This window comes from Halichoerus grypus, chromosome X (genome assembly GCF_964656455.1).
Source record: "Halichoerus grypus chromosome X, mHalGry1.hap1.1, whole genome shotgun sequence".
In the NCBI taxonomy this organism is placed as follows: Eukaryota; Metazoa; Chordata; class Mammalia; order Carnivora; family Phocidae; genus Halichoerus; species Halichoerus grypus.
In genome coordinates this window covers 45,911,591-46,055,769 of record NC_135727.1, presented here as the reverse complement: position 1 = coordinate 46,055,769, position 144,179 = coordinate 45,911,591, and the positions used below count along the sequence as shown (strand labels likewise).

The 144,179-nt window shown below is 38.3% G+C and overlaps 3 protein-coding genes and 1 pseudogene across 17 annotated transcripts; all 4 read left to right on the top strand.

Moving 5' to 3' along the window:
- Window positions 1–8,061: 8,061 nt before the first annotated feature.
- LOC118530526 (nuclear RNA export factor 5-like) lies at window positions 8,062–9,876 on the top strand. The gene is given in 9 exon segments (XM_078064018.1): window positions 8,062–8,148; window positions 8,433–8,514; window positions 8,623–8,729; window positions 8,846–8,931; window positions 9,052–9,116; window positions 9,167–9,171; window positions 9,245–9,328; window positions 9,446–9,553; window positions 9,712–9,876. Coding segments are annotated over 9 exon segments (789 nt in total).
- A 3,585-nt stretch (window positions 9,877–13,461) lies between these two features.
- Window positions 13,462–14,725, top strand: LOC118530522 (aspartate aminotransferase, mitochondrial pseudogene; annotated as a pseudogene).
- Window positions 14,726–33,681: 18,956 nt separating this feature from the next.
- On the top strand, window positions 33,682–139,113 carry ARMCX5 (armadillo repeat containing X-linked 5). Of its 14 annotated transcripts, none has more exons than XR_013444601.1 (7): window positions 33,682–33,780; window positions 34,012–34,070; window positions 36,019–37,971; window positions 46,514–46,554; window positions 103,037–103,066; window positions 133,297–133,375; window positions 139,081–139,101. XR_013444601.1 is itself a non-coding variant. In XM_078064205.1 (6 exons), exons 3-4 carry the CDS (start codon window positions 36,514–36,516, stop codon window positions 46,550–46,552), a joined length of 1,497 nt encoding a protein of 498 aa, XP_077920331.1. In that variant the 5' UTR covers window positions 33,682–33,780; window positions 34,012–34,070; window positions 36,019–36,513; the 3' UTR covers window positions 46,553–46,554; window positions 103,037–103,066; window positions 139,081–139,113. The 14 variants fall into 14 exon arrangements, 11 of the variants coding, with proteins under 11 accessions (XP_077920331.1, XP_077920324.1, XP_077920326.1 ...); XR_013444600.1 differs by lacking the exons at window positions 133,297–133,375; window positions 139,081–139,101 and adding exons at window positions 89,418–89,713; window positions 116,428–116,481; XR_013444602.1 differs by lacking the exons at window positions 103,037–103,066; window positions 133,297–133,375; window positions 139,081–139,101 and adding an exon at window positions 60,817–61,756 and having other exon boundaries at window positions 36,019–36,234; window positions 37,915–37,971.
- On the top strand, window positions 69,153–76,510 carry GPRASP1 (G protein-coupled receptor associated sorting protein 1). Of its 2 annotated transcripts, none has more exons than XM_078064194.1 (6): window positions 69,153–69,656; window positions 70,259–70,323; window positions 70,859–70,937; window positions 71,078–71,179; window positions 71,272–71,350; window positions 71,663–76,510. In XM_078064194.1, the coding sequence occupies exon 6, from the start codon at window positions 71,986–71,988 to the stop codon at window positions 76,159–76,161; it is 4,176 nt and encodes a 1,391-aa protein (XP_077920320.1). In that variant the 5' UTR covers window positions 69,153–69,656; window positions 70,259–70,323; window positions 70,859–70,937; window positions 71,078–71,179; window positions 71,272–71,350; window positions 71,663–71,985; the 3' UTR covers window positions 76,162–76,510. The 2 variants fall into 2 exon arrangements, with proteins under 2 accessions (XP_077920320.1, XP_035939939.1); XM_036084046.2 differs by having other exon boundaries at window positions 70,234–70,323.
- Window positions 139,114–144,179: the final 5,066 nt, after the last annotated feature.

Below are 144,179 nucleotides of genomic sequence, written 5' to 3'. Positions count from 1 at the left end.
ATTAACAAGTCAGGAAACGACAGATGTTGGCGAGGATGAGGAGAAAGGGGAACCCTCCTACGCTGTTGGTAGGAATGCAAGCTGGTGCAGCCACTCTGGAAAACAGTATGGAGGTTCCTCAAAAAGTTGAAAATAGAGCTACTGTACGACCCAGCAATTGCACTACTGGGTATTTACCCCAAAGATACAAATGTAATGGTATCTGAAGGGGTACGTGCACCCCAATGTTTATAGAAACAATGTCCACAATAGCCAAACTATGGAAAGAGCCAAGATGTCCATCAACAGATGAATGGATAAAGATGTGAGATATATATATATATATATATATATATATATATATATATATATACACACACACACACACACAGAATGGAATATTATGCAGCCATCAAAAAATGAAATCTTGCCATTTGCAATGACGTGGATGGAACTAGAGGGTATTATGCTAAGCGAAATAAGTCAGTCAGAGAAAGACAAGTATCATATGATCTCACTGATATGAAGAATTTGAGAAACAAGACAGAGGAGCATAGGGGAAGGGAGGAAAAAATGAAACAAGACGAAACCAGAGAGGGAGACAAACCATAAGAGAATTAATTTCAGGAAACAAACTGAGGGTTGCTGGAGTGGTGGGGGCTGGGAGGGATGGGGTTGCTGGGTGCTGGACATTGGGGAGGGTATGTGCTATTATGAGCTCTGTGAATTGTGTAAGACTGATGAATCACAGACCCGTACCTCTGAAATAAATAATACATTATATGTTAAAAAAAAAATAAAGAAGATAGTAGGAAGGGAAAAATGAAGGGGGGGAAATAGGAGGGGGAGATGAACCATGAGATACTATGGACTCTGAGAAACAAGCTGGGGGTTTTGGGGGAGGGGGATGGGTAGCCTGGTGATAGGTATTAAGGAGGGCACGTATTGCACAGAGCACTGGGTGTTATACACAAACAATGAATCAAGGAACACTACATCAAAAACTAATGATGTAATGTATGGTGACTAACATAATAAAATAAAATTTAATAAAAAGAGTCTCCTTGTGAGGAATTCACGAAGGAACACAATGTAATGCAGCCCCCACAGAGCCTGGTTACAGCTGAGCCTCAGAGTTCTCTCCCTTTGCAGCTACAATTATCTGTTATCCAGTCCTCTTTACTTAATGCCTCTGTGGAGATCCCTAGGTTGGAAAGAGTTCCCTGAGTGTTAGGCTGGTAGCCAACTCAGGGGGGCAGTAAGAACAGGAAGTTAATCTCCTCTGGCTGCCAGGACTCTCCTATCTATGTCCTTGGGGAAGGAATTTCCTGTAAGAACTCCACCTTACTTGCATGGCCTTGATAAGGATTTAGGGTCTGCTCCTACCATCCTCAAGAGTTGTAATCAGATCTGCCACAAACTCCCAGCTCTAGACCCCACAGATTCTCTTCACAAATACCCTTTGAGGACAGTGGTGACAGGTCACTGCCTTCAGGTCACCCCATAGGTGAGTTGGTCAACATGAGGCATTGTTCTCAGATCCTCATAGAGCTGGAAGGATTCTAGCCTCCTCCCCCACCTTAAGCCACAGACACCCAGCCAAGCCCTCTTTAGATGGCCTGGCAGGGGAGTAGCAAGGGCCCAGGCTATTTTTTACTCTTTTGAAGAAATGGGCTGAAGCAAAACTCAAAAACACAATACCCGGAATTAAGAACAATAGTGCTCATCAAAATGACAGAGTTGGCTGGTGACAGATTTGCTTAGCTTTTGTTTGCATTAAAATGTCTACTTATTTAACTTCCATTTCCCAAAAGGTAAGTGTTTTATAGACACAGAATTCTAAGTATACAGTTATTTTACTTCAACACTATGAAGATAGAATTTTGCTTTCTTTAAGCTCTCATTATTTCTGATTAAACATTATATGTCAGTCTTAATTTTGCTCATTTTAAGATAATCTGTTGTTTTTCTCTGTCCTGTTTAAATATTTTCTCTCTTTATTTGGGTTTCAACAGCCTTATTGTGATGGACCTGGGTTTGGTTTTCCTCATACCCCACTATGCTTGGCATATATACTTCCTCTTACATCTGTGACTTGATGTCTTATGTTACTTTTCAAAATTTCTTGAACATTGTATCTTGAAATACTATTCTGCATTTTTCTCTTTCCTTTATAGGACTCCAATTAAGCATGTTTGATATATTTACTGCATCCCTTTTAAATTGTTCCATCTCTTTCTATATCATTCATCATTTTGTCTCTCCATACTTCATTCAGGATATTTTCTTCAGACCCTTCATTTATTTCTCTAAATCTCCCTTCAGTGTGTCTCATATGCTGCTAATACCATAATTGTTCTTAATTCCAGGTATTGTGTTTTTGAGTTCTAGAATTTTCAATCATTTTTTTTTTTTTTAAGATTTTATTTATTTATTTGACAGAGAGAGACACAGCGAGAGAGGGAACACAAGCAGGGTGAGAGGGAGAGGGAGAAGCAGGCCTTCCGCGGAGCAGGGAGCCCGATGTGGGGCTCGATCCCAGGATGCCGGGATCATGACCTGAGCCGAAGGCAGACTATTAACGACTGAGCCACCCAGGCGCCCCTCAATCATTTTTATATTTTCAAATTCTTGGCTAAAATTTTCAATTTTTAACATTTTCTTGACAATTATAAGCATGGTTATTTTATTTTTTTAATTTTATTTTATTATGTTACGTTAGTCACCATACTTCATTAGTTTTTGATGTAGTGATCCGTGATTCATTGTTTTCATATAACACCCAGTGCTCCATGCAGTATGTGCCCTCCTTAATACCCATCACCATGATTAAAGTTTATATCTAATAATGCCATTATTTGGATTTCATGTGGATTGTTTTTAATGTCTTTTTTCATTCCTCGATTTTTAATCATATTATCTTATCTCTTTTTTAAACTAGTTATTCTAATTTTTTTTCAGGGAACTATATGTAATACATTGTAGATTTATTTACTTCAGTCTTATAATGAAGTTATCTTTCTTCATGAAAAAGGTTTTTGTTTATTTGTTTGTTTTTCCTGATAAACTGCCAGACAGCAACAAACAACCCCAAATCCCTTTAATCCCACTGGTGGTTGAGATTATTAATCTGGACTTCAGTCCCTTGGGGGACTGATCTAGTTCCAGTTTGCCCTTACTTGCCTGGCATAGATCTTAGAGGTCCCTATCTAAGCCTGAGTGGTTTGCCAGGATCTTCTCCCCTTGGAAGCCCCACTTTCAACATTTATGTACTTAGCCCTATGACTCTGTAGAAAATCTGTCACAAACTTGCCAGCATTTAAGCATTTTACATGTCTCCTTAGGAATCATCAATTGCTGCTAAAAGAAAAGTAGCCCCAAACATTGGGATTGCCTTCTGGAGTTTCTTTTTCCCTCTGATCTTTGCTCTGTAACATCTTATGACATTGCTAGCTCTTTGATGCCTTCAAATATTTTATTTTAAATGATTTTTCACACTTTTCTAGTTGTTCTTAGTTGGAAGTTTGGTCCAAGTTAGCTCATCTGTCAGTACTGGAAGGAAAACTTTAAATTTATTTCTTTTTCATGCTTAGTTTGGCATAGTCCTTATTATAATTGCTATCTTCTGCACTGTGCTTTCTCTAATGTCTAGAAGATAAGGTAACAAGAACAGGAAAACACATGTAATATGCTCTTCATTAAGTTTTCCAGATGGGTGTGTCTGGCCAGCACAGAGTACCTCAGACATTTTTCTTGTTTTATTGTATTACAAGTGCACATCATCATCTTATCCTCCCATTTTTGACTATTTGCTCCTTCTTCTGAGGCCCTCAGGTCAGTTCCAGCCTTCAGACACTCTCATATTTCAACTATTCCACTGACAATAGATTCTGGATCCCCACTCCTCTATGTCTTCCTGTTTTATATGAATATATATATTTATTAGACTCAATGCTATTCCAAATATAAATTCAAAAGATAATTGTTTAATCAGCAAGTAAACACTGGTGAGTAAATAAGCTCACTCTTGATTAGCATGCAAATAGGTGTAAGTATATATATATATACACATATATATATATCACTTATAAAAATTTCTTAAAATTGAAAATATTCATGTTTTGACCAAAATAATCAACTTATGAGAATTATTACATGGAAAACTATGAAATATATAGAATGTGTGTATAATCTTTTTCATAATAGCTTATTGTAGCAAAACCTTGGATTTGTTAAAATTTGAAACTGTATTAGTAGGTTAAAGTTTGTGACAATTAAGATTCTAACTGAAATGATAATCTAATGTACAAATTATATGAAAATCAGAAATTATTTCCGCCTTTTTAAAATATAAAAAAGATATGTTTCAGATTAATCCTATTTATTTTTTCCTGAGCTTCCAGCTCAATGAAATTCAACCCTCAGTTCTTGCTCTGGTGAATAAATGACCTTAGCTTTAATTTCTACAATGTCATTAAAGAAAAAACATATTAATTTGCCAAATGATAAAAATCTATTAAATATTTCTGAACATGAAATGACATCAAAAATTTGTTAAATAAAAAGTGCAGGTTACAGATATTTTTACTGCATGATTATATTTTATATATATATATCTATATGTAAATACAGATATATATATTTGCATAAATGCATAATATATCCCATAGCATACAAATATACAGTACCAAATATATTCACATACCCTTCCCCCACATTTGTTTGTTAAAGAAACTGGTTCATTGCATTCCAATGCTGAAACAAGAAATTAAAAGACTTGATCAGATTCAGGTTTGATGCTTTTGACAAGACTTCTTTATAGACAGTGCCTATAACATAGCACATTATGTCTGATTGGTGTTGTGTGTGTGTGTGTGTGTGATATTTACCAGCCATTTATCACCATTGTATAGGTTCCTTACTTAATTATGAGTTTTAAAATGATGATGCTCAAATTCTATCATGCCTTCTTATATTAGCTAGAATACACTTATAAAGAGAAACTCCATCCTCAATAAATTTGCTATCTTTATGTACAGCTTATGTAGAAAAAAAAGAATAAATATTTGATTCTTCCTCTTTATAAATTTTCATAAAACTAAATTGATTTGCTGGGCTTCTGCAAATGTCAACAATAAGGTTTCTTTGTGTTGTTGTTGTTATCATGATGAACTCACCTTTTAACATTTTGATGGGCTTCAAATCCTTTTATAGGATTTTTATAGCAAAAGACTGGTAAGATTTGACTTATATCAAATATCACTCACTTTAAAATATCACTCTGCCTGCTGAGTTAAAAATAGATAGTGAGGGAGCCTGGGTGAAAACAGAGGGGCCAGTTGGAAGGCAATATAATACAGAAGATTGATGTTGGTAACAACCAGGTTGGTAGCAATAAAGGGGTAAGAAGTAGCTAGACTTTGGACATATTTTGAGGGCAAGCCGAGAGAATTTTTTGATAAGTTAGGTGTGGGGTATGAGAGAAAGAGAATACTTAGGCTAACTCCAAGTTTTGGACACTAAGCATATGGAATTTCTGGTTCAAATAATTTAATTTCATTTCCATGTGCCATACAAGGAAAAGATCAAAAGTTGTGAGTAGCAGGACTTTTCTGACAGCAGGTCACACAGTAGAAAGTAACCACTTCCCAAAGGAGTTAATTCAAGGCCTGTTCATAATCAGTGCATCATGGAGTGACCAGGAATGAATAGATCTTTACTTGTAAGCATGCTCTGAGACAATGTGGAGTAATTAATGTACAATGTGCAACACACAAACCTAGAAAACCTTAAATGTTAAAACCCAAAGAAAATCTGGTTTCTAACCATCTAATTGCCTTAATCCTCCCTCCCCCAAAACCACTAGTATTACTACCAACTGGTACATTGTTTCAGCTGAATATAGTAAAAATAAAATACCCTTAGTGTCCCTACCTTTGGGAGAGATAATTGAGACAATCTTACTTCTGTAGATTCCAGAAAAAACTTCCAAATCCTGCCACATGGTGAACTAGATATGTTGGTGGTGGCAAGTGTGGGGGCCAAAAAAGAAAAACTGTAGGAGTGAATGTGTGAAATATTAAAACAAACAAACAAACATGTTTATATGCATACCTGAGGCCATGATATCTGATAAAGGAGACTTTGGACCAAAGAAAATTAGAGACATAGAAGATATTACATAATGGTAGAAGGATAAATTCACCAGCAAGACATAACAATCTTTAATGTATACACATCCAAACAACTGAATCTCAAAGTACATGAAGCAAACACTGATGAGGCTGAAAGGAGAAATGACCATATCCACAATTATTGTTGGGATCTCCACACCTTGTTTTCAGGAAGTAATAGAATTACTAGAGAGAAAATCATCAAGAATATTGAAGAGCTGAATAATATAATCAATACAGTAGCAGAATCTACATGACGTATACCAGAATACTCTACCCAAACAACAGCAGAGTATACATTTTTTCAAGTTCCCATGCAACTTCATTAAGATAGACCATCTCCTGGGCCATCAAACAAACCTCAACAAATGTAAAAGAACTGAAAGTTCTTTTCAGAGTATGTTCTCTGACCATAATGGAATCAATCTATATAACAACAGAAAGTAAACAGAAAAGTATCTAAACACTTGGAAATTGTAGTTGACATCTATCATTCCAGTTCATTGTTCAGATCCTTGTTATAAAAGACCAGAGGTTAGAAATAATTGTCTCCTTAGCTGAAGGACATTTCAGGCTGAACAAAAGAAAGCTCACTCAGGATATTTCGGAATATTGTTGAGAGCAAGGCTAGAAGGAGAGGGACAGTTTAGAAGGCTGTTACATCAGTCTCACCTGACATTAAAGCTTGTACTATACTAGAAAAGAAAGTACAGCTTGCTGATGTTAATGAAGTCAATTTGGTAGTTTATTGGATTTAGGAGGTGAGAGAGAGGTTGCCTACCAGGTTGTGGTGAAATTGTTAGATTAGAGAGGCCTGAAAGAAGGCAAGATTCAGATGTCTTCCTAGTGTATAACTCATGAATGTTCATACTTCTATTCTTTATAAATGCCGCACCATTTTCTAAATGGTTCTACATAGTTACCTTCTACTTCAAGATTTCTTCCCTGATTATGCCATCTGTCAAATAAGGCTCCCATATATAGACAGGTAGAGAAGGTTGCTTTCTGGGGTTTGTATGATTGTTCTATATAGGCAGGTTGACACTTTGCTTGCCCTACCATGATGTTAGGCCAAGATGAGGTACATGGTATGAGACCACTGATGTGCCTTCAAACTTGTATGTTTTTTCTTAATTTTAAAATAAATTTGATTTTAAATTTATTTTTTATTTAAAATAAAAATGAAGGTAACTCTCCTTAAAGAAAAATAAAGGCGGGGATTCTCCCCAGGGTAATTTTGGCAAAGGGAGCCTTCATTATGAACATGTGGATATGAGCTTCATCCTTCCCAACTTCAGGAGGATGATGGAAACATGGCAATGAGGGATTCCCAGTAGGACCCTCAAATAAGACAGTAAGTGATCAGGCAGCCTGGTTTGCATGCAGCAGCCCCTGGGACTGCAACTTTTTTGTTCTCCATAGTCTTTTTTTTTCTCTCACTGAAAGTGAAGAGTGATAGAACTGGAATAACAACTGAGCAATCCTAATTCTAGAACTGGCATTATTGAGGTGAGAGTATATAGAAGGTTTTGTAGCATTTCTATATATTTATGGACACTCCCTTCTATCCACTTCCCCACAGCACTCTCTCTACCTTCCAACCCAACAATAGCTGTGTGAAATGGCATAATGAATACCAAGACAGAACATTTCCAGAGAGGGATATGGAGAACACACAGGATGGAAACCCAGGGGGCTGGTTCAGGATCACAGTAAGTATCCTGACAAAAATAGGGAATGTGCAGGAGAGGCAGATCAAGGGGAGTTGTGTTGGTCTCATATAGAGATGGTAGGAACTTTGCTGAGGACAAAGGGCAGGTTCACACAACCAATTCAAAGGGAACAGGTTGACTGAAGGAAGGTCAGAGGAAGTTGACTAAAGGCAAAGGTGGAAACTACTGCCAAGGATATGGAGCAACTCCTCACCAGATGCCACAGTTTGGCTCAAGCTGAGTGTGGAGGTCTATACTCTCCAAATTCCTTGTCAGAGGAACAGGTAGGGTTTTCAACACATAGGATTTCCTGTTACCTTATTAAAGGAAAATCATTTTAAATATCTAAATTTGATTGTTTGGGAGTTAAATATTCAAATAGGGAGAATGGAAAATTAGAAAATCCATGTCTGGCAAAAGAAAAAATTAAAATCATGTCCATAGTCCCTACTTTGGAAGCCTTTTAAAGCTCAGTAGAAGGTTGGAATAGAACACCAGGTTGGGTCTGTTCTACAGTCTTACTGCCCTGTTGTCTCCCTTCTCTCCCATCCCTTCTTTTCATCCTTAGACTCCTTATGGAATAAAGTATAACAAGACATGGCTAATAAATTCAATACAGAGCCATCGCAGTGTCCCCTTCACCATGGTCGATGTAAGACAGGTGGTGAATCTGGATGAGTGGGAACAGGGAAGAGGGAGAGATAGCTCAGCAGGGGCCACTGGCCTCTGACACTATTGCTGTTGCCTTCAATCCCTGTATTTCCATTACTTTAAAGACCAGACCCAGTTCTTTATTCAGGATGCTAGGGCTGCCTCTGCATTGAAGGATATCAACTACAAGATTTGTGATGAGGAAAATCAAAAGGTATGTGTTGAGGATATTACCCATACCTAGCTCCAGTGCAGGAAGACAAGCCAGTCAGTGGCCAGTCATCTTAAAATGAGAGTTCCTAGTGCTTACCCCACCTCTCCTTCTTATAGCTATCTATACATGTCAATCCCTCTGCTGTACCTTACTCTGTACAGAATAAACTGGAGCCAGAAGAAATGGAGCAGCTAAAGATAATGAAGACTCAAGGCCCATTGTGTGCCCACACCCAGACCTACCTCTTCTTTCCCCAGCCCCCAATTTCCCTATCACCATGACAGACTCACAGTGGCTCTCACCATATTTCTCTGCAGCTGACCATGAGTAAACGCTATGATATCTCCCAAAAAGCTCTTGACCTCCATAAACTCTACTTTGACCCAGGTACAACTGATAGTAGCAATTCTGGGGGTCTGCCTGGAAGGGAGACTGAGGGATGGTAATGAGGGAAAGGTTGATGCTGGCCCTGGATCCTTCTCAGCCTTCTGATGCCTCCTCTCACCTTTTTGAAGATGGACCATGATATAGATATAATCCTGAATTGAAGAAACTGCATGGCTGCCACCCTGCAGATCATCAAAAAGAATTTCCCTGCGGTGAGGCCTTATGTCCACTGCTGGTATTATGGTAGGGGGTGGAACACATGGGATAGAGGGAAGATTTGTCTCTGAGGCCATAGATAGTAACTGTCACTCTAACTCCTTCCCCAAAAGCTTTTGTCCTTGAACTTGTGCAACAACAAACTGTACGGGCTGGATGGCCTGTCTGACATTATAGAGATGGCCCCCACAGTCAAGATCCTGAACCTCTCCAAAAATGATGTGGGAAGAGGGAGCCAGATCAAAGTTGGGGTTGACAGTGGGTGGTTGTGCTCATCAGAGTGATGACAAGAGGCAGAAGAAGATACCAGAGCAGGAGGGAGGGCCCAAGTGTCTCTATTCCTAGGACATTTTTCCGGATTCTTTCCCATATTTTTCAGGTGCAGTCAGCCTGGGAGTTAGGCAAGATGAAAGGGCTGAAGCTTGAAGAGCTGTGGCTGAAAGGGAACCCTCTGTGTGGCACCTTCCCAAACCAGCCCACCTATGTAAGGTCTATGGTAACTTCTGTCATGCCTCCTGAGGACATTTGTACCTTGGGAACCTGAATTGCCACCTCTAGGAGGACTATAGGCCCCCTCTCTCCTCTCTCTGTGTCCCTGACCTGTGCTTAGAAGTCTTTTCCTTCCTATGACCTGCTCACTTGTTCTCCAGGTCTGGGCTCTGTTTCTCCACTCTGCACCCAGCTGTCTCTAGCATTCCTTCCCATGAGAATGCTCCAGGAAGCAGGAGTCCTCCTCTCCAGGACTAGAAGTGACCACTTTGAGCCAGATGCTATGAACTGAACTGCCAAGGGTCCTCCAGCCAGGACCTCATGCTGAGACAGGTCTTCCTACTCCCTGCTGAGATGGGGATTCCCTCACCCCAAGAGGAGCCTTCTTTCCCTTGAAACAATTGGGTCCCCTTTCTAATTCCAGGCTGCCACGGTGGCTTTCCTGCCCCATGCTGAGGGCTGAGGTCCTGGGGGGGCTCTTCCTCAAGATCCTGTTCCTCTGGCCCAATGTCAGGAGCTAGGCCCTCCTTGGGAGAAACCAGGCTTCCCTGAATCAGGGGGCCAGAAGTGGGTGACTGCCAGTGAGCAGAGGGCTTTCTGAGGCAGGAATGGAAGGCAGAGGGCAGAGGTGCTTGAGGAGAGAGGACAGGCCTCTCAGAGGCACTTCCCCCTCTCTTCCTTCCACACATCACATCAACCTGACTGGTCCTTCAGAGAAGCCCTGGGTAGCCCGACACAACTATAATCCCTCAGGCTAGGAACAGACTGAGAGAAGCACAGGTGTGCTGGGGCCATCAGGAGGGAAGGCGGTGATCATAAGAGGGGGCCACAGACCCTCAGCCCCATGCTGACCTGGGGCTTGACCCTCTACTCCTTCTGGGGTAGGTCTCCCGCCCCTGTGGCTGGGTCACAGCTCTTCCCTTCCCTTCCCTTCCCTTCCCTTCCCTTTTGATTCCCTTCCCTTCCCTTTTGATTCCCTTCCCTTTCCTTTTGATTCCCTTTGTGTTCTCCCATCCCCGCCTTGCCCCCAGACTATCCTGGTCTGACATACATCCATGCCTTTCTGACCCAACACAGCTTACATGTTAGAGGCACAGGCTGTGGCATTTTATAGCTCTCATCTCAATTCCTTACTCTGTGACCTTGGGCCGATTATCTAACCTTTCAGTTTCCTCATTTGCAAAACAAGCTAGTAATACCCTTATCTTGGGCTGCTTTAAAAATGAATCAAGTGAACATGTATTTGTCAGAGGATCTGATACATGTTGGGGGTCCTACCCCTGGGAGTTGATTATCCCTATTGTTACCCTCTCAGTCCTTGAAGCCCCCTCCTATCTCCCAGTGAAAAATTGTCCCTGTCTGGCTCCCATCAGGGTACTGCAAGACTATCAAGTAAGTCCTTGAAAGGGGAATCCTGCTTGTGTGAAAAATATGTACAACTCTAAGGGGATATTGCTGTTTGTTGTCATTGAAATGGAAGGATATTCTCCAGGTTCTGTCCATGCTTTCACCTTGATCTTCATTTTGACTTCTGACAGCAATTCCAGGTAAGTGCTGTGTTGTGGGTGCAAAATGGGAACAAACACCCATCCCAGCCTGAGGACAATGGTGTAGGAATGTAGTGGTACAGCCTAGAGGTTTCGTCAGTGGAAAGCCAGCAGGTAGACCTAAGGAGAGGTCTAGGTTAGTGGTTAAGAGTGTGGACTCTGGAGTCAGAATACCAGATTCTTTTCCTGACCTCAACACTCACTAGCTAGCTGAGTGACATTGGTCAGGTTATAACACCTCAGTGACTCACTGTCTTACTCTGAAAATGGGGATTGGAGTGTCCATTCCTTGTGCCTCTGTAAAGGGCAAATACATTAGAATTAAATCTACAAATCTAGTGAAGCTGGTAGACAATCCTTCAAAAGTGGGTGCTGTGGGGAGGCCAGAGGTACCAGCCAAGGAATCCAGGGATCAGGCACAGTAGGGGTATGGAAGGAATTTGGTTGCCAAGTGGCAATGGGAGCAGGATGGTTGTTGGGGGTGGGCTTGTCCATTTCTCCAGTTGTCTAAGGGTCCAACTTTCTTCTAGTCTGTGCATTGTGAATGATGAACTGATTGTGGGGAATGCCAGGACCAAAGAAACTCAGAGCACCTTCTCCATTCCAGTGCCCTCACCCTCCGCAAGCTGCATGCCTAACCTTCTCCCAGAATCAGTGGGAAATGATGCAGGCTTTCTCCATTCAGTCTGGGACAAACCTCCAGTGGTCTCAGAAGTGAGTGTTTAGAGTCTCAAAGTATAGGAGGGAGCTGGGAGGAATGAAGGAGTGAAGGAGTAAATAATAGGAACTTGCAGTTAATTTGTACAAAATAACTATTTGGATGTTGTGCTTCCAAAAAAGTAAGTTCATGAAAAATATATATTAATTTTATTGTGATATATGTAATTTTAAAACAATATAATGTTCAGATGACATGAGCATGTGTATGTAAAATCCTAAGAAAACTACCAAAAAACTATTAGAATTAATAAACAAATTCAACATTGTTTCTGGATACAAAATCAATATAAAAAATACATTTTATTACTATGCACCAGTAATGAACAGTCAGAAAATGAAATTAAGTCAACAGTTCCATTTATAATAACATTGAAAATAACATACTTAGGAAACAGAACCATAAATACAGAGAACAAATTGATGGTAGGGAGGGGGGTGGGGAGGTGGTCAAAATGGGTGAAGGGGAGTGGGAGGTACAGGCTTCCAGTTGTGGAATGAATAAGTCACAGGGATAAAAGGTACAGCATAGGAAATATAGTCAATGTATTATAATAGCATTGTATGGTGACAGATGGTAGCTACATTTATGGTGAGTATAGCATAATGTATAGATTTGTCAAATCACTATGTTGTACACCTGAAACTACTGTAACATTGTGTGTCAACAATATTTCAATAAAAAATTTAAATAACATACTTAGGAATCAAATTTAACAAAAGAAATAAAAAATGTATACTCCAAAATCTGCAAAACATTGTTGAAGTAAATTTTAAGAGGCCTAAATAAGTAGAAAGAATCCCATGCTCCTGAATCAGAAGACTTAATATTGTTAAGATGGCAATATACCCTAAAGTAATATACAGATTCAGTGCAATCCATATAAAAATCCCAGCTTGTTTCTTTATAGAAATTGATGAGTTAATCCTAAAATTCATATGAAAATGCAATGGACACAGAATAGACAAAATGTTCTTGAAGAACTTAGTTGGAAGACTCATAATTCCCTATTTCAAAACTTACTACTAAGCTAAAGTTATCAATACAATATGGTACTGACTTAAAGATATCATACAGATTAATGTAATAGAATTAAAGTACACACACACACACACATACACACACACACACACACACACACACCCTCACCTTTATGGACAATTTATTTTCAACCAGAGTGCCATAAATATTCAGAATAAAGAATAGTGTTTTCAACAACTCATTAAGGAACAACTGGATATCCACTTACAAAAGAATTAATTTGTACCCCTATCTCACACCATATACAAACATAAATTACTATAAAAATCTTTAAAAAGGTGTCTGTGCCTGCTGCTCCATCCTGTAGCTACCTTCTGCCTTCTCACCACCCACCATGGCCCTCCTGCACTCCAGCCAAATCCTGTCTTGGGTAGCCACTGCTTTCCACCCAGGCCTCACTGCCATGACTCCCACCAGAGACAGCTCCTGGTGGAGCCATGTGGAGATGGGGCCCCCAGAGCCCATCCTGGGAGTCACAGAAGCCTTTAAGAGAGACACCAGAGGAAAAAAAAAAAGAATCTGGAATTTGGTGCCTACCATGATGATAATGGAAAGCCTTATGTGCTCCCTAGTGTCTGGAAGGCAAAGGCCAAGATTGCTGCAAAAAATTTGGACAAAGAATACCTGCCCATTGTGGGACTTGCTGAATTTTGTAAGGCATCTGCAGAACTAGCCCTGGGTGAGAACAATGAAGTGTTGAAAAGTAGCCAGTATGTCACTATGCAGACCATTTCTGCAACCAGGACCTTGAGGATTGGAGACAGTTTATTGCAAAGATTTTTTAAGTTTAACTGAGATGTCTTTCTGCCCAACACATCCTAGGGGAATCATACACCCATCTTCAGGGACACTGGCATGCAGCTACATGGTTATTGATACTAAGACCCCAAGACATGCAGCTGTGACTTCATAGGCACTATGAGGATATTTCAAAAATGCTACAGCAAAATGTTCTTCTGCATGTGTGTGTCCACAATCCCACAGGAATGGACCTCCCTGAGCAAAAACAATCTTTTTGCATTCTTTGGCATGGCCTACCAAGGTTTTGCCAGTGGTGATGACAACAAGGATGTGTGGGCTATATGCCACTTCATTTTCATTGAACAAGGCATTAATGTTTGTCTCTGCCAATCCTATGCCAAGAACATGGGCTTATACAGTGAGCATGTGGGAACCTTCACTGTGGTCTGCAAAGATACTGATGAAGCCAAAAGAGTGGAGTCACAGTTGAAGATCTTCATCTGTTCCATGTATTTAAACCCTCCAATAGGTGGGGCCTGGATTGCCTTGACCATCCTGACCAGCCCTGACCTGTGAATACAATGGTTGCAGGAAGTAAAAGGCATGGACCACCACATCATTAGCATGTGGACTCAACTGGTCTCCAACCTCAAGAAGGAGGGCTCCCCATACTACTTACAGCACATCACAGACCAGATTGGCATGTTTTGTTTCACAGGACTAAACCTGAACAGGCGGAGAGGCTGACCAAAGAGTTCTCCATCTACATGACAAAGGATGGCCACATCTCTATGGCAGGGGTCACCTTGGACAATGTGGGCTATCTTGCCCATGCCATTCACCAGGTCACCAAGTAATTTCCCTGGTGAAAGGGAACACAGAAAACCTTCTTGTCTACAGCATCTGCTGTTGTGAGATTCACATGGAGGGAGAAGGAAGGTAGATGGTGGTGAGCAGGTCATTTCTTTCAACCACAGTACTCAACACTCAACCATTGAATGTGTTTCTCAGAAAAGAACATGTAGTGAAATAGGGCAGAGGCATCTGTGGCTGGTGTCTGAAACTTTGTCTCTCAAAACCAAACTCCTGCTCATCTTTAACTCCAGCTGTTCCAAAACAGTTTATGTGTACAAGAAAGACATAGTCCCCCAAAAAACCTGTCAATCATGCCATTGCAATCAATATTTCAGAAGCTTTAACTGAAGCACCTTATGGTGCTGGGGGCACCTCTGCAGATCCAGCATGAGAATAGCACCTACAAGAGGCTTTGTGGGAAGACCTAGTTCTAATATTAGCAGTCAGCCTCATGTTTGTCCTCCTGTGATTGAACAAGCTTATCAATAGACCTTGTTTTTCTTTGTTTTTGTTTTTTTATTATGTTAGTCACCATACAGTACATCATTAGCTTTTGATGTAGTGTTCTATGATTCATTGTTTGCATATAACATCCAGTGCTCCATGCAGTATGTGCCCTCCTGAATACCCATCACTGGGCTAACCCATCCCCCCACCCCTCTCCCCTCTAAAACTCTCAGTTTGTTTCTCAGAGTCCATAGTCTCTCATGGTTCGTCTCCCCCTCAGATCCCCCCCTTCATTTTTCCCTTCCTTCTCCTAATGTCCTCCATGCTATTCCTTATGTTCCACAAATAAGTGAAACCATATGATAATTGACTTTCTCTGCTTTACTTATTTCACTTAGCATAGTTTCCTCCAGTCCCATCCATGTTGATGTAAAAGTTGGGTATTCAACCTTTCTGATGGCTGAGTAATATTCCATTGTATATATATATATATAGATATATATAGATATATATAGATATATATATCTTTATCCATTCGTCTATTGAAGGGCATCTCAGCTCTTTCCACAGTTTAGCTATTGCGGACATTGCTGCTATGAACATTGGAGTGCAAATGGCCCTTCTTTTCACTACATCTATCTTTGGGGTAAATACCCAGTAGTGCAATTGTTGGGTCATAGGTTAGCTCTATATTTAATTTTTTGAGGAACCTCCACACTGTTTTCCAAAGTGGTTGTACCAACTTGCATTCCCACCAACAGTGTAAGAGGGTTCCCCTTTCTCCACAACCTCTCCAACATTTGTTGTTTCTTGCCTTGTCAATTTTTGCCATTCTAACTGGTGTAAGGTGGTATCTCAGTGTGGTTTTGATTTGAATTTCCCTGATGGCTAATGATGTTGAACATTTTTTCATGTGTCTGTTAGCCATTTACATGTCTTCTTTTGAGAAGTGTCTCAACAGACCTTGTTTCAGAAATCATGTTTCATGAAAACTAACAAGTCTGCTGCCACTGCAGTGAGGAAAATAAAAGATGCTGTTTCCTGTCTTATTTAAGAAAAAAAAGCTCTTCTTTTTAATACTTTCAGGCATTTTAATGTTCCTCTCTACTCCTTTATCACTGCTGTTCTTTTCTTTAGGCACAGAGATCTATAACTAGCGTAGGTTTTCATTCTATTCTACTGCTTGATTGACCATCAACCCCATCCTATAGGATTTACTTACTTGAAGAATGAAGAATATAATTTACTGTCCATCCAATATCCTCACCTTCCTCATCAAAGAATCAGAGAGTAGGTAACTGAACTTAATTTCAGCATCCTTTTCAATGATCATTTAATTTTTTCTGTCAGGATGTTGCCTCTGCCCAGTTGGACTTCTTACTTCATTCAGTGAGGTTGTGTAGTCTCTCATCTCACATCATGAGCTGGTGATGCAGGGCAGAACCAGGAAAGAGGATATCTGGGCTTTGGTTTTAACCTTTGTGTGCTGGCAACTGGGCTCACACTTCACCTTTTGGAAAGATAACCACCATCTGTTCTAATCATATAGACATATTGCAGCTTGATTTCTCTGTTAAAATCACTGCAGACAAAAAAAAACAAAAACAAAAACAAAACAAAAACAAAAACTTAAAAGAGGGGTGCCTGGCTGGCTCAGTCAGTAGAACATGCAACTCTTGATCTCAGGGTCGTGAGTTCAAGCCCCATATTGGGCATATAGCTTACTTTAAAAAAAAAATCTTAAAATATAGGGGTAAATTCTTTGTGACCTTGAATTAGGCAACAGATTCTGAAATATAATGCAAAAGCACAAAATAAAAAAGAAAAAATAGATCAATTGTACTTCATCAAAATATAAAATTTTTTGCATCAAAGGAAACTACCAATACAGTGGAAAGACAACCCACAGAATCAGAGAAAATATTTGCAAATCATATCTGATAAGGGATGTGTATCCTGAGTAAATAAAGAACTCTTAGAATTTAATTTTTTTCAACTAACATCTTTACTCCTGGGGATAGAAGCATTTTCTTTTTTATGTAAATTCAATTAATTAATATATAGTATATTATTAGTTTCAGAGGTGCAGTTCAGTGATTCATCAGTTGTATATGACACCCAGTGCTCATTACATCACATGCCCTCCTTAATGCCCATCACCCTGTTATGCCACGCCCCCCCTCCTCCCATCCAGCAACCCTCAGTTTGTTTCCTAGAGTTCAGCATCTCTTATGGTTTGTCTCCTCTCTGATTACGTCTTGTTTTATTTTTCTCTCCCTTCCTCTATGTTCCTCTGTTTTGTTTCATAAATTCCACATATGAGTGAAGTCATATGAAAATTGTCTTTCTCTGATTGACTTATTTTGCTTAGCATACTACTCTCTAGTTCCACCCACATCATTGCAAATGGCAATATTTCAATTTTTTGATGGCTGAGTAATATTCCATTGTGTGTGTGTGTGTGTGTGTGTATATATATATATATATATATATATATATATATATATATACCATTTCTTTATCCATTCATCTATGGATGGACAACATCTGGGCTCTTTCTATAGTTTGGCTATTGTGGACATTGCTAATATAAACATTGGGGTGCAGGTGCCCCTTCAGATCAATACATTTGTATCTTTGCGGTTTATACCTGGTAGTGCAATTGGTGGGTCATAGGGTAGCTCTATTTTCAACTCCCTGAGGAACCTCCATACAGTTTTCCAGAGTAGCTGTACCAGCTTGCATTCCCACCAGCAGTGTAAGAGGGTTCCACTTTCTCTGCATCCTTGCCAACATCTGTTGTTTTCTGAGTTGTTAATTTCAGCCATTCTGACTGGCGTGAGGTGGTATCTCATTGTGGTTTTGATTTGTATTTCCTTGATGCCAAGTGATGTGGAGCATTTTTTCATGTGTCAGGTTCTTGCCTGTGTTCTCTTCTAGGATTCTGATGGATTCCTGTCTCACATTAGGTCTTTCATCCATTTTGAGTCTATTTTTGTATATGGTGTAAGAAAATGCTCCAGTTTCGTTCTTCTGCATGTGGCTGTCCAATTTTCCCAACACCATTTATTGAAGACACTGTCTTTTTTTTCCCATTGGATATTCTTTCCTGCTTTTCGATGATTAGTTGACCATAGAGTTGAGGGTCAATTTCTGGGCAGTCTATTCTGTTCCATTGTTCTATGTGTTTGTTTTTATGCCAGTACCATACTATGTTGATGATTACAGCTTTGTAATACAGCTTGAAGTTCAGAATTGTGATGCCACCAGCTTTGGTTTTCTTTTTCAACATTCCTTTGGCTATTCAGGGTCTTTTTTGGTTCCATACAAATTTTAGGATTATTTGTTCCAGTTCTGTGAAAAAAAGTTGATGGTGGGGAGATGAACCATGAGAGACGATGGACTCTGAGAAACAAACTGAGGGTTCTAGAGGGGAGGGGGGTGGGAGGATGGGTTAGCCTGGTGATGGGTATTAAAGAGGGCACGTTCTGCATGGAGCACTGGGTGTTATACGCAAATAATGAATCATGGAACACTACATCAAAAATTAATGATGTAATGTATGGTGATTAACATAAAATAATAATAAAAAATAAATAAATAAAATAGGATGAAAACATGAAAAAAAGTTGATGGTATTTTGATAGGGATTGCACTGAATGTATAGATGGCTCTGGGAAGCATAGACTTTTTAACAATGTATGTTCTTCCAATTCATGAGCATGGAATGTTTTTCTATTTGTGTCTTCCTCAATGTCTTTTATGAGTGTTCTATAGTTTTCTGAGTACAGATCCTTTGCCTCTTTGGTTAGGTCTATTCCTAGGTATCTTATGGTTTTTGGTGCAATTGTAAGTGGGATTGTTTTCTTAATTTCTCTTTCAGTTACTTCATTATTAGTGTATAAGGGTGGAACATATTTTACTACATTGATTTGGTATCCTGCAACTTTACTGAATTCATTTTCAGTTCTAGTAGTTTTTTGGTGGAGTCTTTAGGATTTTCTATATGTAGTATTATGTCATCTGCAAATAGTAAAAGTTTTACTACTTCCTCACAACTTGGATGCCTTTTAATTTCTTTTTGTTGTCTGATTGCTGTGGCTAGGACTTCCAGGACTATATTGAATAAAAGTGGTAAGAGTGGACACCTGTGTCTTGTTCCTGACCTTAACAGGAAAGCTCTCAGTATTTTCCCATTGAATATGATGTTCACTGTGGGTTTTTCATATATGACCTTTATTATGTTGAGGTATGTTCCCTTTAAACCTACTTTGCTGAGGGTTTTTATCATGAATGAATGTTGTACTTTGTCAAGTGCTTTTTCTGAATCTATTGAAATGGTCATATGTTTTTTATCCTTTCTCTTATTGATATGATGTATCACATTGATTGATTTGTGAATATTGACCCATGTTTGCATCCCAGGAATAATCTTACTTGATTGTGGTGAATGATTTTTTTAATGTATTGTTGGACTCAGTTTACTAGTATTTTGTTGAGGATTTTTGTATCTATGTTCATCAGACATATTGGCCTGTATTTCTCTTTTGCGGTGTCTTCATCTGGTTTTGGTATCAGGGTAATACTCACCTCATAAAATGAATTTGGAAGTTTTCTTTTCTCCTCCATTTTTTGGAATATTTTGAGAGAATATGTATTAACTCTTCCTTAAATGTTTGGTAGAATTTGCCTGTGAATCCATCTGGTCCTGGACTTTTGTTGTTGTTGGGAGTTTTTTGATTACTGATTCAATTTCTTTGCTGGTAATTTGTATGCTTAAGTTTCTATTTCTTTTTGCTTCAGTTTTGGTAGGAATTAATTTATCCATTTCTTCTAGTTTGTCAGTTTGTTGGCATTTAATTTTTTCATAATGTTCTCTTATAATCCTTTGTATTTCTGTGTTGGTTGTTATTTCTCCTCTTTTGGTTGTGATTTTATTTGGGTACTCTCTCTTTTGTGTTAAATATTGCAATATTTTTATTTCAATTCTAGGTAGTTAACATATATGGTAAAATTGGTTTTAGGTGTAGAATTTAGTGATTTATCACTTATGTATAATATCCTGTGCTCATCACAAGTGACCTCCTTAATACCCATCACCAATTTAGCCCTTCTTCTGCCCACCTCCCTCCATCAACCCTCAGTTTGTTCTCTACAGTTAAGAGTCTCTTATGGTTTGCTTCCCTCTTTTTTTCCCTTTCCCCTATGTTCATCTGTTTTGTTTTTTAAATTACATATAGGAGTGAAATCATATGGTATTTGTCTTTCTCTGACACTTATTTCACTTAGCATAATACACTCTAGCTCCATCCACTTTGTTGCAAATAACAAGAGTTCATTTTTTATGGCAGAATAATATTCCATTGTGTATATATATACTACTTCTTCTTTATCTGTTCATCAGTGAATGGATATTGGGCTTTTTCCATGATTTGGTTATTATTGATAATGCTGCTGTAAACATCAGGGTGCATGTGCACCTTTAAATCAGAATTTTTGTGTGTTTGGATAAATACCTAGTAGTGCAATTGTTGAGTCATAGGGTAGTTCTATTTTTAACTTTTTGAGGAACCTCCATACTGTTTTCCAGAGTGGCTGCACAAGTTTGCATTCCCAGCAACCGTGTGAGAAGGTTCCCCTTTCTCTGAATCCTTGCCAACATCTGTTGTTTCCTGTGTTGTTAATTTTAGCCATTCTGACAGGTGGGAGGTGGTATCTCATTGTGGTTTTGATTTGTATTTCCCTGATGACGAATTATTTTGAGCATCTTTTCATGTGTCTGTTAGCCATCTGTATGTCTTCTTTGGCAAAATGTCTATTTATGTCTTCTGCCCCTTTCTTAACTGGATAATTTATTTTTTGGGTGTTTTTGATAAGTTCTCTATAGATTTTGGATATTAACTCTTTATCAGATATGTCATTTGCAAATATCTTCTCCCATTCCATAGGTTGCCTTTAGTTTTGTTGATTATTTCTTTTGCTTTGCAGAAGCTTTTTATCTTGATGAAGTCCCAATAGTTAATTTTTGCTTTTGTTTCCCTTGCCTCCCAAAACTTGTCTAGTAAGAAGCTGCTATGGCAGAGGGCAAAGTAGTTGCTGCCTGTTTTCTCCTCTAGGATTTTGATGGTTTCCTCTCTCACATTTAGGTCTTTCATTCATATTGAATTTATTTTTGTTTATGCTGTAAGAAAGAGGTCCAGTTTCATTCTTCTGCATGTTGCTGTCCAGTTTTTCCAACACCATTTGTTGAAGAGAATTTTTTTCCATTAGATATTCTTTCCTGCTTTCTGAAATGTCAGTTGACCATACAGTTGTGGGTCCATTTCTGGGTTTTCTATTCTGTTCCACTGATCTATGTGTCTGTTTTTGTGCTAGTACCATACTATCTTTATGACTACAGCATTGCATTATAGCTTGAAATCCAGAATTGTGATGCCTACAACATTGCTTTTCTTTTTCAAGAAAAGGCTATTCAGGGTCTTTTGTGGTTCTGTACAAATTTTAGGATAGTTTGTTTTAGCTCTGTGAAAAATGCTGGTGGTATTTTGATAAGGGTTACATTAAATGTGTAGATTGCTTTGGGTAGTATAGACATTTTAATAATATTTGTTCTTGAAATCCATGATCATGGAATGTTTTTCCATTTTTTGTGTGTGTCCTCTTCAATTTCTTTCATCAGTGTTCTATAGTTTTCAGAGTACAGATCTTTTACCTCTTTGGTTCAGTTTATTCTTAGCTTATGGTTTTTGGTGCAATTGTAAATGGAATCATTCCCTTGATTTCTCTTTCTGCTGCTCCATTTTTGGTGTATAGAAATGCAACAGATTTCTGTATGCTGATTTTATTTTTTAAGGTTTTATTTATTTATTTTTCAGAGAGAGAGAGCGAGCACAAGCAGGGGGAGCAGCAGGCAGAGAAGCAGGCTCCCCGCTGAGCAAGGAGCCCGATGTGGGACTCAATCCCAGTACCCTGGGATCATGACCTGAGCCAAAGGCACATGCTTAACCAACTGAGTCACCCAGGCATCTCTGTATGTTGATTTTATATCCTACAACTTTGCTGAATTCACGTATCAGTTCCAGTAATTTTTTGGTCGAGTCTTTCAAGTTTTCTACACAGAGTATCACTTATCTGCAAATAGTGAAAGTTTTACTTCTTCCTTGCTGATTTAGATGCCTTTTATTTCTTTTTGTTGTCTGATTGCTGAGGGTAAGACTTCCAGTTCTATGTTAAATAACAACAGTGAGAGTGGACATCCCTGTCTTGTTCCTGACTGTAGAGGAAAAGTTCTCAGTTTTTCCCAGTTGAGGATGATATTTGCTGTGGGTCTTTCATATATGGCCTTTATGATGTTGAGGCTTGTTCCCTCTATCCCTACTTCATTGAGGGTTTTTCCCAAGAATGGATGCTATATTTTGTCACATGTTTTTTCTGCATCTATTGAGAAGATCATATGGTTCTATTTTTAAAAAAAAAACTAATGTGGTGTATAGCATTAATTGATTTGCAAATATTGAACTACCCCTGCAGCCCAGGAATAAATCCCACTTGATTGTGGTGAATAATTTGTTTGATGTACTGTTGGACCCAATTTACTAGTATCTTGTTGAGAAGTTTTGCGTTCATGTTCATCAGGGATATTGGACTGTAATCCTCTTTTTTAGTGGGGTCTTTGGTTTTGGAATCAAGGTAATGCTGACCTCATAGAATGAGTTTGGAAATTTTCCTTCCATTTCTATTTTTTGGAGCAGTTTGAGAAGCATAGGCATTAACTCTTCTTTAAATGTCTGGTAGAATTCGCCTGTGAAGCTATTTGGCCCTGGACTTTTGTTTATTGGGAGAGTTTTGATTACTGATTCAATTTATTTGCTGGTTATGGGTCTGTTCAAATTTTCTATTTCTTCTAAGTTTCTAGAAATTTATCCATTTCTTCCAGATTGTCCAGTTTGTTGGCATATAATTTTTCATAATATTCTCTTATAATTGTTTGTATTTCTGTGGTCTTGGTTGTGGTCTCTCTTCTTTCATTTGTTATTTTACTAATTTGGGTCTTTTCTCTTTTGATAAGTCTGTGACCCTGCATGTGATCTATTCTGGAAGTATACTGCAATACAGGCCTACCTCAAGAATAAAAAAAAAAAGTCTCAAATACACAACCTAAGCTTACACTTAAAAGGAGCTAGAAAAGGAATAACAAATAAAGCCTAAAGCTAGCAGAAGAAGGGCAATAATAAAGATTAGAGAAGAAATAAATGACATAGAAACTAAACTAAACATACACACACAACACACACACACACACACACACACACTATAACAGATCAACAAAACTAAGAGCTGGTACTATGAAAGAATTAATAAAATTCTAATTCTTCCTGTTTCAGTTTTGGTAGCTTTTATGTTGCTAGGAAATGTATCTGTTAAGTCATCTGGTCCAGTGTGTCATTCAAAGCCATTGTTTCCTTATTGATTTTGTGCTTAGATGATCTCTCCATTGCTGCAAGTGGGGTGTTAAAATTTCCTCCTACTACTGTATTATTATCAATGATTTTCTTTGTGTTTGTTGTTAATTGGTTTCTATATTTGGCTTCTCCCAAGTTGGGGGCATAAAGATTTACAATTGTTAGATCTTGTTGGATAGACCCCTTAATTATGATATTGTGCCCTTTTTCATCTCTTGTTACAGTCTTTGGTTTAAAATCTAGTTTGTCTGATAGAAGTATGGCTACTCTGGCATTCTTTTGATGTCCATTAGCATGATAGATGGTTCTCCATCCCCTCACTTTCAATCTGGGGGTGTCTTTAAGTCTAAAATGAGTCTCTTGTAAGCAGCATATTGATGGGTCTTGTTTTTTTTTTTAAATCCATTCTAATACCCTATGTCTTTTGATTGGACCACATAGTTCATTTACATTCAGAGTAATTACTGATAAGAATTTAGTGCCATTGTATTACCTAAAGTCACTGGTTCTAGAGATTTTCTCTGCTCCTTTCTAGTCTTTTTTGCTTTTGGTCTCTCTTTCCCACTCAAAGAGTCCCCTTCAATATTTCTTGCAGGGCTGGTTTAGTGGTCACAAATTCCTTTATTTCATTTGTTTGGGAAGCTCTTTATTTCTCCTTCTATTCTGAATGACAGCCTTGCTGGATAAGTATTCTTGGCTGCATATTTTTCCCCTTCATCATGTTGAATATATCATGCCACTCTTTTCTGACCTACCAGGTTTCTGTGGATAAATCTGTTGTGAACCTAATTTGTCTCCCCTTGTAATTTAGGGATTTCCTTTCCTTTGCTGCTTTCAGGATTCTTTATCTCTATATTTTAAGCATTTTACTACCATATGTCATGGTGTTGGCCAACTTTGGTTGAATTGGATGGGAGTTGTCTGTGCCTCCTGGATTTAGATGTCTGTTTCCTTCCTCAGAATAGGGAATTTTTCAGCTATAATTTGCTCAAATAAACATTCTGTTCCTTTCCCCCTTTCTTCTTCTTCTGAGACTCCTGTGATATTAATATTATTATGCTTTATGGAGTGGCTGAGTTCCCTAAGTCTACATTCATGATCCAATACTTTTATTTCCCTCTTCTTTTCAATTTCATTATTTTCCATAATTTTATCTTCTATATCAGTGATTCATTCTTCTGCTTCTTCCATCCTTGTTGTCATTACATCCACCCAGTTGCTTTTGGATCTCAGTTATAGCATTTTTTTATTTCAGCCTGACTAATTTTTAGTTCTTTTATCTCTGTAGTAAGGGATTATCTAGTGTCTTCTATGCTTTTCTCAAGCCCAGCTAGTATCCTTATGATTGTTGTTTCAAATTTTGGTTCAGGCATATTACTTATAACTGTTTTGATTAGACCCTGTCCATGATCTCTTCATGTTCTTTCTTCTGGTGTGAGTTCTTCAGTCTTGGAATTTTGTCTAGGTCACTGTTTTTGGGGGTGTGTTTTAGGATAGTCTGTTATATTTCCTGCTTCTGAGAGTAATGGCAATATTAAGAAGAGGTCCTATACTGAACAGGGCCTGGCACTTCAGGAAGTGTTTTAGAGTGTTGCTGTGTTTTGGTTGCTCTTTTTCCCTCAGGTCAGTCCTCTGCAGTTTCTCCTTGCCTGCAGTGGGGAGTGTTTGGACCTTGTCCAGTGCATGGCATTTTAACTAGGTGTGCTTTGGTCTGCTTGTTAAAATAAGCCTGATCCTATTTCCCATAGAGCTGAACCTTTACAGCACTCTCTGATCAGTAGACTTGGCGCATGCAAGGGATTTATACTTATCTTCTGGGGGAGGGGCCTGCTGTGCTGTTTCTCAGGCTGACTTGGCCTAGTAAAGATGCACCTGTAAGGCACAGTGAGGTGGTGCTTGATATAAGTGACTCTGGCCTCCACTGAGGGCCCTGTGCTGCTCATTGAAGTCTGCCTGTGCTGATGGGTGGGTGGGGGAAAATAGTATTGCCTGGCTCTCTCTTCCCTGGAGAGGGGAGTTCACACCCACCACTGTTTAGGAAGCCCTCACAGAAGGCTAACAATCTCCCCTCTTGTGTCCCAGACTTCCATCAATACCCTGCTCTCACCCTGTCTGTGTCCGAGCTGTCTGCCTGCCTGGCAGCACAATACTCTGTTTCAAAAACTCAAAATTCTAGAGACCCTGCATGGCAGGGACTCCTGCTGATCCTCTGGGGGAGGGTTTTACCATGCTGCAGCTGGTACTGGTTTGTCCCAGAAAATCAGTCACACAACCATGCAGGAGCTCACTTTATGTTAAAGCACAGCCAAAAGCTAGCTTCCAGGTTAGCTGCCTTCAGCAGGTGCCTCTGCTGCTATGCTAATTAACAGAGCCACTCAATGGTGCCCCCCCATCTCTTTTGTCCCTTGAGAGGCAATGCCACCCCTCCCAAATGCACTCCAAAAAGGGAGAACTTTTTCTCGCTGTGACCCAGGAGATCCTTAGAGCATGGTATATGGTCCTGCAACTCTGCCTTCTTCCCCACAGGAGCACTGCTAGGCCAGTCAGGCACCACCTCAGCAATGGTGTGGATTTCTAAAACTTCAGACATTGAGCTCCACTGATTGTAAAAACTTGCAATAATCAGACCTTCTCCTTTTCCCAGTCAATGGTTTTCAGGAAGAGCTTTTCTTGTTCAATCCCCTGAATGCTGTTTTCTCTTTCTCTCTCTCTTTCTTTCTCTCTCCTCTCTCCGTGATCAGGGGTCCCTCCCCTCCACAGCACCCGCAATTCTTTTCTCCCCCAAATCAACTCTCCACAGCTCCTACCTTCCATGATGTGGCCATTTTTTCCCTCTAGATTTGGAGTTTGTTCTCTCTATCCTCAGATTGATTTCTTTTGTGTTCAGAATAATTTGATATTTATCAGGCTGCGCTGGAGAGACAAGGCAAGCATAGGGTCCCCCTACTACTCTGCCATCTTCTCTCTCTGTCTTTTTTTCTTTTTTTGATGTGTCTGGTTATAGGTTTATCAATTTTGTTGATCTTTTCAAAGAACTAGCTCCTGGTATCATTAATCTGTTCTATTATTATTATTATTATTATTATTATTTTAGTTTCTATTATTCCTTATTTCTGCTCTAATCTTTATTATTTCCTTCCTTCTTCTGGTTTGGGTTTTGTTTGTTCTTCTTTTTCTAGATCCTTTAGGTGTACGTTCAGATTGTTTATTTGACAATTTTCTTGCTTCTTTATGTAGGCTTGTATTGCTATAAACTTCTCTCTTAGAACCACTTTTGCTGCATCCCAAAGATTTTGGACCACTGTGTTTTCGTTTTCATTTGTTTCCGTGTATTTTTTTATTTCTTTTCTTTCCTGGTCGACCCATGCTGATGGGTGTTTGTTTAGTAGCATGTTATTTAACCTCCATGTCTTGGTGCTCTTTCCAGATTTTTTTATGGTTTATTTCTAGTTTCATATTGTTGCTGTCAGAAAAGACTCATGGTATGACTTTGATCTTCTTGAATTTGTTGAGAATTGTTTTGTGACTTAATATGTGATCTCTTCTAAAGCATTTAACAAAGTGCAGCATCCTTTCTTGATTAAAACTCTTCACACTTTAGGGATAGAAGGAACATACCTCAATATCATAAGAGCCATCTACAAAAAGGCCACAGTGAATATCATTCTCAATGGGGAAAAACTGAGAGCTTTTCCCCTAAAGTCAGGAACATGACAGGGATGTCTACTCTCACCACTGTTGTTCAACATATAACTAGAAGTCCTAGTCTCAGCAATCAGACAACAAAAAGAAATAAAAGACATCAGAATCAGCAAAGAAGTCCAACTCTCACTCTTTGCAGATGACATGGGGTGGGGCATGGGGTAACTGGGTGATGAACATTAAGGAAGGCACATCATGTAATGAGCACTGGGTATTATATAAGATTGATGAATCACTGAACTGTACCTCTGAAACTAATAATACACTATATGTTAATTCATTGAATTTAAATACAAAATAATTTTAAAAATATGTGATCTCTTCTGGAGAATGTTCCATGTGCACTAGAATAAATGTGTATTCTGTTTTTTTAGGATGGAATGTTCTGAATATATCTGTTAAATCCATCTGGTCCAAAGTGTCATTCAAAACCACTGTTTTCTTGTTGATTTTCTGTTTGGATGATCTGTCCATTGATGTAAGTGGGGTGTTAAAGCCCCTACTATTATTGTAATACTATATATTAGCTCCTTTATGTTAGTTATTAACTGTTTTATGTATTTGTGTTCTTCCATGTTGGGTGCATTAATATTTACAGTTGTTACATATTCTTGTTGGATTGTCCCCTTTATTATCATATAGTGTACTTCTTTTCTCTTGTTAGTCTTTGTTTTAAAGTTTAGTTTGTCTGATATAAGTATTGCTACTCCAGTTTTATTTTCACAACCATTTACATGATAAATATATCCCCACCCCCTCACTTTCAAACTGCACGTGTCTTTAGGTCTGAAATGAGTCTCTTGTAGGCAGCATATACATGGGTCTTGTTTTGTTTTGTTTTTTAATCTGCTCTGTCACTCTGTCTTTTGATTGGAGTGTGTAGTCCATTTACATTCAAAGTAATTATTGCTAGATGTGTATTTATTGCCATTTTTTTTACTTGTTTTGTGGTTGTTTTTGTAGTATTTCTCTGATACTTTCTTCTCTTGCTCTCATGGCTTGTTGGCTTTCTTTAGTGATATCCTTGGGTTCCTTTCTATTTATTCTTTTTGTAGTATTTCTCTGATACTTTCTTCTCCTGCTCTCTCTCATGGCTTGTTGGCTTTCTTTAGTGATATCCTTGGGTTCTTTTCTATTTATTCTTTGCATATCTATTACTGGTTTTTGATTTGTTGTTACCATTCAGTTTGTATATAATTTTTTCCATATAGCAGTCTATATTAAGTTGATAGTTGTGTAAGTTTGAACCCATTCTGTACTCTTGTCCCCCCCCAAATATTTTAGGTAAATGGTGTCATATTCTGCATCCTTTCATTTTGTGAATCCCTTGACTGCTTTGTACAAATATATTTATTTTTACTGCTTTTATGATTTTTATTTTTCATACTTTTATTTATGGTCTTTCCTTTCCATTAATAGAGTCCCCTTTAAACCCTCTTACACTGTTGGTGGGAATGCAAGCTGGTGCAGCCACTCTGGAAAACAGTATGGAGGTTCCTCAAAACATTGAAAATAGAGCTACTATATGACCCAGCAATTGCATTACTGGGTATTTACCTCAAAGATACAAATGTAGTGATCTGAAGGGGTACGTACACCCCAATGTTTATAGCAGCAATGTCCACAATAGCTAAACTATGGAAAGAGCCAAGATGTCCATAGACAGATGAATGGATAAAGAAGATGTGGTATTATATATACAATGGAATATTTTGCAGCCATCAAAGGAATCAAATCTTGCCATTTGCAACAACGTGGATGGAACTGGAGGGTATTATTCATTCTTTGTTTCTTTTGTTGCTACACAATCCATTAAATGTATATACCACATTTTTTTTTCACATATTGATGGACATTTGGGTAGTGTCTAGTTTTGATGACTGAATAAAGCCAATATAAACTTTCATGTACAGGTTTTTGTATGAACATAAACTTTTTTTCTCTTGAGTAGATATCTGGGAGTGGTATTGATATATATTATGGTAAGTGTATTTTTAATTTTATAATAAACTACGCAACCATTGTCCAAAATTGCTGTACCATTTTATATTTCCAACAAACATGTATGTGATTTCCAATTGCATCACACCTTTGTCAACACCTGATATTGTCAGCCTTTTTAAATTTAGCAATTATAGGGATTTCATACAAGTTTCTCTTTCTCATTTTAGTTTTAATTTGCATTTCCATGATAATAAATAATGTTGAACATCTCTTTATGTGCTCATTGAACATGTGTATATCTCCACTTGTGACAAACGCACTCAAGTCATTTGCACATTTGATTTTTTTTTTTTTTTTGGATTTTTATTGGATTTTAAATATTTTATATTTGACTTTATATTGGGATGTCTGTCTTCATATTATTGATTTGTAACTTTTCTTTTTATATATTCTGCATACAAGTCCTTTGTTAGATACCTCTGTCAAGTCTTTACATTATCTGAATGCTGTTTTTCTAGGAGTAAAACATTTTAAGATGTCTAATTTTTTTTTCTCTTATGGTTCATGACTTTTTGTCCTAAGAAATCTTTTCTACCTTAAGGTTACAAAGAATTTCTCCTACGTTATCTTGTAGATGCTTTATAGTTTGAACTCTTATTTTGAGGTCTACAATAAATTTCAAGTAAATGTTTTGGAAAAGTTATGGTAAGGTTCTAGGTTCATTCTCCCCTCCCCCCAAAAAATAGATATGCAGTAGTATCAGCCTCATTTATTAGAAGGACTGTTAATTCCTTTGATCACTCAAATAATCTGAGTACCTTTTTCAAAAATCAATTGACCACTTATATGTGTTTATTTCTAGACCTGCTTCATTAATCCATATTTATGTCCTTACACCAATGCCTCATTTGTAGCTTAAAATCAGTGGTGTAAGTCCTCCAACATTGTTTTTCTTTTCCAATATTATAATTGCTATTCCAGGTCCTTTCAATTTTTAAATAAATTTGATAATCTGGTTGTCTATTTCTATGAAAAATATGTCTAATAAGGAACTTGGATCCAAAATATATAAAGAATTCTTACAATTCAACAACAAAAAGAACCCTCTTACACTGTTGGTGGGAATGCAAGTTGGTACAGCCACTTTGGAAAACAGTATGGAGGTTCCTTAAAACGTTGAAAATAGATCTACCCCACAACCCAGCAATTGCACTCCTGGGTATTTACCACAAAGATACAGATGTAGTGAAAAGAAGGGGCACATGCACCCCAATGTTCATAGCAGCAATGTACACAATAGCCAAACTGTGGAAGGAGCCGAGATGCCCTTCAACAGATGAATGGATAAAGAAGATGTGGTCCATATATACAGTGGAATATTACTCAGCCATCAGAAAGGATGAATACCCAACATGCATCAACATGGATGGAACTGGAGGGGATTATGCTAAGTGAAATAAGTCAAGCAGAGAAAGTCAATTATCATATGGTTTCACTTATATGTGGAACATAAGGAATAGCATGGAGGACATTAGGAGAAGGAAGGGAAAAATGAAGGGGGGGATGTCAGAGGGAGAGATGAACCATGAGAGACTATGGACTCTGGGAAACAAACTGAGGGTTTTAGAGGGGAGGGGGGTGGGGGATGGGTTAGCTCAGTGGTGGGTATTAAGCAGGGCGCGTATTGCGATAAACACTGGATGTTATACGCAAACAATGAATCATGGAACACTACATCAAAAACTAATGAGGTACTGTATGGTGACTAACACAACATAATAAAAAAATTTAAAAAATAAAATAAAAGAAGCCAGTCTGAAAAGACCAAAAAATAAATAAATAAATAAATAAAATAAACAAAGCACTTGAATAGGGAATTCTCCAAAGAAGATATGTAAATGGCCAATATGCATATGAAAAGATAATCAACATCAGAAATCATTAGGGAAACGCAAATTAAAAACTACAGGGAGAGAGGAGGGGAAAGATGGCGGAGGAGTAGGGGACCCTATTTCAACTGGTCCCCGGAATTGAGCTGGATAACTACCAGACCACTCCGAGCACCCACAAAACCAACCTGAGATGTAAGAAGATCTGGATAGAGATTAGTATTAGTATTAGTATTAGTATTAGTATTACTATTAGTAATAGTCTCTCATGGTTCATCTCTCCCTCCAATTGCCCCCCCCATTTTTCCCTTCCTTCTCCTAATGTCCTCCATGCTATTCCTTATGTTCCACAAATAAGTGAAACCATATGATAATTGACTTTCTCTGCTTTACTTATTTCACTTAGCATAATCTCCTCCAGTCCCATCCGTGTTGATGTAAAAGTTGGGTATTCATCCTTTCTGACGGCTGAGTAATATTCCATTGTATATATGGACCACATCTTCTTTATCCATTCATCTGTTGAAGGGCATCTCGGCTCTTTCCACAGTTTGGCTATTGCGGACATTGCTGCTGTGAACATTGGGGTGCATATGGCCCTTCTTTTCACTACATCTGTGTCTTTGGGGTAAATGCCCAGGAGTGCAATTGCTAGGTCATAGGGTAGCTCTATTTTTAAATTTTTGAGGAACCTCCACACTGTTTTCCAAAGTGGCTGTACCAACTTGCATTCCCACCAACAGTGTAAGAGGGTTCCCCTTTCTCCACAACCTCTCCAACATTTGTTGTTTCTTTCCCTGTCCATTTTTGCCATTCTAACTAGTGTAAGGTGGTATCTCAATGTGGTTTTGATTTGAATTTCCCTGATGGCTAATGATGATGAACATTTTTTCATGTGTCTGTTAGCCATTTGTATGTCTTCTTTTGAGAAGTGTCTGTTCATGTCTTCTGCCCATTTTTTGACTTGATTATTTGTTTTTTGGGGGTTGAGTTTGAGAAGTTCCTTACAGATCTTGGATATCAGCCCTTTGTCTGTAGTGTCGTTTGCAATATCTTCTCCCATTCTGTGGGTTGCTTCTTTGTTTTGTTGACTGTTTCCTTTGCTGTGCAGAAACTTTTTTTTTTTAAAGATTTTTATTTATTTATTTGACCGAGAGATAGACAGCAAGAGAGAGAACACAAGCAGGGGGAGTGGGAGAGGGAGAAGCAGGCTTCCTGCTGAGAAGGGAGCCTGAGGCGGGGCTCCATCCCAGGACCCGGGGATCATGACCTGAGCCAAAGCCAGATGTTTAACTACTAAGCCACCCAGGTGTCCCTGTGCAGAAGCTTTTTATCTTGATGATGTCCCAAAAGTTCATTTTTGCTTTTGTTTCAGTTGAGAAACAGGCCCTTTTTCTTGGGCAATTGTGGTGACCTGGAAATGGCACAGTGTGCTACCATTTTGAGTGAGAAAAAAAGCAGTGTGGCAGAAAGAATGACTTGGCACAGACCAGTGGTTTGTTTCTTTGGGTTAGAGGGCAAGGTCTGCTTTCCTTTAGAAGAAAGACAGTGGTGAGGCCTCCACAGAAGCCCCTTCCCATCTACTTCCCTTCCATCACCCCATGAGCAATGAAAAAACTTGGGAAGGCTACCATAGAACCTCCAGCGCAAGTGGTTTACAGGTGCAAAGTTATTTAACTATTAAGTCTCTTTAATTAGTACAGAGTTGTTTTCCTCATGTGCATGCTGAGGACCATGCATATCTAGTTGCAGGAAGTATTGTGGACATCAGGAGGGGAGGCAGGGCTTGAGAATGGCATATGCACACACAGAGATAGTTTGGTATTAATATGCTTCTCTTATCCATCACTATTTTCCCTATATCTTTATCCCACCTTACCTTCGACTATTTCAATGCAAGAAACATGGTAGGCAATAAGATGAGAGACTTAGAGGAGAGGAGCAATAAAAGACTAAGATGTTTGACATAGATCAGCAAGTCAAACCAGAGTGGTTTTCCAGACGCCAAGCCCACAGGAGCCCAATTCGTGCAGAGAATTAAGTGCTTGGAGCAGCAGCTTGGAGGGTCTTCTCTCATAGAGGGGACACGGCTTTTGGAATAGATTAGAACGTACCCTCTTCTCTCAGTCTTGCACTCTGATTTCCCAACCCTCTTATCCCCTCCCCCAACCCGCCTATTTAGGTAGGCCTAGGACTTTGGAGAAGTGAACGTGTTAACACGACACTGCGGTATCCTTCCGCATGATGGGGCCAGAGCGGATTCAGCGACGCCACCTCCCCATACACGCATGCGTTTCAGTTCAAGATGAAAAAAAAATGTAGTCTCGGTTGGGGGAGATCCTAAAAGAGGGCAACTAATGCTGAGACCCTTTGATATTGGTAAGCTTCTCTCCGTATCGCGCTGCCTCCTCTATGTTCAGATGTCGCCCCAGCCCTTACCAGGATGAGAAAAAGCTAGGGTTGAGCTCACCGACAGAGGGCGGGGTGGCGCTGTGCAAAGCTTGGTATCACTCCGCTTCCATCAGGCCGGATCTCCTTACACTGCGCTCTAGCTCCTCCCGCTGCAGATTTGGGTACTGGGGACGTGGCAAAGCAAAGTCTGCGGAGGAAAAGGTAGCTGTTGTTAATTAGTCACTAGGCGTGGGTCCCAGAGGAGCTTTGGGGACGGGAGGAAGGGAATACGAAAAAGTGGCAGTTGTTTGCCAGTTCCGGCCCTTAATCTGACAAAGCAGGTATCGCGTCCTAAATCCCAGGTGCCGGGCCAATCCCCAGACACAGTCGCCGCCATTGTCTCGTGTCCTCGTGTCCTCGTGTCCTTCTGACTGTCCGTCCCTCTTTCTGTAGGGCACGGCACCCCTTGAGGCAAGGAAATAAGAAAACTGCCTCTGATCCAAGCAGAGCAGGTCAGTGAGAAGGCGGGCATCGCTTGGGAGTGTGGAAATGGGTATCAGAGAGGAATGCGGGATACGTGATCTGGTCGTGGGGCGCGGGCGGTGAGAGGGAGAGGGGGACAGGGGTAATTTGAGTGGCACGCAACTATAAATTTAAAATGATCTTCCTAGCTTGATTTCCAGACACTAATCACCTCCGACCGTGTTTGGGAAGGTAAAGGAGTATAGTAGCGGCTTCTAGCGGAGAAATGGCGGTTTATATGATAGGAGGAGGGGCTGCTGCTGTTGGTGAGAACAAGTTGTCGGGAGCCCTGGGAGGGAGAGTGTAAAAAGAAGTGTTTGATAATCAAGGCCCTGGATTAGAAAATGGTCTCATGTCCTGGTTACTAGTCTGACCGTTAAAAACCGAGTCTCTTCCACTGTGTTTTCGTTTGGTCCTTGGATGTGTATCATGCGTTTATATATTTAGGTCTGTTCCTAAGTTTTCGGTACCGCATGTTTTTGTAAAGATCTGTAGAAGGCCGTGGACCTCAAAGGGAGGGGATAAGAAAAGGAAACCTGGCCTAATTTTTGCGGAGTGGGCAGTGCTTGGAGTTGGTAGATGGCTAGGACTAGAACAGGCAGGAGTCTGGGGGAAACTCCAGATATCCTTTCAGCATGCTTTCCAAACAGTCCTCCCTTACTCCTGTTGTGTTGCAGAAAATGATAGGCTTTAGGGAGAGGAAGGAAACATAAAAGCTTAGATGAAATTTGGAGATAATACTTTTCATTGATTCCCAGCCAACTTCCATGGCTTGTCTGAGCATTCCATCTCTACTACTACCACCACTATCTTGCAGGGATGTTTGAGTTGTCTGTGCAGGAGAATTATCAGACTTTTGGAATGGAGCAGAGGAACTTGGAGGGAGAAGGAGGAAAAAAGGGCCACAGAAAATTTTGGCAAACAGGTACCTGTTTCCAGAAAGGATCAGTGTCCCAGGTGCTGATCTCTACCAAGGACTCAGTCTCCATTGTCTCCTGTGTGTTGATTTATTTATCTCTGCATTTGTGAATCTCTGGGTATAGACCCATCCCCAGGTCTGTGGAACTCTCAGCTGTGAAAGTTTGCAAATGGTAACCCAACTTGAACCTAGGAAATAATGAAGAAGAGAAACATGCCCTGTGTCTGTTAGGATTGGTGAGAGGGTAGATGGACAGGAGAGGATTAAGACTTAGGAATTCTATTCTCTTTTGTTTTGCCAGTTTACTAACCCCTCTTTGGTCCCTTGCCGATTTAGTTGTGAGTCTTTGAAAGCTTTGAGTATAGAAGGGTAACACTTGTTTTTCTGATTTCCCGCTGGCTTTTCTTATTCTTATGCTTCACCCAGGCCAATTTTAAACTAGAGAAATGCAAGAGCAGTCACTGAACAGTAAAATGGTGGGCAGCAGGGAGGAGGATCAGTCCTGAATTAGGGCAGTGGTGGTATAGGACAGAAGGAAGGAAACACTAGACAAACTACAAATATAGGGACCAGGGACCAAGGTCTTTCCACCAGGAGGTCAGTTTCCATATCTTCCTATTTGTGCTTGTAGGTCTGCTGTAGGGCTTGTCAACATTGGAAGCAAGGAAAGGAGGAGAAAATTACTCCAGAGCAGTGAAGTTTGGTATGAGTATGGAGACTTTCCCAGTAGACCTGTAAGATGAAGTAGTAGTCCAGCAGGGATAAAGAGCCAGTCTAGGGATTCCTTAGTCTCTCTCACCTCCATTAAGCTTTCCCACTCTCCATATTCCTGGTTTGTGTCTGGAAAGATTAGTAGCACCTGCAGTTTTGTAGAGTGTGAAATGAGGAGAGAGTTTGATAATTATCTACCTCTGCCATTTAGCACTGAATGTCCATACTCTTCTGTCTCTCTGTGCTAATCAACATAAGAAATAAATTGGAAAAGACTCAAAGCCCCCATTTCCTTCCTCCACCCCTAGGTCCAACTTCAGTGGCAGATCTGGTGTCCTTGGAGTGGCTGAAGACCACCACCCTCCACAGGGCTGCGCTCAGGCACACAGCCATTCTTCCCTTACCTGAGTGAGCTTCCTCTGCACGTTGTTTATATCATTGGCAGAGCCTGTAGTTGGAAAGGGGGCCGAGTGACGAATGGACTTTGTATGAAAACACCAACCTGGGACAGACCTTCAGTCAAGGTTGAGATGGGGTTGGGGTATATAACCTGGCCTTGCCTTTAACTTGGATCATGACTGGCTCTGAGGCTAAAGCAGGGGCAGAGCAGGGGCTGGGGCTGCCCTAAAAGCTGCAATCAGTGGCCCTGCCAACACTAGAGCCAAGGCTAAGATCCAGGCCAAGGCTAAGATCCAGGCCAAGGCAGTGGCTGAGGCAGAACTGAAAACAGGACCAGTGCCCCAGGCCAAGGCTGGGGATGGAGCAGTGGCCAGGACACAGTGACCTACGCTGAGGCCGTGACTATGACAAGGGATGTGGGCAAGATGGAAGCTATGACTAAGAATAGAGTCATGACTGAGACTAAGGCAAAATCCATGGCAGAACCTGGTATAGTGCCCCAAACCAAGCCAGAGGTGATGCCTATGGCCAGGGTCAGTGCATTGACCAAGTACGAAGTCAAGGCTGGTGCTGGACGTGAAGCCAATATCAGGTCCTTTGCCAAGGCTGATGATAAGGCCAATATTGAGTCCAGGCCCCAGAGAAAGAGAGAGGACGGCATCAAATTCAGGGCTGGGGCTGGGGACAGAGCTGGTATTGTAATCGAGTCCAGTGATGAGGATGAAGAAAATGTCTGCTCCTGGTTCTGGACCGGAGAAGAGCCTAGTGTAGGATCCTGGTTCTGGCCTGAAGAGGAGACTCCTTCTCAAGTTTATAAGCCTCCACCTAAGATCCAGGAAAAGCCCAAGCCCATACCCAAACCAGAACTCACTATAAAACAAAAAGCAGCAGCATGGTCAAGGGCCAGGTATAGTGTCCTAGTCCCAATAGAAGGAGGGGAGCCATCCTTGCCTGCAGAAGGGAATTGGACTCTGGTTGAGACCTTGATTGAAACTCCTCTGGGGATTCGGCCTCTGACCAAGATCCCACCCTATAATGGGCCTTACTTCCAAACCTTAGCTGAGATCAAAAACCAGGTTAAGTATAGGGAAAAGTATGGGCCCAATCCAAGAGCCTGCCGCTGTAAATCACGTGACTTTAGTTTAGAGCCTAAAGAGTTTGATAAACTCGTTGCCCTACTTAAGTTAACTAAGGATCCTTTTATTCATGAAATAGCTACTATGATAATGGGCATCAGTCCTGCTTATCCATTTACCCAAGATATAATTCATGACGTAGGTATTACTGTTATGATTGAAAACTTGGTCAATAATCCCAATGTTACAGAACACCCTAGAGCTTTAAATATGGTAGATGACAACTCTGAGTCTTCTGAAGAACCAAAACCAGCAGAGTTATATATACATCAAGTTTGTAAGGACATAATCTCTTACCCGTTGAACTCCCCTGTGCAACTGGCTGGACTAAAATTATTAGTGCACCTGAGTGTGAAATTTGAGGATCACCGTATAATTGCTAATTACATTCCAGATTTTCTTACCTTGTTAAACAAGGGAAGTGTCAAAACCAAGTTTTATGTTTTAAAAGTGTTTTTGCGCTTGTCTAAAAATCAAGCCAATACAAGAGAACTGATTAGTGCCAAAGTACTATCATCATTGGTTGCGCCCTTTAACAAGAATGAGTCAAAGGCCAATATTCTTAATATCATTGAAATATTTGAGAATATAAATTTCCAATTCAAAAAGAAGGTGAAGCTGTTTACCAAGGAAGAGTTCACTAAATCTGAGCTTATTTCCATATTCCAGGAAGCAAAAGAGTTTGGTCAGAAACTCCAAGACTTAGCAGAGCACAGTGATCCTGAGGTGAGAGATAAAGTTATACGATTAATACTCAAACTCTGAATGGCTGTATGTTCTCACAAAACCATGAACAATTTTTTTTGGTGTTGTAATATGAAGCCACGCGTATTATAATTGTAAGTTCAATATTTATGTTATTTGTATTGATTGAAGGAGGCAACCTTATGGATACCAAATGATCTTGAGAGCTTGAATGTGTGTTGATTTTCATTGTGCTATATAAGTGAAGATATTTTTAGTATTTCTGCAACATTACCTGATAATGAACCTATTCATTCTGGGTAAGCTATACTTCTGTGCTTTATATTGACATAAGTGTATTCATTTGAGACTTTATTTACATGTTAATAAAGTTGCATGCTAAAACTGGTGAAAACATTGTCCTAGTTCTTCAGTTGAAGTCTAGTCAGAAGGATAAAGCACAATTACCACAAAGATGATAAAGGGCACTGTCTGTGTGTGTAGGAGGGTACAAACAAAACAAGTTTACATTGGTAGATCCTTTAGTTTCAACATGTTCAAAGAATGGAATCACTCCACACAAGAAGACAGGACCGTGCTACTAGATGACATCTGGGCAGATCTGGGGAAAGGGGTGAGGACACAGACCTAGGAGAAAAGGAACACAGATTCTTTCATTCCAGTCTGAGTCCCAGCACTTGGGTTCACCCTTTAACATAGGATTTCTCATCAGGATATCTTGAAGCTTTTTAACTCCCAGAAGGATTCCTGGTTCTCACCCCCATTCAGCAAAGCCATAGAAATATGGTTCTGAAAGGACCCAGCCCCACCATGCCCTCAAACTCTGGGTACCCCCATCAAGGTGCCAGGTTTACTGCTTCATTCCCTGTAGTCCTGGACCTCAGAGGAAGGTCTTCCTGGAGACCAACTGCAGAAGCTGCTTCATGGATAGTCTCACTTGTCATGCCTTGGTGACTGTTTACTCTCATCCTTGCTTTTGTTTGCTGGCCAATGCTTTGGGCTTTGTAATTTGCACCTATCCTTGGTGGTAGCACCTTGTTTGTGCTGATCCCTTTTGGCCAGAGTTCATCGAGCTGAGCTCAGTGAGATAGCTACAGGATTCCGAAGTCCTTTAGGGGTGTGTAGTTAGGAAGAAATTAATTTCCCTAATTCCATTATCCTATCTATCTATTTGTGCAGTTTACAGAGCCGAAGCCATGTGGTCTATACTGCTTCAGGTCCTCCTGTTTATACTTAACAAAAGCTAGGTTCTGGCTAGGGGTTACTGAAATAGAATGCCAGAGTATAGATTGGGATCTGGGGTTACCTCTGCCTCCTTTGCTGTTACTGTCCCCTTTCCTTTACTGCCAAGAATTGGGAAATATAGATATTAGGATCAGTGTACAAATACTAGTCTTTCTTTTGAACTTCCTCTTGCTCCTAATTTTTGTATTTGGGGAAGGCCTAAACTGAAAAATCTCAACAAGGTTTCAGGTACTCCTAGTTTTAGAAGCCATGCCTAGTTTTTCGGTTAAGGTCAGTCCTAAACCTCTTTTTTATACATCTAGGAGTTAAAATGAAGGACAATTGGCTACACATGTGCACTAAAGGGTGAAAAAAGTAGGATTTTTGCAATGTGCAGTTGCAGCTCAGATGATTTTTGAAGTTCTTTGTAATTTTTTTTTTAAGTAGGCTCCGCGCCGGTGTGGAGCCCAACACAGGGCTTGAACTCACGACCCTGAGATCAAGACCTGAGCTGAGATCAAGAGTTGGACGCTCAACCTACTGAGCCACCCAGGCTCCTGTTTATAATTTGTTTTTTAATCCCCTGGAATTCCAGCTATGTGTACTAATTTCAGAGTTGGGGTCTTCACAATACAATTGGACCAGACCCTTTGGAAATATTCTGTGTCTCAAATGCCCTATGGAGCACACAATCAGCTATGGAATTTCCCATTGGCTAAAGAGAAGAATGAGTATGGGGTATGCAGGTATTTGTGTCAAAGCAAGAAGCTGATGGTCTCTCCTTAGGTGGGAATTATGGGAGACAGTCATTTCCCAAATTGTTCTGGGGTGTGCTTGAAGTCAAAACCCTGTTGCTCATCCCTTGTTTCACTCCTTTCCTGGAAAAATAATTCAGGCAACTCCATGTGGTATCAGGGCTGATCTGATATTACCTCTCTTAAAAAGTTGCTGCCTGGGAGTAAAAATCAGGATGGATTTCTCATCTTTCCTCTCATGAAGTAAAGCAAGTGATCTTCCTACAACACACCTGGACTGTTAGCACACAGTGACCAAACTTTACTATACCTTCAATTTTAAAAGAGGAATTTTCAATGGGAATTCATCTATACAATATCACCAAATTCCCCAGCAAGGCTTTCAAAGCTGTGTATCCTTCAGCACCTTTCCATTTTTCCCATTATATCCCACCATGTGACCTACATTCAAGCCACAGTGGGCTATTGTTTCCTGACTATTATTATGCACTTTCCTGCTTTTGTGCAGTTGCTTAGGCTGTTCACTCATTCTGCAATGCTTTTACAACTTTTTTTTTTCTTTTTTGCTTTTTACTCATTCTTTTTAAGCTCAGCTCAAGAATGCCAGGTTGTTTTGAAGTCTTCCCTGACATGCTTATCCTCCTTGTCTCCATGTTGGAATTAATAGCCCCTTCTGCATTTCCAAAGTTTTTTATTTACTCCTCTAATTTTAGCATTTGTGTCTTTTTTTTTTTTTTTAGATTTTATTTATTTATTTGACAGAGAGAGACACAGTGAGAGAGGGAACACCAGCAGGGAGAGTGGGAGAGGGAGAAGCAGGCTTCCCGCTGAGCAGGGAGCCTGATGCGGGGCTCGATCCCAGGACCCCGGGATCATGACCTGAGCTGAAGGCAGACGCTTAACGACTGAGCCACCCAGGCGCCCCGCATTTGTGTCTTTATACTATGCCTTGGAATCTTAGTAAGTTGGAGCTTGTGTTTAGAGATAGCATAGAGGGGGAAGCTTGGGCTTTGAGAATGTCTGAATTCCAAAGCCTGAACTTTGTATTATGTATAGTAATAATGATTATTAACATTTATACATTTATTAAGTGCTTACTATGTGCCAGATACCATCCTGTGTGCTTTACTTGTATTAACTCATTTAATTCCTAAAACATCCCTATGGAGTAGGTACCCCATCCACATTTTACGTGTGAGAGAACTGAGATACTGATTGGGTAAATAACTTGGCCAACTTCATTTTCATTCATGTCTAAGTATCCTCTGATTTCCCTGTGACTTCTTTGACCCACTGGCTGTTTAAGAGTATGTTGTTTAATTTCCACATTTGTTAATTTTCCAGTTTTCCTTCTGTCATTGGTTCTTAGCTTCATCTATTGTGGTCAGTGAAGATACTTCATACCATTTCAATCATTTTTAAGTTTATTGAGACTTGTTTTATGTCCTAACATGTCTGGAGAATGTTCCATGTACACCTGGGGAAAATGTATATCTTGCTGTTGTTTTGTGGAGAATTCTATATATGTCTGATAAGTCTAGTTGATTTATAACACTGTTGCAACCCTCTGTTTCCTTTTTGATATTCTCACCAAATGTTCTACCCATTGAGTGCGACGTTGGAAGTCTTCAACTATTATTGTAGAACTGTCTATTTCTCCTTTCAATTCAGTCAATTTTGCTTCTTAGAGATTTTTACTTCCTGATGATCTCTGCTCTATTTTTACTGTTTTTAATCCCTTTCTATCTATAAGTTCCTCTGTATCTGCATGGGGGGAAAAAAAATATATATATATATATGAAAAAGAATAATCATTTCTTCAACTCTTAACTCCACACACTTTTCCACCTACCATCCTATCTTTCTCTACCCTTTCACAACAGTGTTTTCTACATTTCTACATTGTTTTTTTTTCCTGCTTTCTCATCTTCTACTCAGTCCTCACACAGATACAGTCTAGTTTCTTTCTCTTTTCTGTACTGAAACTCTGCACTCAAAGTCACCAAAGCTCTCATCTTCCCTAAACAAAAGGGACAATTTAATTTAATTTAATTTTATTTATTTATTTTTTTTTAAAGATTTTATTTATTTATTTGACAGGGAGAGACACAGCGAGAGAGGGAACACAAGCAGGGGGAGTGGGAGAGGGAGAAACAGGCTTCCCGTAGAGCAGGGAGCCTGATGCGGGGCTCGATCCCAGGACCCTGGGATCATGACCTGAGCCGAAGGCAGACGCTTAACGACTGAGCCACCCAGGCGCCCCGGGACAATTTAATTTTAAAAATATTTTATTTAAGCATGGTGTTAGAGATTAATGCTTATTTTCCACTTTTGTTGTATCCTTCCATGTGGTGGGACTTCATTAGAATGACAACACTTTTCTCTGCCCTCACCCTTATTCACTCTTATTTTTCCATCTTCCCTTTCTCCTTGAAAGTTTGCCTTACCACAAAGGGCTGTGTCCTACTTTGCTTTTCCATAATACAAGTTTTCATGTGTACATTGAAATAGATCCCCAGTTTCTAATTGGGTGGGATATTGTAGCAAATTCTTGGATTTATTTTTAGGAACACTATTGTCCAAAATTCTAAGTCACATTCCTCTGTATCAAATTTGTCAGTAACAAAGATTCTTTTATTCCCCAGCTTCACAGAGATATTATGGACATATAACATAGGTAAATTTAAGTTGTATAACATCATGATTTGATACACATATATAGTGTGAGATGATTACCACTATAAGGTTAGTTAACACCACCATTCCATCACATGATTACCAATTTTTTTGTGGTGATAACATTTAAGATTTACTCTCTTAACAATTTTCATGTATGTAATACAGTATTGTTAGTTATAGTCACCATGCTGTACATCAGATCACCAGAACTTATTCATCTTATAGGTGGAAGTTTGTACCCTTTGACCAACATTTCCTCATCTCACCCATCCCCAGCCCCTGGCAACCACCATGCTACTCTCTATTTCTGTGCGTTGTTTTTTTAGATTCCACATATAAGTAAGAACATACAGTATTTGTCTTTCTCTGTGTGGCTTATTTCACATGGTGCAAGGTCCATTGTTATTGTCCCTAAAGGGAGGATTTCCATTTTTATGGCTGAATAATATTCTTTTGTATATACACCACATTATCCATTCATCTCGTCAGTGGACGCTTAGATTGTTTCCATGTCTTGGCAATTGTGAATAATGCTTCAGTGAACATGGAGGTAAAGATGTCTCTTTGAGATAGTGATTTTATTTCCTTCAGATATATATCTAGAAGTGGGATTGCTAGATCATATGGTAGTTATATTTTTAATTCCTTGAGGAACTTCCATACTGTTTTCCATAGTGGCTAAACCAATTTACCTTACCACCAACAGTGCATAGGGGTTTATTACTACCCGTCTTCCTCTTAGACATGCTTTTGTTACATCCTGCAAGTTTTGGTATGTTGTGTTTCCACTTTCATTGTTTTAAGATTTTTTTAAATTTACCTTTTGATTTTATTTTTGATCCATTGGTTGCTCAGGAGGATGTTGCTTAATTTCCACTTATTTGTGAATTTTCAGGTTTTCCTCCTGTTATCATCAGCTTTTTTTAAAGATTTTATTTATTTATTTTGACAGAGAGAGAGAGGGAGAGAGCCCAAGCAGGGGAGGCAGCAGGCAGAGGGAAAGGGAGAGGCAGGCTCCCAGCTGAGCAGGGAGCCTGATGCGGGGCTCGATCCCAGGACCCTGGGATCATGACCTGAACCAAAGGCAGACACTTAATGACTGAGCCACTCAGATGCCCCTATTTTCAGCTTAAAGAATTGAATCCTTTTGGATGCCTGGGTGGCTCAGTCCATTCAGTATCTGTCTTCGGCTCAGGTCATGATCCCAGGGTCCTTGCTCAGCAGGGAGCCTGCTTTTCCCTCTGCCTGCTGCTCCCCCTGCTTGAGTGCTCTCTCTCTCTCTCACAAATAAATAAACGAAATCTTAAAAAAAAAATTGAATCCTTTAAGAACTTAAAGAACTGAATGATGACCGGGCGCCTGGGTGGCTCAGTTGGTTAAGCGACTGCCTTCGGCTCAGGTCATGATCCTGGAGTCCCAGGATCGAGTCCCGCATCGGGCTCCCTGCTCGGCAGGGAGTCTGCTTCTCCCTCTGACCCTCCTCTCTCTCATGCTCTCTGTCTCTCATTCTCTCTCTCTCTCAAATAAATAAATAAAATCTTTAAAAAAAAAAAAAAAGAACTGAATGATGAATCCTTTCATCATTTCTTGTAGATCTAATGGTGATGAACTGCCTCAGCTTTTGTTTTTCTGGAAAATTATCTCTCATTTATGAAAGACAACTTTGCTGAGTAATGTGTTCTTGGTTGGCAGTTTTTTTTTCTTTCAGCACTTTGAATATATCACCCCACTCTCTCTTGGCCTGCAAGATTTCCACTCAGAAATCCATTGATAGCAAGGAGGTTCCCTTGTAAGTTACAATCTTCTTATCTTTGCTGCTTTTAAGATTCTCTTTTTGTCTTTGACAATGACAAAGTGTCCTTGAATTTTAGACAGTTTTATTAAAATGTGTCTTAGAAAAGCTTGTTTTAGGTTGAAATTTGGGGCTGGCCTATGACCTTCATAAACTTGTATGTCCAAATCTCTCCCCAAATTTGGTAAGTTCTTAGTCATTATTTCTTTAAATAAGCTTTCTTCTCCTTTCTCCCACTCTTCTTCTGGGACTCCAATAATGCAGAGATTTTTTTTTAATGGTATCCCATAATTCATGTAGCATTTCTTCACCCTATTTCATTATTCTTTCTTTTCGCTTTTTACTGAAAGATTTCAAATGACCTTCAAATGTCTTCTTGTTTACTAATTCTGCTTGGTTGCGTCTGCTGTTGAAGCTCTCTTTTGAATTCTTCAGTTCATTTAATGTCTTCTTCAACTCTAGGATTTCTGCTTTTTTTAATGGTTTCTGTATCTTTATTGAACTTCTCATTTTGTTTATTTTTCTCTAATTTCATTTACTTGCCTGTATTTTCATGTAGTTCACTGAATATAAGAGGATTATTCTGAATTCTTTGTCAGACAGTTCATAGATCTGTTTCTGTAGAGTCAGTCATTGGAGTTGTATTAGTTTCCTTTGGTAAAGTCATGTTTCCTTGATTATTCATGATCCTTGTGGCCTTGTTTTAGTGCCTGCACATTTGAGGAATTAGAACCTCTTCTAGTCTTTATAGACTGCTTCTGCAGACAAAGCCCATCATTCAACAACTCATCCAGGGATTCTGGGTGGGCTATCCAGTGGTGTCCATGGTGGGCTTTCTGCTGGACTCTGAGTGGGCCGGTCTGGTGTCCGGGTAAGCAAGTGGGCAAATCTCATGCTTGTGTACATGGGGATCCACCTGGTGCCTGGGTCCAAGGAGGCAGGCCTGGAGCCTAGGTTCACTGGGGCCTAATAGGCACCAGGGACCACTGGAGTTGGCTTGACGTCTCAGCCCACAGGGGCCAATTGTGTACTAGGGGAAGCTGTGAGCCTGGCTTCACAGGAGCCAGCCTAAAGGCAGGGGCCATTGCGGCCGCTCTGGTGGCTGGGGAAGGCCAGGCCCCTGGGTATGTGGGAGCTATCCTTGAGGCTGGACCACAGAGGCTGGCCTGGTGCTGGGGCAAGCTAAGAGCCTGAGTCCATAGGAACTGGCCTAGAGTTTAAGTCTGCAGGGGCTAGTCTGGCACTGGGGTGGGCTGGGGGATTAGGGCTGCAGGAGCTAGCCTGGTGCTGGGGTGGTTCAAAAGCCTGGGTCCACAGTACCCAGCCTGGTGTTGGGCCCAGGTGGGAGCCTGAATTCATAGTAGCTGATCGGTTGCCTGAGGTGACAGGAGTCACCTGGGGCTGTGGGAGCTGGCAAGCAGGAGGATATGCTGAAAGCCTGGGCCACAGAGCCATTCATGGCCTCAGGAGCCAGCCAGCACTATGGTAAGCCAGGAACCTAGGTGTGCAGGAGGAGCCTGCTATGAGCGTGGGCCCACAGATACCACCCCAGACCACTGGGGCTGGTTTTTGCCAGGGTGAGCCAGAAGCCTGGGTTCATAAGAACTTTCTGGGATCCTGGTGCCACAGAAGCCACCTGAAGCCACAGGAGTTGGCAAACACCAGGATGAGTCAGAGGCTGGGGTTTGTGGGAGGCTGCCAAGAGTCTGGTGCTCTGGAAGCTCTCTGGGTCATGGGAGTCACTTGAGCATGCTGGAGCTGATAGGCACTGAGGTGAGCCAAGAGCCTGGTTTTGCAGGAGCTGATTGTGAGCCTGGTATCATGGGAGATGCCTAAAGCTGTGGGTCTGGAAGGCACTGCAGTGAGCTGGGGGCCTGGGTTTGTGGGAGCCTGCAGAGAGCCACTTAGGGCCACAAGGGTTGACCTTGTGCTGGGACAGTTCGGCTGTGGAGTCTGGTGAAATTGGGCACTCGCTTCACTCTCCATTTCCCATAGGAAGGGTATCTCTCCATGCTGGACTACTGGGTTTTGGGGGAAAGGTGATAGAGTTAATGTGAATCTATCTTTCCTACCCTCCTCAATACATCTTTTCTTATTTCTGTGCTTCACCCAGGTGCTGTCGTCCCTCAACTGGAATCCTTGGCTCTTTTGAAGGTATTTTTGTGCATGGATAGTTATTCAAGTTGGTATTTCTGAGGTGGTTGAGCACTAGAAAGCCCTATGCATCTGTGTTGCTGACATCACTCCCTACTTTATTATTTTTACTCATTTTATCTAGAGTATGGGTAGGGGAAGAGGACAGATATTTACTTGGTCCCTCAAACCTCTAATCGTGCAATATCTTAATACATTCTGGTTTCAAAAAATTAAACATCATAAATAAAGACCTCTTTGAATACAACTCCAATCCCAGTCTCCTTCCTACAGGCAACACATATTGTCAGTTTCTAGAACTTTTCTGTGCATTGCCTACATACAAAGATATGCAAGTATCCTGAGGATTTTTTAAAGTATTAAATTTTATCATAGTATTGTATTATTCTTTAACATTTTTTTCAGTAGTATGATTTAGAGATTTTTTCCATGTAAGTATATATCTATTTCTTCTTAGTGCTGTATCAAATTTCATGTATTGCAATATCATTTTTGTTTCTCTGGGTGATTCTGAGTAGACTTCTGGGTCATAGGTACTTTTCATTTTAATAGACATTTGAAATCTCCTTAGAAAGGGATTATATCATTTTACACACTATCAGTATATGAGAGTCCCTGGTTCCCCACACATCCACTAACATTTCTGAGTATTTGCATATTTAAACATATCTGCCAATCTGATAGATGCAAAATGGTATCACTTTGTTTTAATTAAAATTTTACTAATATTGAAGAAAATGTATAAGTTCCGTTAACTCACAGAAAAAAATCAGAGGAGGAATATGAATTACCCCTTTAAGAAAATACAATTCAGGGGTGACTGGGTGGCTCAGTCAGTTAAGCGCCTGACTCTTGATTTTGGCTCAGGTCATGATCACAGGGTCATGGGATCAAGCCTCGCATTGGGCTCTGTGCTCTTCTCTCTCTCTCCCTCTGTCCCTCCTCTCTCTCTCTCTCTCTCAAATAAATAAATAAAATCTTAAAAAAAAAAAGAAAATACAACTCAATTTGTAAGCAGCTAAATGCTTCTTAGCAGCATTTTGGGGGCTATGGAAAAGTCTGAAAAGAAAAATTTTTTTTTTGCATGAACTTAAGATTCACAAATCCCTAGTATGCCAAGAAAAGATAAGAAGTGCTAAAAAATTTGAGAGTTTACTATTATGAGTTATAAGATATTTTGTTATTTTAATTGTTTCAAATATGTGGAGATACTGTTCAGATAATTATATAAATCATTAATATAAATCATCAATAATTAGTGTGATAAATGATGATTTCGCAGTAAGATCACCAAACTTTTCTAAAGAGAAGTGACACAAGAAGTTATTAACTTATTTATATGTGGGGCAGAATAGAAGGAGGGGTGAAGCTTAAAAGCTGACAGTAGTCAAAGATCAAAAAATGGAGCCAGCCTTTTTGTTACACAGACTATAAAATATGTTTTGTTTACCAGTCATAACTAGAAGCTTATACAGATAGGTTTCTATTGTGATTGAAGCAAAATGTCAGTTTGGGTTGATCAAATTTCTCTGAAATACGTACTTTTGTTCTGGCATCTTTGTCCCAAAAACTAAATGTATCAGAATATCCCGGAGTTGCAAGTATTCAATAAATCAATGGCATGGATATCTTGAGTAACTTAAGTATTGGCTTCACTACATCAATAGCAGGGTTTAGTGATTAATATAATGAATATAACATAATGAACATTAATATATTGAATACTGTTATGAATATATTGAATACTGAATTAATATAATGCATACTGTTTTCCAAAGTATTTTCCTTCAGCACTTTTTAGAGCAAAGCTATTAGGCTGACTCAATTTGGCTTTAAACATAGCAATATGTTTCAAATGATGCCATCACTAAAGTAGAAAGACAACTCATAGCATAGGAGAAAGTATTTGCAAATTATATATATGATATGGGTCTAGTACCCAGAATATAAAATGAACTCTTACCACTCAATAAAAAAGACAAATAAAACAATGAAAAATAGGCAAAGGATTTGAATAGATATTTCTCCAAAGAAGATACTCAAATAATCAATAATGATTCAAATCAAAACCACAAGATATCAGTTCACACCCACTAAATAACTATAATTCTTTAAAAAGTGAATAATAGCAAGTGTTGGCAAGGATGTAGAGAAACCAGAGCCCTTGTACATTCTGGTGGAAATGTAAAAGGGTACAGCCACTGTGCAAAGCAATTTGGCATTTTCTCTACCATTTTGACTTACTTCTTATTTTTTTCTGTATGTTTTTAGTTTTTTTTTCTTAGTGATTACTCTGGCAATTATAATTAATATCTTAAGTGTATAACACCCAGGTTTGAATGAATGTCAACTTTGTTTCAATAGTATACAAAACTCTGTTCCTTTACAACTCTGGTTCCCTCTTTATGTTATTGTCACAAATTAGATCTTTATACATTGTGTATCCATTAACACAGATCTTTAATTATAGTTTTATGCATTTGGCTTTTAAAATACACTAGAAAAAAAAACAAGAAATGACAAACCAAAAATGCAATAATATTGGCTTTAAAAAATTACTTGACTGTTTTAAAGCAGTTTTAGGTTTACAAAAAAGTTAAGCAGAAAGTACAGAAAGCTCCCATATACTACTTCTCTCCCACCACCCTTTCCCCCACAGTTTCCCATATTATTAGCATCTTGCATTAGTGTGATATATTTGTTACAGTTGATTAATGAATATTGCTACATTATTGTTAACTAAAGTCTCTAGTGTACATTAGTGTTCCCTTTTGTGTTGTACATTTCTGTTTTTTTTTAAGTTGTGGTAAAATATACATAACATAATATTTGCCATTTTAACCAAATTTATGTGTATAATTCATTGACATTAAGTACATCCACACTGTGGTGCAACCATCACCACTGTCCATCTCCAGAACATTTTTTGTCATCCCAAACTGAACCTCTGTATCCATTAAACAATAACTTCCCACTCCTCACTACCCACTTCTGGTCAGCCACTTATGAGCACTATTCTATTTTCTGTCTCTAGAAAGTTGCCAACTCTAAATACATCATAAAAGTGAAATCATACAATATTTGTTACTTTGTGTCTGGCTGTTTCACATAGCTTAGTGTTTTCAAAGTTCATCCTTATAATGTGTCAAAATTTCATTTCTTTGTAAGACTGAGTAATATTTTAAAATATATATCACATTCTGTTTATCCATTCATCTCTGTGTGTATTTTGGTTGTTTGCACTCTTTGGCAATTGTGAATAATGCTGCTAAGAACACTGGTTGTACAAATATCTGAGTACCTGCTTTCAGTTCATTCGGGTATATAACTAGAAGTGGAATTGTTACATCATATGTTAATTCTGTGTTTAATTTTTTGAGGAACCACCATACTGTTTTCCAAAGCAGCTGCACCATTTTACATTCCTACCAGCAGTACACGAGTTTCAAGTTCTCCACATCCTTGCCAACATTTGTTGTTTTCAGTGGTTTGATAATACCCATCTTAATGTGTGTGAAGTGGTATCTCATGGTTTCGCTTTGTATTTCCGTAATGACTAATGATGTTGATCATCCTTTCATGTTCTTATTGGCCACTTGTATGTTTTCTTTGAAAAAGTTCCCATCCAAGAGTTTGGCCCTTAAAAATAAACCCTTAAAATAGAGTTGTTTGGTCTTTTTGTTGTCATTGTTGAGTTTTAGGAGTTCTTTATATATTTTTTATATTAACCCCTTATCATATTTATGATTCAGAATTTTTTTCTCCCACTCTGTGAGTTGTGTTTTCACTTTCTTCAAAGGGTCTTTTGATGTGCCAAAGATTTTAATTTTGATGAAGTCCAATTTATCTATTTTTTGCTTATGTTTTTGGTGTCATATCCAAGAAATCATTGCCAAACCTAATGTCATGAAGTTTTTCCCTTTGTTTTCTTCTAAAAGTTTCAAAGCTTTAGCTCTTAAGTTTGTCTTTGATTGGTTTTGAGTTAATTTTTGTATATTGTGTAAGGTAAGGGTCCAAATTTATTCTTTTGCATATGATTTCCAGTTTTCCCAATACCATTTCTTCAAAAGAATATCTGTTCCCCATTGAATGGTCTTGATACTCTTGTCAGAAATTATTTGGCCATATATACAAAGGTTGATTTCTGGCATCTCTGTTCTATTTCACTGGTTTATATGTCTGTTTTTATGCCAGTACCGTACTGTTTAGATTACTGAAGTTATTGTAGGAAGCTCTGTGTGATACTGTGGTTTATAAGAAATATATATTTGGTCTTTATCCATGATTCCTGGCTCACAGCTCCCAAAAGCCCTTGGAATTTCCTGAGTGATAAGAGCTATGGGGACATCTTTTGTCATAATATTTGGTCTCTTGTCCTCAATTCCTGAAATTCACTTTAGAGCCATTAACATGAAATGGGTATCATGTTATTCGTAGCAAGTACCTTTTTACCACAATTGGGTTTATGTTAATGAGGTGACTTTTGGAAAGTACCTAAGGATGGTGGCTGATTTCCAGAGGAACCAGCCATGTGATTAGAGGGTTGGAACTTTCAGTCCAACCCCCCACCGCCCCATCCCACCCCTACTTCCTGGAACTCCTTCCTGGAACTCCTAGAAGTTTAATCAATCCCCAACAGCCAACAATTTAATCAATCATGCCTATGTAATAAAACTTCCATAAAGACCCAGAAGGACAGGGTTCAGAGAGCTTCTGCATTGGTGAACACATGAAGATTCTGGGAGACTGGAGTGCTGGGAGAGAGCATGGAAGCTCCATACCCATTCCCTATACTTTGCCCTATGCATTTCTTCCATCTGGCTATTCCTGAGTTATATATATATTTTTATTAGTGAATGGTAATCGAATAAATAAAATGTTTTTGTGAGTTCTGTGAGCTGCCCCATCAAATTAATCAAACTTAAGGAGGGGGTCATTGAAACCTCCCATCTATAGCCTGTCAGTGGGAAGCAGAAATGGTAATCTGGATTTGAGACTGTAATTCAAAGGGTGGGGGAGTGCAGTCCTGTAGGACTGAGCGCTTAACCTGTGGGATCTCATGTTATTTCCAGGTTGATAGTATCAGAATTGAGTTGAATTGTAGGGCACCCTGCTGGTGTCCAAGCATCTCTTAGTGGTTTTGGAACCCCTCCCACACACACACATTGGAATTGGTGCCAGAATACCTTTACTTTGAAATTAGGAAGAGTGAGTGCCAACTTTTTTTTCTTTTTCAAGATTATTTTGTTAATTTGGGATCCCTTGAGATTCTATATGAATTTAAGATAGGTTTTTCTGTTTCTGCAGAATATGTCATTGAGATTTTTTTAAAGATTCTATTTATTTATTTATTTATTTATTTATTTAATATTTTAGAGAGAGCAAGAGCGCCTCCCACCACCACCAGCAGGGGGAGGGGCAGCGGGAGAGGGGGAGGGACAAGCAGAATCCACACTGAGCTCAGAGTCAAACTCAGGTCTTGATCTTACAACTCTGAGATCATGACCTGAGCCTAAATCAAGAGTTGGACTCTTAACCAACTGAGCCACCCAGGCACCCCTATCATTGGGATTTTGATAGGGATTGCAGTGGATCTTACAGATCACTTTGGGTAGTTATGGAATCTTACAGTTGATGAGCACGAGATATGTTTCCATATATTTATGTCTTTAAATTTCTTTCAGCAATGTTTTGTAGATTTCAGTGTACAGTCTTTGGCCTACTTCATTATGTTCTTATGTATTATATTCTTTTGATGCTATTGTAAATGAAATGGCTTTCTTAATTAATTTTTTAGATTGTTCATTGTTATTGTATAGAAATGCAACCTATTTTGTGTGTTGATTTTGAATCCTGAAGCTTTGCTGAATTCGTTTATTAGTTCTAAGATTTTTTTGCAGAATCTTTGGGGTTTTCTACATATATGCCATGCCATTTGTGAGCGCAGATCATCTTATTTCTTCCATTATAATTTAGATGTCTTTTATTTCTTTGTCTTGCCTTATTGTTACAGCTGAAACCTCCAATACTATATTGAATAGAAGTGGGGAATGTGGACATCCTTGTCTTATTCTCTATCTTAAGGAAAAAGCTTTCAGTCTTTCACTATTGAATATGATCTTCAGATGTGGGCTTTTCATTTTTGGCCTTTATTGTGTGGAGGAAGTTTCCTTCTATTCCTGGATTGTTGAGTGTTTTGATGAAAGGGTGTTGAATTTTATCAAGTGCTATTTCTACATGAATTGAGATGATGATATGTTTTTTGCCTTCATTTTGTTAATGTTGTGTGTTGCAATATGATTGATTTTTATATGTTGAGTCATCCTTAAATTCCAGAAGTAAACCCCAATTGGCCATGGTGTAGAATTCCTTAAATATTCTAAATTTGCTTTTTTAGCATTTTGTTGGAGAATTTTGCATCAACAATATAAAACATATTTGACTGTAATTTTCTTTTCTTTTTTTTAAAGATTTTATTAATTTATTTGATAGAGAGAGAGACAGCGAGAGAGGGAACACAAGCAGGGGCAGAGAGAGAAGGAGAAGTAGGCTCTCCGCTGAGCAGGGAGGCCGATGCAGGGCTCAATCCCAGGACCCTGGGATCATGACCTGAGCCGAAGGCAGACGCTTAACAACTGAGCCACCCAGGTGCCCCTGTAATTTTCTTTTCTTGCAGTGTCTTTGTCTGACTTTGGTACCAAGGTAATGCTGGCCTATTAGAATGTTAGGAAGTGTTCCCTTCTCCATTTTTTTTGGAAAAATTTGGGAAGGCTTACTGTAATTCTCCTTTTACTGTTAATTCAGTAGTGAAGGCATCTGGCCCAGGGTGATTTTTTTTTTTTTTTGGAAGGAAGAGGTTTTTGATTACTGATTTAGTCTTTTTACTAAACATAGGTTTATGCACATTTTCTATTTTTTCATGATTCAGTCTTGGTAGGTTGTGTTTGTTTTTTGTTTGAGTGTATTCATTTCCCCTAGATTATCCAATTTGCTTTGTATACAGTTGTTCGTAGTATCCCTTTATAATGCTTTTTATTTCTGTGAAATTGGTAAGGTTTCCATTTTCATTTTTGATTTTAGTAATTTGAGTCTTCTGGTTTTTTTATCTTAGTTAATCTAGCCACAGGTTTGTCAAATTTGTTGATCTTTTGAAGAACTAAGTTTTGGTTTCATTGATCTTCTTTGTTGTTTTTCTATTCTCTATGTTTATTACTTTCTCCCATCTATTGGCTCTGGGTTTCATTTGGTATTCTTTTTCTAATTCCTTAAGGTATATGGTTTAGTTGTTGGTTTGAGATCTTTCTTCTTTTTTAAATGTAAGTAATTAGAACTATAGCACTGCTTTTCCTGCATCCCATAGGTATTGGTATGTTTTGTTTTAATTTTCATTTCCTCAGTTATTTTCTAATTTCCTTTGTGATTTCTTCTTTGGCCTGTTGGTTGTTGAAGAGCGTATTATTTAATTTTCACATATTTGTGAAGTTCCCAGTTTTCTTCTATTATTGATCTTTAGTTTCATTCCAATGTGATCAGAAATGGTATTTTGTATGATGTCATCCTTTTAAAAAAATATTAAGATTTGTTTTGTGGTCTAACATATGGTCTATTCTGGAGAATGTTTCATGTGTACTTGAGAAAAATGTGTATTCTGCTATCGTTGGATGGCATGTTTTGTATGTGTCTATTAGATCCGGTTAGTCTATAGTGTTATTCAAGTCCTCTATTTCTTTATTGATCTTCTGTCTGGTTTTCTATCCATTATTGAAAGTGGGGTTACTCATATCTTAGTATAGAACTGTCCATTTCTCCTGTCAATTCTGTGATTTTTTTTTAATATATTTTGGAAATCTGATGTTTTGTGCATATGTTCATAATTGTCACATCCCCTTAGTGAATCGGCCCTTTATTTTCAATATATAATGTTGTCTCTTCTAACAGTTTTTGACTGAGTTTCTTTTTATTGCTCCTATAACAAATTACTACAAATATGACTTTATTATCTTAGTGTTCTGTAAGTCAAAAAAGTCCAAAATTAGTCTTACAGGGCTAAAGTGAAGGTATCAGCAGGGCTGGTTCCTTCTAGAGGTTGTGAGATGACAATCCATTTTCTTGCCTTTTTTGAGCTTCTATAGTCTGCCTGCATTCCTTGGCTGATGGCCCTTTCCTTGCATCACTCTAACCTTTGATTCCATTGCCCCATCTCTGTCTTCTATCTTTTACCTTCTTGTCTCCCTCTTTTAAGGATCCTGTACTTACATTGGCTCATCTGCATAATCCAGGATAATTAATCTTCCCATCTCAAGAGCCTTAATTTAGTTACATTAGCAAAGTAGCTTTTTGCCATGTAAGGTAACATACTAATAGGTTCCAGGGATCAGGTCATTGACATATTTGTTGGGGAGGGGCATTATTTAACCTACCACACTACTTACAGTAAAGGCAGTAGTCACAGAAAAGGTAAAGCAAGTTCCAGATGGGTAAATAAGTGCTGTGGTAAAGCAGGCTACTCATATACTTTGGGTTTTGAGCATTATATAGACATCTTTGACAGACTTACATCCAGTCATCACCATGTCACCATCCATGAATTCATAAAAAGGTATGTTATAATAATGACAGACTTACATTCAGTCATCACCATGTCACCATCCATGAATTCATAAAAGGGTATGTTATAATAAGTAAAAACAGATGAGTGTCAAACTCCCCAGATTTCCTTAACAAAGTGAAATTTGACCACTCTAAGTTTCACCTCACAATGAACTATAAAACAACTTGGAAACATGTCCTTTGGTGGAGTTCCTGGAAATATGATAGGGGTTCATTTTAACACTCTCTTTTCCATGATAACCCACTGTTATGGGCTGAGTTGTCCCAAATTCATATGTTGAAGCCCTAACCTCTGGTATCTCAGAATATGATTATATTTGGATACAGGGCATTCAAAGAGGTGATTAAGTTAAAATGAGGCTATTAGACTGGGCCCTAACCCATTTCTACAAGTGCCCTTATAACAAGTGCAAATTTGAACACACAGACACCAAACATGCATGCACACAGAGGAAAGACCATATGAGGACATAGCAATAAGGTGGACATTGAAAGCCAAGAAAGAGGCCTCAGGAGAAACCAAACCTGCTGACACCTTGATCTCAGACTTCCAGCTTCCAGAACTGTGAAAAAATAAATTTCTGTTGTTTAAGCCACCCAGTCTGTAGTATTTTATTATGATAGCCCCAGCAAACCTATACATCCTCAAACTTTCATTTATTGGCTCAGCATCATACATCAGCCTGAGAAAAAAGAAGCCCCATCTTTGTGGTAAATGGGTAGAATTTTGTGGAAGTTTCTTTAAAATTCCAAACTGTATAAATCTTACCAAACCTACAGCTTTTTTTTTTTTAGTATTATGTTCCAGTGTGTTAGCTTTCCACCTGCTTTAGATGGCAGAATAGGGGGGAAAAACACTGTGTGGGACACTCTCACCTTCACCAGCACAAAATATTATCTCCCAACAAAATAGTCTAAAGATTTTTTAATGGGGTGCTTCTAAGTCTATTTGGTCAATGATAGAAGCATAAAGCATAATAACTCTGCCCAGATTTTAAATTATGGTGTAAACTGATATGATTTATATAACCAACAACAAAAAACACCTCAGGGTTCCAGAGGCATTTATATATTCAGCAAATATTTATTGAGCAATCTATTATGTGGCAGGCACTATTTCTAGTTGTTGGGATTATATAGAATAGAATATTCGTGGAGCTTACATTTAAGAATGGAGGGAAACAGATAATAAAGTCAATATATAAAATATGCAATATAACATTTAATAGTGATAAATGCTATGGAGAAAAATAAAACAAAGTATGGGGATAAAGGATATTCAAAGGGGAATACAGTTTTAGATTGGATAATCAGAGAAATTCACTCTGAGCAAGTACCTGAATGAAATGAGAGAATGGGCCATGAAGCTATCTTAGGGAAAAGCATTATAGGCAGTGGGAACAACAAATGCAGAGCTCCTTGGGTAGGGATATGCTTGGCTTGTTCAAGAAATAGCAAGGAGGCCAGTGTGGCTCAAATGGAGCAAGCAAAGGGAGAATGGTTGGACATGAGTGTAGAGTGGTAGCCAGGGGCCAGATCTTATGAGATATTGTAGGCCATGGAAAGAAGTTTGGGTACTATTCTAAAGTTTATGGGGAGTCATTAGAGGATTTTGACAAGGGGATCAGCATGATATGACTTATGTTTTTAAGGGATAAATCTGGCTACTGTGAAGAGAATGGACCCTAGGGAAACAAGAATGAAAATGGAGAAAAATTTGGAGGTAGGAAGCAGTCAGTGGTCTAGGTAAGAGATGATAGTGGCTTGGACTAAGGTGTTAGCTGTTAGGTGTTGGACTAAGGTGTTAGACACTTATGGTGATATGTGTCCAGCTTTGGCATGTATTTTGGAGGTAGAACCAATTAATGTTGTGGATGAATTGAATATAAAGTAAGAGAAAAAGAGGGATCAATGATGATTTTGAAGCTGAGCAACTGAGTAATCATTTATTAAGATGGGTGAAGACTGGGAGGAGCAGGTTTTAGGGGGAATCTCAGGAGCTCAGGTTAGAGCATGTTGAATTTGAGATGCCTTTTATATATACACATGGAGATGAAAAGTAAGCAGTGTGTTCCTGCTCTCGCTATGTCTCTCTGTCAAATAAATAATAAAAAAAAATCTTTAAAAAAAACAAAGAAAAAGGAGGAGACAGTGTCATATGGTAGCTATAGACCACTGTTTTGAGGAATTTTGCAGCTAAAGAAATGGGGTAGGAGATAGTACAGTGTGTTTGAATGTTGATAGGGATGTTTCACTAGAGAGGGAAAAGAATTTTTTTTAAAGATTTTATTTACTTATTTATCAGAGAGAGAGAGAGAGCACGCACAAGCAGGGGGAGCAGCAGGCAGAGGGAGAAGCAGGCTCCCCGCTGAGCAAGGAGCCCGATGCGGGGCTCAATCCCAGGATCCTGGGATCATGACCTGAGCTGAAGTCAGATGCTTAACCAACTGAGCCACCCAGGCATCCCTAGAGAGGGAAATTTTTATGATAAAGGAGAGAAAGAAGAAAATTTTGGAACAATGACCATGAGTAGAAGAGATGGGACATCATCCAATGGACACATGTAGAGGCTGACTTTAAAGATAGGAGCATGGCCAGTTCATTCACAGAATATTAGAAAAGGTAGAATTTATGGGCACAGATGCAAGTGGTGAGTAGATATGGTGGTAGGAGTCTGTGGAGGTTCTATTCAAATTGCTTTTGCTTTTTCAATGGAATAAGCAAGGTCATCAGCTGAGATAGGAAGTAATTGGGGTCTGAGAAGAGAAGAGAAGGTGTGATATCTTTTTTTTTTTATTAAAGGTGAAATATATGTGACAAAATTTTCCAATTCAGCCGTTTTTAAGTGAATAATTAAGTGGTATTAATTACATTCACAGTTATACATCCATTACCACTATTTCAAAAATTATTTTTTAAATTTTTTTTTTAAAGATTTTATTTATTTGACAGAGACACAGTGAGAGAGGGATCACAAGCAGGGGGAGGGCAGAGGGAGAAGCAGGCTTCCTGCGGAGCAGGGAGCCTGATGTGGGGCTTGATCCCAGGACCCTGGGATCACGACCCGAGCCGAAGGCAGACGCTTAACAACTGAGCCACCCAGGCGCCCCTTTTTAAAATTTTTTTTAAGGATGTATTTATTTATTTTGACAGAGAGAGAGAAAGACAGCAAGAGAGGGAACACAAGCAGGGGGAGTAGGAGAGGGAGAAGCAGGCTTGCCGCTGAGCAGAGAGCCCGACATGGGGCTCGATCCCAGGACCCTGGGATCATGACCTGAGCCGAAGGCAGATGTTTAATGACTGAGCCACCCAGGCGCCCCTCAAAAATTTTTATCATCTGTTATGGGTTGAATTGTGTCCTCCAAAAAAGATACGTTAGTGTCCTAACATACACAAAAATCAACTCAAGATGGATTAAAGACTTCAAACATGTGACCTGAAACTGTAAAACTCCTAGACAAAAGCATAGGAGAAAGTCTTCTTGATAGTGTTCTTGGAAGTGATTTCTTGGATATAACACCAAAGCCACATGCAACAAAAGCAAGAATAGACAAATGACACTACATCAAAATAAAAAGCTTATGCACCACAAAGGAAATAACAGAATGAAAAGGCGAACTACAGAATGAGAGAAAATGTCGACAAACCATATATCTAGGGGGCTAATACCCAAAATATATAAGGAATTCCCACAACTCAATAGCAAAAAAAAAAAAAAAAAAAAAAAGAAAGAAAGAAAAAAAAATGAAAAATAGGCAAAGGGCTTGAATAGACATTTCTCTACCCTTTTACACTGTTGGGAATGCAAACTGGTACAGCCACTCTGGAAAACAGTATGGAGGTTCCTCAGAACGTTAAAAAAAGAGCTACCCTATGACCCAGCAATTGCACTACTAGATATTTATCTGAAGGATACAAACATAGTGATTCAAAGGGGGCACATGCATCCCAAAGTTTGTAGCAGCAATGTCCACAATAGCCAAAATATGGAAAGAGCCCAGATGTCCATCAACAGATAAATGGATAAAGAAGATGAAAGCTTGCCATTTGCAATGTTGTGGATAGAACTAGAGGGTATTATGCTAAGCAAAATAAGTAAGAGAAAGACAAATACCATATGATTTCACTCATATGTAGACTTTAAGAAACAAAACAGATGAACATAGGGGAAGGGGAGGAAAAATAAAACAAGATGAAAACTGAGAGGGAGGCAAACCATAGGAGATGCTGAATTTTAGGAAACAAACTGAGGGTTGCTGGAGGGGAGGTAGGTGGGGGGAAGCAATAATTGGGTGATGAGCATTAAGGAGGGCACTCAATGTAATGAGCACTGGGTGTTACATGCAACTGATGAATCACTAAATTCTACCCCTGAAACTAATAATATAATATATGTCAACTAAATTGAATTTAAATAAAGAATTTAAAAAATTAAAAAAAAGACATACAAATGGCATACATTTATATGAATAGGTGCCCAACATCACTAACCACCAGGGAAATGCAAATCAAAACTAAAATGAGATATTACCTCATACCTGTTAGGATGGCTATTATAAAAAAAAAAGTCACAAGTGGTAATCAATTAGCAAGGATTTGAAGAAATTGGAATACTTATACATCATTGGTGGCAATGTAAAATGGTGCAGCCACTATAGAATTCTGTATGGATGTTCCTAAAACATACGCACATGAATAAATACATAGATACATACATACATAAATACATATATATATATATATATATATATAACTACCATATCATCTAGCAATTCCACATCTGGGTATACATCCAAAAAAATTGAAATCAAGATCTCAAAAGGATTTCTGTTCTCTTACTTACTGCAGCATTATTCACAATATCCAAGATATGGAAACAACCCAAATGTCCATTGACAAATGGATAATAAAGAAAATACAGTATACCTAGAATTGAATATTATTAAGCCTTAAAAGAGAAGGAAATCCTGCCATTTGTGACAACATGGGTGAACCTGTAGGACACTGTGCTAAGTGAAATAAGGCAGTCACAGAAGGACAAATACCACATGATTCCACATCATGACTGGGATAGATTCCACATATATGTGATATCTAAAATTGTCAAACTCATAGATGCAGAGAATAGAGTGGTGGTTGCCAGGGGTTGGGGGGAGGGAGAAATGGGGAGTTGTTGAGGATGTGAAAGCTTCAATTGTGCAAGATGAATATGTCCTAGAGAATGGTACAACATAATGCCTATAATTAACGATACAATATTGTGCACTTAAAATTTAGTTAAGAAGGTAGATCTTGTGTTATGTATTCTTATAACTACAATAACAACAACAACAACAACAGGGCACAAGTAAACTTTTGGAGGAAATAAATATGTTATTACTTTGTGATGATGGTTTCACGAGTGTATGCATATGTTCAAACTAACCAAACTATGTATATTAAATATATGCAGTTTTTAATATGTCAGTTATATCTCAATAAAACTGTTTTAAAAAGTCATCATTACACTTAAGGTCATCAAATTTTTTCCTATATTCTAGGAGTTTTATAGTTTTCCTTTTTATAGTTAGCTCTGTGATCATTTCGAATTAATTTTGGAAGGGTGTGAGGTCTGTGTCTAAATTCAGTTTCTTTTCTTTTTTTTTTTCAAAGACTCCATTTATCCACTTGACAGAGAGAGACACAGCGAGAGAGGGAACACAAGCAGGGGGAGTAGAAGAGGGAGAAGCAGGCTTCCTGCAGAGCAGGGAGCCCGATGCGGGGCTCGATCCCAGGAACCCGGGATCATGACCTGAGCCAAAGACAGACGCCCAACGACTGAGCAACCCAGGCGCCCCTAAATTCAGTTTCTTGCATGTGCATGTTCATTTCTTCCAGCACCATCTGTTGAAAAGACTATCTTTGCTCCATCATATGCCTTTGCCCATTTGTCAAAGATTGACTGTATGTCTGTACATTTCTGGACTTTTTATTCTGTTCCATTGATCTATTTGTCCAATCTTTTGTCAATATCACACCATCTTGATTACTGTAACTTTATAATAAGTCTTGAAGTCAGGTAATATCAGTCCTCTGACTCTGTTCTTCTCCTTCAATATTGAGTTAGCTATTTTGGGTCTTTTGCCTCTTCATATAAACTTTAGTATCAGCTTGTCAATATCCATAAAATAACTTGCTGGGATTTTGATTGGGATTGCATTGAATCTATAGACCCGGTTGGGAAGGACTGACATCTTGAGTCTTCCTATCCATGAACATGGAATATCTCTCCATTTATTTAGTTCTTCTGAGATTTCATTCATCAGAGTTTTGTAGTTTTCCTCATATAGATCTTGTACATACTTGTTAGATTTATACCTATGTACGTCCCTTTTTGGAGTGCTAATATAAAAGATATTGTTGTTTTTAATTTCAAGCTTCACTTGTTCATTGCTGGTATATAGGAAAGCAATTGACTTTTGTATATTAACCCTATCCTCAAACCTTGCTAGTATCACCTATTACTTCCAAGATTGTTTTTTGTCTATTCTTTCAGGTTTTCTATATAGACAATCATATCACCTGCAAATAAAGGCAGTTATATTTCTTCTTCCCAATTTGTATTCCTTTTATATTATTTCATGATCTTAATGCATAAACTGGGAATTCCAGTACAATGTTGAAAAGGAGTGGTGAGAAGGGACATCCTTGGCTTTTTCCTGATCTTAATGGTAAATCTTCTAAGTTTTTCACTATTAAGTATGATGTTAGCTATAGGGTTTTTGTAGATGTTCTTTATCAAGTCAAGGAAGTTTTGCTGTATTCCTGGTCTGCTGAGACAACTTTATTCTTCTGCATGTGGATATCTAGTTGTCCTGGCTTGTGAACAGACAGTATTTTAAATAAATGGTGATTGAATTCCAGTCAATCGAATGTGAGTGGAAATGTAAGCATTTCTTGACCAAGGATTTTGAGAAGTGTGTGGACTACCTCTACTCTTCCCCCCCCCCCCATTTTTGCTGTCTGGAAGCAGACATCGATGATGCCCTGTCATAGTGAGGCAATAAATGATGGTTAGGAAATGAGAAACATACAAAATGTACTATGGACTTATATATTTTTTTCTATTTTAAAAAGTAATTTGACATTCAGTTAACTGTTAGTATTTGCTGACATTGTGGAAATTCAGGATTTCTTATTCCTTCGAAGTTAATAACCTAACCTTACCAGCCCCTTTAATTCTAGAAATCCTCAAGGGGTATTTCCTATGTCCTGAATTTTGATGCTTTTTACATGATTTTTCCAGGTGTTGCCACATTAAGCTTTACTGTCACAAACATTTAAGTCCCTCCAATGCTCCCTCTAATTTTCTTATCTCAGAGTCTTCATGATGTCAGAGCTGAGTACTACTCTAAACTTTAAATCCATGTTGTAGAGGAATATATTTTCCCCTCTTTATGTTACACTTTATAAATGGGATCTGCACACCAGAGTGTTACAGAATGGATCTGCAACAGTTCTTTCTGGGATAACCTGCTTTTTGTTGTTGTTGTTTTTGTTTTTGTTTTGTTTTGTTTTACCTGCCTTTGTTGTAACAGACATATAGTTGAGGGCATCTGCTAGACCAGGCAAAAATAGAAGTCCTAATCCCAGTGTGGCCATTAAAATAGCTATACTCCCCTAATGACAAGATGTTGTTTCTGGACTGAGGTCATTGTGCCTGGCTCTGTTTTCCCTCAAGATAAATTCTCTTAAGGCAGAACCCACTCCAAATGTGACCTGAAAATATTCTTGGGTCAGGCCTCCCCACAAGTTTTCTAGATGTGCCTTGTCTCAAGTAGTGGACACAGGCTGAGATCTTTCCCTGAGGCTTGTAAGCTTCTTGAGCCAATTTCATCAGATACTTCACAAGAATCCAACCCAGCTTGCTTGGTCCTAATGTAAGGGACTTGAGTTCCTGTGTAAAGCTCCTGAAACTCAGGGATAGGAGAATGGATAAATTCTAAGAATGCACAGATTTTGGCTCAATCTTAGACAAAAAGGAGATCCCAGAAGGAACGTTTGCCTGAGGCACATGAAGGACAGAAGAAAGGCGAATTAACTTAAATGGGCAAAAAGCAGGTCCATGATTCCAATGATTGAGAGAGACAAGAGGAAATCATTTGACCGGCACAAGTAAGGGATATGCTAGTTAGAAAGTTCACATGTGTGTATGTGGAAGATGGGGGTGGGGCTGGGGGCACAGCTTCTTCTGTATCCCTGGCTTAATGCTTGGAGGATTATTTTGTTCTAAAGTTGTTCCATAGGACCCAAGCATATGGTGGGGGGTGGGAGGGAGAACAGACCTAGGACTCTTCCTTTATTAGGCTCTGAGGATGGGGAGCCTAGGGTTCCACAAGTACACTCCTTATGGCTAATTTAAGGCATGAGAGTGGGAATTAGGGCTGGGAAGGAAAAAGCAGGATGAGTCAAGGGCTCAGTAGGACATTTTTGAAAGGTAACTTCATGGATGGGGGTGGCCAAGTTCCTTATCTGGTTGTTTTGCTAGTAGGTGGGTCGTACACCGACTCACGTATCTATTCAAGATGGATGTCTTTTTTTAAGTTTTTATTTTAATTCCAGTTAGTTAACATACAGTGTTATATTAGTTTCAGGTGTACAATTTAGTGATTCAAGAATTCCATACACCACCCAGTGCTCATCACAAGTGCACTCCTTAATCCCCATCACCTATCTAACCCATCTTCCTACCCACTTCTCCTCTGGTAACCATCAGTTTTTTCTCTATAATTAAGAGTCTGTTTCTTGGTTTGTCTTTCTCTCTCTTTTTATTTCCTTTGCTCATTTGTTATGTTTCTAAAATTCCACCTATGAGTGAAATCATATGGTATTTCTCTGATTGAGTTATTTTGCTTAACATTATACTATCTCCATCCATGTCATTGCAAATGGCAAGATTTCAATCTTTTTACGGCTGAATAATATTACATTGTATATATACCACATTTTCTCTATCCATTCATCAACCGATGGATATTTGGGCTGCTTCCATATTTTAGCTATTGTAAATAATGCTGCTATAAACATAGGGGTGCATGTATCCCTACAAATTGGTGTTTTTGTATTCTTTGGGTAAATACCCAGTAGTGAGACTGCTGGATTGTAGGGTAGTTGTATTTTTAACTTTTTGAGGAACTTCCATACTGTTTTCCACAGTGGCTGAACCAGTTTGCATTCCTGCCAACAATACCGAGGGTTCCTTTTTCTTCACATCCTCGCCAACACTTGTTGTTTCTTCCGTTGTTGATTTTAGCCATTTTGACAGGTGTGAAGTGAAATCTCATTGTAGTTTTGATTTACATTTCCCTGATGATGAGTGATGTTGAGCGTTTTTCATGTGTCTGTTGGCCATCTGGATGTCTTTTTGGGAAAATGTCTGTTATGATGAGCATACTATGAAGGCGCACACAATTTGTGTCTTTCCACAATGTCAGTTTTATTCAATCATAAGACAAAGTTAATCACAATTATAAAGCAGGTTCCAGATTCTAAACTCAGTGACATTTCACCATGTGATTAAACTTTGCTTCTTAAATAGCACACAGAGCAGAACAGAAGACAAACCACACAATAAGATAACAGAAGGGTGTAGGAAGTTAATGAACCAAACACGAAGTCAGTCTGTGGGTGTGCAGTTGAGATAAGGTCTTGGTCCAGTCCAGGTCAGCTCTTGGCACTAACTGCTTCTGATGTTCAAGCAGTGAAGGATCTCAGTTCTGTTCGGAGATCATTTGGGCAGAGACTTTGGTGGCAATTGCCTTTTTTAAGTGGTCAGACATAGAGGGGTCATGTCTGAAGAGTCTGACATTTTGCTGCAAAAATCCCCCCTTTTTTAAAGGGATTTAATCGGTCTTGGGCCCCTGCAGACCTCCTCTGGTTCTGTTTGTTATCAGTTCTGGGGTGTCAGCTGATGCCGATCCCAGCAATATCTTGTGGCTGCAGTATCTTTAACTACTTGCATCATTGCTTGACACAGGCCCCTGCTTAACACAGACTCCTGCTTAACATGAGAGACTCCATTTTGCTCTCTACATCCTTTCATGTCTTCTGCCCATTTTTTAATTGATTTTTTGTTTTTTAGATGTTGAGTGGTATCAGTTCTTTATCTATTTTGGATACTAACCCATTATTGGATATGTCATTTGCAAATGTCTTCTCCCATTCCGTTTTGTTGATTGTTTCCTTTGCTGTGCAGAACCTTTTACGTTGATGTAGTCCCAATAGTTTATTTTTGCTTTTGTTTCCCTTGCCTCAGGAGACCTAGCTAGAAAAAACTTGTTATGGCTGATGTCAGAGAAGCTACTACCTGTGTTCCCTTCTAGCATTTTTATGGTTTCGGGTCTCACATTTAGGTCTTTAATCCATTTTGGACTTATTTTTATATATGATGAAAGGAAATGATCCAGTTTCTATCTTTTGCGTGTTGCTGTCCAGTTTTCCCAACACCATTTTTTGAAAACACTATCTTTTTCCCACTGGATAATCTTGCCTCTTTTGTTGAAGATTAATTGACCATATAGTTACGGGTTTATTTCTGGGTTTTGTATTCTGTTCTATTGCTCTATGTGTCTATTTGTGTGCCAATACCATACTGTTTTGACTACTATAGCTTTGTAATATAACTTGAAGTCCAGAATTATGAGGCCTCCAGCTTTGCTTTTCCTTTTCAAGGTTGCTTTGGATATTTGGGGTCTTTTATGGTTACATACAAATTTTAGAATTGTTTGTTCTAGTTCTGTGAAGATTACTGTTGTATTTTGGTAAGGATTGCATTAAATGTGTAGATTGCTTTGGGTAGTATAGACATTTTAACAATATTTGTTCTTCCAATCCATGAGCATGGAATTTCTTTCCATTTCTTCATGTTGTCTTCAACTTCTTTCATCAGTGTTTTATAGTTTTCAGAGTACAGGTCTTTCACATCTTTGGTTAGGTTTATTCCTGGGTATCTTATTATTTTGGTACAATTGTAAATGGGATTGTTTTCACAATTTCTCTTTCTGCTGCTTCATTATTGCTATATAGTAATGCAAGATTTCCATACATTGATTTTGTATCCTTTGACTTTACTGAATTTCTTTATCAGTTCTAACCATTCTTGCTGGACTATTTATAGAGTTTTCTATATATAGTATAATGGATGTCTTTTGAAGTGGATGCCTTGGCAATCAAAAGTTCAATGGCAAGTACTTACACTACAGAAATTTAGATTTCAGAGGCTAGTCAGTGTTATACAGGTGCTAGTGGAGACACTGGGGAGTGAAACTATGGCTATTGTAATCAGACCAGAATCCATTTTATTTTATTTTTTTTTATTTTTTTTATTTTTTAAGATTTTTTATTTATTTATTTGAGAGAGAGAGAATGAGAGAGAGCAAGCACATGAGAGGGGGGAGGGTCAGAGGGAGAAGCAGACTCCCCGCTGAGCAGGGAGCCCGATGCGGGACTCGATCCAGGGACTCCAGGATCATGACCTGAGCCGAAGGCAGTCGCTTAACCAACTGAGCCACCCAGGCGCCCCAGAATCCATTTTAGAAGGAAGTAAATAGACTATTACTTAGCAGCCACAAAGACATAGGTCAGCATCCTGTTTCAATCCTTTATATGCTCTCCGATATTAAAGATGACATTTAAGTAATCTGATATATACACATAAAGTGCTAACACATGCAGAGCTTAAAAGAGGACTTTTCTCAGTTTAATAACTATTAAACAGCCATAGGGCCTGTTCAGTAAATGAATTGAGAACAAATTGTCCAACAAAATTTCAAATTTTCATAGTGTACTCTCTCAGCTTGTGGTAGGTCCACTCCCCTGTCAGTAAATATCTTGGATTCAATACTGGATCACCTTGAGAATTACCAGACAACATTATGCTGGTATGACCATAAAATTCTAGGATAAGAATTTGAATAAGAAAGAAACTACAAGTAAATGTAGCTTCCGCAAGAACAGAGATTTCTTTCATTTGTGTTTCTACCATATCTCCAGTGCCTAGGATAAAGAAGGTATTCATGTGTATTTCTTGAATGAATGAAAGGCACCAGAGACTTTAAAAAAGTGAAAGAACAGTTCAGGGAGGCAAGGAGATTCACACACACCCACAGATCCCAGCAGAGCTCAGACTCCCTTCTTCAAGCCTGGCATTCACCCAAGATAGTATGCTGTGGAATAAAGAAAAAAGTGATCCACAGTTCAGCTAAAGCCATTTAAACAGCACAGTAAAAGCAGCCCTCCTCTGATAATTGACATCCATTGTCAGTCCAGATACTGTATAGAATCATCTCCAGATGGTTTTTTATCACCTAAATATTGCATAGTTATAACAAATGTTTAAAAACAAATAAAAGCTGAAATGAAAATATATGAAAATTCATGGTAAAATTATAGTTCCCTTTTCATCCTCAAAACCATCATTGATTTTCAGCAAATGGGGACTTTGTCCAAGATGAACCTCAAAGGCCATTGCAAAAGTCTCTTTTCTTTAGAAAACAGAGACAGGGGATTGCTGGAGAAGGTGGTTATAGGGGTAAGAGATGAGCCCCCGGAATTGATCTTCCCAGGGGTTGAAGGCCAAGTAAAGTAAGTCAAGGAGGATAGACTTTCAAGTCAAGATGGTGAGTAAATTTAGTTCCTACTGCTGCTGTAACACATTACCACATTCTTGGCGACTCAAAATAACACAAGTGTATTAGCTTACAGCCCTGGATGTTGGGAATACAAAAAGGACCTCATTGGTCTGAAATGAAGGTGATGGTCAGGCTTCAATTCTCTGAGGGATCCTAGGGAGAATCTGCTTTTCTTGCCTATTCCAGCTTCTGGAAGCTGCCTGCATTCCTTGGGCCCTGGCTTTGTTTCATCTTCAAAGCCAGCAATGGCCTATCCAGTCTTTCTCATGCTACTTTGATGTGACACTGACTCTCCTGCCTACTTCTTCCACATTTGAAGTACTTTTGTAATTACATTGGCCAGGAAGAGACCCAGTATATTTTTATTTTGAATTCAGCTGATGAGCAATCTTAATTCGATCAGCAATCTTACTTCTCCTTTGCCCTGTAACATCACATATTTACAGGTTCTGGAGAATAGGATGTGGACATGATTGAGGGACCTTTATTCAGCCTATCACAGTGAAAGTGGCATTTAATTGGGTTTAAAATGGGCACCAGCAGGTTGGTGCTCAACCACAGTCGTGTTTAAACACTTTGCTCTGTTTGCCCCATGGAGCACAGAAAGGAAGGGCTCAAGACTAGAGGAAGGATGTAGGGGTAAAGGAATCAGAGGATTCAAAAACCACCAGGTGCTGTCTTGGGAAGTAGGTACATGATGGGGTCTTCCTCCAAAGAATGTCTGGGGAAACTAGACAGGTATGTATGGCAAGTGGCTGAGATCCAAGCTGGTTCCACTCCCTGCCACATTTCCACACGGCCAAAGATCATGAGAGCTTGGATGTGACTGCAAGAGAAGACTTGATAGGGCAGTTGAAGAAGAGCCATGACCAGCCCGACCCCTGGCCAATGGGGACAACAGACAGGAAATATCCTAGGACCCAGTGTGGGTCGTGCCTGGCGAAAAAAGGCCCTATGTGGGCAACTGTGGGGACTGCGAAATGGCAAAAGCATGTTGCCAGTTTGAATGGGGGGGAAACAGCAGTGTGGCAGAAAGAATGGAGGCAGAGCAGTGGTTGGTTTTCTCGGGGTAGGGGTGTAGGTCTGCCTTCCTTTAGAAAAGGCGCAGTGGTGAGGCCTCCGTGGGGGCCCCCTCCCACCTTCCTCCCTTCAGTGGCCCCGCGAAGCAGTGAAGGAAGAACGTGGGACGGCCACCCACCCCAGAACCTCCGGGGCAGTGTGGCCCTAGGTCGCCTTTCCCCTCGCAGCCTGCTGTCCTGACAGGCCCTGGCCCACCGGCCTCTGGTTAGGATGGTGGACAGAATGGGGGAGAGGGAGGTGGACAGACACTGAACAGTCGGGGGACTCTCACACACCGAGGGGCGGCTGATATCCATCCGCTGCTGCCGGCAGCGCACCTTCCCCGCCCCGCCGCCCCCGACCTCTGGATCCTAGCCCCCACCGCCAACCCTCGCGGGGTCCCATGGATTGCAGGGCCAGCAATGAGGGGGTGGTCGCCGCGGAGGTCCGCAGAGGCGCGCTGCTGTGAGCCCGCCCCTTAGGCTGGGGCTCCTCCCGGCCCCGCCCCCTCTGGGTCGGAACTAGGGTGGGCCGGGGAGGGGGCGTCGAGCCCATTCGTGCCGTATCCCTCCGCCCCCCTTCCCGACACCCTCGCCGCGAGCGTTTCGTGCCGCATCCTGCGCAGCCCCTGCCCAGTTTGGTGCAGCGGCGCGGGGGGCGGGACGCCTCTTTGCGATTCTGGCCGCACGCAAGGCGGTGGGAATCCGAGTGAGGAGCGCCGAGAGGAGGGGGGAGGCCAACGACCTGCACCTTGAGCCTGTGAAGGCAAGTGGGGGTGTCGTGGGGAAGGCGGGGGGACCCCCACTGTCGCCCGGCTTCCAGCCTTCCCGGACCCCAGACCCTGGCAGCCTGGCCAGGAGGAGGCGACCGGGTCCCTGAGCTGGTCCCTCAGAGAGGTGCGCAGCGCCGCGGGACCCCTGGCGAGGAGAGGCGGCGATTGGCGCGGGCCGGGCCCAGGGCACCGGGGCTGGCCGGAGAGGCTCCCTCGGATCCTCTGGAGGCGAACTGCGCCCGCCACTCCGCGGCCAGCTTTCCAGGCGCCCGCGACCCGCCGTCGACGGTGCCTGTGCGGGGAGAGAGCTGTGGGGGGAGGCTGCTGCGGCAGAAATGGCGGAGTGGGAGCTGGGGTGGGGGGCGCCCAGGGAGGCCGCCGGGGCGGGGGGCGGGGAGGGGGGGGGAAGATGGCGTCCGAGCTCTGTGCCCAGCTGGCGGGGAGCGGGTGGCCGGTGGCGTCGGTTACTCCGGGCCCTGATTCTGGAAAGGGGCCTGTTGGGTCCCGGGCCCTGGGCGCTGTCCTTTCCCACAGGTGCCTGGTTGATGCCAAAGTCTTCTCTCTGCGCAGTAGCTCTGGCGGTTTCCTCCCGCAGGGTGTATCTGTAGAGGAGAGGCTTGAGAAAAAGGAGGAGCAGGACAATGGCCTGGATTTCTGGAGGTGTGTGGGGCTGGGGGGGATGGGCAGCAGCCATTGAGTGGAAAGCTGAATTGGGGTGGGGTGACCAGGAAGATGTCAGGTCAGGCGTCCAGGAATACCTTCTAAAATTCCCCTTTGTATTAGTTTTCTAAGGACTTCCCTTGCCTTCCTCACCACTGAAAATTCGTGGTAGGAAAAGATGGGCTAGGAGGTGAGGGTGAGACACAAGTCATAATTACAAGGGTCACTGCACATACTGTGTTCTGGAATATGCTGTGTATTTTCCCCCATTTCTGTAGTACAGCACAAAGGAGTGTGAACACCTAGTGGTGAATCCTTATAATTGGAGAAGGGAATAATGGGAAGAGGTCATGTGAAGAGTTGTTATCCAGTACCGTGAAACAGAAGGCCTAAATTAAATGAGAATATTCTATCAACAGGACCCTAAATGTTCGAAGATAATATGGATACTCTTCTCTTTGGTGTTGGTCAGTCCACCAAGCACTCAGTTGCTACCATTATTTCCTGAATGTTTTGCCTTTGTGTCTGTCCATAGACCTGCTTTAAGGCTGCTCACTTCTGTAAGGAAGGAGAGAGGAGGAGACTGGTTCAAATCTCTGGAGGTTGGTGTGAAGGTGGGTAAATCACAGGAGTACTATAGAGTAAGATCATGGCAAGTGTCTTTGATCCACGTGGGTTCTGGGAACTTCTCCACCTCTCCTGCTTGCTGCCAGATTTGCACACTGCCACAGCATCCCTTGTCCATTTCCTGCAGGAGATACTAGGAATACTGGGGTAGGTGTGGATTGGCTCTGAAGGGAAGAAGACCTGAGAGCAGGGATAAGGAGACAGGAAACAGACAAATGGAATTCTTATGGTAAGAGAGATATTTGCATCAGAGGTCAGCGTACCCTCTTATCTATCTAGCAGTCAGGCTCCATTCTCTCCTTTATTTTTACTTATTCCTAGGACAGCCTCCAGGCTGCTTTAGGGTTTGACAACACTGGAATCAAGGAAAGGAGGGGGAAATCACACCACATCTGTATAGGTTGGTATGAGAGTGGGTACAACTTTGGATGGGGAAGTGGAAATCAACACTGGCCCAAGAGTGATTATGGTACTCTGGGGCTCCTAAACCTCTCCCATTGCCAACACTTACCAGTTTCATACCTGTTTTGTATCAGGCAAAGTAATGTGGCAAATTCTGGGGTAAAACATGGGTGAAATGAGGGTGACAGAAGACTTTCTAACTAGTCCAACTGTCCCACTAAACATTCAAAGTCCAGTCTCTGTGTGAATCTCTGCATGGAGCAACACAATTAGAAGAGATTCAAAGCCCCATGTCATTCTCTTTCCTTAGATCCACCTCCAGTGGCAGCTCTGGTGGTGTTGGAATTGCTGCTGACCACCACCCTCAACAGGTCTGCACCCACCCAGGAACATCCATCGTCCCCCAGCTTGGTTGGGCCTCTTCTGCACTTTGTCTGTGATACTGACCGAGGCTAGGCTTCGGAAGGAGGTTGATTGACTGATGGACTAGTGATTGACTCTAACATTTGTTTCCAGCTCTACCACCTGAATCACTGAAAGATCAGAGTGTGAAGATACAAAACTGAGAGGTCTGTGGTAGAGGCTGAGACTGGGGTAGGGTTACTTAACTGGGCCTCCTCTGTAACTTATACCATGACTGGGGCTGAGATTGAACCTGCTGCCCAGGCAAAGCCTGAAAAGAAGGCTGGAGAAGAGGTTGGGGGTGGGGCTGAAAGAGAGAATGAAGTCCTGTTGGTGGTCAGACCCAAGGTTAGGACCCAGGCACAGGTAATGCCTGGGGCAAGGCCTAAATCTGATGCCATGGCAGTAGGTGGTGCAAGGCCCAAAGCTGAACCCATGGCAGTAGGTGTGGTGCATCCTAAGAATGAGGCCAAAGCAATCCCTGGGTCAGGGCCCACAGATAAAGCCCATTCATGGGCCCAGACTGAGTTTGATGGTAAAGCAATGTTGAAGACAGAGGCAGTGTCCCAGACCAATACCATAGCCTGGCCACTGGTTAGTACTGAGTCTGGGTCAGCTGCTAAATCTAAGATCTTATCTATGGATAGGGAACTGATCAGTCAGGACACTGAGTCCTTTTCTGGCACCAGGGTCAAATTCCAATCAGGAAAACGGCCTTTGTTTGGGTCAGAGGAGAAGAGCAATGTGGGGTCCTGGTGGTGCCCCAGGCCTATGTCCAAACAAGAGATCCCTCAGAAGTGTGATTTCAGATGGGTGGACAGATCCTCTCTGAGTTCCTGGTTCTGGAGTGGAGAAGAGGTCAGTACAAAGTTTCATCCTAGAGGCAGGGTAAAGGCCAGTGCCAGATCCAGGCACATAGCCAGAGAAGAGGCCATGTCTAGGCCCAACATCAATCGGGAGTTTTACATTTTGTCTAGTTCTGGCTCTGAGGATGAATCTATTAAGACATCCTGGCTCTGGGCCAGAGAAAAGACTAATATGTGGTCCAGGCCCAAGGAAGAGACCAATAACAGGTCCAGGTTTAGGTCCAAGAAAGAAGTTTCTGAGTCCAGTTCTGGATCTGAATGTGAAGGCAATGTGAAGTCCTGGTTCTGGGCTAGAGAGGAGGCCAAATCCAGGTCCAAACCCAGAGCCAGGAAAGGGGCCAATGTCAGGGCCAGGCACAGGGCCAGGCAAGAAGCTTCCATTGATTTTGTGTCTGGATCTATAGATGTAGTCAAAAAAGAGTCCTGGTTCTGGCCTGGAGAAAAGGCTAATAACTTGTCAAGACCCAAGTCCAAGAAAGAGGCCAGGGCCAGAATAACGGCAAAGGAAAAGGTGACAACTAAGCCCAGAGTCAGGGCCAAGCAAGAAGCCAAGTCCGAGGAGGAGTTCCTCATTGGGAACTGGTTCTGGGCTACAGAAGAGTCCAGTGTAGTTGGTGGGGCCAGTGTCAAGTACAGTTCTCAAGTGGAGGATGAGTCCATTGTTGGCAGTTGGTTCTGGACTGAAGAAGAAGCCAGTATAAGGACTGATGCCAGCAGTAAATCCAGACCAAGGACTGAGGAAGAGTCTATTGGTAATTCCATGCTTGGGTCTGGGGAAAAGACCAGTATGGAAACTGGGGCTGAGGCTACCTCTAAATCTATGGTAGCATATGATAAAGAAAAGGTCATTGCTGGTTCCTGCTTCTGGGCTAGTGAAGAAACCAGCCTAGAGGCTGAGGAAGAGACCATTTTTGGGCCCTGGTTTTGGGTCAGTGATGAGGCCAGTGTAGAAGCTGATGTTAGAGCCAGCTGTGCATCCACGCCAAGGTCTGAGGAAGAAGAGGTCATTGGTCCCTGGTTCTGGGATAGAAAAGAGGTCGATACAGAGGATGAGTTTGGAGAAAACACCAGTCCAGAAGATGAAGAAGAGACAATATTCGGGTCCTGGTTTTGGGCTGGAAACCAGGCCCAGAATGATTCTGGGGTTAAAGTCAGCTGTGACACCATGCCAGGAGCTGAGGAGGAACCCGTTATTGGGTCATGGTTCTGGGATGGAGTAGAAGCTTGTGTGGGGACTGAGGTCAGCAACAAGTCTAGCCTGAAAGACAAGGAAGAGGATATTCTATCATCTTGGTTTGGGACCACAGAAGTCAGTAAGAAGTATGGAGCTGGTGCCAGATGCAAATTTATGACAGGGGATGAAGAGACCAACAATGATTCTTGCTTCTGGGATGACGATCCCTGCATGTATACTGCCAATGGAGGCAGCTGGAAGTCTAGGCCAGAGGAGGAACAGGACACTGTTGAGTCATCATTCTGGTCCAGAAAATACGCAAGCCCAGAGACCATTATAGGGCCCTGGTTATGGGCTACAGAAGAGGTCAGTATAGATGATGGGACTGGAGAAGAGGCCAAGCCGCTGGTGGAGGAGGAGACCATGATCACATCCTGGTTCTGGAAAGATGAAACCATAAGGGAGGCTACAGATAGAGAGGAATCCAGGCCAGATGCTGAGGAAGAGGACATTATTGGTTCTTGGTTCTGGACTGGAGAAGAGGACAGGCTCAAGACAGCAGCTGAGGCTAGAGAAGAGGACAGACTGGCAGCTGAGGAGGAAGCTATTGTTGGGGCTTGGTTCTGGGCCAGGGAAGAGATCATTAGGAAGGAGGCTGGCTTTTGCAACAAATCCAGTCCAGAGGCTGAAGAGGAGGAAGCCACTGTTGGGTCTTGGTTCTGGGCAGAAGAAGAGGCCAGCTTGGAGGCAGGAGCCAGTTTTGAGTCCATGCCAGTGACTGAGGAAGAGGAAATCATTGTTGGGTCCTGGTTTTGGGCTGAAGAAGAATACAGTGTAGAGATTGGGCCCCAGGCAGTAGAACAGAGCAGATCAAGCACTGAAGAAGAAACCATTTTTGGATCCTGGTTCTGTGTTGCAAAAGAAGTCAGTGTAGAAGCAGAGAAAAGCTGTGCATCCAAGCCAGAGGATGATGAAGAGATCATTGTTGAGCCCTGGTTCTGGTCTGGGGAGAAGGACGTTAACGAGACTGGAACTGTTGTTACCTGTGAGTCCAGGCCAGAAAATGAGGAAGGGACAGTTGTTGGGTCCTGGTTTGGAGCTAAAGATGAGGCCAATAACAGGACTGGGTATGGGACCAACTGTGAGACCAGGACAGTAGCTGAGGAGGATGAGGCCATAGTGGGGTCCTGGTTCTGGGCAGGAGATGAGGCCCATTTTGAATCCAATCCTAGGCCTGTGTTCAGGGCCATTCGCAGGTCTGAGTGTTCATTTGAGCAGGAGCCTGATGCCTCACGCAGGCCCCAGAGCTGGGAAGAGGTCACTATTCAATTCAAGCCTGGTCCATGGGGTAGGGTTGGCTTCCCATCTCCATTCCCCTTTAGATTTCCAAAAGAGGCAGCATCTCTGTTCTCTGAAATGTTTGGAGGAAAGCCCAAGCACATGGAACTTAACTCAGAAGGGGAAGAGCAGGAATCTTTGCTTCAGCCTGATCAGCCTGAACCTGAGTTCCCATTTCAGTATGATCCATCCTACAGGTCAGTCAGGGAAATTCGGGAGCATCTTAGAACCCGAGAGAGTGCAGAGCCTGAGAGTTGGTCCTGCAGCTGCATACAATGTGAGCTTAAAATTGGTTCTGAAGAGTTTGAAGAACTCCTTTTATTAATGGACAAAATCCGAGATCCTTTTGTTCATGAAATATCTAAAATTGCAATGGGTATGAGAAGTGCTTCTCAATTTACCCGAGATTTCATTCGGGATTCAGGTGTTGTCTCACTTATTGAAACCTTGCTCAATTATCCTTCCTCCCGGGTTAGGACAAGTTTTTTGGAAAATATGATTCGTCTGGCTCCACCTTATCCAAATCTAAACATGATTCAGACATATGTATGTCAAGTGTGTGAAGAAACCCTTGCTTACAGCTTAGATTCCCCTGAACAGCTATCTGGAATAAGGATGGTTAGACATCTCACTACAACTACTGACTACCACACACTGGTTGCCAAGTATATGTCTGGATTTCTCTCCTTGTTAGCCATGGGCAATACCAAAACAAGGTTTCATGTTCTGAAAATGCTAATGAATTTGTCTGAAAATCCTGTCATGACAAAAGAACTACTCAGTGCTGAAGCAGTGTCAGAATTTATGAGCCTTTTTAACAGGAAAGAGACAAATGACAATATTCAAGTTGTTCTAGCAATGTTTGAGAATATTGGTAACAATATAAAAAGGGAGTCAGTGTTGTTCACTGATGATGATTTCAGTCTTGAGTCACTTATTTCTGCATTCCATGAAGTTGAGGAATTTGCTAAGGAACTGCAAGGCAAAACAGATGGTCAAAAGGACCCTGAGGCAGACCGAGAAAATTAGTATGATTAATCACTTGCCTTTGTCCTTATGTTCCTAAGTTAACAATTCCTTGAATAATGTTTTGAATTACATAGTTGATTCTGTGTTGTAATGTATATCTTTATTGCCAACACTGACTTTGCCCAACTGTGTGTGAGCTGATTCTTCTGATGCCAAATGAATATTAGAACTGAAAGCACATTTGTTGATATTTGTGTTTTTGTCCAGATTGTGACACTTAGTATTTAAGTTAAAGTGAACTGAACCATCAAAAGTAAGCCAGCTACCCTTCTGATTGTTGTTCTAGTGTATTGAGGTCTATTTGAGTCTTGTTTGTGTTTTCAATAAAGTTGTGTTAAAGTTGTCAGAAGTCACCCTTCTCCTTGAACTTAAAATATAGGTGCAAAGTTAACACAGGAACGCATGCAGGTAATTAATGCATAAATAATATGCTCCTTGAAAAAGCTTATTCTAATAACTTTAAATGCAAGGGTTACCATGGACTGCTACTCAGGGCATGCCTCAGAGAAAAAGGACCCAATTAAGTTGGGCTCTGGAATATTTGAAAAAGTTTGGGTGGTGTGAAGAAAAGCATGGAGTTGGAAAAGGTGTTTTCCATGGGAGTGAGTTATCCAGTCAGCCTGGAGTGGTTAAGGGACATAGAGGATGAGGTAAGTTTTGAAGAGCTGAGAAGTTGCATTTTGCAGCTCAAAGTATGGGTGTTTCTTTGATACTGCCTAAATGTTAAAAGAATAAGACAAGAAAGTAGACACAATAAACTGAGTCAGGAAAACCATTTCTTCAGGGTGGTGCCCATGGAAAGTGTTATGGTAACACCATACAGCCACTAAAAGTGATGATGTATAGATTTTTAAATTGAATAAGAAAGGCTCTGATGGTTTATTTGGTGAAATAGAAAAGACTGGTATCATACGTGGAAAGTATAACTCCATTATAAAAATAAATGTGTGTGAGTGGACCAAATTTATGCAAGCTTATATTTGATTATGGAAAAATCTGTAATATAAAACATATCAAGGGAATAAATAATTTTAAGAGAGTACAATTTAAAAAAGACTGGCTTGCCAAATAAAAATACATAAAGGGATTTTAAAATTTCCAAAAAGTTCCTGAATCATACTAGAGGTTTTTCACATTCAAAAAGGTAATATATATTCAGACAGGAGTGAAAGGCATACAGTTGTTTTGGGTGGGGGGTAGGGGATGAAGGGGAGTGCAGGTTAGGAAATATACAAAATTTTATTATTTTCAGGAAAATAAACAGACATGGTGACGCTGTTTTTTTTTGTTTTTTTTTTGTTTTTTTGCTTGTTTGGGAATGCAGTGTTTTGTTCTTTTCCTACCCGATTCTGGTATTCAAGGTTTATGGAAGTAGGGCAAAGTGGCAGTTTTGCCTGCCTTCACAAACCACAAGCATTAACAGGGATCATCCTGGTAGTGGACACTGGAGTTAGAATGCTTGTTTTGCTCATCGATATTTTTCAAGGTAGACTGTGTGTGTGTGTGTGTGTGTTTTAATATGTCGCCCGAGTATCATACAGAATAATAAAAATCAGTTCGTCTCCAAACTCTTCATCGAGTATTCCTCACCAGCCCTGTGTCCTAACAGAGCAAGGCCCAGGTCTAGCACTAGGGCTGGAAGCTCTGGCTCCAAATCCAGCTTTCCTTCAGCTCTATCTTCACCAGGACAGGAGCTTCAGGTTCTTCTAGCAAGCGTCTCAACCTCAGGGGCAGAAGATTCTACCATCCGTGCGGCAGGGCTGCGGCAGGCAAGCTGACTGCGCGGTCACGTGAGGCTGGTGGTGGCTCACGTGACCACGCTCTCACTTGGGCAAACACAGAGGTGTGCAGCACGGAAAAGGGGCAGGAAGGACATACACCTGACGAGTGACAGACTGCCGTGGGAGGAGTGGTAGGACGTTGTGGTGGGTGGGTGGGGGTCTCTCCATGCTGCACTAACCTGGAAACGAATTTCTTGGGCGATCAGAATTACAGCATTTGTTGGTAGAGGGCACAGCCCCTCGGCCTGTTGCCAGCGTCTTAGCCGGGGTCAGTCTTTTGCCCAGGAGCTCAAGAGGCAGGAAGTCATCCTGCGGGAGGAAGACGTGAGAGAAGCAGCGGTTGCTGTTGGAGGAGGTGGGTGCGGGGCCGGGAAATGGCATCGGTGGGAGGTGGTGGCTGAGACTAGGTGCGGGTGCAGGGAGTGCCTCGGACTCTCCTGCTCTCTGCTCTCTCCTGCCTTCTGAACACCCCTCCCCCACTCCCAGCCTTCCCGCCCCGCTCTGAGTGATTCTGTTTGTGGGTGTGGGAGGGGGACACACGGAGGGAGTTGGCTTCGGGGGCCCAGAGAGGGGAAACGGTGAAGTGACAATTTCTGCACACCAGTGGCGTTTTTTCTGAAAAGGCAGGGATGGGAACTGATAGGATCTATGACCGACATTACCGCTCCCTTCCTCTCACCTAGTTGGCACTCACTCTTTGCTCTCTGTCATTCAAATGGTGGGGATGGCTAAGCTCAATATTGGGGGCGAGTTGGGGTGGGGGATGAGGGGGGAACAAGAGTGACTTACTCCAAGGCTCCAGCGGCCTGGAGATGCAAGAGACGAATTAACCTCAATCCCGCCAGCTCTAGGGAAGGTGAGAGGCAACACACTTAAGAGAAAGGAACCTAGATGCTTTGGGCCCTTCACATAGGATTTCTCATTGGTATAACAGCAAGCTTCTCAACTCCCAAGAGGATCCCTGGATCTCATCCCAGGCAGCATCATTCTGGGGGTCTGCCCTGGATATGAGGTTCTGAAAGAGCCTAGTCCCATTGTACCCCCCTGACAACTCCCTCCCATATAAGGATACAAGGGTCACTACTCTACCTGCTCTATCTGAGGTCCCTCCCTTTTCAGTCTTGAGCCTTAAAGGAAGGTCTTTCTAGGAACCATCTGCAGAAACCGGTTTATGGATGGTCTCACAGGTTCCCCTCTGTGGGCCTTAGCTCTTTTCCTTGTTTTTGTTTTCTGTTCAAAGCTTTAGACTTGGTGATTTACAGCGATCCTTTGTGGCACTGCCTTATTTATGTTAATCCCTTTTGGTCAGAGTCCAGAACTGTGAAATAGCCACAGGATGCCAGAGGTTTTTTTTTTTTTTAGGAAAATATATTTAGGAAAAATAAATTTTACTAATCCCATTAATCTATTTATTTGCATATTTTACAGACTTGAAGCCAGTCAGTACATAGAGATCTTTCTCATTTTTTCCATCTGAATAACACTCCCTTGTGTCACTACCATAATTTGTTCAATCACTCTACATGTGGACATTTATTTCCAATATTTTACTGTTATTATTAATGCTGGACAGATAACCTCATGCAAATGTATTTTTGTATGGTTAGAGGTCTATCTTCAGGGTGGATTCCTAGAAGTGGGGATGGTGGATCCTAGAAGTGGGGATGGATGATATGCATGTGCAGTGTAGTTTTATTAGCTATTCTCAAATATCCCTCTAAAGGGGTGTTACACATTTTCACACCCACCAGCAATGGATGAGAGTGCCTGTTTCGCTACAGCCTTGTCAATCAACTTCTTATTATCATTTTGATACTTGTAGACTATCTAGTGATATCTCCTCTCTCATTCCTAATGTTAGTAATTGGGTCTTCCCTTTTGTTTTCTTTATCCTTCTGGCTAATAAATTACCAGAATCCCACCAAGGGCCAACTGTACAAGCAGACCTTTCTAAGGCTAGCAAATTCAGGTCTGTTATGTTAACTCTTCTACACATTGGTGAATGGTGTTAGAATAATTACCTAGGCATTTGGGAAAACAAAGTTAGACCCCAATACACATGAGCAAATTCCAGGAAAATTAGGTATCTTAAATATTTTAAAAGGAATGGGTGGATGAAGAGAAAGAAACACTCATTTATCTAGAATGAATTGGGGCTTGTGTTTTGTAGAGGAAAATGGATCCTTTCCACATAATACCAGTACCATTCATTAAATAATCTGCCCCTACTCCAACAATTTCTAATGTCTCCTTTGTAGTGCATGGAATTGGTTTTATATATGTTTCTGAGGTAAATACTGTCTGGTGTTAGAAATATACAGGATTGCTTATTGCAGTTTATAATAAGCATTGTGGGTTATCTAAAATGTCATATCCACAATTCACATATGTGATCAGACTCTCCAGTTAATTTTATCATTTTATCTTATCTTTTTTTATCATTATGTTATGTTAAACACCATACATTACATCATTAGTTTTTGATGTAGTGTTCCATGATTCATTGTTTGCGTAGAACACCCAGTGCTCCATGCAGAACGTGCCCTCTTTAATACCCATCACCAGGCTAACCCATCCCCCCACCCCCCTCCCCTCTAGAACCCTCAGTTTGTTTCTCAGAGTCCACAGTCTCTCATGGTTCGTCTCCGCCTCCGATTCCCCCCTTCATTCCTCCCTTCCTGCTATCTTCTTCTTCTTTTTTTTTTTTTAACTCATTTTATCTTATCTTTAATATAATAGCATTATATTGACTGGGGCTGAGAGGTACTGAAATTCTCATATAACTCCTTTGAAACTCTTAGAATTTCAAAATGGAAAGTGTATTGGCCAGGTCAAAGAATATGTCTCTGTGTTGCCAAAGCCAGCTTGTTGTCTTTCATGAAGACTTTCATGATGGTGCTCATTACCTAGATGATATTTTAAAGAACCCACAATATCTGTACCTCAACCATACCAGCTCAGAAGCTGAATTTCCTCATACAAAAAAAAAAATAGCATCCATTTATATAGGGTGAGCTCATAATTAACAAAATTACAAGGCTTATATAGAATCCAGAGTGTCAGTTTACTAATTTGTACAGGGAAATAGCAATATCAAAGGAAATAAAATAATATTATCCATTGGATTCTCTTACTGTATGTACACCTATAGGAAATTAATATCAAAATCAGGTCAATTAAATTGAATTTAAAAGTAAATACTTTTCATATACATTTAAATGTGTAAAAGTTTGTTATAAGGTTGGAAGGTAAGATTACTTTTATTTTAAATTTTTCAAAAATTTTTCCACTTTTATTGAGATATAATTGACAACATTGTGCAAGTTTAAGGTATACAGTGTGATTATATACATATATATTGTGAAGTGATTACCACAAATAGGTTAGTTAACATCCATCACCTCCCGTAGTTATCGTGCGTGTGTGTGTTAAGAGCATTTAAGATCTACTCTCTTAGCAAATTTCAATTTACCATACGGTATTGTTAACTCCAGTCATCAGGGTGTACATTAGATACCCAGGACTAACTCATTACTGCAAGTTTTTACCCTTTGAACTCCATCTCCCCATTTCTCCCACCTACCTGGCAACCACCTGTCTATTTTCTGTTTCTGTGAGTTTGACTTTTTTTAGATTCCACATATAAGTGAGAACATATGGTATTTGTCTTTCTCTGATTTATTTCACTTAGCATAATGCCCTCAAGGTCCATCCATGTAGTCTCAAATGGCAGGATTTCTTTCTTTCTCATGGCTGAATAATATTGCATTTTATATGTATAACATTTTCTTTATTCATTTATCCTTTGGTGCATAATTAGGTAGTTTCCATGTCTTGGCTATTGTGTAGTTTCCATGTCTTGGCTATTGTGAACAATACTACAAAGGAACATGGGGGTGCAGGTATCTTTTTGAGATAGTGATTTCATTTCCTTAGAATATATACCCAGCAGTTGGATTGTTGGGTCGTATGGTAGTTCTATTTTTAATTTTTTGAAAAGCCTCCACACAGTTTTCCATAGTGACTGTTCCAATTTACATTCCCACCAACAGTGCAGAGGAGTTTCCTTTTCTTCACATTCTTGGCAACAGGTGTTATCTCTTGCTTTTTGATAATAGCCATTCTAACAGGTGTGAAGTGAGATCTCATTGTGGTTTTGATTTGCGTTTCCCTGATTAGTGATGTTGAGCATCTTTTCAAGGACCTGATAGCCATTTGTATATCTTCTGAGGAAAACAGTCTATTCAGGTCCTTTGCCCATTTTAAAATCAAATTGATGATGATGATGATGATGATGATGATGATGATGATGATTACTATTCAGTTGTATGATTTCCTTATATATTTTTGATATTAAACTCTTTTCAGATATATGGTTTGCAAATATTTTCTCCCATTCTGTAGGTTGCCTTTTCATTTTGTTGATCATTTATTTTGCTGTGCAGAAGCTTTTTAGTTTGATGTAGTCCTACTTGTTTATTTTTGCTTTTGTTCCTTGTGACTTCAGCATCATATAAAAAAAAAAAGTTGCGAAGACCAATGTCAAGGAGCTTTTTTCCCCTCTGTTTTCTTCTAGGAGGAAGTATCAGGTATGACATTTAAGTCTTTAATCAATTTTGAGTCAATTTTTGTGAATGATGTAAGATAGGGGTCAACCTTCATTCATTTGCATGGGAATATCCAGTTTTCCCAGCACAGTTTATTGAAGAGAATGTCGTTTCACCATTGAGTATTCTTGGCACTCTTGTCAAATATTAGTTTACAATGTATTTGTGAGATTATTTCTGGGCTCTCAGTTCTGTTCCATTTTTCTATCTGTATGATTTTATGCTAGTACCTTAGTGTTTTGATTATATATCTTTTTTTCTTTCTTTCTTTCTTTCTTTCTTTCTTTCTTTCTTTCTTTCTTTTTTTAAATTTTTTATTGTTATGTTAATCCCCATACATTACATCATTAGTTTTAGATATAGTGTTCCATGATTCATTGTTTGTGCATAACACCTAGTGCTCCATGCAGAACGTGCCCTCCTCAATACCCATCACCAGGCTAACCCATCCTCCCACCCCCCTCCCCTCTAGAACCCTCAGTTTGTTTTTCAGAGTCCATATGATTATATATCTTTGTAATAAAGTTTGAAATCAAGAAGTGTGATGTCTCCAGTTTTGTTCTTCTTTCTCAAGATTGCTTGGGCTATGTGAAGTCATCTGTGGTTTCACACAAATTTTAGGATTTTTTTTTTCTATTTCTGTTAAAATTCCAGTGGAACTTTGATAGGGATTACTTTTAATCTATAGATCACTTTGGGTAGTATTGACATTTTAATAATACTAATTATTCTGATCAATGAACACAGAACATTTTTCTATTTGTTTCTTCTTCAATTTCTCTTACCAATATCTTCTAGTCTTCGGTGTACAGATCTTTCACCTCCTGAAATTTATCCCTAAGTATTTTATTGTTATTGATGCTATTGTAATTTTAGATTGTTTTCTTTATTTCTTTTTCAGATAGTTTGTTGTAGTATATAGAAGCACAACTGATTTTTCAGTGTTGATTGTATATTCTAAAACTACTGAATTTTTCCAACAGCTTTTGGTTGAGTCTTTAGGATATTTTTATTTTTATTTTTATTTTTTCTAATTAGGCTCCATGCTGGGGCCCAAACTCACAACACTGAGATCAAGACCTGAGCTGAGATCAAGAGTTGGACGCTTAACCAACAGAGCCACCCAGGCACCCCAGGATTTCTTAAATATAAGGTTATTTTATGTGCAAACACAGATAATTGTACTTATTCCTTTCCAATTTAGGTGCCTTTTCTTTCTTTTTTTTAAATTGACACACACTGTTACTTACATTAGTTTCAGGTGTACAACATAATGATTCAACACCTCTATATGTTATGCTATGCTCGCAAGTACAGCTACCATTTGTCACCATACAAAGCTATTACAATACCATTGACCATATTTCCTATTCTGTACATTTTATCCTTGTGACTTATTCAGTCCACAACTGGAAGCCTGTACCTCAAACTCCCCTTTACCCATTTCCCCCCTTCCCCTCTGGCAACCATCAGTTTGTATTTATGGGTCTGTTTCTGCTTTTTGTTTGTTTATTCATTCACTTTTAGATTCCATATATAAGCAAAGTCATATGCTATTTGTCTTTGTCTGACTTACTATACTTAGCATAATACCATGTAGGTCCATCCATGTTGTTGCAAATGTCAAGATCTCATTTTTTATGGCTGAGTAGTATTCCATTGTGTGTGTGTGTGTGTGTGTGTGTGTGTGTGTGTGTGTGTGTGTGTGTTATCCATTCATCTACTGATGGATATTCGGGTTGCTTCCATATCTTGGCTATTGTAAATAATGCTGCAATAAACATAGGGGTGCATATATCTTTTTAAGTTAGTGTTTTTGTTTTCTTTGGGGAAATGCCCAGTAGTGGAATTACTGGATCATATGGTAGTTCTATTTTTAATTTCATGAGAAACCTCCATACTGTTTTCAACAGTGGCTGCACCAATTTACATCCCACCAACAATGAACAAGGGTTCCTTTTTCTCCACATCTTCACCAGCATTTGTTATTTCTTATCTATTTGATTCTAGTCATTTTGACAGGTGTAAGGTGATATCTCATTGTGGTTTTGATTTGCTTTTCTCTCATGATTAGTGATGGTAAACATCTTTTCATATGTCTGTTTGCCATATGCATGTCTTCTTTGGAAAATGTGTATTCAGGTCCTCTGCTCATTTTTTTAATTGGATTATTTGGTGTTTTGGTGTTGAGTTGTAGAAGTTCTTTATATATTTTGGATATTAACCCCTTATTGGATATAACATTTGTAAATATCTTCTCCCATTCAGTAGGTTGTGTTTTTGTTTTGTTGATGGTTTCCTTCACTGTGCAAAAGCTTTTTATCTTGGTTGTCCCAGTAGTTTATTTTTACTTTTATTTCCCTTGCTTGAGGAGACAGATCTTGAAAAAATGCTGGTAAGGCCAATATCAAAGGAATTACTGCCTATGTTTTCTTTTAGGAGTTTTATGTTTTCAATCTCATATTTAGGTCTTTAATCTATTTTGAGGTTATTTTTGTGAATGGTGTAAGAAAGTGGTCCAGTTTCATTTATTTGCATGTAGCTTCCCAGTTTTTCCAGAACCATTTATTACGGAGACTGTCTTTTCCCCATTGTATATTTTTGCCTTTTTTTGTTATAGATTAATTGACCATATAAGCATGAGTTTATTTCTGGGCTCTCTATTGTGTTCCATTGATTTATGTGTCTGTTTTTGTGCCAGTACCATACTATTTTGATTACTACAACTTTGTAGTATATCTTGAAATCTGTGACTGTGATACCTCCAGTTTCATTCATCTTTCTTAAGATTGCCTTGGGTATTTGGAGTCTTATGTGGTTCCATACAAATTTTAGTATTACTTGTTCTAGTTCTGTGAAAAATGCAGTTGGTATTTTGATAGGGATTGCACTGAATCTGCAGATTGCTTTGGTTAGTATAGACATTTTAACAATATTAATTATTCCAATCCATGAGCATGGAATAATTTTCCATTTGTTTGTGCCATCTTTAATTTCTTTCATCAGTATTTTACTGTTTTCAGAGTACAGGTCTTTCACCTTCCTGGTTAAGTTTATTCCTAAGTATTTTATTTTATTATTTTTTTGGTGCAATTGTAAATGGAATTGTTTTCTTAATTTCTCTTTCTGCTACTTTGTTATTAGTGTATAGAAATGTAGCCATTATGTGTGTATTAATTTTGTAACCTATGACTTTACTGAATTCATTTATTACTTCTAATAGTTTTTTTTGGTGGAGTCTTTAGAGCTTTCCATGTATAGTATCATGTCATCTGCAAGTAGTGACAGTTTTATTTCCTCTTTACCAATTTAGACACCTTTTATTTCTTTTTCTTTTGTGCTTGCTGTGGCTAGTATTTTCAGTACTATGTTGAATTAAAGTGGTGAAGGTGCACATCCTTGTCTTGTTACCTGGTGTTAGAGGGAAAGCCCTTACTTAGTTTTTCACCATTGAGTATGATGTTAGCTGTGGGTCTGTCATATATGGCCTTTATTATGTTGAGATATGTCCCTTCTAAATCTAGTTTGTTGAGAGTTTTTATCATGAATGGATGTGGAATTTTGTGAAATGCTTTTTATGCATCTATTGGGATGATCATATGATTTTTATTCTTCCTTTTTAATATGGTGTATCACATTGATTTGCAAATATTGATCCAACCTTGCATCCCCAGAATAAATCCCACTTGGTTGTGGTGAGTGATCCTTTTATTTATTTATTTATTTATTTATTTATTTATTTTTATTTATTTTTTTGAGAGAGAGAGAGTGATAGAGAGAGCATGAATGGGATGGGGGAGTGGCAGAGGGAGAGAGAATCCCAAGCAGGCTCTACACCCAGCATGGAGCCTGATGCGGGGCTCGATCTCATGACCCTGAGATCATGACCTGAGCCAAAATCAAGAGTCAGATGCTTAACCGACTGAGCCACCCAGGTGCCCCAGTGGATGTTCCTTTTAATGTAATGGTAAATATGGTTTCCTCATATTTTGTTGAGGATTTTTTATGGATACCTTTCTTGCCTGTTTTCTCTGGTTGGGACTTGCAGTGCTTTGTTGAATAGAACTAGTGAAAGTGGGCACCCTTGTCTTATTCCTGATTCTAGAGGAAAAGCTTTCAGTTTTTCACCATTTTGTATAATGTTAGCTATGAGCTACTTATATATGGTCTTTACTGTACCCAGTTCCTTGATAATTTATCATGAAAAGCTGTTGAATTTTTTCAAATGTTGTTTTCTTCATCTACTGAAATTATATGATTTTTATCCTTCATTCTGTTAAGGTGCTGTATCTCATTGATTTGCATATGGCGAACCATCCTTTCACCTCAGGGTTAAATCCCACTTGATTGTGGTGTATGATTTTTTTAGATGTGCTGTTGAATTCGATTTGCTAATATTTTGTTGAGACTATTTGCATGTATATTCATCAGGGATATTGGTCTGTAATTTATTTTCTTGTAGTGTTCTTCTCTGGCTTTGGTATGAAGTTGATGCTAGCCTCATAAAATGAGCTTGGGAGTGTTCCCTTCCCCAAGTTTTTGAGGGGGGCATTAATTCTTCCTTAAACATTTTGTAAATTCACTGGTGAATTCATCTGGTACTGGGCTCCCCTTGGTTGAGAGGTGTTTGACTACTGATTCAGTCTCCTTGCTCATTATTGATTTGTTCAGATGTTCTATTTCTTCATGATTCAGTCTTAGTAAGTTGTATGTTTGTAGGAATTATGCGTTTCTTCTAAGTCACCCAATTTGTTGGCTTATAATTATTCATAGTGATCTCTTATGGTCCTTTGTATATCTGTGGTATTACTTGTAATGTCTCTTCTTTCACTTATACTTTTATTTATTGAGTCCACTCTCTTTTTTTTCTTGGTTAGTCTAGCCAAAGGTTTGTCAGTTTTGTTCGTCTTTCAAAAAAACCCAATTCTTAGTCTTGTTGATATTTTCTATTGTTTTCCTTTTCTTCATTTCATATATTTCTGCTTAATTTTTTAATTATTTACTTCTTTCAGCTAATTTGGGGCTTAGTTTGTTCTTCTTTTTCTAGTTCTGTGAGATCTGTTAGGTTGTTTACTTGAGATCTTTCTTTTTTCTTAAAATAGGCATTTATAGCTATAAATCCTACTCTTAGAAATACTTTTGTTGCATCCCATAAGTTTTGGTATGTTGTTCTTCTATTTTCATTGATTCAAAGTTTTTTTAATTTCTTTTTTGATTTCTTTGATTCATTTGTTATTCAGGAGTGTGTTTAATGTCCATGTGTTTGTGCATTTTCCAATTATCCTTCTGTTGTTGATTTCTAGTTTCATGCCGTCATTGTAGAAAAAAGAGTATTGGTATAATTTCAATCATTTCGGATTTGTTAAGACTTCTTTTGTAGTCTAACATATGATCTGTTCTGGAGAATGTTCCATGTCCACTTGTAAAGGATGTGTATTTTGCTGCTGTTGAATAGAATGTTCTTTATATGTCTGTTAGGCACATTTTGTCTTATAGTGCTGTCAAATCTGCTTTTTGCTTATTGATTTTCTGTTTAGATGATATATCCATAATTAAGAGTGTGGTATTAATGTCATCTACTATTATTGTATCGCTTCTCCTTTGAGTTCTGTTAGCATTTGCTTTATGTATTTAGGTGCTCCAATGTTAGGTGCATAAATATTTACACCTGTTACATCTTCTCTATTAATTGACCACTTCATATAATGATTATATTCGTCTCTTGTGACTACTTTTAACTTAAAGCTTATTTTGTCTTATACAGGCATCTCCTGCTGTCCAAAAGTTGGTGTTATGCCACTTCACTTATATACAAAAGACCTACATTAGTAAAGTAACAGATTTTTTTCATAAAAGTGAAAATCCCCTTCAGGTTTCTTTCCATTAGTGAAAACAGATACTAATGTAGCTCTTTCATAAAAGCAAAATGGCTAGCACAAAAATAGACACATAGATCAATGGAACAGACTAGACAACACTGAAATAAACCCACAATTATATACTCAATTAATCTTTGACAAAGGAGGAAAGAATATGCAATGGGAAAAAAAAGTCTCTTTAAACAAATTGTGTTGGGAAGAATGGACAGCAACAAAGACAAAAGAATGAAATTGTACCACTTTCTTACATCATACACAAATATAAACTCAATATAAACTCAAAATGGATAATAGACCTAAATGTGAGACAAGAAACCATTACAATCCTGGAAGAGAGCTCAGGCATAATTCCTCTGACATTGGCTATAGCAATATTTTTCTAGCTGTCTCCTGAGTCAAGGGAAATAAAAGTAAAAATAAATTATTGGGACTGCATTGAAATAAAAAACTTCTGTACATGAAGGAAACAATCAACAAAACTAAAAGAGCAACCTACTGAATGGGAGAAGATATTGGCAAATAACATATCCAATAAAGGGTTAGTATCCAAAATATATAACTAATTTATACAACTGAACAACCAAAACCCAAATAATCCAATTTAAAAAGGGGCAGAAAACGTGAACAGACATTTCTGCAAAGAAGACATCCAGATGGCCAACAGACACATGAAAAAAATGCTCAACATCACTCATCATCAGAGAAATGCAAATCAAAACTACAATGAAATATCACCTCATACCAGTTAGAATGGCTAAAATTAAAAACACAAGAAACAACAGGTATTGGTGATGATGTGGAGAAAAAGGAACCCTCTTGCACTGTTGGTGGGAATGCACACTGGTGCAGACACTGTGGAAAACATAAGGAGGTTCTTCAAAAAGTTAAAAATAGAACCTCCCTCTGATCTAGTAATTGTACTATTGGGTAATTACCCCAGAATATACCCCAAAGTGATACATGCACCCCTATTTTTATTTTATTTCAAGATTTTATTCCAGAGAGAGAGCAGGGGGAGGAGCAGAGGGAGAGGGACAAGCCGACTCTGCACTGAGTGTGGAGCCAGACGTGGGGCTCAGTCTCAGGACCCTGAAATCATGACCTAAGCCGAAACCAAGAGTCAGATGCTTAACCAATTGAGCCACTCATGCGCCCTGCATTCCTGTGTTTATACCTGCATTATTTGCAATAGCCGAAGTGTGGAAGTATAGACTGTGGCCCCATCTGACTAGGGAGAACACAAAGAAACCTCACCCAACCTCAGACTGAAGGACAGATTTGCTGGGTATTGTATCTTGTTTGAATTTTTTTTCCTCCAGTATTTTGAATATCTCTTTGTATTCTCTCTTGGCCTGCAAGGTTTTTGTGGCAAAATCCAGATAGCTTTATGGTCTAATGTATGTAATGAGCTGCTTTTCTCTTCATGCTTTCAAATTCTTTGTCTTTAACTTTTGACAATTTAATTATAATGTGTCTTGGTGTACCCCTTTTCATGTTCATCCTGTGTAATTTGGGGCCTCATGAGTCTGGATGTCCATTTCTCTCCCCAAGTTTGGGAAGTGTTCAGCCATTATTTTTTTACATACACTTTATGTCCCTTTCTCTTCTCCTCCTGGGATTCCCATAATCCCAGGTATATTGTTTCACTTTAAGGTGTTTCTTAAGTCCTATATGCTTTCTTCACTCTTTTTCATTCTTTATTTTTGCTCCTCTGACTGGATAATTTCAAATGACAAGTCCTAGAGTTCATTAATTCTTCTGATCTGTCAAGTCTATTGTTGAAGCTCTGTATCAATTCAGCCATTATGTATTCTTCAGCTATAGGATTTGTTTGATTTTTTTAATGGTTTCTATTTCTCTGAATTTCTTAATTTTTTTGTATATTGTTTTTCCAATTTTGTTTAGTTGCCCATTTGTGTTCTCTTTTAGTTCACTGAACTTCTTTAAGAGAATTATTCTGAATTATTTGTCTGTCAGTTTTTAGATCTCCATTTCTTTGGGGTCAGTTATTGGAGGATTTGTTTCCTTCGGTGGTGTCATCTTTACCTCATTCTTCATGATTCTTTTATCTTTATGTTGGTATCTGTGTAATTGAAGAAGTACTCTCCTCTTCTAGCCTTTACAGATTCAATTTAGCCAGGGAAGATGTTTGTCAGTCAGCCTATTTTGGGGTTCTGACTATATCATGTGTAGTTTTCATGAGCAGACAGGGCTTGCTATCAGGTCCTCTAGTTGGACAGGTTAATTTCCCATGCTCTGAAGTTGGTGGAATGGTGGCCAGTGGCTGTGCTCCATGGTCAGTTGAGCCTGCTCACTGGGCTCCATGTTCACACAGGGATCCTGTCAGGGCTCCCTGGTTTGGCATGCCTGGTAGCTAGGTTCCATGGTCAGGTGGGCCCAGAGCCTGGGCTTTGGCCTTCATGATTAGAGCAGGTTTCAGGTTGTGCTCTACAATCAGGAAGAGCTGCAGGCTTTGCCTTGTAGTTGGCTAGAGCCATTGGATAGTCTATCCAATTGGGCATGCTACTGGCTATGCTCCGCTGTTGGGTTAGGTAGCTGCCAGGACCCCTAGTCTGGTGTAGTCACCAGCTATACTCTGTAGTTGAATGAGACTGTAGGTTGTGCTCTGAGGCTGGATGAGGTTTCTTTGTGTTCTCCCTAGTCAGGTGGGGCCACAGTCTATACTTTGTGATTGGGAAGAATTGGTGGTTAGTCTCCTTATCTGGGTGAGGCAGCACTCTGTGTTCACCAACTGGGCAGTGCCGTTGGCTGGACATCATGACTGAGCAGGGTTGCTACCCAAGCATCATGGTTGGGTGAAGCTGCAAGATCTGCTTCACAGTTAGGTGGGGCTGTTAGTTGTACTACCTGCTGAGGTACTGCCTTTAGGCTGAGCACTGAGGCTGCCCAAGGTTGTATTGAGGTTCCCTCATCAGAATGGGGAGGCAGAGGCTATTCTCTGCAGTTGAGCAGAGTTACTTGCTTGGCTTCTTGCCCAAGCAGGGCCAAAGGATGTGGTCCACAGTTGCCCAGGACCTCTGGCCAGACTTTCTGATTGGGCAAAGCTGGAGGCTCCACCTAACAGTTTAGCGGGGAAGTAGCCTTGACTTTCAGCCTGGGTGAGGTCATAAACTATTCCATGGTTGTATGACATCATAGTTTGGGCTCTTTTGTCAAGAGGGGCCATATGCTATGCTATGCTATTTGTTTAATTTGTATGTGTTTTATTTGCAATTAGACAAGGATATTGGCTTGGCTTCCTGCATAGTTGGGGTTGTAGACTGTGCTCTGAGGTTGCCTGGAATTGCTGTCTGGGCTCCCAGCTCAGGAGAGGCTGGAGGCTATGCTCCACATTTGGGCAGGGCTGCGGACTTATTTCCCTGCCTGAGTGTGCCATAGGATGGGCTCCACAGTTGCCTGTGGTCTTTAGCCAGGCTCCCTGGTTAAGCAGGGCTGGAAGATGTGATCAGCAGTTGGACAAGGTTGCTGGCTTGCCACCCTCTTCAGGCAAAGTCATAAGATGGACCCCATGGGAAAGCCTGTTGGCTGAAGACTCAAACCAGGTAGAACTGCCAACTGAGCTCCCTGGCCACTTGGGTCCACTGGCTTGGTTCTGTAGATGGCTGGGCTCTCTGCATGGGAGCCACTGCCAATATGAAAACAGTCTGCTATGATCCACACACTGGTTGCTATGAGCCTCACCCCCTTTTCCTCTCTAGCAGATTCCCTGTGGTCTACCCTCACTGGTTTCCTCAGTGATCCCCATGAAGTAAGACTGAATTGAGACTTGGATGATTCTGGAAATCATCCAAGAATGCTTGGAAGCTGGACGTCCACCTTGAGCCCTCCTTTTCCCACTGGAATAACCATACATCCAGGGGAACCCTCTCAGGGTACTCTGCTGGCCTGGAGGAGAGGCAATGCAGTGAAAGTGAAACTGCTCCTCTAACCCTTTTAATGTGCTTTTTCCGTTTTTGTAGTCCATGAAAATACCTCAGCCTCACCCCCAAATTCTGGAATATCCAGAAGTGTCTTGTCTCTGGATAGTTGCTAGTTAGTCTTTCTGTGATGGGGGGGACTGAATCTGGGGTCAACCTGTTCCTCCATCTTGCTGTCATTCTTGTATGATCATTCTTGAATGATGCTACCCAAAGTGCCAGTCTGAAATGGAAAAAAAAAAAAAAGAATTTGTGCCAAAACTTGAATGGACTATATGAAAGCACACATTATTTTTGTAGCAAAAATTTCTTGATGAAAGTAGCTATGAGCACATTTCCATTTTGATTAAAGCTGTCTTTGCAGACTGGTAACATAACTTACCACCTATGGAAAAACAGCCCATATATTTACTGTATTAGGAGCTTTGCCATGGAATATTTCATTATGAGGTATTTGGACAAAAATCTGATTCCTTCAGAAGAAAGAAAGCAAGTAACTCCATTTAGAAGTCCACTGGCTCTGATATTCTTAATTTATCAGTTAGAAAGCTTGTTACCAATATATGGAATAAAGTAAAGAATTTAAATATATAAGTCATGAAAATACATGCTCATTGCAGAAACAGCAAATAAAGGTAACATTTTCTTTTCTTTTCTTTTTAATTTTTATTCAATCTTTTATTTAAATTCCAATTAGTTAACATACAGTGTAATATTAGTTTCAGGTATAGAATTTAGTGATTCATCACTTACATACAACACCCAGTGCTCATCACAAATGCCCTCCTTAATACCCATCACATATTTAACCCACCCCACCCACCCACCTCCCCTCCAGTAACCTTGATTTGTTCACTATAGTTAAGAGTCTATTTCCTGGTTTGCCTCCCGCTATGTTCATCAGTTTTGTTTCTTAAATTCCACATATGAGTGAAATCATATGGTATTTGGCTTTCACTGACTGACTTATTTCACTTAGCCTAATACTCTCTAGTTCCTTCCATGTCATTGTAAATGGCAAGATTTCATTCTTTTTTTTGGCTGAGTAACGTTCCATTGTATATATACACCACATCTTTTTTTATCCATTCATCAGTTGATGGACATGTGGGCTCTTTTCATAGTTTGGCTATTGTTCATAATGTTGCTATAAATGTTGGGGTGCATGTGCCCCTTCAAATCTGTATATTTTGTATTCTTTAGGTAAATACCTAGTAGTGCAATTGCTGGGTCATAGGGTAGCTCTATTTTTAACTTTCTGAGGAACCTCCATACTGTTTTATAGAGTCACTGCACCAGTTTACATTCCCACCACAGTGTAAGAGCATTCCCCTTTCTCTGCATCCTTGCCAACACCTGTTGTTTCCTGTTTTGTTAATTTTAGCCATTCTGACTGGTGTGAGGTGATATCTAATTGTAGTTTGGATTTGTATTTCCCTGATGATAAGTGATGTTGAGCATCTTTTCATGTTAATTTTTTAATTCTATTAAATCTTTTTTTAAAGATTTATTTTTTGACAGAGAGAGAGACAGTGAGAGAGGGAACACAAGCAGGGGGAGTGGGAGAGGGAGAAACAGGCTTCCTGCTGAGCAGGGAGCCCAATGCAGGGCTCGATCCCAGGACCCTGGTATCATGACCTGAGCAGAAGGCAGACATTTAATGACTGAGCCACCCAAGCGCCTCTCTTTTCATGTTTCTGTTAGCCATCTGTATGTCTTCTTTGGCAAAATGTCTATTCGTGTCTTCTACCCATTTTTTAACTGAATTATTTGTTTTTTGAGTGTTGAGATTTATAAATTCTTTATATATTTTGGATACTAACCCTTTATCAGATATGTCATTTGCAAATACCTTTTCCCATTCTGAAGATTGTCTTTAGTTTTGTTGTTTCCTTCTCTGTGCAGCAGCTTTTTCTCTTGTTGAAGTCCCAATAGTTTATTTTTGCTTTTGTTTCCCTTGCCTTAGGAGACATATCTAGTAAGAAGTTGCTATGCCTGATGTCAAAGAGGTTGCTGCCTGTGTTTTCCTCTAGAATTTTGATGGTTTCCTGTCTCACATTTAGATCTGTCATTCATTTTGAATTTATTTTTGTGTGTGCTATAAGAAAGTGGTCCAGTTTCAATTTTTTTGCATGTTGCTGTCCAGTTTTCCCAACACCATTTGTTGAAGAGACTTTTTTCCATTGGCTATTCTTTCCTCCTTTGTTGAAGATTGACCATATATGTAACATTTTGAATGAGAGAATGGAATAAAATATCCTAAACATATTGTGACAATGGATTAACTATTTAAAGGAAATAAACTCAGGTTCCCATCCAAAGCATACACCTAGAAAAATCAGATTAACTTTTTTAAAAACCCTTTCCCCTTTATTACAAAAGGAAACCATGATCTGTGTACAAAAAATTATATACCATGACCAAATGGGATTTTACTCAGATATGAAGGGCTGGTACAGTATTCAAAAATCAGTTAGTGTAGTCCATCACATCAATAGGCTAAAAAGGAAGCACCACATGATCATACCAATAGATAGAGAAAAAGCATTTGGTAAAAAAAAAAATATACCCATTTTTTATAAAAACTTTCAAACTAAGAAGAGAGGAACTTCTCAGCTTGATAAAGAAATCTACAAAAAGCCTACAGCTAGCATCATACATAGTGGTGAGAAACCAGAACCTTTCCTACAAAGATCAGGAACAAGGCAAAGATGTCTCCCCTCATTATTACTTTTCAGCATTGTATTGGAAGTCCATGTTAATGCAGTAATACAAGGTAAGGAAATAAATGGGATAAGGAGTTAGAACAAAAAGCAATAATAAAACTGTCTTTGTTCATAGGTGACATCATTGCCTGTGTAGAAAATCTGAAAAAGTTGACACACACACACACACACACACACACACAAAACCTCGGAACTAAGTGATGATAGCAAAGTTGCAGAATACAAAGTTAATATAAAAAGCCCATTGCTTTCTTGTATACCAATGATGAACAAGTGGAATTTGAAATTAAAAACACAATACTATTTACACTTGCCCCCCAAAATGAAATACTTGTGTAAAATCTAAGAAAATATGTATAAGGTCCATATGAGGAAAATTATAAAACTCTGATGAAAGAATTCAAAAAAGAGCTAAATAAATGGAGAGGTGTTCCATGTTCATGGATAGGAAGACTCAGTATTATCAAAATGTCAGTTCTTCCCAATTTTATCTGTAGATTCAAAGCAATCCCAATCAAAATCCCAACAAGGTAAGTTGTAGATATTGACACACTGATTCTAGAGTTTATATGGAAAGGGAAAAGACACAGAATATCCAACACCATATTGAAAGAGAACAGTATTGGAGGATTTTCACCATTTAGCCTTAAGACTTACTATAAAGCTACAGTAATGCAGACAGTGTGATAGTGGTGAAAGAATGACAAATAGATCAATGGAACAGAATAGAGAGCTTAGAAATAGACCCACATAAAAATAGTGAACTGATCTTTGGGGCACCTGGGTGGCTTAATACATTGGGTATCTGACTCTTGATTTCAATTCAGGTCATGATCTCAGGGTTGTGAGAGCGAGCCCCACATCAGGCTCCACACTGGGCATGGAGTCTGCTTGGGATTCTCTCTCTGCCCCTCCCCACTCCCTCTCTAAAAAAATAGTGAACTGATCTTTGACAAAGGAGTAAAGGCAATAAAATGGAGACGTTAGTCTCCTCAATAAATGGTGCTGGAATAACTGGCATCCATATGCAAAATATACAAATTTGTATATCTTTTTAAAAGGCCATTGGGATTTTCTTAGAGATGGCATTGAATCTGTAGATCAATAGGGGAGTATTGCCATTTTAACATTAGTAAGTCTTCTAATCATAAACATGGGAAGGCTTGCATTTGTTTAGGTCTCCTTTACTTTTTTTCTACAATATTTGTATAGTTTTCAGAATACTAATCTTGCATCTCCTTTCTTAAATTAATTTCTAAAGGTTTTATTGTTTTAGTTGCTATAACAACTAAATGAAAATACATTATAAAACAGTATAAATTAAAATACTATCTTAATTTCTTTTTCAGTTTCTTAATACATCTAATGTAGTATATAAAAGCTCTTGTAAATCAGTAAACGCTACTACCTCCAAAAATTTTATAAGGGATTTTAAAGGCCGTATCACTCATTCAAAAATATAATAATGGCCAGTAAATACATGAAATTGTGAGATATCAATACTCACCATTCACTGGTCCAATTGAAAAGACATTTTGAAATTATAATACCTGGTATTTATCAGCCTTATAAGGAGGCTTTTTAGGCAACACCTTTTCCCAATTGCCCACCCCTCCCATCAAATTTTAATACCTCAGATATATTGAGGTCATATGGTAATTCTGTGCTTAACTTACTAAGAAATGGCCAGACTGGTTTCCACAGTTACTGTACCATTTTACATTCACAGCAGCAATGTATAGAAGTTCCAATTTCTCCACAGTCTCATCAATACTCATTAAATTCCATTGTTTTTTTAAATTATTAGTATAGGCATTCTAGTTTGTGTGAAGGGATACCTCACTGTGGTTTTCACTTGCATTTCCCTAGTGACTACTGGTGTTGATCATCTTTTAATATGCTTGTTGGCCATTTTTATATTTATTTGAAAAATCTATATTTAAACATTTTGCCCAATTTTAATTGGGTTAATTGGTTTTTGAGCTTTAGACTTTACTTATTCTGGATATTGGACCTTTATCAAATACATGACTTACAAATATTTTCTCCCAACTATGAGTTGTCATTTCATTTCATTTTCTTAATAATGTCTTTTGATGCACAGAAGTTTTCAGTTTTGATGAATTCCAATTTATTTGTTTTTCTTTTGAAGCTTGTGCTTTTCATATTATATCTAAGAAACCATTGACAAATCCAAGGTCATGAAAATTTATCCTTATGATTTCTTGCAATAGTTTTATCATTTTACCTCTCATATTTGGGTCACAGATCCATTTTAAGATTTATTTATTTGAGAGATAGACAGGGCATGAGTGGGAGGGGCAGAGGGAGAGAGACTCTCAAGCAGACTCCATGCTGAGCACAGAGCTCACACGGGGCTTGATCCTACAACCCTGAGATCTCGACCTGAGCTGAAACCAAGAGTCAGATGCTTAACCAACTATGCCAGCCAGGTGCCCCACAGATTCATTTTGAGTTAATTTTTGTGTATCATATGATGTAAGGGTCCAAATTCATCATTTTCCATATGAATATTCAGTTGTTCTACCATCACTTTTTGAATAGAATGTTCTTCCCCCATTGAATGTTCTTGGCACTATTCATAAAAATGAAGTGGCCATAGATCTGTAGGTTTCTTTCTGGATACTCAGTTATATTCCACTGGTCTATATGTCTATTCTTATGCTAGTTCCATACTGTTTTAATTCTGTGGCTTTATTGTAGGTTTTGAAATTGGGAAGTGTAAGCCTTCCAACTTTGTTCTTTTTCAGGATTGTTTTAGCTGTTTGGGGACCCTTGACATTGCATAGGATTTTGAGGCTCAGCTTTTCCATATCTTTTAAAAAAGGCCATTGGGATTTTCTTAGAGATGGCATTCAATCTGTAGATCAATAGGGGAGTATTGCCATTTTAACATTAGTAAGTCTTCTAATCATAAACATGGGAAGGCTTGCATTTGTTTAGGTCTCCTTTACTTTTTTTCTACAATATTTGTATAGTTTTCAGAATACAAATCTTGCATCTCCTTTCTTAAATTAATTTCTAAAGGTTTTATTGTTTTAGTTGCTATAACAACTAAATGAAAATACATTATAAAACAGTATAAATTAAAATACTCAATTTTTTTTTTCAGTTTCTTCATTGTAGGTGTGTAGAAACATGACTGTTCTTTTTGTGTTAATCGTATGCCCCCTAACTTGGCTGAACTGGTTTATTGCCTCTAGTAGCTTTCTTGTAGGTTCTTTGGACTTTTTTATGTGTAGAATCATTCATCAGCAAATGGAGATATTTTGCTTCTTCCTTTCCAATTCGTATGCCTTTTATTCCTTTTTCTTGCTTAATTGCTCTGGATAGAAGTTCCAATACAATATTTAATTTAAGTGGTGAAAGTGGACATCTTTCTTTTGTTTTTGATCTTAGGGGCAAAGCTCTCATTTTTTTTTTTTTTTAAAGATTTTATTTATTTCACAGAGAGAGAGACAGCAAGAGAGGGAACACAAGCAGGGAGAGTGGGAGAGGGAGAAGCAGGCTCTCCGCCAAGCAGGGAGCCCGATGCGGGGCTCGATCCCAGGACCCTGGGATCATGACCTGAGCCGAAGGCAGATGCTTAACAACTGAGCCACCCAGGTGCCCCCAAAGCTCTCATTTTTTATCCTTAAGTATGATGTTAGCTGTGGATTGTTCAAAAATGCCCTTATCTTGTTGAGGAAGTTCTCTTCAATTCCTAGGTGGTTGAATATATTTATCATGGTAGTGTATTGGGGTTTTGTCAAATTATTTTTTTCTATTAATTCATAAGATCATGTGATATTTTTCCTTCATTCTCTTAATGTGATTCATTGCATTGGTTGATTTTATTTTTAAGGAATAATTGACATATAAGAAGTTGTACATGCTGAATAGCCACAACTTGACAAGTTTGGAGATATTTATACAGCTATGAAAGCATCACCACTATCTATGCCATAAATATGCCCATCATCTCCAAAAGTTTCTTCCAGTCCTCTTTATTTATTATTATTGTGTGTGATAAGAATACTTAAAGTAATATCTACCCTCTTAGCAAAATTTAAATATATAATATCGTATTGTTCACTATAGGAACTATGCTGTTCAGTAGATCTCTAGAGTTTATTCATCTTGTATAACTGAAACTTTGTACCCTGTGACTATTACCTCTCCATTTCCTCCTCCCCTTAGCCTCTGGAAGCCACTGTTCCACTCACTGCTTCTGTGAGTTTGACTGTTTTAGATTCCTCATATAAGTGGCATCATGTAGTATTTATCCTTCTGTATCTGGCTAATTTCACTTAGTTCCAGGTTCATCCTGTTGCAAACAGCAGGATTTCTTTTTTTAAGAGCCAAATAATATTCTATTGTATGTATATACGTTTTCTTTATACATTCATTCACTAGCACATCTAGACTGCTTCCATGACTTGGCTACTGTGAATAAAACTGCAGTGATAATGGTAGTGCAGATATTTCTTTGGGATCCTGATTTCAATTCCTTTGGACATGTACCCAGGAGTGGGATCATGTACCAGATCTATTTTTAATTTTTTGAGAAACCTCCACACTTTCCCCTACTGGCTGCACCAATTTACATTCCCATCAGCAGTATCCAATGGCTCCCTTTTCTCCACATCCTTGCCAACATTTATCTTTTGTTTTGTTTTTAATAATAGCCATCCTAGCAGGTGTGAGGTAATATCTCTTTGCAATTTTGATTTGCATTTCCTCTATGATTAGTGATGTAGAGCACCTTTCATGTACCTGTTGGTCATTTCTATGTCTCCTTGGAGAAATGTTTTTTCAAGTCCTTAGCTCAATTTTTAATTGGATTATTTGGGGGTTTTTTTGGTTTTTTTGGTTTTTTTTTTTTTTACTCTTGTGTTGTAGGAGTTCCTTATTTTGGCTATTAACCCAGTATCAGATGTATCATTTATAAATATTTTCTTCCATTCAATAGGTTGCTTTTACATTTTGCTGATTTTTCTTTCTTTGCTGTGCAATAGCTTTTTGGTTTGACGTAATCCCACTTGTTTTTGTTTCCCTCCTGCTTATGTATTTTTGCTTTTGGTGCCTATGCTCTTGGTTTCATTTCCAAGAAATCATTGCCAAGGCCAATGTCAAGAAGATTTCTTCTGTTTTCTTCTAGGGATTTTTTTTTTCTTTTTTTTTATTGTTATGTTAATCCCCATACATTACATCATTAGTTTTAGATATAGTGTTCCATGATTCATTGTTTGTGCTAACACCCAGTGCTCCGTGCAGAACGTGCCCTCCTCAATACCCATCACCGGGCTAACCCATCCTCCCACCCCCATCTTCTAGGGATTTTAATTTTAGGTCTCATGTTTAAGTCTTTAACACATTTTTCATTGATTTTAATGTATGGTGTGAGATAAATGTCCAATTTTATTTTTTTGCATGTGGATATCCAGCTTTCCCAGAACCACTTATTGAAGAGACTATCCTTTCCCCACTGTGTAAATACAGTGGTACCCATGTGGAAGATCAGTTGACCATATATGTTTGTGTTTATTCTGGGCTGTCTTTTCCGTTCCATTGGTCTATAGGTCTGTATTTATGCCGGCATCATTCTGTTTTGATTACTGTTGCTTTGTAATATATTTTGAAGTCAAGAAGAATCATGCCTCTATCTATTTCCTGCTTGTTCAAAATTGCTTTGTTGTGATGATCACTGGGTGTTATATGTAAGTGATGAATCACTAAATTCTACTCCTGAAACTAATATTACACTCTGTGTTAACTAACGAGAATTTAAATAAAAACTTGAAACAAAGAAAAAATAAAGAAAATTGCTTTGGTTGTTTGGAGTCCTTTGTGATTCCATATGAATTTTAAGATTATTCTATTTTTTATAAGATAATGCCATTGTTTTTCTTAATGGAAATTGCATTGAATCTGTAGATTTCTTTGTATATTATGGACATTTTAACAATATTAATTCCCCCAGTCCATGAACATGGAATGTCTTTCCACTTATTTGTGTCTGTGTTAAGTATTTTATAGTTTTCCATGTACAAGTATTTCACCTCCTTGGGCAAGTTTATTCCTAAATATTTTATTTTTTGATGCTATTGTAAATGTAATTTCCTTCTCATATAGTTCACTTTTAGTGTAGAGAAATGTAACTGATTTTATGAGAAATGTATATTGATTTTGCATCCTGCAACATTGCTGGATTTGTTTGTTAGTTTTAAAGGGTTTTTATTTTTTGAGGCTATAGGGTTTTCTACATATAAGAGCGTGTTATCTGCAAAGACAATTTTATGTCTTCCTTTCCAAATTGAATAACTTGTTTCTTTTTCTTGCCTAATTGCTCTGGCTAGGACATCCAATACTATGTTGAATAGGAGTAGTGAGAGTGGACACTCTTATCTTGTTTCTGATTTTAGAGGAAAAACTTTCAGTGTTTTGCCATTAGGTGTGATATCAGCTGTGGGGTTGTTCTATATGCCCTTTATTGTGATGAAGTAAGCTGCTTCTACAACTAATTTTTTTCTATCATGAAAAGATGTTGAATTTTATCAAATGCTTTTTCTGCCTCTGTTGAGATGATCATGTGATTTTTTTCCTTCATTCTCTTAATTTAGTATATCATGTTAATTAATTTGTGAATATACTAAACATTCTTGCATCTTTGAGATAAATCCCATTTGGTTAAGGTGTCTGATCCATTTAATGTGCTGTTGAATTAAGTTTGCTAATATTTTGTTGAGAATTTTTGCATCTGTTCACCAGGAATACCATCCTGTAGTTTTCATCTCTTATGATATCTTTGTGTGGTTTTGGTATCATGGTGATTCTGGCCTCACAAAATAAGTGGGGAAGTATTCCCTCTTCCTATATTTTGTAAGAATTTATGTTAATTCTTCTTTAAATGTTTGGTAGAATTCACCTCTGAAGCCATCTTATCCTAGGCATTTTTTTTAAATTTTATTTTATTATGTTATGTTAGTCACCATACACAATACATCTAGTTTTTGATGTAGTGATCCATGCTTCATTGTTTTCATATAATGGAAGTTCTTTGATTACTGATTCAGTCTCTTTATTATTGTTCTCTTGATACTTTCTATTTCTTCTTGATTCAGTCTTGGTACTTGTATGTTTCTAGTAATTTATCTGTTTATCCTAGGTTGTCTAATTTGTTGGTATATAATTATTCAAAATAGTCCCTTATGATCTTTTTTATTTCCATGGCATTAGTTTTCATGTCTCCTATTTATTATTGTACTTGAGTATTATCTTTTTTCTTAGTCTAAGTAAGAGTTTATTGATTTTCTTTGTATTTTCAAAAATCCAACTTTATTTTTGTCAATTTCTCCTAATATCCTATAATTTATTTCCTTTTTCTGCTCTAATTTTTTATTTCCTTCCAACTAACTTTGGAATTAATTTGTTCTTTTTCTAGTTTCTTGAAGTGTATTGTTAGTTTGAGAGCCTTCCTTTTATTAATGTAAACATTTATCACCATAAACTTTCCTCTTTGTATCATATATATTTGTTTCTTTATTGTTGCTGCATCCCATAACTTTTGGTATGTTGTGTTTTAGTTTGCACTTGTCTCAAAATATTTTCTCATTTTTCTTTTGGTTTCTTATTCGACCCAGTGGTTCCAATGGTTGTTCAACAGTGTGTTGTTTAACTTGCATGTATTTGTATAATTTTCCTTTTGTTATTGATTCCTAGTTTCATTCCATTGTAGGTTAGAAAAAAAATCTCAGAATGATTTCGTTTTTCTTAAGCTATTTAACACTTTTTCATTGACCTAGTTTGTGATTTTTCGTGGATAACACTGCATGTGTAATTGAGAAGAATATGTATTCTGCTGCTGTTAGGTGGAATGTTCTGTATATGTCTTTTAGGCTCATAGAATCCATAATGTTCTTCACATCATCTGTTTCCTTTCAGACTATCACTCTGGATGATCTAACCATTATGGTAAGTGGGGTGTCAAAGTCTCCTAGTATTATATTGCTATTTCTTCCTTTAGATCTGTAAATGATTCCTTTATATATTAATGTGTTCTGATGATGTGTGTGTGTGTATATATATATATATAAAATTATTTTATTTTTCCCATTGAATTCATCCTTTTATCATTATCTAATGACCTTTGTCTCTTGTGACAGTTTTGACTAAAATCTGTTTTGTCTGATGTAAGTATAGCTACATGTGTCCCTTTTGGTTGCCATTTGCATATAATATTTATTTAATCCTAAACTTCAATCTATATGTGCTCTTAAACCTAAAGTGTGACCCTTCTAGAAAATATATAGTGTGGTCTTGTTTATGCATTCAGCATCTCTCCACTTTATGATTGGTGAACAAGTTCCATTTATATTTAAAGCAATTATTTTTTATTTTTAATTTTAATTTCAGCATACTTAACATACAATGTTCTATTAGTTTCAAGTGTATAATATAGTGATACAACAATTCTATATAATACTCAGTGCTCATCATGATAAGTATACTCTTTAATCCCCACCACCTCTTTCACCCATCCCCCCAAACGCCTACCCTCTGGTAACCATCAGTTTGTTCTCTATAGTTAAGAGTCTCTTTCTTGACAAATACTAGATGATTGGTTTGTCTCTCTATCTCTCTTTTCCTTTCCTCATTTGTTTCTTATATTCCACATATGAGTTAAATCATATGGTATTGTCTTTCTCTGACTTATTTTGCTTAGCATTATATTCTCTAGCTCCATCCATGTTGTTGCAAATGGCAAGATTTCATTCTTTTTATGGCTGAGTAATATTCCATTGTGTGTGTGTGTATATATATATATACACACATTTTCTTCTTTATTCATTCATCTGTTGATGGACACTCAGGCTGCTTCCATAATTTGGTTATTGTAAATAATGAAATAAACATAGGGGTACATATATCACTTTGAATGAATGTTTCTGTATTTTGGGGGTAATTACTTAGTAGTGTGATTAATGGATCATAGGGTAGTTCTATTTTTAACTTTTTGAGGAACCTCCAACTGTTTTTCAGAATGGCTGCACCAGTTTGCATTCCCACGAACAACGCACAGGGGTTCCTTTTTCTCCACATCCTTGTCAAAACTGGCTGTTTCTTCTGTTTTTTATTTTAGCCATTATGAATGGTGTGAGATGATATCTCATTGTAATTTTGATTTGCATCACCCTGATGATCAGTGATGTTGATCATCTTTTCATGTGACTGCTGGCCATCTTAATGTCTTCTTTGGAGAAATGTCTGTTCATGTATTCTGCCCATTTTTAATCAGATTATTTTTGGAAGGGGTGTTCAGTATCATTATCAAATATGTCATTTGCATATATATTCTCCCATTCAGTAGGGCGCCTTTTAGTTTATTGTTTCCTTTGCTATGCAGAAGCTTTTTATTTTGATGTAATCCTAATAGTTTCTTTTTGCTTCTGTTTCCCTTGCCTCAGGAGACCTATCTAGAAAAAAGTTGTTACAGCCAATGTCAGAGAAGTTACTACCTGGGTTTTCTTCTAGGATTTTTATGTTTTCAGGTCTTACAGTTAGGTCTTTAATCAATTTTGAATTTATTTTTATGTATGATGTAAAAAAAAGTGGTCTGGGTTTATTCTTTTCATGTAGCTGTCCAGTTTTCCCAACACCATTTGTTGAAGAGACTTTCCCACTGGATATTCTTGCTTCCTTTGTGGAAGATTAACCATATAATTCTGGCTTTATTTCTGAGTTTTCTCTTCTGTTCTGTTGATCTATGTGTCTATTTTTGTGCCACTCCCATACTGTTCTGATTACTACAGCTTTGTAATATAACTTGAAGTCAAGAATTGTGATGCTGCCAGCTTTGCTTTTCCTTTTCCAGGTTGCTTTGGCTATTTGGGGTCTTTTGTGGTTCCATACAATTTTTAGAATTGTTTGTTCCAGCTCTGAGAAAAATGCTGTTGGTATATTGATAGGGATTTCAATAAATGTGTATATTGCTTTGAGTATTATAGACATTATAACAATATTTGTTCTTCCAATCCATGAGCATGGAATGTCTTTCCATTTCTTTTGTGCCATCTTTAATTTCTTTCATTAATGTTTTATAATTTTCAGAGTACAGGTCTTTCACGTCTTTGGTTAAGTTTATTCCTAGGTATCTTATTATTTTTAGGGCAATTGTAAATGGGATTGTTTTCTCAATTTCTCTTTCTGCTGCTTCATTATTGGTATATAGAAATGCTACAGATTTCTGCTACTGATTTTGTATCCTACAACTGTACTGGATTCATTTATCAGTTCCAGTAGTTTTCTGGTGGAATATTTTGGATATAATATCATGTCATCTGCAAATAGTGAAAATTTTACTTCTTCCATACCAATTTGGATGCATTTTATTTCTTTTTTTCTTTTCTTTTTTTTTTTTTTTTTTGTCTGATTGCTGTGGTTAGGACTTCCAGTATAAAAATGGCGAGAGTGGACACCCTTGTCTCCTTCCTGTCCATAGGGAAAAAGCTATCAGTTTTTCTCCATTAAGTATGATGTTCACTGTGGGTTTTTCATATATGGTCTATATATGGTTTATATTATGTTGAGGTGTGTTCCCTCTAAACCTACTTTGTTGAGGGCTTTTATCATGAATGGATGTTGTATTTAGTTAAATGCATTTTCTGCATCTATTGAAATGATCATATAGTTTTTATCCTTTTTCTTATTGATGTGATGTATCAATTGATCAATTTGCAAATATTGAACCAACCTTACATACAGGGAATAAATCCCACTTGATCATTGTGAAAGATTTTTTAATGTATTGTTGGATTTAGTTTGCTGTTTTGTTGACAATTTTTGCATCTATGTTCATCAGTGATACTGGCCTGTAGTTCTCTTATTTGTGTGTCTTTATCTGGTTTTGGTATCATAATGCTGCCCCCATAGAAGGAATTTGGAAGTTTTCCTTTCTCTTTTATTTTTCGGAATAGTTTGAGAAGAATAGGTATTAACTCTTCTTTAAATGTTTGCTGGAATTCACCCGTGAAGCCATCTGGTCCTTGACTTTTCACTGTTGGCAGTTTTTTTTGTGGTTTTTTTTTTTTTTTTTTTAATTACTGATTCAATATCCTTGCTAGTATGTAGTCTGTTCAAATTTTCAATTTCTTCCTCCTTCAGGTTTGGTAGGTTATATGTTTCTACGAATTTACCCATTTCTTCTACGTTGCCTAACTTATTGGCTATAGTTTTTTATAACATTCTCTTGTAATTGTTTTTATGTCTATGGCGTTGGTTGTTATTTCTACTCTTTGTGACTTTTTTTTAAAGATTTTATTTATTTATTTGACAGAGAGAGACACAGCTAGAGAGGGAACACAGCAGGGGGAGTGTGAGAGGGAGAAGCAGGCTTCCTGTGGAGCAGAGAGCCCGATATGGGGCTCGATCCCAGGACCCTGGGATCATGACCTGAGCCGAAGGCAGATGCTTAACGACTGAGCCACCCAGGTGCCCATCTTTGTGACTTTTTTTTAATTTGAGTCCTTTCTCTTTCTCTGTCTCTCTTTTGATGAATTTGACTTAGAGGTTTATCAATTTTGTTGATCTTTTTATAGAACCAACTCCTGGTTTAATTGATATTGTCTATTGTTTTTGGTTGTTTGTTTAGTTTCTATATCATTTATTTCTGCTGTGATCTTTGTTATTTCTTTCCTTCTGCTGGTTTTGGGTTTTGTTAATGTGTTTTTTTTTTCTACCTCCCTTCTGTGTAAATTTAGGTTGTTCATTTGAGATTTTTCTTGCTTCTTGAGGTAGGTCTATATTGCTATAAACTTTCCTCTTAGATCTACTTCTGCTGCATCCCAAAGATTTTGGATCATTGTGTTTTCATTGTGTCATCATTGTCTCCTTTTTTATTTCTTCTTTGATTTCTTGGTTGACCAACTCATTGTTTAGTAGCATGTTATTTAACCTCCATGTGTTTGTGTTCTTCCAGATTTTTTATTGTGATTGATTCTAGTTTCATAGCACTGTGGTCAGAAATGATGCCTGGTATGACTTTGATCTTTTTGAATTTCTAGAGACTTGATTTGTGGCCTAATATGTGATCTGTTCTGGAGAATGATCCATATGCACCTGAAAAGAATTGGTATTCTGCTGTTTTAGGATAGAATGTTCTGAATATATCTGTAAAACCCATCTGGTTCATTGTGTCATGCAAAGCTACTGTTTCCTTGTTGATTTTCTGTTTGCATGATCTTTCCATTGAAGGACGTGTGGTGTTAAAGTCTTCTATTATTTTTCTTATTCATTAGTTCCTTTATCTTTGTTATTAACTGTTTCATGTATGTGGGTGCTCTTGTGTTGGGTGCATAAATATTTCCAGTTGTTATATCTTCTTTCTGGGTTGTCCCCCTTTATTGTTTTATAGTGTCCTTTTCATCCCTTGTTACAGTCTGTGTTTAAGTCTGTGCTGTCCAATATAAGTATTGCTACCCTGGCTTTACTGGACATCCTTTTGCATGATAAATGTTTTTCCATCCCCTCACTTTCAATCTGCAGATGTCCTTAGGTCTGAATTGAGTCTCTTGAAGGCAACATATAAATGCATCTTGGCTTTTGTTTATGTTTGGTTCTTTTTTTAACTGTTTCTTTAAATTCACTTTAATTAACTTACACTGTATTAGTTTCAGAGGTAAAATTTAGTAATTCATCAGTTACATACAAAACCCAGTGCCCATTGCTTCAAGTTTCCTCCTTAATGCCCATCACCCAATTGCCCCATCCCCCGTGAACCTGCCCTCCAGCAACCCTCAGTATTTTTCCTGGAGTTAAGTCTCCCTGTGATTTGCCTCCCTGTCTGTTTTCATCTTATTTTCTTTTTCCTTCCCTTCCCCTGTGTTCATCTGTGTTGTTTCTTAAATTCCACGTATGAGTGAAATTATATGGTATTTGTCTTTCTCTGACTGACTTATTTCACTTAGCATAATACCTCTGGTTCCATCCATGTCATTGCAAATGGCAAGATTTCATTCTTTTTGATGGCTGAGTAATATTCAGTTATGTATATATACCACATCTTTATCTGTTCATCTGTCAGTGACGATCTTTGCTCATTCCATATTTTGGCTGTTGTGGACATTGCTGCTATAAACATTGGTATGTGTGTGCCCCTTTGAATCACTGTGTTTGTATCTTTTGGATAAATACCTACTAGTGCAATTGCTGGGTCATAGGGTAGCTCTATTTGTAACTTTCTGAGGATCCTCCATACTCTTTTCCAGAGTGGCTGCACCAGTTTGCATTCCCACCAACAGTGCAAAAGGGTTTCCCTTTCTCCGCATCCTCTCCAACATTTGTTTTTTCCTGACTTGTTCATTTTAGCCATTCTGACTGGTGTGAGGTGGTATCTCACTGTGGTTTTGTTTTGTATTTCTCTGATGCCAAGTGATGTGGAGCATTTTTTCATGTCTTTTGTTCATTTGTATGTCTTCTTTGGAGAAATGTCTGTTCTGTCTTCTGCCCATTTCTTGACTGGATTGTTTGGTTTTTGGGTGTTGAGGTTTATAAGTTCTTTATAGATTTTGGATACTAGCCCTTTATCTGAAAAATATTTGCAAATATCTTCTCCCATTCTGTAGGTTGCCTTTTAGTTTTGTTGACAGTTTCTTTTTTTTAAGATTTTATTTTTATTTATTTGACAGAGAGAGAGAACAAGCACGGGGAGTGGCAGGCAGAGGGAAAGGGAGAAGCAGACTCGATGCTGAGCAGAGAGTCTGATGCGGGGCTCAATCCCAGACCTTGGGATCGTGACCTGAGCTGAAGGCAGATGCTTAACCGACTGAGCCATTTTTTACTTTTGTTTCTCTTGTCTTTGGAGACATGTCTAGCAAGAAGTTGCTGTGGCCAAGGTCAAAGAGGTTGCTGCCTGTGTTCTCTAGGATTTTGATGGATTCCTGTCTCACATTTAGGTCTTTTGTCCATTTTGAATTATTTTTGTGTATGGTGTAAAAAAGTGGTCTGGTTTCATTCTTCTGCATGTGGCTGTTCAGTTTCCCCAAGACCATTTGTTGAAGAGACTGTCTCTTATCCATGGGTTCTTCTTTACTGCTTTGTCAAACATCAGTTAACCATAGAGTTGAGGGTCCATTTCTGGTTTCTATATTCTGTTCCATTGATCTGTGTGTCTGTTTTTGTGCCAATACCTTGCTGTCTTTATGATCACAGCTTTGTAATATAGCTTGAAGTCAGTCTATTAGTGGTTTTTGATTTGTGGTTACCATTAAGCTTGTATATATAATTTGTTTATAGCAATCTATATTAAGTTGATGGTTGCTTAAAGTTGAACCCATTCTTTACGCCTCTTCACACACAAGTTTTAGGTGTGGTGTCATATTTTACATCCTTTTATTGTGAATCCCTGGACTGATTTTTATAGATACACTTATTTTTACTGCTTTTTCATATCCTTAATTATGGTTTGCCCTTTCTACTCAGAGAGTCCCCTTTAAAGTTTCTTGTGGTCATGAACTCCTTTAGTTTTTGTTCATTTGAGAAACACTTTATCTCTCCTTTTCTAAATGATAGCATTACTGAATAGAGTATTTTTGTCTACAGATTTTTTCTCTTTCAGCACTTTGAATATATCATGCCACTGCTTTCTGGCCTGCAATGTTTCTGCTGAAAAATCAGCTGATATACTTATGGGGTTTTCCTTGTATGAATTGTTTTCTTTTCTCTTGCTGCTTTTTAAATTCTCTATCACACTTTTGCCTTTTTAATTACTATGTGTCTTGGTGTGGACTTCTTGGGTTTAATTTATTGGGGCATCCCATGCCTCTTGGATCTGGATATCTGTTTACTTCCCCAGATCAGGGAAGTTTTTAGCTATTATTTCTTCAAATATATTTTCTGTCCCCTTTATCTCTCTTTTTATTCTGGGATCCCTATATAAAAATGTTGTTATCCTTGATGGTGTCACTGAGTTCCCTAAGTCTATTTTCATTTTGCATAATTTTTTTTTTTCTCACACCAGCTCAGATTGGTTACTTTCCATTATTCTGTCTTCCAGGTTTTAATTCATTCCTCTGCTTCCTCTAGCCTGCTATTTATTCCATCTAGTGTAGTTTTAATTTCATTTTTTGAGTTCATCTCTCATTGGTTTTTTATCTTTGTTAAGGGTCTTACTCATGTCCTTTACTCTTTTTTCAAGTCCAGTGAGTATCTTAATGATCATTACTTTAAATTATCTTTCAGGCATATTACTAATCTCTGTGGTGCTTAGGTCTCTTGCTATGGTTTGGTCCTGTTCTTTCATTTGGGACATATACCTCTTTCACCTCATTTTTATCTAACTTTCCATGTCTGTTTCTGTTTGTTACAAAAGTCAGCTATGTCTCCTGCTCTGTAGGTAGTGGGCATGGCATGCAGTTTTCACATGGTGTGTTGGTCATCTTCCACAGGGGATGCACATCACTGTAGAAACTGGGGCCATCTGAGACTACTCTGCAAAGCACACGTGGGTGGGGACATGGTGCCTGCAAGCTGTGCATGCCGGTCCTCTTCCACAGGGGATGTGCAGCTGTTTCAGAAACTGTGGTGGCTGGGGCTGGTCTGAAATGCACACATGGATAGGGGGTGCAGTTTTAATAAGGTGTGTGTGTCCTCTCCAGGAGGTGGCCAACTGCTGCCACTGGGACCAGGGCCCTACAAAACATGCAGTTTGGGAGATGTGGGTTAGGAGACAGTATTATCGAGATTTATGCTGGTCTTCTGTGGAAGGGGACCCACAGTGCCAGGACTGATGCAAGCATGACTGGAAAGGGCAAATTTGTGGAAGAGTCCTGGTTGCGGCCTGGTGTAAGCAAATTAGGTATTGTCAGTGTTGTGCTTGTCCCCACATGTGGCTGTGTGTTTATGCTGAAGGGTGGAGGATGTAAATGGTGTCTGCCAGCTGCTTTATTCCTGAAGGAATCTCCCTGTGAGTCCTGCTGCTCTAGGACAGGCTCTCAGATGAGTAAATAACATTCCCTCCCATGAGCCCAAGGCATTTTTCAAACTGCTGTTTCTATGCTGAATCTCTGCTGGCTATTTGTAATGCTATCTCTTTAAGGGAGGGGATTCAGATTCCTAACACCCTCCAGGCCCTCCTAGAGGTGAGTATGCTGATTTTTAAAATTCCAGGCTTTTAGTCCTGCTGGTTTTAAGAACTCACAAAATTCGCCCATCTGGTTTTCAAAGCCAAATGTTGTGGGGGATTCATCTTCCCTTTCCAGGCTCCCTGGTGTAATAGTCTGTTTCTCATGCTTCTCTGTTTCCCTGGTCTACCTCTCCAGCATAGACAACCAGGGCCCTCTTAGCTCCCTACTAAGTTTCCACCATTCCTACACTCTTCAATATGGCTTCTTCTCTACCTTTAGTTGTAGAGTTTGTTCTGCCAGTCTTTGTGTCATTTTTCTGGGTTATTTAAGCTGATGTGAGTGTTCTCTAGTTGTATCCATGGGACAAGGTGAGTTTATGGTCCTCCTACTCTGCCATCTTCCCAGCCTCCCACCAAAGCAGTTATTGACAGGTAAGTAATTACTATTGTGATTTTATTCATTGTTTTTTTGTCTGTTTCATTGTTCTCTTTTCCTCTTTGTTTCACTTGCTGCATTCCGTTGTGACTTGCTTATTTTTTCAGTAGTGATATAATTTGATATATTTATTTTTATATCTTTGTATCTATAATAGGTTTTTTTCTTTGTGGTTACCATGAAGCTTGCATAAAATTTCTTATAGTTGTAGCAGTCTATTCTGAGCTAAAAACTTAATTTCCATCTCATATAAAAACACTTTTATTTCCCCTCCTTTGTTTTTGATGTCTGAATTTGCTTCTTTTTAAATTTTGTATCCATTAACAAATTTTGTGGTTATATTTACTCTTTGTATTTCATTTATAAACTTTTATACTAGAGTTATAGTGATTTATACATCATCACAGTATTACTTTATTTTGTATTGTTCTACTCATTTACCTTTACCAGTGAGAATTATACTTTCATATGTTTGTGTGTTGCTCTTTAGAATTATTTTGTTTCAACTTGAAGGACTCTCATTATTACTTCTTGTATGGTAGGTTTTGTGTTGGTGACCTTTCTGTTTTATTTGTCTAGGAAGTTTTTTATCTTTTCATTTTTTTTAAAATTTTATTTTATTATGTTATATGACTTTTGCCAGTATATTATTCTTGTTTTGGTGTATTTTTCTTTCAGCACTTTGACTATATCATCTTACTCTTTCCTGGCCTGCAAGTTTCTGCTGAGAAATCCACTTATAGTCTCAGGGTTTGCTGTGTATGTGATGAGTCACTTTTCTCTTGCTGCTTTCAAAATTACTTATTTATCTTGGACTCTTGATAATTTAATCATAATTTTTCTCAGTATTGACCTCTTTAGATTTAACCTATTTGGGATCCTTTATGTTTCATGAATCACGATGTCTATTTCCCTCTCCAGATTTGAGGAATTTGCAGCCTTTATTTCTTAAAATAAGCTTTCTTCCTCTTTTTTCTTTCTCTTCCTCTGGGACTCCCATTATACATATATTGTCCACTATATTTTGTTCTTTAAGCCTTATAGGCTATCTTCACTGTTTTTCTTTTTTTTTTTTGTGGTTGTTGTTCCTCTGACTGGGTAATTTTAAATGAATAGAGCTACCCTATGACCCAGCAATTGCATTACTAGGTATTTACCCCAAATATACAGATGTAGTGAAAAAAAGGGACACATGCACCCCAATGTTCATAGTAGCAATGTCCATAATAGCCAAACTGTGGAAGGAGCTGAGATGTCCTTCAACAGATGAATGGATAAAGATGTGGTTCATATATACAATGGAATATTATTCAGCCATCAGAAAGGATGAATACCTCCCATTTGCATCAACATGGATGGAACTGGAGGGGATTATGCTAAGTGAAATAAGTCAAGCAGAGAAAGACAATTATCATATGGTTTCACTCATATGTGGAATATAAGGAATAGTGCAGAGGACCATAGGGGAAGGGAGGGAAAACTGAATGGGAAGAAATGAGAGAGGGAGACAAACCATGAGAGACTCTGGACTCTGGGAAACAAACTGAAGGTTACAGAAGGGAGGGGGTTGGGGTGATGGGGTAACTGGGTGATGGGTATTAAGGAGGGCACGTGAGGTGATGAGGACTGGGTATTATAGGCAACTAATGAATTGCTGAACACTACATCAAAAACGAATGTTGTATTATATGTTGGCTAGTTGAACATAATTAAAAATAAAAAATAAAAATAAATGACCAATCCTTAAGCTTGCTGGGGTTTTTATTCTGCTTCATCAGATCTTACGTTGAAGCTCAGTATGGGATTTTTCAGTATGATCCTTTTATTCTTCAGCCCAAAATTTGTTTGGTTCTTTTTTTTTTATGGTTTCTCTTTGTTGAACTTCCCATTTTGTTTATGTATTGTCTTCCTGATTTCTTTTAATTATCTATCTGTGTTCTCTTATACCTTACTAAGCTTTTTTAAGATGATTATTTTGAATTCTTTATCAAGAAATAGTATATCTCCATTTCTTTAGGGTCACTTACTAGAGATTTATCTTGTTCATTATGTTCCCTGATCCTTCATGATCCTTGTATTTCTCTTTGCATTTTTAACTAGTCACCTCTTCTAATCTTTACAGACCAGCTTTGGCAGGTAAAGGCCTTAACCAATCTCCCAGACATTCTATGTGATCCAGCTGTTGGGGTGCAAGGGCGGGTGAACTCAGTGCTGGGGCTTCCAGGCGGTGGTCCATTGCTGGGGTGCATGGGCATGCAGAAATTTTGACAGGTGGGCCCACTATCATGGACTACAGGCCAGCTATTGAGATCTGCATGCTGATTAAGAGTCCCTACCTCTTTTTTGTTGTTGTTGTTGTTGTTAACTATTCTCAGGGGAATCTAGCAATGCTGATTCATTTCATGTTCCAGGTGAAGTGAAAAAAAAAAAAGTGGGTCTCTTGTGTGTGCACTGAAATTGTAGGAATGTCAGACACTCACTTTGCTCTTTTCCCCATCATGGAAGTTGGGCCAAGAAGTCTCAGCACTGTATTGTGCTATGGGGGAAGGGGCAATGCAGTTAAAGTGAAACTTTTCCTCTTTTTCTTTTCAGTGTGTCTTTTTTGTTGTTTCTTGGCTCTACCAGAGAATTGTAGCCTCTCACCTGGATTTAGGAGCTCTTATGAAGGTATTTTATTTGATGGATAGTTATTAAATTGATGTTTCTTGGCAGGAAAAATGTGGGCTGGGATCTCCAATTCTGCAACCTTCTAGACATCACGCTCCTTGATTTTTATATATTGAACCAAAGTTGTATTCCTGGCATAAGCCCCATTTCTCATGGTGTGTAACCTTTTAATATGCTGTTGGGTTAATTTCATATATTTTTTTGAGATTTTTTTGCATACATATTCATAAAGGATGTTGATCTGTAGTGTCTTTAGTGATGTCTTTGCATTTGATATCAGGTTAATTTGCATTCATAGAATGAGTTAGGATGTTTTTTTGTATTCTTTCATGATATAATGAGTTAGGTGTGGCACAAGAGGGAACATAAAAGAATCTTAGGATAACAAAATTTATTATAGTCACAGATCCTAGAGAGACAGAGTCACTGCATGTCATGAAGGGCCACATGGAAGGAGCACCAAGGAAGCAGGTTACAATAAGCAGTTGAGGAGCAGAGAGAGCCCGAGTTCCAATGGACAAGTGTTCTTGTTGAGGATCAGGGTGGAGTGCAAATGCAAAAGGCATTAGGGGATTTCATTGGTATGTTTGAATGTCACTCGATCAGTCAAAGGAGAACAAGAAGGGAAATTTGTGGTAGGAGCCAGCTTTTATCACACTGTTGTACCTGGTCACCTGGACAGGGTGCACACAGCCTGTTCATGGGGATGTTTATACAGCAGAGCAATAAGAAACTTTAAAATTTACAATACATAAGTGTTCCATTCTCTTCTAATTATTGGAATACTTCCAGATATATATGTGTTAATTCTTCTTTAAATATTTGGTATAATTCACCAGTAAAGCCATCTGGTCCTGGACTTTTCCCTTTTAGTAGGTTTTTGATTATTGATTCAATCTCTTTACCTGTTCTGTCTCATCAGGTTTTGTTTCTTGAGACAGTGTGGGTACTTTGTGTGTTTCTAGGATGTTGTCCATTCCATCTGGGTTATCTAATTTCTTGGTGTACTACTTTTCATATTATTATTTGACAGTCCTTTATATTTCTGTAATGTCACTAGTAATTTCCCACTTTAACTTCTGATTTGAGTATTTGAGTCTCTCTTTTTCTTTCTTGAGAAGTCTAGCTAAAGTTTGTCAATTTTGTTAATCTTTTCCAAAAAATCAGCCTTTTGTTTCATTTGAACTCTCCGTTGCTTTTCTATTTTCTGTTTCTTTTATCTCTTCTCCAATCTTTATTATTTCTTTCCTTCTCTTGGCTTTTGATTTCCTCTTCCTTTTTTTAAGCAACTTTGAGTGTAAAATTAGATTTTTGAGATTTTCTTTCTAAATGTAGGAGTGTACATATATAATTTTCCCTCTCAAAACTATTTTTGCCCTATCCCATAAATGTTGGTATGTTGTGTTTTCATTTTCATTCCTCTCAAAGTATTTTCTAATTTCCCATGTGATTTCATCTTTGTCCCATTTTGTTTTAGAATGTCTTGTGTAATTTCCATATATTTGTGGTATTTCCACTTTAAGTTCTGTTATTACTTTCAAGTTCCATTCCACTGTGTTCAGAGAAGATACATTCTATATCAGTCTTTTAAAACTTATGACTCTTTTTGTGGCCTAACTTGTGTTTATGCTGGAGAATATTCCATGTGTACATGAGAAGAATGTTTGTTCTGCTTTTTTTCAGGGAAGTATTTTATACATATAGTTATTTCTAGCTTGTACTGTTGTTTTACTCCTTTATTTTCTTATTGACTTTCTGTCTAGTTTCTCTATCTGTTATAAAAACTGGGATGTATTAAAGTCTGCAACTATTATTGTAGAACTTTCTATTTCTACATTCCATTTGGTTAGTTTTCACTTCATGTATTCCAGGGTCTGTTGTTAGCTGCAAATGTGTTTATATTTATTACAGTCTTATTGATGGATTGAAACTTTTATCAATATATAATGTCTTCATTATTCTGGTAACAATTTTTGACAAAGCTTTTATTCTCAGATATTAGTATAGTCACCTCATCCTTCATTTGGTAACTATTTTCATGAAGTGTCTTTTTTCCATTCTTTCATTTTCAACCTAATTGTACCTTTGTATCTAAAGTGAGTCTCTTGACAGACTTCCAGAGAAGATTGCAGAGGAGGACTCTAAGCTCACTTTGGATACAACCAGGTAACATTCCTATCAGTGTAAATAACCAGAAAACGACCTGAAGACTGGTAGAACAAACTCTCCACAGCTAAATATAGAGAAAAGGCTGCATCAAAAAGGGTTGGAAGGGCGGAGACACATTTGGTAGCTAAACAGAACCGCCAGACTGTTTGATGGAGGGAGGGACATTGCTGGTGTGTAGAGGGGAGAGAGAAAGTCTCTCACACTGGGGAGCCCACAAGGGAAGGATGAATCCCCATAACATTTGACTTTGAAAACCAGAGGGGCTGAATTTCACAAGTTCTTACAACCAGAGAGACAAAAAACATGGAACTTTAAAAATCTGTGCACTCAGCTCTGGCAAAGCCAGGAGGGAGAGAAGAAACTGAGTCACTGCCCTTAAAGAGATAGCACTACAAACAGCCCTGTGGAGATAGAACATACAACCAGCAGTTTGAAAATCATATTGTATATATGAAAGGGAAATTTGTTGACTAATCTAAGAGCATGCGCTGGAGGGGCAGGGATTGTTGGGAAATGTCTCCAGGAACAAAGTAGCTGACCTGGGCCATTTTCCTCCCCTACCCACCAGCCTAAGCACACCTCCTGGTGTCAACACTGGCTGCCTAACTTGCTAACAGTGCACCCTGACCATGTGTTCCTCTGTGGACACATCCCCTGCAGCTAGGCCTCTGCTCCTGGTGCCCTCCTACAGTGGACCTGCCCAAACTTTGGTAACATTGTTGCCGCATCCCTGCATTCCCCTTCTGACACACTTCTAGCCAGAGCTAGACTCCAAATCTCCTCCCAAAGAAGACTAATACAAACCTTGCTAATGGAGTGTGTTCCATCCTCCCCACCCCTAGGTGCTTTCCCAGATCTGCCCTCTCCAGTCAGGCCTGGGCTTCACGTCTCCTCTCAAAGCAGATCAGTGCAAACCTTGCTAAAACCATGCATCCTGTGCACTTCTGCAGATCCGCCCCCTCCAATGGCCAGAGCCTATCCAAACCAGTGCCATAAGCCTGACAGTGTGCAAGCAGCCCTGGCAGGGGCCAGCACTACTGCAAAGTGATTTCTGCCCCAGGGAGAGGGCAATGAGAGGGTCTGAACGTAGGCCCCACCCACAACAAAAGCTTCTCAGGGGACAAAACAGGGAAAATACCCTGTAGGCTGATGCTATTGTATCCCTGGCAAATGTCTGGTGTGACCCAGCTCAAGCCCAAGATGGTCCCAGATTGGCCTTAAGAGCCCAGGGACCAACCACTGCCCACAACAGACAGAGAAATTGCAGACAACTGGACTGAAGAAAAAAGCTAAACCACAAGAGCAGGGTGTGTACAAAACACATAGGAGACAACCCTAAAATGCCAGATTCTGGTGAACAGGGGACACTGTACTACAGGGCATTACAGGGCATATTCTTCATAAGACCACAGCTTTCAAGAACAGGAGACATAGCTGACTTTCATAAAACACAGAACCAGACTCAGAGGGGTAAACAAAATGGGGAGACAGGGGAAATTTTCCCAAATGAAAGGACAAGATCACAGCAAGAGACCTAAGTGAATCAGAGGTAAGTAATGCCTGATATAGAATTTAAAGTACTGACCATAAAGATACTTACTGGACTTGAGAAAACAGTGGAGGGCCTTAGGGAGACCCTTTACAAAGAGAAAACATTTAAAAATCACCAATGAGAGATAAAGAATTAAATAAATGAAATTAAAACCATACTATCTGGAATAAATAGCAGAGTAAAAGAAGCAGAGGAATGGATCAGCAACCTGGAGGACAGAGTAATGGAAAGCAATCAAGCTGAGTGGGTGAGAGAAAAAAAATACAAAATGAGAATTGATTTAGGGAACTCAGCGACACCATCAAGCATAACAAAATTTATGTTATAGGGATCCCTGAAGGGAAAAGAGAGAAAATGGGGCAGAAAGTTTATTTGAAGAATTGGTACCTGAAAAATTCTAAAATCTGCAGAAGGAAACAGACATCCAGAGAGAAAGCACAGGGATACCCCAACAAAATCAACCTGAGGGTGTCCACACCAAGACACATAATAATTAAAATAGCAAAAAGTAGTGATAAAGAGAGAATTTTAAAAGCAGCAAGTGAAAAGAAAACAGTTACTACAAGGGAAACCCCATAAGGCTTTCAGCTAATTTTTCAGCAGAAAGTTTGCAGGCCAGAAGGGAGCTGCATGATATATTTAAAGTGCTGGAAGGAAAAAAAAAGAAAAGCTGAACCAAGAATACTCTATCCAGCAAGGCTATCATTCAGAATCGAAGGAGAGATAAAGAGTTTCTCAGACAAGCAAAAGTTAAAGGAATTCATGACCACTAAACCACCCCTACAAGAAATATTATAGGGGACTCATTGAGTGGAGTGGAAAGACTATAAGTAAGAGTAAGAAAAGTAGGAAGCAAAAAAGCAATAAAAATAAGTATATCTATAAAAATCAGTCAAGGGACTCATAAAATAAAAGGATGTGAACTATGACACCATATAACTAAAATGTATGGGGGGAGAGGAGTAAAGAATGGGTTTAAAGTTAAGCAACCATCAACTTAATATAGACTGCCATATGCAGAAGATATTATATATAAACTGAATGGTAACCACAAGTTGAAAACCTGTAATAGATATGCAAGAAATAAAGAGAAAGGAATCCAAATATATCACTAAAGAAAGCTGACAAACCATGAGAGGTCAAGAGAAGAAAGGAACAGAGAAGAACTACTAAAACAACCATAAGACAAGTTACAAAATGGCAATAACTACATACCTATCAATAATTACTTAGAATGTAGATGGAGTAAATGCTTCAATCAAAAGACATATGGTGACGGAATGGATGAAACAAACAAACAAACAAACAAAAATAAACAAAACAAGACCCATCTGTATCCTGACTACAAGAGACACATTTCAGACTTAAAGACACGTGCAGATTGAAAATGAGGGAATGGGGAAGCATTTATCATGTAAATGGATGTGAAAAAGAAATCCAGGGTAGCAATACTTAATATCAGAGAAAATAGAATTTAAAACAAAGCCTGTAAGTGTGGACAAAGAAGGACACTATATAATCTTAAAGGGAACGATCCAAAAGGAATATATAACAATTGCAAATACTTATGCACCCAACATGCGAGCACCCAAATACAGAGAGCACTTAACAACAAACATGAAGTAACTAATGAATAGTAATACAATAATAGTAGGGGACTTTAACATCCCACTTATGTCAATGGACAGATCATCCAAACAAAATCAATAAGGGAACAGTGGCTTTGAATGTCACATTAGACCAGATGGATCTAACAGGTATATTCAGAATATTACTTTCTAAAACAGTAGGATACATATTCTTTTCACTTGAAAAGAAGTGCACATGGAAAATTCTCCAGAATAGACTACATATTAGGCCACAAATCAAGTCTCAACAAATTCAAAAAAATCAAAGTCATACCATGCATCGTTTCAGACTACAATGCTACGAAACTAGAAATCAATTACAACAACAACAAAAAATCTGGAAAGAGCACAAATACATAGAGGTTAAATAACATGCTACTAAACAATGAATGGGTCAACCAGGAAATCAAAGAAGAAATAAAAAATTACATGGAGACAAGTGAATATGAAAATAGAATGGTCCAAAATCTTTGGGATGCAGCAAAAGCAGTTCTAAGTGTGAAGTTTATAGCTATACAGGCCTACCTCAAGAAGCAAGAAAAATCTCAACACCTTACACCTAAAGGAACTAGAAAAAGGATAAACTAAATCTAAAACCAGCAGAAGGAAGAAAATAATAAAGATTAGAGTAGAAATAAACAAAATGGAAACTAAAAAAAAAAAAAAAATACAACAGATCAGTGGAAGCAGGTTCCTTGCAAAAATCAACAAAATTGATAAACCTCTAGCCAGACTCATCAAAAAAGAAGAGAGGGAGGGAGGGAAGGAAGGAGGGAGGAAGAGAGAGAAGACTCAAAGAAAATCACAAATAAAAGAAGAGAAATAACAACTGACACCAGAGAAATACGAATGATTATAAGAGAATATTATGAAAAATTTTATGCCAACAAATTGGACAACCTAGAAGAAATGGACAAATTCCTAGAAACATATAACCTGCCAAAACTGAAGCAGGAATAGAAAACTTGAACAGATGACCAGCAATGAAATTGAATCAGTAAAAAACAAACAAACAAACAAACAAACCTCCCAATGAACAGAAGTCCAGGACCAGATGGCTTCACAGGTGAATTCTAGCAAACATTTAAAGAAGAGTTAACACCTATTCTTCTCAAACTATTCCAAAAAAAATTAAAAAGAGAAGCTTCCAGAATCATTCCAGGAGTAGGGGACCCTAAATTTGTCTAGTCCCTGAAATACAGCTAGATAGTTATCAAGTCATTCTGAACATCTGCAAAATCAATCGGAAATCTGAGAAAAGAAATGCTGCAATTATACAAGTGGAAAAGGCACCACTTTTTGGAAGGTAGGAGGTGCAGAGACTTGAATTGGGTGATACAGCTGAGGATGTGGCAGAGGGGAGGGAGCCTGCTTAAGGAGGCTCACCACAAAGCATTATAAACAGCCAAGTGCAAAATTGGAATTTTTAGAAGCCTGCTACAGTGGGGGATCTCCCTGGCTTAAAGGTGCTCAGGTGGCAAAGTGCAGAGGAATCCCAGGTGGGATAGCATGGTCTTAGGATCCCTGGGGTCACAAGAAGAATGGGGTTGCCTGAGTGCAGTAGAGTTCCCAGACTTCACATTGGGATAGCTGGCTGAAAACATCGAGTCTAGGTGCTGGCTTATCTGCTCTGTGTTGCCATAAATTGCAAACTGCTCTCCTAGCAGGGGCCCAGCAAAAGGCAGAAGCGTGGTGAGACCCCCCCCCCCAACCCTCCCCCAGGGGGAATAGCACGGGTCTGCACCACAGGAGTCCATAAAATTTGGAGTTTTGAAACTCAGTCATCTACCTGAGATAAAAAGCTTGGTCACAGGCTGGGTGAACACAGAGTTTGGATGGAAACCAGGGAGAAAAGAGTGACTGACTACTTTTCTATGAGGGCTCACTGAAGAGTGGGAGGGTGCATACTTTCAGCTCCAGGGCTAGAGAGCTGGACGCTGCCATATTCATGCTGCACATGGGTACTGAAAGCCTTCAGGGAGCAAAACGGTGCCACATAATGGAATCCAGAGCCACTTACACTGAGCCCAGCCTCCTGGCAAGGGATGCACATTTGCAATAGGGCAAGTGCACCTGAGAATCAATGCAACAGGTCCCTCCCCCTGAAGACCAGCATGAACAACTGCTTGAACCAAGTTTAAAGATCAAAGAGGGCTGCAAAGCTTCAACTCTTGGAGAAAACAGTATATAGCATTGTTGTTCCTTTTTTTACCTTTGGTCACTCAGTAGTTTTTTTTTTCAAGTATTTTTTAATGCTTTTTTTCTTCTTTGATTTTTATTTATATATATATGTCATATTTTTTATTTTTTGTTTCATTGTATTTTATCTTATATATATTATATGTAATATATAACATATATTTTAATAAATTATAATATATAATATATAAATACATTATATATACATATACATATATATATACATATACATATATATATATACATATACATATATATATATATATATATATATATATATATATATATATACATTTCTCTTTCTTTCTTATTTTGGGATCTAATTTCTTCTAAAAAACAGACCAAAACATCCCCAGGATCTGGTTTTTTTGTGTCTGTGTGTTGTTTCTTGTTTTTCTTATTTTGTTTCATTTCTGTTTTTTTCTGTTGTTGTTATTGTTATTTTTTCTCTTTCTTTCTTATATTATTTTCTGGACAAAATGATCAGATGGAGAAATTCAGCCCAGAAGAAAGAACAGGAGGTAGTACTCACTGCCAGGGGTTTAATCAATACAGATATAAGTAATATGTCTGAACTAGAATTTAAAACAACAATTATAAAGATACTAGCTTGGCTTGAAAAATGCATAGAAGACACCAGAGAATCCCTTTCTGTAGCAATAAAAGAACTAAAATCTAGTCAGGCTGAAATTTAAAATGTACCATCAAGAAGCAATCCCAAATGGAGGCTATAAAAATGAGGATGAATTAGGCAAAAGAGCGAGTCAGTGATATATAAGATAAAATGATGGAAAATAAGGAAGCTGAAAGGAAAAGAGACAGAAAACTATTGGATCACAAAGGGAGACTTAGAGAACTCTGCAATTCCATAAAGCAAAATTATATCCAGATAATATGGGCCCCAGAAGATGAGGAGTGGGAGAGAGGGGCAGAAGGTTTAGTTGAATAAGTTATACCTGAGAACTTCCCTAATTTGGGGGAGGAAACAGGCATTCAAGTCTAGGAGGCACAGAGAATCCCCCACAAAATCAATAAAAATAGGTCAATGCCCCAGCATATAACACTGAAGCTTGCAAATTTCAAAGATAAAGAGAAAATCCTGAAAGCAGCTTGGGACAAGAAGACTTTAACCTACAAGGGTAGAAACATAAGGCTGGCAGCAGACCTGTGCACAGAGACCTGGCAGGCCAGAAAGGACTAGCATAATATATTCAATGTGCTAAGTGGGAAAAATATGCAACCAAGAATACTTTTATCCAGCAAGGCTGTCATTCAGAATAGGAGAGTTAAAGAGTTTCCAGGACAAACAAAAACTAAAGGAATACCTGAACACTAAATGAGCTCTGCAAGAAATATTAAAGGGAATCCTTTGAGCACAGAGAGAGCCCAAAATAACAAAGACCAGAAAGGAAAAGGGACAGTCTACAAGAACAACTTTACAGATAATAAATGGCACTAAATTAATATCTTTAAATAATTATTCTGAATGGAAATGGACTAAATGATCCAATCAAAAGACAGGTATCAGAATGGATACAAAAAACAATACCCATTTATATATTGCTTATGAGATACTCATTATAGACACAAAGACACCTGCAGATGGAAAGTGAGGGGGTGAAGAACTATTTATCATGCTAAGGACATCAAAAGAAAGCTGGAGTAGCCATCCTTGTACCAGACAAACTAGATTTTAAACCAAAGACTACAATAAGAGAGGAAGAAGGGTACTATATCATAATAAAAGGGTCTATTTAACAAGAAGATCTAACAAATGTAATATTTATGCCCCTAACTTGGGAGCAGCCAAATATATGAACCAATTAATAACAAAGTTAAAGAAACTTTGTCAAAAAAACTCAATGATAATATTACAATAATAGTAGGGGACCTTAACACCCCACTCACAGCAATGGACAGATCATCTAAGCAGAAGATCAACAAGGAAACAATCCCCTTGAATGACACACTGGACTGAATGGGCTTCACAGATATATTCAGAGCATTTAATCCTAAAGTGGCAGAATACACCTTCTTCTCAAGTGCACATGGAACATTCTCCAGAACAGATCACATACTGGGTCACAAATCAGGTCTCACCCTGTACAAAAAGATTGAAATTATACCATAGGAATTTTCAGACCACAGTGCATTAAAACTTGAAGTCAACCACAAGAAAAAATGTGGATGGACCCCTAAACATGGTGATTAAAGAGCATCCTACTAAAGAGTGAATGGTTCAACCAGGAAATTAAAGATGAATTTTAAAAAATTCATGGAAGCAAATGAAAATGAAAACATGACAGTTCAGAACCTCTAGGATGCAGCAAAAGTGGTCCTAAGAGGGAAGCATACAGCAATACAGGCCTTCCTCAAGAAACAAGAAAAGTCTCAAAGACACAAACTAACCTTACACCTAAAGGAGCTTGAAAAAGAATAAAGCCTAAATCCAGCAGAAGAGAAATAATAAGGATTAGAGCAGAAATCAATGATAAACAAATAAATAAAAACAGTAGAACAGATAAATGAAACTACGAGCTGGTTCTTTGAAAGAATAAGATTGATAAACCCAACTATAAGAGAATATTATGAGCAATTATATGCCAACCAATTAGGCAATCTGGAAGAAATGGATGCATTACGAGAAATATATGAACTACCAAAACTGAGACAGGAAGAAATAGAAAACCTGAATAGATCCATACCCACCGAAGAAATTGAATCAGTAATCAAAAATCTCCCAAAAACAAGAGTCCATGGCCAGATGGCCACCCAGCAGAATTCTACCAAACATTTAAATAAAAACAAATACCTCTTCTCCTGAAACTGTTCCAAAAAATAGAAATGGAAGTAAAATTTCCAAACTTGTTCTATGAGGCCAGCATTACCTTGATCCCAAAACCAGACAAACACCCCACTAAAAAGGAGAATTACAGACCAACATCCCTGATGAACATGGATGCGAAAATTCTCACCAAGATACTAGCTAATGGGATCCAACAGTACATTAAAATGATTATTCACTACAACCAAGAGGGATTTATTCCTGGGCTGCAAGCGTGGTTCAACATCCACAAATCAATGTGATACACCACATAAATAAAAAGAAAGGTCAAGAGCCACATGATCTCAATAGATGCAGAAAAAGCATTTGACAAAATACAGCATCCTTTCTTGATAAAAACTCTCCACCATATAGGGATAGAGGGAATATACCTCAATATCATAAAAGCCATATGTGAAAAACCCACAGTGAATATCATCCTTAATGGGAGAAAACTGAGAGCTTTTCCCCTAAGGTCAGGAACACGACAGGGATGCCCACTCTCACCACTGTTGTTCAACATAGTACTGGAAGTCCTAGCCTCAGCAATCAGAAAACAGAAAGAAATAAAAGGCATCCAAATTGGCAAAGAAGTCACACTTTCACTCTTCACAGATGATACTCTATGTAGAAGAAAAAAAAAAGGGACTCCACCAAAAAATTGCTAGAGCTGATACAGGAATTCAACAAAGTCCCAGGATCTAAAATCAATGCACAGAAGTCAGTTGCATTTCTATACACTAACAATAAGGCAGAAGAAGGAGAAATCAAGGAATCCATCCCATTTACAATTGAACCAAAAACAATAAAATACCTAAGAATAAACCTAACCAAAGAGGTAAATGATCTGTACTCTGAAAACTATAGAACACTCATGAAAGAAATTGAGGAATACACAAAGAAATGGAAAAATGTTCCATGCTCATAAATTGGAAGAACAAATATTGTTAAAATATTTATGCTACCCAAAGCAATCTACACATTCAATGCAATCCCCATCAAAATACCATCAGTGTTTTTCACAGAGCTGGAACAAACAATTCTAAAATTGTATGGAACCATAAAAGATCCCGAATACCCAAAGGAATGTTGAAAAAGAAAATGCTGGAAGCATCACAGTTCTGACTTCAAGCTGTTATTACAAAGCTGTGATCATCAAGACAGTATGGTATTGGCACAAAAACAGACATAGATCAGTGGAACAGAAGAGAGAACCAGAAATGGGCCCTCAACTCTTTGGTCAACTAATCTTGGAGAAAGCATGAAAGAAGATCCAATGGAAAAGAGACAGTCTCTTCAACAAATGCTGTTGGGAAAATTGGACAGCCAGGTGCAGAAAAATGAAACTGGACTACTTTCTTACACCATACATAAACTCCAAATGGATGAAAGATCTAAAGGTTAGACAGGAATCCATCAAAATCCTAGAGGAGAACACAGGCAGTAACCTCTTTGACCTTGGCTGCAGCAACTTCTTGCTAGACACGTCTCCAAAGGCAAGAGAGACAAAAGCAAAAATGAACTATTGGGACTTAATCAAGATAAAAAGCTTTTGCACAGCAAAGGAAACAATCAACAAAACTAAAAGGCAACCTACTGCATGGAGCACTGGGTGTTATATGAAAACAATGGATCGTGAATCACCACATCAAAAACTAATGATGTATTGTATGGTGACTAACATAACATAATAAAATTTAAAAAAATTTTTTAAAAAAGGCAACCCACAGAATGGGAGAAGATATTTACAAATGTCTTATCAGATAAAGGGCTAGTATCCAAAATCTATAAAGAACTTATCAACCTCAACACCCAAAAAACAAACAATCCAGTCAAGAAATGGGCAGAAGACAGAACAGACATTTCTCCAAAGAAGACATAAAAATGGCCAACAGACACATGAAAAAATGCTCTACATTACTTGGCATCAGGGAAATACAAATCAAAACCACAGTGAGATACTACCTCACGCCAGTCAGAATGGCTCAATTAACAATTCAGGAAACAAAAATGTTGGCGAGGATGCGGAGAAAGGGAAACCCTTTTGCACTGTTGGTGGGAATGCAAACTAGTGCAGCCACTCTGGAAATCAGTATGGAGGTTCCTCAGAAAGTTAAAAATTGAGCTACCCTATGACCCAGCAATTGTACTACTAGGTATTTATCCAAAGGATACAAGCATAGTGATTCGAAGGGGCACATGCATCCCAGTGTTTGTAGTAGCAATGTTCACATAGCCAAAATATGGAAAGAGCCAAGATGTCCATCCACAGATGAATGGATAAATGAGATATGATATATACATATACAATGGGATATTACTCAGCCTTTAAAAAGATTAAAATCTTGCCATTTGCAATGACATGGATGGATCTAGAGGGTATTATGCTAAGTGAAATAAGTCAGTCAGAAAAAGACAAATACCATATGATTTCCCTCATATGTGGAATTTAAGAAACAACACAGATGAACACAGGGGAAGGGAAGGGAAAATAAAAGAAGATGAAAACAGAGAGGAACACAAATCATAAGAGACACTTAACTCTAGGAAACAAACTGGGTTGCTGGAGCAGAGGTGGGTAGGTGGATGGGGCAATTGAGTGATGGGCATTAAGAAGAGCACTTGAAGTAATGAGCATTGGGTGTTGTATGCAACTGATGAATCACTAAATTCTACCCCTGAAACTAATAATACACTATATGTTAACTAAATTGAATGTAAATAAAGAATTTTTTAAGAAGTGGAGGTGTCAGAATTCCAGATTTCGTATTATACCACAAGCCTGTAGTAATCAAAGCAGGATGGTACTGCAGTAGAAATAGGCACATAGATTAATGGAACAGAATAGAGAGCCCATAAAATAAACATACATTTTTGTTTTCAATTAATCTTTGTCAAATGAGACAAGAATATGCAATCAGAAAAAGATAGTCTCTTCAACAAATGGTGTTGGGAAGACTGGACAGCTATATGCAAAAGAATGAACTGGAGCACTTTCTTACAGCATATGCAAAAATAAACTCAAAATGGATTAAGGGCCTAAATGTGAGATTTGAAGCCATAAAAATTCTAGAGGAGAGCACAGACAGTAATTTCTCTGACGTTGGCCATCGCAACATTTTTCCACATATGTCTCCTATGGCCAGAAAACAAAAGCAAAAATTTTCTCTTGGGACTACATCAAAATTAAAAGGTTCTGCACAGCAAAGGAACAGTCAACAAAACTAGACAACCTACTGAATGGGAGAAGGTACCGCAAATGACATATCCAATAAAGGCTTTGTATCCAAAATATATAAAGAACTTATACAATTCAAAACCAAATAAAAACAAATAATCCAATTAAAACTGGGCAGAAGACATGAATAGACATTTCTCCAAAGAAGACATACAGATAGCTGTCACATGAAAAGATCATCATCGGGGAAATGCAAATCAAAACCACAGTGAGACAGTTCAATGAGACCTGTCAGAATGGCTAAAATAAAAATCATAAGAAATGACCAGTGTTTGCAAGGCTGTGGATACAAAGGCCCCCTCATACAGGGTTTGTGGGAATGCAAACTGGTGTACCCATTGTGGAAAACAGCATGGAGTTTCCTCAAAAAGTTAGAAACAAAATTACCTTATGATCCAGTAATTCCACTCTTGAGTATTTACCCAAAGAATACAAAAACACTAATTTGAAAGGATATGAACACCACTGTTTATTGCAGCATTATTTACAATAACCAAAGTATGGAAGCAACCTAAGTGTTCATTCAGAGATAAATGGATAAAGAAGAAATGGCATACATATACAATGGATTATTACTCAGCCATAAAAAGAATGAAATCTTGACATTTGCAACAACATGGATGGACCTTGAGAGTATAATGCTAAGCAAAATAAGTCAGAGAAAGGCAAATACCATATGATTTCACTCATATATGGAATTTAAGACACAAAATAAATATCCTAAGAGAGAGACATTCCAAAAAACAGACTTTTAACAATAGAGAACAAACTCATACTTACAGGATATTAGGTTGGGGGGGTATGGATGAAATAGGTGAATGGGATTAAGAGTATGCTTATCTTGGGGCGCCTGTGGCTCAGTCGTTAAGCGTCTGCCTTCGGCTCAGGTCATGATCCCAGGGTCCTGGGATCGAGCCCCGCATCGGGCTCCCTGCTCTGCCGGAAGCCTGCTTCTCCCTCTCCCACTCCCCCTGCTTGTGTTCCCTCTCTCGCTGTGTCTCTCTCTGTCAAATAAATAAATAAAATCTTTTTTAAAAAAAAGAGTTTGCTTATCTTGATAAGCACTAACATATAAAATTTTTGAATCACTATATTATACACCTGAAACTAATATAACAGTGTACATTACCTATAATGAAATTAAAATTAAAGTGAATCTTTTGTAGGCAGCATGTAGTTGGATCATGACTTCATTTTTAAATCCATTTTTCCATTCTCTGCCTTTTGATTGAAGTTTAATCCATTTATAGTGAAAGTAATTATTAATGATGAATGACTTACTTCTACTTCTACTTTGCTATTCTTACTTCTACTTCTTTGCTATTTGTTTTCTATATGTAATATCTTTTTTCCTCTTCACTTCCTCCATTACTGTTTTCTTTTGCACTTGATTTTTTTCCTAGTGAAGCATTTTGATTCAACTCTCATTTTATTTTCTATATATTTTTTAGTTATTTTCTTATTTGTTAACTTGGGGATTACAATTAATATCCTAAATTTATAAAAACCTGGTTTGAATTAGTACCAATTTACTTTCAATAATATACAAAGTTTCTATTCCTATGACTTCAATCCCCCCATCTTGTTACTGTTACAGATTATTTGTATACATGTGTGCCCTGCCCATTAACAGTTTTATAATTATTGTTTTATGTATCTGTATTTTAAATTAAAACAAGAATTATAAACCAATAGTATGGTAATACTGGCTTTTTCATGTTTACCTATGTACTTACCTTTACCCATATTCCTTATTTCTTCAGAAGACATCATGTTACTGTCTAGTGTTCTTTCATTTCAGCTTGAAGTACTCCCTTTAGCATTTCTTGTAGGGCAAATCTACTAACAACAGAAGCTTTTTGTTTGTATTTATCTGGGAATATCTTAATGCCTTTTTTTATCTTTGAGATATATTTTTGCTACATACATAATTCTTATTTGACAGTTTTTTCTTTCAGCAATTTAAATATGCCATCCAAATGCCTTCTGGCTTTCCTATTTCTCATGAGAAATTGACTTTTTCCCACTGAGAATCCCTTATTTGTCATAGGTTGTTACTCTCCTGATACTTTCAAGATTCTCCTTGCCTTTAGTTTTTGACAGTTTGATTATAGTATGGCTAGAGTGGCTATCTTTGGTTTTTCATACTTGAAATTCATTGAGCTACTTAAAATGTAGATTTATGTCAGATATCAAAATATGGGAATTTTTAACAATTATTTCTTTAAATACTATTTCTGCTTCTTTTTCTCTTTTCCCCCTGTGACTCCCATTATTTGTATGTTGGTGTGCTTGATGTTTCTCCAGAGGTATCTTAGACTGTGTTCATTTTTCTCCATTCTTTTTACTTTCTGTTCCTCAAACTGAATAATCTCAATTGAACTATTTTTAAGTTTGCTGATTTTTTTCTTCTAACTGCTCAAATCTGCTCTTGAACTCTTCTAATGAATTTTTCATTTCAAGTATTGTTTATCTATAGAAACTTTGTTTCTTGTTTTTATGGTTTCTATCTCTTTATTGATATTCTCTATTTCTTGAGACATTGTTCTCCAGCTTTTGATTGCCTTTTTTTTTCATGCCTTCCTTTAACTTTTTCCACATGCTTAGGATACTTGCTTTAAAGTCTTTAAGTCCAATGTTTGGACTTACTCAGGGACAGTTTCTACTTTGTTTTCTTTTCTTTTCTTTTTTTTTTCTTGTAAAAGGGGTAGACTTGTTTCTTTACATGCTTCATTTGCTGTTGAAAACTAGACATATGGAATATTGTAATGTGGTTACTCTATAAATCAGGTTTTCTTTCCATGGCTTTTTATTGCACCTTGTTGTGTGTTGTAATTTTTTGTTTGTTTAATGACTTTTCTAAATTGTTTTTTAAAGACTGTATTCTTTGTCATTTTTGGTCTCCAAAGTCTCTCTTCTGTTATCTTAGCAGTCAGCTAGGAATTTGACAGATATTTCCTTAAATATCTGTAGCCAAAAAAATTTAAAAGACACTTTCCCAGTTTTTGCTGTGTTGGGGCATTCCTTCAATGCTTAGATCTGCAATTTACATTTTTCCTTCTTCCTTCACTTCCTACCCACACAGCAGGAGATAAAGTCTTAGGATCTTTCCAGTATTTTCTCAGCATGTATCTCTACCTGGACATATGTGTGGCTTTCTAGACTTTTTTGTTATCTCTGGGTGCTTTTAAAAGCCCTAATTCTCCCATGTATCTCTTTCCCTAGCCTTTTCCTTTCCTTTCCAAGCTTTTTGGTCTGTTTATTGCTTGTCCCACGTGGTTGGAGCAGTGTGTTTATCTATAAATGATTTCAAAAGTGCTGCCTGATAATCCACTTCTTTAAGAAAATTCCATGGCAGAGCACTGGGTGTTATATGAAAACAATGGATCATGGATCACCACATCAAAAACTAATGATGTATTGTATGGTGACTAACATAACATAATAAAATTTAAAAAATTAAAAAAAAAAAAGAAAATTCCATGGTAGGTAAAAAAAAAAAGAAAGTCAAGTCTTCAGACAATGCCTTGGGGAACCTTCAGAGAGGTGAGGTAACAAACACACATTTCTTTGAGAATAAGATCTTTGTTGCCCCTCTGGATCAAGCAAGGTAAACCAAGAACACAGGCAGCCATCCCCATGGCTGCCTATGAGCTAGGTAGTGTAGGATGGTATGTGGTAAGTTAAAAGGCTACAACACTGTTACTGAAAATTAGCAGTTTTTTTCCTCATTAAATGTTCCCTTGGTTATTGTAAGTATTTTTTTATTAGATTACAGTTTTATAAAACATTTGCTTTTGACAGTTTTTGCCACTTTAATTTCTTCTTTTAGTAAAGAACAGTGTTTTGGAGTTTCTTACTCCACCATTTTCAATGACATCACAACCATGAAAATTTTTAATCAAGCCAACTCACACACATATTAGAAGTTTCATGTCACTCTGTTTGGGTGGTCTAATAAATATGTAGACAATTTTGAGGTTCCAAAAAAGTTATGAACCTAGGTACATTGCTCAAACAAGCAAATCCCTGGAGGAGATCTACCTTTACCTTAGGCCTTAAAGAATTACAATAGATTTATTTCAAAGGAAAATATGTACTTCACAGTCAAAAATCACAAAAGACACATGAGGAAATTAGATTCAAGACCTAGTCCTCTAAGAATCAAAACTCTCAGGAACTTCAGAGTTTGGAATTTTCAATCATGGAGTATTAAATATATTTGATAGGTTTCTAGAAAAAAGAAATGAAATTATCAATTAAGTGCCAACAAAAATCCTAAATATATTAGAAAAATAAATACAAACTGAAGTTCTGCAAATGACAGTGTATACTAATTGATATTTTATAACATTAAATTCACATGAAGAGAAAATTCATTAAGTGGAATTTAGGTTTGATTATTTTTTTCTGCAGTTAGCAATAAGAGAATATTTCATATAGAAGGAAAAGAAGGAATAAGAGGCAACATTTGAAGAGACAATGATTGAGAATATTTCAGAATTAATGAAAAACATAGAAGCCACATCTTCAGAAACCCCAGTGAATCTAAAGCAACTTAAGAAAAACTTAAGAATCTTAAGCAACTATACATATCATAGTAAAATTGTAGACATCAAACTCATATATACGAAATTAAGAGGAGCTTAATATGAGCTAGAGAAAATAAATTGCCTTCAAAGGAATACCATTTATACATGCAGCTGATTCTCAACAGTATCAATGGAAGCCAGAACACAATGGAATTAAACCCTCAATGTAAAAGAGACAAACCTATCAATGTAGAATGCTACCCCCAGAGAATGAGAGAGAAAAAATAGTTACATGAATCTAGCTTTGGATCTAATTTTTAGGGTATAGGAAACATAGGACACAAGACAAGTGAAACAATATCATGAATATTCAGTCAAATTAAGAATGTAGGACATTGTTCAAAATAATCATCACAATTTCTTCAAAAAGTCAGTGTCATGGGAAAAAAGTCAAGAGGAGAAACTATGGTAGATTAAATGAGATTCAAGAAATATGACAACTAATGCATGTGTGATTCTTGATTGGAACCTGGTTTGTAAAACTGCTATAAACCACATTTTGGAACAACTGGGAAAATTTTAATTTGGAATGGATCAGATATAGAGAATTATAGTTAATCTTACTGCTAGTGATAACGGTAGTTTGGTTATGTAGGAGAATGTTCTTATAGTTTGAAGATGTATGTTAAATTATTTAGGCTTACATGTTATGGTGTAACTTATTTTTAAAGGCTTAGGCCAAAAAAATGTAAAAAAGATAAATATGTATTTATTCATTTATTTTATTTTATTTTTATTTAAATTCAATTAGCCAACATATAGTAAATCATTAGTTTCAGATGTAGTGTTCAATGATTCATCAGTTGCATGTAACACCCAGTGGTCATCACATCACGTGCCCTCCTTTATTGAATCCAGGTAGGTATAAAGGTGTTTTCTATTCTGGATTTTAATGTATATTCTAAATGTTCATTAAAAATTAATGCAAGAATGATGTTGAAATACAGACATTTCAGATAAATAGTAATAGATTTTCCAAAAGCAAATTCACTAAAAGAAATTTTAAAATTGTAACTCAGGCAGAAGAGGATGACTTGAGATGTAAAAAGGAATGAAAAGCAATAAAAGCAAAAATATGTGTAAATCTAAAGAAATATTGGCATAAAAATAATGATATCTTGCGAGATGAAAACATAGCAAAGAAATACATGACAAGAATGTGATTTGGGAGGTGATTAGAGTTTAAGGTGTTTTGAGTTTGGAAGGTTTTTATTCTTTTCAATAAGAATGTATAAGGTAACCACTAAAATAATAGAAATAGAACATACAGCTTTTGAATTAGCAGATTTTTAAAACAGAATAAGAAAAAAATATTCAAGTCAATCAGAAGCAGCAAAGGAGAGAAAAGCAGATGAGTTTAGAAAGGTAGAAAGCACAAAACAAAATGGAAAATAAATTTAAATATATTATTCATTACAAAAATGTAACAAGATTAACATTCAAAGGACAAAGATTTTCAAACTGGTTGCAGAAAGAATCCAAGTGTATCTTGTTTGCAAAAAATGTATCTAAAAGAAGGATACAAAATTATCATAATTAAGAGAATAAAAAATTATGTATCATACTAGCTAATAAAAAATTCTGATGTAACTTTATTAAACTGTGAAAAATAGAATTTGATCAAGATGGTAACTTTATGATAAAATGTCTAATTTATCAGGAATACATAACAGTTACATTTTGTATTTACCTAATAAAATAACTTCAAGATGTATAAACAAATATTCAAGGAATTATATGAAGAAATAGTTATGCCCATAATCACAGTGGGAGATTTAAAGACTAATTGTTACATCAAGGAACAAAAAGAAACAAGTGATAGAACATTTCAGCAACAAAATAAGTTTGATTTAAAGAAAGCATGTAAGACACTGCACCTAACAATTTGAGTATATACATTCTTTAAAACAAAACTGGAGCATTTACTGAAAGAGTTATAAAACAAATCTCAACAAATCTCAAAGAATGGTTATATAGATTATGTTATTTGACCACTATACAAGTAAGTTAGAAATCAAGGGGCACCTGGGTGGCTCAGTTGGTTAAGCGTCTGCCTTCGGTTCAGGTCATGATCCCAAGCTCCTGGGATCGAGTCCCACGTCAGGCTCCCTGCTCAGTGGAGAACCTGCTTCTCCCTCCCCCTCTGCTGCTCCCCCTGCTTGTGTTCTCTCTGTGTCATAGCAAAATGATAACTTCAAACAAAAAAATATTTTGAAATTTAGGCACACTTCACAATCTATGGATTAAAGAATTCAAAGTGGAGGTTATAAAATGTTTACAACTGAATAATAAAAATATTTTACCACAATTTCATTAATATCTTGGGGTTAAATTTTCATCATCCTTGTTTCTAACAAATATTATGTCATTACATCTTTAAGGAACTACTATGAAGATTTTTTTATTTTATAGACAAGGAAACTCTTCGGGAGGGGGAGAACCAGCCTTGTCAAGATACATCACACTATTTCCCATATTTTCAGGTTTTTAACTCAATAACTTCTTTCTGGCTACAAAAGTAATAGATGTTTGTTGTAAATTAATTCCAACAACACAGAAGCATTTATCCCTTGTGTCTTCTTTCTTTTTCCATCTCTACAGAAAATAGTGTGGGTCTTGATTTTTAGGTTAACGATGTATCTAGTCTATCTTTCCATGGTTTTCATTTAATATATCATGCCTGTCTTTCCATTTAAAGTACAGATTTAATCTCTTTCTCTTTTTAAAGATTTTCTACTCTTCCATTTGTTCCTGAGTGAGGAACATTGTGCTTCTTTCCCATTTCTACTACTACAAACTAGCTACAGTGATCAACTTTCTCTGTACAATTTGCACTTCAGAAGGAAGTATGTATATCTACATGAAAAGTTCTAGACCTAAAACTTTTACCAAAAGGCCTGAACATTGTATATTTTACTATTTATTTCTAATAAATCATCCAAATGTTGTAATATATATTTCAGCCAACAGCATATTGCAGTGTCTAGTTCCCCACACCTTTGCAAACACTGGCTGTTTTGTTTTTTGTTTTGTTTTGTTTTGTGGGTTTTGTTTTTTGTTTTGTTTTTTGCTTTTTATTTATTTTTTTGTCCTGCTTTTTTTTTATTATGTTCCGTTAGCCACTGTATAGTACATAATTAGTTTTTGATGTAGTGTTCAGTGATTCATTAGGTACGTATAACACCCAGTGCTCATCACAGCACATGCCCTCCTCAATACCCATCACCCTATTACCCCCTCCCCCCACCCCTCTCCCTTCTGAAACCCTCAGATTGTTTCCTGAGGTCCATAGTCTCTCATGGTTTGTCTCCCTCTCTTATTTCTCCCCATTTGGATTTCCCTCCCTTCCCCTATGGTCCTCCGTGCTATTGCTTATGTTCCACATATGAGTGAAACCATATGATAATTGTCTTTCTCTGCTTGACTTACTTCACTTAACATTCTTTATATTTTGTATGTGTATGTAGTTTTACAGAGAAAAAAGTAATTGTTTCCATCGTAAGTAATTTCAGTGGTCACAAAGCATTCTATCTTATGACTGTGACATCATTGAACTATTTCATGTAGTTGACCATTTAGGATGATTTTCACTTTTCCTCCTACAAAATATACAGCAATGAACACTGTGGTAGGCTGAAAATTGCCTCCCAAAAGATACCAATGTTTTAACTCCTGGAACCTGTGAATGTTACCATATATGGCAAAAAAGGGTCCTTTGGGATTTGATTAAGTTAAGGAAATTGAGATGGGCAGATTATCCTGAATTAGTAGAGGGCTCTGAATGGAATCATAAATTTCTTTTTAAGAGATATTTAGAGGGACCTTCACACAGAAGAGAAAACACACAGAAGGGGAAGAAGACAATATGACCACAGAGGCAGAGATTGGGGTAATGTAACCACAAGCCAAGGAATGCTAGCAGCCACCAGATGCTGGAAGAGGCAAGAAAGGGATTGTTCCTGAGAACCTCTGGAGGAAGCATGGCACTACCAACACCTTGCTTTTGCCCTAGTGATACTGATTTTGCATTTCTGCTCCCCACAATTGTGAGAATAAATTTCTGTTATCAGCCACCCAATCTGTGGCAATTTTTTACACTAGCAATAGGAAATAAATACTAACATTCTTTTAGTTATTTCATTTGTTAAAGTATATGTTTCAGGTGTATCATTTGACTCATTCTGCCAAAGAATCAACAGGTTTCCTCCTTCTTCCCCCTGCAAATTTATGATTATAATAACAGGACCTACAGGACTGTGTGTATATGTGAGTATGCACTGAGCATATGTGTAAGTGCACATGCACACTACACATCTGTTGATGTCTGTCAAATTTGCTTCCCCTTGGAACTTTATTGCTGTCCTACCCCTGTCGTTTCTAAATTCCATCCATCCTGGGAACCTGGGTGGCTCAGTGGGTTAAGCGTCTGCCTTTGGCTCAGGTTATGATCCTGGGGTCGCAGGATTGAGTCCCATATTGGGCTCCTTGCTCAGCAGGGAACCTGCTTTTCCCTCTACCTGCTGCTCCCCCTGCTGGTGCGCATGCTCTTTCTCCCTGACAAATAAATACAACCTTTTAAAAAATAAAAAATAAATTCCATCCATCTCGTAACAGATGAGTTAAGCTGGTGAGTAAAGGATGACAATTTTAATTAAATTTTTGGAAATATCCTTTACTATGACATTAGGATTCACTTTTTTAAGTAGCAGTGCTGACTCAAATAGAATGCCTAAATTTAATTCAGTTTCACAGGTGGCACCCAGAAAAGTTTTACCAATTTACAATATACAGATTGGAATTAAATATAAAGGCATCGGGGAGTGAGAAATGTAACCATCCTGACATTTCACAAAAGGATAGGGTCTAGTTTCTGTCAAGGACCATCTTTCAAGCTTTAGCCACAGTTAGTTGCCTTACAAGTGATCAGTAATAGACAAGAATTTATGCATAAGTGCCTCCCAAAGCAGCTTTGTAGTCATTCATGACAAGACCACAAGGCTTGGATTTAACCAACTTTGGTATTTATCTTAGGACCAGGAGAGGGAAAATGATTAAAGAATATGAATTGTAATAAAACAAGAAGTAAAGATTGACCAACTAAAATATTAAAAGAATTAAAAGAATCTTTAAATTCATATGTAATGAAAAAAATACTGGTTTTCATTTATGACATTGGTGAGGCTTTTCATATTAAATGTTGGATACATAAAATCAGAGGAATTGAGTAAACGAGCATGCCAATAACTTGCTGCAAGGACTGTTCTATGATATGACTTTAATGCAGAAATAATTTTATAATATAAATAAACAGGAGGTCCATATTTTCGGGTCCAGCACTTGTGGAAATACATAATTAGGAAATTAAGTAGACAAATGAGACAAGATAAAATGTGTGTATGATGATGGTTATCACGGCTTAAAACATTAGACAGTCTGTCTATTTCATATTAATAACAAAAAAGTGACAGTTTAGCACTAATAAATGCTATTGGCAGCATCTAAACCACAAATAATGGTGAGCTCTGAAAGATTCTAAAGGGAATGCAGATGCCAATGAGAAGGGACAGTGTATTCACTTAAAAAGACTCACTCAAATATTAGATGCCAACAGCTTCACTCCTCTCCGGATAATTTTATAAATATCACAAGAATTGCCTCATATTCTCCAGACTAGAAAGCATCACACCAGGAAGGCAAAGGGTTAGGTTCTCCTGTGGGCTCCTGTCTTTGGAATCTGAAAGAAAAGGCAAAAGCAGTTAACAGGGAAGAGTACTCAGAGTGTGTGACCATCTAGCCAGCTGAGGGCAGGACTTCCATGCATGAAGAGCTGCTATCTGAGAGACAAAACCCAGTAATCCTCATCTTCTGTCAAGTAGTGACTGTGATTAGCACCATGCTAGACACTAGGTTAAAGTGATAAAATACACAGACTGAATTTCACAGTGATCGTGAAAACTAGAAGGAACCATGCAAACTAGTGTATTATATTTCATTCCTCCTTAGTGTAACACAAATACCTCAATCAGACCTTACATTCAAAATATGATATTGAAATTAAAATGTATAAGTGTTTATCATGAAACTACAATAATGAGATGATTTGGTGATGAGTTAAAAATAGAACTATAGAACAGATTAGAAATCAGAAACTGACCAAAATAAATACAGAGATTTTATATATAATAAAGGTGGCATGACATTATTCAAAAATGGTATCTGGGGAGTAATATCAGGGAAGATGGTGGAGCAGAAAGTACCATGAAACCATCTCTCCACTTAGAAAATAATTTTACTGGTAAAAATTGTCTGAAGTAACTAGATTGAAATTATGGATTCTATTTGAACTTTTGCAGCTTTCAGGGGAAAGCTTAGCTGATAAACTATGGATAATAGTCAATTTCAGCCTTCAGTTTGGTAGCAGCTACTAATTCTCCAATCTCCAGGCTCATGGCAGGCAGCTGTGGGACACAAACCTGCATTTGAAACATGACTTGCTGGAGCCAAGGTGGACAGCAAAGACATTGTCCTCTAAGAATTGGTGTTTGTGTTCTGATTTTTGATAGTTTCAGATCACTGAGATGCAAGTACAGAGGCTGGTCATTGTTTCACACCTACCAGCTAAGGTGGCTTCCAAGGTATGTAGAGGAGATGCACCTGGGGTATTTGGGCGGGGGGGGGGGGGCATTCAAAAACAACTGCATATACACGATAATTTAGAAAGCCACTGTGCATGCACAAGGAAAGACACAGTCTCAGAAAAGCCCTGAGAAGACTTTAAACTTTCACCTCAGGCTGATTTCCAGCAAAGAGGCACCCTACAACCATAACATAAAAAAACAGCAAAATCCTGGATATGGGAAAGAGAATCTAATTTCCAAAGTTACTACATTATAAGATTCAAATGTTCAGTTTTCAACAAAAGATCATAAGGCATACAAAGAAACACGAGAGTGTGGCTCATTCAAAGGAACAAAATAAATCTACAGAAAACTTACCTGAGGAAGCACAGGTTTCACACATAAAAAAAGACTTCAAAACAACTGTCTTATAGATGCTCAAAAAGCTAACAGAAGACATGGACAGAGAAAGGAATAATGTATGAACAAAATGAGGTTATCAATAAAGAGAAATAATAAAAAGAAGCCAAAAAGAAATTTTGGAATTGAAAGCTAAAATAACTGAAATGAAAATATACTTTAGAAGCTCAAAGACATATTTGAGAAAGCAGTAAAAAGAATCAGTTAATTTGAAGTAAGGGCAATGGAAATTATTGAGTCTCATGAATAGGAAGAAAAAATATGAAGAAAAGTGAACAGAACCTAAGACACCTGTGGGACACCATCAAGCTGACCAATAGACCAACATATACAATTGTAGGAATTCCAGAGAAGAGAGAGAGGAGCAGAGATTTGTTTTTTGGGTATTGAGTTTTATAAGTTCTATATTTATTTTGGATACTAATGGTTTATCAGATATGTCATTTGCAAATATCTTCTCCCATTCAGGTTGACTTAGTTTTGTTGATTGTTTCCTTTGCTGCTAAGTGAAATAAGTCAGAGAAAGATAACTACCATATGATTTCAATCAATTGTGGAATTTAAGAAAAAACAGATGAACAGAGGATGGGGAAAGAGAGAGGCAAACCAGAAAACAGACTCTTAACTATAGAGAACAAACTGAGGGTTGCTGGAGAGGAGGGGGGGGCGTTAAATGGGTGATGGGTATTAAGGAGGGCACTTGTGATGAGCACTGGGTGTTGTATATAAGTGATGAGTTACTAAATTCTACACTTGAAACTAATATTACACTGTATGTTAACTGGAATTTAAATAAAAACTTGAAAGAAAAAAAAAAGAGCAGAAATTATCCAAAGAAATAATGGCTGAAAACTTTACAGATTTGATGAAAGATATGCACGTACAAATCTAAGAGGCTCAATGAACTCCATGTAGGAAAAACAAACTGATCCACACTGACACATTATAATCAAACTACCAAAGGACAAAGACAAAGAGAATCTTGAAAGCAGGAAAAGAAAAGTGACTTGTCACATACAACGGATCCTCCTTAAGATTATCAGCATCAAACACCTTGGAGGCCAAAATGTAGTGAGTTTATATATTCAAAATGCTGAAGGAAAAATTTATACCAAGAATTCTTTATAGGGCAAATACTATTTTAAAAAAAATGGAGAGAAATTAAAACATTCTCAGATAAACAAAAGTTGAAGGTAATCATTTCCACAAGATATACCCTGCAAGAAATGCTGAAGGGAGCAAATTAAAATGAAAAGGATACTAGAAATAAAGAAATGAAGAAATAAAGACCTATAGTAAAGATAAATACAGGGCAATTTCAAAAGCTAGTATCATTTTATTTGGGGTAGTAACTCCACATTTTAAAATACTATTTAAAACACAAGTAAAAAAGCAATCATTAAGCTATGCTTTTGGGTGCACAATGTGTAAAGATATAATCTGTGATAACAATAACAGAAAGAAGGGTGATGGAGCTGTATGGAGGAAAGTTTTGTAGGCTACTGGAGTTCAGTTGGAATGAATTCAAATTAGATTGTTATGACTTTAGAATGTTAAATGTAATCCCCATGGTAACCATAAAGAAAATATCTATAAAATATATCCAAAAGAAAATGAGAAGGCAGTTAAATATTTTATTACAAAAATCAATTCAATACAAAAGAAGGCAATAATGGAGGAAATGAGGGGTGTAAAAGCTATAAGACTTATAATAAATAACAATGGCAGAGGTAAGCCTATTCTTATCAATAATTAAATGTAAATGGATGAAACACTCCCATCAAAATAAATAGATTTGTAGAAGAGAATAAAAAAACATGATCCATCTACATGCTCTCCATAAGAGACTCACTTTATCTCCAAAGACAGAAGATTGAAAATGAAAGAACAGAAAAAGATATTCCATACAAATAGTAACCAATAGAAAGCTGTATTGGCTATACTAATACCAGAAATAATAGACATAGATTTTAAGCGATTATAAAAAACAGGACATTTTATATTAATAAAGGGTCAATACAGTAAGAAGATATGACAAATATAAATATTTACATACCTAATAGACACTTTATGAAGCAAAAATTGAAGAATTGTAGGGAGAAATACTTCTACAGTAATAAAGACTCAATACATCATTTTCTGTAATGTGTGGGTAAAGTAGGTAGAAGATAAGTAAGGAAATAAAAAACTTGAACAACATAATAAACGAACTAGACCTAATCAACAATACAGAACACTCTACTCAACAAAAGCAGAATACATGTTATTCTCAAGTGCACATAGGACATTCTCCAAGAAAGACTGTATGTTAAGCCATAAAACAAGTCTTGATTTATTTAAAAAGAAAGATATACAAAATATCTTCTTCAATGATGTGGCATTAACTTAGAAATCAATAAAAGAAGGAAAACTGGAAAATTTACAAATTGTGGAAATTAAACAAGATCAAATAACAAATAGGTCAAAAATGAAATTACTAGGAAAATTAGAAAATACTTAAAGATGAATGAAAACAAAAACACAACATACCAAGATATATGAGATGCAGCAAAACCCATGCTAACAGAGAAATTATAGCTGTTAATGCATACATTAAAAAATATAAAAGTCTATGGAGAGCAACATGCAAAAGAATGAAACTGGGCCACTTTCTTACACCACACACAAAAATAAATTCAAAATGAATTAAAGACTTAAATGTGAGACCTGAAACCATAAAAATCCTAGAGGAGAACACAGGCAGTAACCTCTTTGACATCTGTCGTAGCAACTTCTTTCTGGATATGTCTCCAGAGGCAAAGGAAACAAAAGCAAAAATACACTGTTGGGACTTCATCAAAATAAAAAGCTTTTGCACAGGAAAGGAAACAATCAACAAAACTAAAAGGCAACCTACTGAATGGGAGAAAATATTTGGAATTGACATATCTGATAAAGGGTTATTATCAAAAATATATAAATAACTTATACAACTCAACACCCCAAAAATTAATAATCCAATTAAAAAATAGGCAGAAGACATGAATAGACATTTTTCCAAAGAAGACATCCAGATGGCGAACAGACACATGAAAAGATGCTCAACATCACTCATCATCAGGGAAATATGAATGAAAACTACAATGAGATATCACCTCACACCTGTCAGAATGGCTAAAATCAACAACACAAGAAACAACAGGTGTTGGTGAGGATGTGGAGAAAGGGGAACCTTCCTGCACTATTGGTGGGAATGCAAACTGTTGCTGTCACTCTGGAAAACAGTATGGAGGTTCCTCAGAAAGTTAAAAATAGAACTACCCTAAGATCCAGCAATTGCACTACTACATATTTACCCCCAAAAATACTAACTCAAAGGGATACAGGCACCCTGATGTTTATAGCAGCATTTTCTACAATAGCCAAATTACGGAAAGAGCCCAAATGTCCATTGACTGATGAATAAAGAATGGTGTGTGTATACACACACACACACAAACACACACTGGAATATTATCCAGCCATAAAAAGATTAAAATCTTGCCATTTGCAAGGACATGGATGGAGCTAGTGTGTATTATGCTAAGCAAGATAAGTCAATCACAGAAAGACAAATACCATGATTTCACTCATATGTGGAATTTAAGAAACAAAAGAAATGAGCAAAGAGGAAAAAAAGAGGCAAATGAAGAAAGAGACTCATAACTATAGAGAACAAACTGATGTTACCAGAGGGGAGGTGGGAAGAGGGATGGGTTAAATAGGTGATGGGGATTAAGGAGAGCACTTGTGAATACTGGGTGTTGTATGGAAGTGTTGAATCACTGTGTTGTACACCTGAAACTAATATTACACTGTATGTTAACTAACTGGAATTTAAATAAAAACTTTTTTTAAAAGATTTTATTTATTTATTTGAGAGAGAGAGCACATGAGAGGGGGGAGGGTCAGAGGGCGAAGCAGACTCTGCCAAGCAGGGAGCCCGATGCGGGACTCGATCCAGAGACTCCAGAATCATGACCTAAGCAGAAGGCAGTCGCTTAACCAACTGAGCCACCCAGGCGCCCCTTAAATAAAAACTTTTAAAAAGAAGTAAAATTATCTGTTTGCAGATTACTTGATCTTATATGTAGAAAATGCTAAAGATTTTGCACACACATTTACACACACTGATAGAACTAAAGAATGAATTCAGCAAAGTTGAAGGATGCAAAATCAAAAATTAAATATGAGTTGTTTTTCTGTACATGAACTGTGAACAATTCAAAAAGGAAATTAAGAAAATGATGTCATTTACAATAGCATCAAAATAATACAATACTTAGAAATAAACCTAACTATGGAGGTGAAAGACTTGTACACAAAAAAATAAGAAAATATTGCTGAAGTTTTAAAAGACACAAGTAAATGGAAAGACATCCCATATTTATGGATTTCAAGGTTTAATATTATTAAGATGGCCATACTACCTAAAATGCTTTACTGATTCAATACAGTCCCTATCACAATCCCAACATATTTTTTTCAGAAATAGAGAAAACATTCTAAAATCCACATGGAATCTCAAGGGAACTCAAATAGCCAAAACAACTTTGAAAAAGAACAAATTTGGAGGACACACTTCCTGATTTCAAAACATTACAAAG

Excerpts from the sequence above, each read along its gene's own strand:
- ARMCX5 (XM_078064198.1), top strand. The coding sequence starts at position 36,514 with ATGACAAGGGATGTGGGCAAGATGGAAGCTATGACTAAGAATAGAGTC. Across the intron at positions 37,972-103,036 it reads CAGAGCACAGTGATCCTGAG|ACTATCACTCTGGATGATCT; the intron begins GTGAGAGATAAA and ends GTTTCCTTTCAG. Across the intron at positions 103,067-106,851 it reads TGGATGATCTAACCATTATG|GTTGTTCATTTGAGATTTTT; the intron begins GTAAGTGGGGTG and ends GTGTAAATTTAG.
- GPRASP1 (XM_078064194.1), top strand. The coding sequence starts at position 71,986 with ATGACTGGGGCTGAGATTGAACCTGCTGCCCAGGCAAAGCCTGAAAAG.